Here is a 144,179-nt window from a genome sequence, read left to right on the forward strand (position 1 = left end):
TGTGTGTGTTCAGAAGCAGTGATTTCTCTGTGTTATTAAGGCATTGCTTTCAGTCAACATTGATTTTCTGAAGCAAAGACATTTTTACAGAAGATATGTCTCCCCAGAATACGTAGGTATACACGGCCAAGAAATATCAACAGATAGCTCTGACCACTTTGAATATGCCTGAAAATGATCTTTCATTTACAGTGCAACCAGAAGAAAACATGAATGTGTAAGCATGTGTAGGCTATCAATCATGCCCAAGGAGATAGAGTTCAATACTGTCCATTAATAATTCAATAATAATGGAATGAATGGCAGGCCAACAAATACAGATAATAATTCAAATCCCAATGCTACACCTTTCCAACGTCATCACCAGATGAGACCAACGGGCGTTACAATCTGGGGGACACTGTTACAGAGGATGGAGAGTATACATACTTTAATGAAATACAAGTGAAATTTGATGTTTTTGCTCGTTGTGATCTGGAAATTACGCGATGATGTATTTAATCGAAATAGACGGGAACATGCCTGCGTGCGCGCAACAAATGGAGTAACCCATGCATTCGTCAAATTATTGACAAGCTTGTCAACTTGCGCGCACTGATTTTTTCCCTTCACATTCCAAATGGTATAACCTATAGAAAGTGAGTTCCTGAATCGATGTGCACCACATCTCAACTCCCATTCGTTCGAGGAGGAAACGCAAGAACTGGTGAGAAATATCGGCGTGGCATCTAAACCCAGATTTTATTTTCGTGTCACGTTGAACCCTATTTAGCAACACCCCATAGAAGTCATGGAAGGAGTCAGCAGCAACAGGAACATGTCATACAGTCGATGGAGTTATGACAGGTAAGCGCTTATCATTTGTCAACATTTACCTTGTTATGCGAGCTGATATCACCAACTTGCCAGCAGAACCTCTCCTTTGCCTTTGTTTAGCAGGCTACCATTGTCATATCTAATCAGAAGTTGGTTGTGATTGATAAACCAATATATATATATATATATATATATATATATATATATATCCTGATATTGATAGAATATGTATTAGGCTGTCATGCAGTCTACACTGTAAATCAGTTGTTATCATGAAGCATTTTGAGACTGGCATGACAAATTTGATATGACCTAGATAAGTGTGTGTGTGTGTGTGTGTGTGTGTGTGTGTGTGTGTGTGTGTGTGTGTGTGTGTGTGTGTGTGTGTGTGTGTGTGTGTGTCGAAGCAGTGATTTGTCTGTGATACTACAACCATATTGCTTCTGGTCAATGTTGATTTCCTGAAACAAATACAATGTGACGGATCCTAGGAGGCTTACATTTTCTGTTTTTTCTTCTCTTATTTTAACTCGCGGTCAGTTGAAACAGCTTTCAGTATATTTGAGTTGTAGTAAGCTTTGTCAGCACTGGTACAGTAAGTGGGGAAATAACTTATTTGTCTATTTCTGCATCAAACCGCTACAGTACAGAGCGTTGCTTGCTAGTCTTTATGTTCTGACTATAAGGCCTTTCCTTATTGGTCAGCAGACATAAGCACACACAGTCAGTCAGTAAGCAACATCCCACTGAGCACACACTGGTTGAATCAACATTGTTTCCACCTCTTTTCAATAAAATGACGTTGAACCAACATGGAATAGACGTTGAATTGACGTTTGTGCCCAGTGGGATGCTTGTGGCCCGGCTCTCTTAAGCTCTTACATTGTGATTGGTATTCTAGACACCGTAACTGTGCTGATTGGGCATCCCAAGAGAATGCAGCGAGAGATTCTGGGTCTCCTACAGCTTCATACAATTTCTTTCAGCTCTGTGCAACAATGGGGGTGGGGAGAAGAGAGGGAGATTAAGCTGAAGCCTCTCAGCACGTCTCCTAGGCAGTAACACATTCTTAATGTTTGATGTTTTTGTGTTCATGATATACAGTACCAGACAAATGTTTAGACACACCTACTCATTCCAGGTTTTTTCTTTATTTGTACTATTTTCTACATTGTAGAATAATAGTGAAGACATCCAAACTATGAAATGACACGTGAAATCAAATCAAATTTTATTAGTCACATTCGCCGAAGACTTACAGTGAAATGCTTACATACGAGCCCCTAACCAACAGTGATGTTTAAAAAAATACGGATAAGAATAAGAAATAAAAGTAGCAAGTAATTGACGAGCAACAGTAAAAAATAACAATATATACAGGGGGTGCCGGTACAGAGTCAATGTGCGGGGGCACCGGTTAGTTGAGGTAGTATGTACATGTAGTAACCTAAAAAGTGTTAAACAAATACAAATATATTTTATATTTGAGATTCTTCAAATAGCCACCCTTTGCCTTGATCACAGCTTTGCACACACTTGGCATTCTCTAAACCAGCTTTATGAGGTTGTCACCTGGAAACCATTTCAGTTAACAGGTGTGCCTTATAATATTAAAAGATCATTTATGGAATTTACTTCCTTCTTAATGAATTTGAGCCAATCAGTTGTGTTGTGACAAGGTAGGGGGGTTTACAGAAGATGGCCCTATTTGGTAAAATACCAAGTCCATATTATGGCAAGAACAGCTCAAATAAGCAAAGAGAAACAACAGTCCATCTTTCTTTAAGACATGACGGTCAGTCAATACGGAAAAGATCAAGAACTTTAAAAGTTTCTTCACGTGCAGTCGCAAAAGCGATCAAGCGCTATGATGAAACTGGCTCCCATGAGGACCGCCACAGGAAAGGAAGATCCAGAGTTTCCTCTGCTGCAGAGGATAAGTTCATTAGAGTTACCAGCCTCAGATATTGCAGCACAACAGACACATCTCAACTTCAACTGTTCAGAGGAGACTGCGTGAATCAGGCCTTCATGGTCAAACCACTACTAAAGGACACCAATAAAGGTCAAGACACACGAGCAATGGACATTAGACCGGTGGAAATCTGTCCTTTGACCTGATGAGTCCAAATGTGAGATTTTTGGTTCCAAATGCGGTGTCTTTGTGAGACGCAGAGTGAAGCATGGAGGAGGTGTGATGGTGTGGGGGTGCTTTGCTGGTGACACTGTCTGTGATTTATTTAGAATGCAAGGCACACTTAACCAGCATGACTAACACAGCATTCTGCAGCGATATGCCATCCCATCTGGTTTGCACTTAGTGGGACTATCATTTGTTTTTCAACAGGACAATGACCCAAAACACACCTCCAGGCTTTGTAAGGGCACCAAGGAGAGAGATGGAGTGCTGCATCAGATGACCTAGCCTCCACAATTACCCAACCTCAACCTTATTTGAGATGGTTGTGGATGATTTGAACCGCAGAGTGAAGGAAAAGCAGCCAACAAGTGCTCAGCATATGTGGGAACTCCTTCAAGTCTGTTGGAAAAGCATTCCAGGTGAAGCTGGTTGAGCGAATGCCAAGAGTGTGCATAGCTGTCATTAAGACAAATGGTGGCTACTTTGAAGAATCTAAAATACATTTTGATTTGTTTACCCTTTTTTGGTTGATACATGATTCCATGTGTTATTTCATAGTTTTGATGTCTTCACTATTATTTGACAATGTGAAAATAGTCCAAATAAATAAAAACATTTGAATGAGTAGGTGCTGTATATAACATGCAAATGAATAGAGGCAGGCTGCTCTGCTCCTAAAATGTGACTGAGAGAGATGTAATGGTTTGTTGTGTGGAGAGATGTCAGAAGCTGTTCATTACTGTGGTGCTTGATCCATGTTTGACACACTAGTGATGTCTGTATGCAGTACACATGAAATGGCACTCCATCATACACGTGTCACGCAGGTTTGACACTTGAAATACAGTCATAAAAAGGCAGCTGACACAAACAACAAACATCAACATCCACAGTTAATAACCCACTTACAAACTAAACAGCAGCTCTTGTATGTATTTATTCTGGCTACGATACTATGGGTATGGTATGTTAAATGTAAGTAATGATTGCTCCAGCTTCTATGCTGTGCATCTCTCACTGTTAGAGGGGAATTTGATCCTGCTTACATTTTTCATTCCAATTTATGAGTTCCCTCCGGCTGGCCTCAGGTTCATTAGAAAATGTTTCTGGGCCGCATGTAGACTCGACGGTGCTGCTATGGTTTGAATATGCTCTGCTCATGGACCAGGTGTGTGTTTGTTCAGGCATCGTAATTCATGGCTGTGCCTGCGAAGGTAGGAGCAGTGCACTCACAATGTGTTAGTTCAACAGGCCTTGCAGCCAGTACGCACAGCAACCACAGAGCGATGGAGAGCCAAGGTGGTGAGGGGAGATACTATTCAACGAGAGGAGGGGATCACATTCTCACAGATTGTGTTTTCATAATTATTGTGTGTCTGCTGAAAACATCTACATAAATGCCAGTAGATCTCATTAGTCTCTGATTTGGTATCGCCTCACATGCTACATTGCAGTTTTACAGCACTTCTTTATGGACCTCTAACAATTCCTTCTTTTACAGAAGGAACCTATTACATATCAATTATTTAATGCAATAATGAAGCCAGGACTACAATAAAGTGCATTACTGCAGGGGCAAACTTTTTACGTAATCATTTGATGTTTTTTGTGTTGGTGAGTAGTGTTGGTGAGAGTGAGCCATTTTCTGTGTGTGCTGCCATTGTATTTCTGAGAACATCTCTGGGGGTTAATGCACTGTTGGAGTATTGATGGTCCACGCTGCACACCTGCTTCTACGTCACAGATGAATGGGTGATGACACGGGGTACCGACGTGTGAGCGCTCACATCTATAATCTGTGTAGTGGAGGGGAATGACACACACACACACACACAGAGAGACACTGTAGGCGCTAGGCAGGCATACAACATAGCTCATGGCTGTTAATATTGTAACGCCAATAATGACATACGGTGCATAGTACATTAAATGCACACACACACACACGCACATACATATTACTGTGTGTACTAACATATAAACTTTGGTACGAGTTCATATGCTATGTAGACACTGATCTACAGACAGGAAGCACTATTTACTTTAATCGTATGACTAAATAGAGTAGAAAAAGTATATGATTCCCACATCCTAACCGGTCTGTCTTACTGTTATTGATAATAGTGTTCTGTCTCAGTAACACAGGGTTAGTTCCATTTTTAAAAGGACCCATGAGCACCAACATAGGAGCATGTCAAATGAAAGCTAAGAGTCTCTTTTTAACATTTTTTTATTAAGGCATATCCATTTTTCAACCCTTTTCCATCCTAAAAATTTGGAATGGGCAAAGGCTTAGATTTCTGGTCAAACAGATGAAAAAGGGGTCTTGCAAAACATCTACCAGAAAAAGTCCTTAAAGGTACTACAAATACATCAAAGACCCTTGCCAACTACTATCAACACATATATTTAGTTTTGGATACATTTTTCTGCCTTCTGCAAGTTTAAGAAACATTGCCTTGTGGCTTGAAATTCCGTTACCAAAAAACCACATGCTGTATCTTTTAAGATATTTTCTATTTTCTCTCCCTCATGAGGAGGGATGATAATTAAAATTCACAGAAGTAACAAGTATAGGTACACCTATCAATTAGATAGTGTTTTTACTGATATCAATTTTGTTTATGAATTATTAAGTGATTAAAACTTAATTTCGTTACCAAATCGGTAACGGAATTTAAATAAAAATGGGTAATGGAATTTAAATAAAATGGGTAATGGAATTTAAATAAAATGGGTAATGGAATTTAAATAAAATGGGTAATGGAATTTAAATAAAATGGGTAATGGAATTTAAATAAAATGGGTAATGGAATTTAAATAAAATGGGTAATGGAATTTAAATAAAATGGGTAATGGAATTTCTGTGATTGAATTGACTACAATGGGAAATCATAGTAGTCATTAACCACAGTTGGGTTCACACGTTTGGATGGCACAGTACAGCAAACAAAAGCATAGTACTGTGTAGAGTACAGTAGAGTTCAGGACACTATTGCACTGAACTCTACTGTACTGAACTATAATCTACTTTGTCTTCTACTTTTACTGAACTCTACTCTACTGTACTCTTCTGAGCTCTACTGTGCTATACTTGATGTCAAACTAGTGAAACATAGATATCTAGTATTGGTTCAGATTTAGTCCAGACCAATAAATGTGGTCTTGTTTGGGGGCAGAGCTCATTAAAATAATAGCCAGTGTGTAGAATAATACCCAAATATGCAAAGGAGGATATTGTATATTTATACATTTTGTGTAGCTATTTAAGATAGATCATCATGAAGTGAATGACATTAATATCCATAATTATGCATTTCTGTGTTGTACAAATCGGGGCTCCATGATGAAATTCTGTTACCGCAATTCCAATACCAGATTTAAATCCACTTCACTTATGTCAGGCTGCTGGTAAGAAGTCTGGTGCAGGAGAGCGGAGAGTTGTGATCAGGCGCACACTGTAATTGGCAGAAGTGACAACAGACAGAAGCAACTGCGTCAATCTCCAGCCAATTGGCAAAAGTGCAAAGAGCGACAGTCACAATCATGCATAAGTTAAACAATTAAACAAACTCGGGTTCAACACGGTACCCGTGGAAAAACCAGCCTGGCTCGTAACATGAAACACGTAACAAAACAGTTCCACACAAAGACATGGGGGAAACTGAGGGAATATATATGTAGTGTGATTAGGGAATGTAAACCAGGTGTGCGGGGAAACAAGACAAAACAAATGAAACAACGACAAGTGGAGCGGCGATCGCTAGAAGACCGGTGACTGTAACGAGTTTCCTCCTCTTCTTCCGAAGAGGAGAGGCGAAACGGATCAGAGGACCAATACGCGGCGTGGTAATTTTCCATGGTACTTTTTAATGCTTTAAGGTACACATGAACAAACTAACAAAACAAAAAAATGTGAAAACTCAAATTACAGTCCTATCTGGTGCACACACAGAGACAGGAAACAATCACCCACAAACACACAGTGAAACCCAGGCCACCTAAGTATGATTCTCAATCAGAGACAACTAATGACACCTGCCTCTGATTGAGAACCATACTAGGCCGAAACATAGAAATTCCCAAAACCTAGACAAACAAACATAGACTGCCCACCCAACTCACGCCCTGACCATACTAACTAAACACAAAACACAGAAAATAAAGGTCAGAACGTGACAGACGTCTACCGCCCGAACGCTGCCCGAACAAGGAGAGGAGCCGACTTCGGCGGAAATCGTGACAACTTACTGTAGTTCAATAACCAAAATAGATTTTTTTCAAAGTCAATGTGTGATGTCATAGCTGACACCATTCGATCTGCATACATGTTGAATTTTTATTTGGAGCAGATATTTAACTAATGTGGACAAACTTTTAGAGATTTTACTAAATCTTGGTATCTGCACAGTTCTTCCACTAAATGTGTTTTTTGTCAAATGTTCAGTGTAAATTGGTCAACGTAGTCATTGTGTATAGAGGTGTATGCATCTAAGTAAATAACAGTGTCTGTCTGCCTCTTATTGACTCAGAATGGAACAGAGGGGGCCTGGGTTGGAGAGAGCGGGGGCCTGGGTTGGAGATAGCCGGGGCCTGGGTTGGAGTGAGCGGGGGCCTGGGTTGAGAGAGAGGGGGGCCTGGGTTGGAGAGCGAGGGGGGGCCTGGGTTGGCGAGCGAGGGGGGCCTGGGTTGGCCAGCGAGGGGGGGGGGGCTGGGTTGGCGAACGAGAGGGGGCCTGGGTTGGAGAGCGAGGGAGAACGAAGGGGCTGGGTTTGGACACAAGTGGGCAGATTTATAGGGGTTACACATTTTAGAGACTGTTTTCAAAACACTGCTGTTGCAAGGCCCAGACTGAATTCTGCTCTGTCAGTGCCATACACAGGTTGGTGTGTGTGTCTGTGAGTGAGGTCAGGGCTCTGCTGGGGCCATTAGCCAGGATTTTGATTGCAAACACATCACTGATGGATAATATCTGATGGTTGTAATATCAATGTAACAATGTAGGTCCTATGTTGAGAACTGTTCCAATAACTGGCCCTAGCAGTATATAGAGCACTCAATAGGTCTTAATCCAGTTCCCTGAGGCTTCACATCAAGGGCCATGGCATTGATGGTCAATCATTTCCAGTTGCAATCTTCAAGGCTTCAAAAACACAGCCCCCCAGGAATGTATAGTTTTAGGCTCCTGTAACCATATGCTTTCTGAGTTTAGTTGGGTAAACACAAAATTCATGAGCTTGGTATATGATTTCCTCAGAGCATAAAGCTGTATCATGTTTGGGCCATTGTCTATCAGTAGTTAATTGAAGCCTATCCTCCTACCCTCTATTACCTCTAATTGGATCCCATCTGAGGAATCTGTTGGAAGGGGAGAGTGCTTGTCGTCAGGCAAAGTTATTGTTCCAGAAGTAATGAATTATGAGACCAAGAGACCACTATGAGGGGAGCAGCTGTCTGCTTTTACCTGGGTTTCTACTAAATAGCTAGTGTGAATAAGAAGCATTACCACTGAGACTGTTCTGGGAACTGCTGCTTTGCTCTGAGGAGTGCGCTACACTTCAGTAATTATAGCCCCCAATCAGATAGTGGTGCTGGAAGTGGAAATGCTTTTTACCAATATGTTGTTTAGGGAGGCACACTGTAGATTAGATGAGATGAATATTTCAATAATAGGCAGCTGGAGACAACCATGTTCACAGATGTTGCCTTTGGCTTTTATAAAACGGTTTATACTTTCAGTTTATACTAAGGTCTCAAATATCCTATTTATATTTTACATGTAAAACTACAGTAATGTTTCTATCCTCAAAACCTAATTTTACTGCCTAAGATATAGATTCACCCAGCTGGCTGTAGAGCACAGCTCCAGACTGGTCTGGTTGGCAGTACATTCATATGAATATTTATTTAAATGCAGCATCTTGCCAGCAGCTATCAAAATATATTATAATTCTTGGGTAGCTGTATGCGTTTTTCTGTGTCAACCTCTAAGAGGAGTGGGATTTAAGTTATGCTTAACTCAGTTTCTTTAGCAGTCTGACAGACCTTAATATCTTACCTGTGTGACAGGACTACGACCACGACTGTAGGGCTGAGGTGCTTTTGTCTCTGTTTTCAAGGATTTTTCCAAAGGGTTTGAATGTTTCCCCACCATCCTCAATCTGACTTTATTGTCATTTGTCATACTCTCATACACTACCTCACTTTCCCAACCTCAAAACATAGAGTGATATCAATCTGGTGGCATGGTAGAAAGGAAGTCGTTGTTCTGTTTGGTCCTTTGCTTGAGATGTCCTGGTTGTGTTCTTAATGGGACCCCATTCCCTTTATAGTGCCCCAGACCGTGTTCAATAGGTGCTATTACCTAGAATCTGGCTACTGTATATCACATGATTATAGTTTATTACTTTTCAGCTGAATCCCAGTGTTTGAATGATGTTTATTGACTGCAATATATGGCACAGTGTTCACTGATAGCTTGAATGGTAGGATGTTGAACATAGTGATGAAAGAGTGTATGTACACTACCGTTCAAATGTTTGGGGCCACTAAGACATTTTAAGAAACACATTTTTGTCGATTTAAAATAACATCAAATTGATCAGAAATACAGTGTAGACATTGTTAGTAATAAACTATAATCATGTGATATACAGTAGCCAGATTCTAGGTAATAGCACCTAGAGCTGGAAACAGCAGATTTTGTATGGACTTTGTATGGACTATCTACATACGCGTACAGAGGCCCATTATCAGCAACCATCACACCTGTGTTCCAATAGCACGTTGTGTTAGCTGATCCAAGTTTATAATTTTCAAAGGCTAATTGATTATTAGTAAACCCTTTTGCAATTATGTTAGCACAGCTAAAAACTGTTGTTATGATTAAAGAAGCAATGGGGCGGCAGGGTGGCCTAGTAGTTAGAGCATTGGACTAGTAACCGGAAGGTTGCAAGTTCAAACCCCGAGCTGACAAGGTACAAATCTGTCGTTCTGCCCCTGAACAGGCTGAGTTAACCCACTGTTCCTTGGCCGTCATTGAAAATAAGAATTTGTTCTTAACTGACTTGCCTGGTTAAATAAAGGTAAAATAATAATAATAATAATCAAATAAAACTGGCCTTTAGACTAGTTGAGTGTCTGGAGCATCAGCATTTGGGTACCTGCACCTTTTTGAGCACTTGAGTGTCTTGTTAGGATTATGGAGGATGTACCATATACGTACTATATCTTACCCCTTGGCTGTGACTGGGCTGGTGTACAGTATATGGAGATGTTATTACAGTGTTCACATCCACGTGTTCACATCCACTTCCAGACAGGCTGCTATTTAATGATCAGAAGCTGCACTGCAGTTTTGTCACAATGGAGAGAGAATTTAATTGGTAAACAATCTTCTTTTCAAAGCATAGTTGCGCAGTATGTTAAGAAAATGTCATTAGATTTTCCAATTAAAATACAATTGGTTACTTATGTCATTTGAAATGGAATGTTTCTGTAACTGAAGGGGAGTTTCACTATCAACAAAAAAGATGAGTCAATCTCTATTCTGGCCTGTATTTAGACAGAAATGTACACTCAGGTTTGCTTCCCAAATGCACCGTAAATGACACCCTATTGTTCCTGGTCAAAAGTAGTGTACTACATATTCTTGCCTGCATCCAGATTTAAGAGACAGACTGGTCTCAGTCTACTGTATGCTAAACCTCTCTTTTGATTAATTGATCTTAGCGCAGGGAAGGTTGACCTCTGGTATGCTGTGTGGAATGCTCACCATGTTTTAAAGTAATAGTCAGCGCTTGACTTGGGTGAGCTCCTGTTCCTCTTATTGAACATTAGTTCAGAAGTCTTGTGGAGCTCTTGCACCCAAATGTAAACAGCACCGGCCCCTATTTCAGTCCAAGTCGAGCATTGGTAATAGTGGGTACTGTGGAGACAGTCAGACTCTTTTTTTTTAGTAATAGGGGTTTCTTACTGTAGAAATAAATTGGACTATTATTATAAGCCTCGGCACGCTGACTGTCTGTTGGATACTACTATCTCTATAATTCATGGCCAGAATAATGCATGAGATCTCTCTACTGGCTCTACAGCAGGTTTCATTGTCAATTTCATTTGGTTCATTATTGGGTGAGATTCTGGTCCAAGTTAAAAAGTTATAATTATACCCTGTCTTATTCATTGAGACATGTTGGTATTACTTTATGGGAGTATTGCAGACCACTGCCTGTGAATGGTAGTGACTGAGTCTAACTCTCCTACACTACTATAGTCAGTGTTTATATGTTGCAATGTCATGATAGTGTCACGGTACACTGTCGACCTCCTCGTCCCTTACTTTCCCAAGGACACAAAGTGTTTTGAGAAGAGAACAAACCTCGAAGTGAGTTAATAGTGGAGGACTGCAGCACGTGCACTGCCTGAGCTGTAGAGATCATTAAGGCGAGTGTGGAGCACCTCTTGTTAAAGCCAAAGTGTGCTGGGCCAACTGCAAAGACAGCAATTAGAGCTGGTAGCTGCCTGCCTGCAACTGACGATCACAGTGAATGCTACGTATATAATTATATAGCTAGGCTCTAAAGGATACCAGAGCTGGAAAAGTAAATAGCCAATTTCACTGCTTGTGTTTTGTAGGTATGGAAGGGGCTTGTGTTTGTGTAAAGAAGCCTTATAGTGTGATGACTAGATGGTTCCGTTGTGAAGGGAAAATGGGAAATTACGAGTAGTTATGGTTAGGTCTTTATACACTGTGTACAAAACATAAGGAACACCTGCTCTTTCCATGACATAGACTGACCATGTGAATCCAGGTGAAAGATATGATCCCTTATTGATGTCACTTGTTAAATCCACTTCAATCAGTGGAGATGAGAGGATGAGACCGGTTAAAGAAGATTTATAATCCTTGAGACAGTTGAGACATGGATTGTGTATTTGCGCTATTGAGCGTGTGGATGGGCAAGACAAAATATTTAAGTGCCTTTTGAAGGGGTTATGGTAGTAGGTGCCAGGCACACCGGTTTGAATGTATCAAGAACTGCAACGCTGCTGGGTTTTTCACTTTCAACAGTTTCCTGTGTGTATCAAGTTTTGGGATTCGTTCCTTGTTCCTTTATAAGAAGCAGAGACTAGAAAAGACTGGAACAATATTAAACATTATAATGAAAATATATATATATTGTTAATATGTAGTCTATGACCCTATTAATGTAAGGAAGACCCCTCCCCTTCTATTAATACAACATGAGCATAATCAATTATTATAATACATCAAACATTTGTTATACAGCCCCTATCATGACCCCAAAGTGAACCTGACACAAGAATGGTTCACCACCCAAAGGACATCCAGCCAACTTGACACTGTGGAATGCATTGGAGTCAACATGGGCCAGCATCCCTGTGGAACACTTTGGACACCTTGTAAAATTGAGGCTGTTCTGAGGGCAAAGGGGGGCAACTCAATATTAGGAAGCTGTTCCTAATGTCTTGTACACTTAGTGTATGATTCTACATAGTAACAGTATTATAAATCATGTTGGAGTTGTAGGTACCCCTCCATAGATGCTGACCTTCTAACCATGAAATGGAGTGCTTAGTGTATGTAGGGGTAGACAGGTACTGTAGACTGGCCATGCAGTGAACACCCTGAAATAACTTCACTGGACTCTCTTTAAACTGGAAACCATATATCCTGCGTCTGCATTTATTGTAGCTGGGGATTTTAACAAAACTAATCTGAAAACAAGTCTCCTTAAATTTTTATCAGCATATCGAATGTGCGACTCGAGCTGGCAGCAATCAAACAGACAAAGTAGAGTTACAATTCAACACACAAACACGAGATGTATGTGGCAGGGTCTACAGTCAATCACGGATTACAAAAAGAAAACCAGCCCCGTCGCAGACACTGACATCTTGCTCCCAGACAAATTAAACTACTTCTTTGCTCATTTTGAGGACAATACAGTGCCACTGACAAGGTCCGCTACCAAAACCTGTGGGCTCTCCTTCACTGTGGCCAACGTGAGTAAAACATTTAAATGTGTTAACCCTCGCAAGGCTGCTGGCTCAGATGGCATCCAGAGCCGTAACCTCAGAGCATGCGCGCATGAGCAGACCAGCTAACTGGTGTGTTTACGGACATATTCAATCAATCCCTATCCCAGTCTGCTGTGCCCACATGCTTCAAGAGGGCCACCATTGTTCCTGTTCCCAAGAAAGCTAAGGTAACTGAGCTAAACAACTATCGCCCTGTAGCACTCACTTCTGTCATCATCAAGTGCTTTGAGAGACTATCCAAGGATCATATCACCTCCACCCTACCTGATACCCTAGACCCACTCCAATTTGCTTACCGCCCCAATAGATCCACAGACGATACAATCACACTGCACACTGCCCTAACCCATCTGGACAAGAGGAATACCTATGAAAGAATGCTGTTCATCGACTACAGCTCAGCATTTAACACCATAGTACCCTCCAAACTCGTCATTAAGCTCGAGACCCTGGGTCTTGACCCCGCCCTGTGCAACTGGGTCCTGGACAACTGACTGGCCGCCCCCAGGTGGTGAGGGTAGAAAACAACATCTCCACCCCGCTGATCCTCAACACTGGGGCCCAACAAGGGTGCGTTCTCAGCCCTCTCCTGTGCTCCCTGTTCACCCATGACTACTTGGCCATGCATGCCTCCAACTCAATCAACAAGTTTACAGATGACACTACAGTGGTAGGCTTGATTACCAACAACGACGAGACGGCCTACAGGGAGGAGGTGAGGGCCCTCGGAGTGTGGTGTCAGGAAAATAACCTCGCATTCAACGTCAAGAAAACAAAGGAGATGATCGTGGACTTCAGGAAACAGCAGAGGGATCCACATTGACGGGACAGTAGTGGAGAAGGTGAAAAGTTTTAAGTTCCTCGGCGTACACATCACGGCCAAACTGAAATGGTCCACCCACACAGACAGCATGGTGAAGAAGGCGGAACAGCACCTCTTCAACCTCAGGAGGCTTAAGAAATTTGGCTTGTCACCGAAAACTCACAAACTTTTACAGATGCACAAACGAGAGCATCCTGTTGGGCTGTATCACAGCCTGGTACGGAAGCTGCTCCGCCCACAACCGTAAGGCTCTCCAGAGGGTAGTGAGGTCTGCACAAATCATCACCGGGGGCAAACTACCTGCCCTCCAGGACACTTACAGCACCCAATGTCACAGGAAGGCCAAAAAGATCATCAAGGACATCAACTACCCGAGCCACTGCCTGTTCACCCCACTATCATCCAGAAGGCGTGGTCAGTACAGGTGCATCAAAGCTGGGTCTGATAGAAGCTGTTTTTCAGTCTATCTCAAGGCCATCAGACTGTTAAACAGTCATCACTAACATTGAGTGGCTGCTGCCAACATACAGACTCAAATCTCAAGCCACTTTAATAATTAATAATTGGATGTAATAAATGTATCACTAGCCACTTTAAACAATGCCACTTTATATAATGTTTACATACCCTACATTACTCATCTCATATGTATATACTGTACTCTATACCATCTACTGCATCTTGTCTATGCCGCACGGCCATCGCTCATCCATGTATTTACATGTACATTCTTATTCATCCCATTACACGTGTGTGTGTGTGTGTGTGTGTATATAAGGTAGTTGTTGTGAAATTGTTAGATATTACTGCACTGTCGGAACTAGAAGCACAAGCATTTCGCTACACTCGCATTAACATCTGCTAACCATGTGTATGTGACCAATGAAATTTGATTTGACTCCCAGACTATTCATTTGTCTTGTAATTTTCTATTAGTCCTCATGCTCCGCTCTGCTTGTGAATGAGCATAACAACAGAACACAAGCAGTAAAATCTCTGATAATTACTGTGTGGTCTCTGGAGGTGTTTTGAACATATCTGATATGTAAGGAAAGACCCCAACCATCCCAGTCTTTTCACTGAGCAGGGCCTCTTTGTTCCAGTACACTGTCCAATTGCCAGAGTAAGCGGTCAGTGGCAAACTCACACATCATAGACAGGAACTGTCCAAGGTCCTTGCAAATGATGTATATAAACCTTGCATAGCTGATGCTATGTTTTGGCCATGGAGAGACTTTGAAGCCACCGGTCGGCCATATTGTCACTCCTCAGAAAAGCAGTCCTCCATAGGAATGAATGGAATTCTACAATATTTAATTCAAATGTTTTAAGGACAAATTAACATGTATTATTTTGTTTTAGTGGGGAAAGTAACATGAGTACTTTCAAAGTATACTTTAAGGAAAATGTTTTTCTGTTTAGCTCACATAATATAATTTAAAAGAATGCATTAAGGTGACTGTAATAGAATAAACATAGCAAAAACAAATGGTCACAATAGTAAACTAATTTCTATCGCTTCCAAAATATTGTTTACAATGGTGGGGGAGTGCCAAGATGGTGGCTTGTGGCTACAAAACAGCGCCCCCTGTCAGTCATCTAGTGTATATATATAAATCATTGGTCTTTACATTGATCACACACTGATTAACTGTCGTAATACTTCAGCCTTTGACATGTTTCCTTCATGTGGACATTCTTGGAAATGCTCACGGCAATTTAAAAAACATGTTGCTTGCTCTGCACACCTGAAAGCAGTGTTGAGTCAATGAGGAACTCTGACTCCTCTACCCTGGAGGTGGGAGAGGTTGGAGAGAACAAATCCCTATGGACTGGATTAGTCATAAAGCTATAGACAAGCTCTCCATCCACAGACAGGGGAGGCCATGGGAAACCAATCGTTAAACTGGTTGGCTGATTGCAGGCTCCTAGTTGACAACGAGTAGGCCACTGTGTGGGATGGATACCACATTATCTCATCACATTATTGACCACAGATCATCGAGCTGGATGTTCTTTTTCTCGCTCGCTTGCTCGCTGTCTCTGAGCCATTGTTCCCGGATGTAATGATTCACTCACTGTTTCAGCAGAAAAAGTAATAAGAAGGTAAATTGATCATCAGTCCAGCAGCAGGCAGCCTGGGGTTTTTCAGAAATGTATCAGCAGCCTTGGCTGATGCCTCAAGGTGAGCATGGCCATTGTAACACTGGCTCAGGGATAATGATAAATGACTCTTCAATGAAGCAAACATATTATTAAGGCTGTCCTCCTACACACTTGTAGTTGAATGTTATCTTACATTTAAATGTTGTCTTTTTCCTTTCAATATATCATCAAATTATAACTATGCACCTGCAACAAGCAACCTCAGATGTACAAGTGCTTTTCCTAGGTGTTACGAAATTAAAAGCAGATTTTATTTCTTACATTTGTTCTGTCCCTACACCTGTTATGGTTGCATCACCTCCCTCCCCCTGTTTGGTTACATTATATCTAGGTACAATGTGCTTATTCCTACTAAACTGATTTATATTTTTCTTTTCATCTTTGGCAATTACAGTTAAACGAAGGCTTTAGAGAAAAATCATAATCTCAGTGACACACCAGTATTGAGTAACAATGCTTGAATCAGCAGTGAATCACTCAGGACAACAGCAGATTGCAATCAATGTGCCATCGCATCGTGGTGTAAGTATTGAATGCGTGGCTATTATCACAACAGTTGAGAGAAGTGGACAGAAATGGGACTGAAGGAGGAGTACTGGAGTATTGTGGAGGGAAAGGGGGGATACCTAGTCAGTTGTACAACTGAATGCCTTCAACTGAAATGTGTCTTCTGCATTTAACCCAACCCCTCTGAATTAGAGAGGTGCGGGGGGCTGCCTTAATCGACATCCACGTCTTCCGGCGCCCGGGGAACAGTGGGTTAACGGCCTTGCTCAGGGGTAAAACGACAGATTTTTACTTGTCAGCTCGGTGATTCGCTCCATCAACCTTTCGGTTACTGGCCCAATGCTCTAACCACAACGCTACCTGCTGCCCCAATGAGGATGTCCCAGGAGCCCTATTTGAAAGCCTGAGCTGCACACGCCTGTCTTTAACCAGGTGAGGCAGTAGGTTAGCCACCACGTAACAACACATTATTGTCAGATAGCACACTCAGCAGTGTACTGCATTACCTCCAAGTGTAAGAAGACTTTGATGCAGAGTGCACACATGACAACCCAGTTGTGCCCTGATGCACCTGTGTGCTATCCCCTGGTCCAACAGAACATTCAGGTCAGTAGTAATGGTTGGTAGTGGAAGAATATTAAAAATGACAACATTCTATTTTATATCCATTTTATTTTCATAAAATTAAATACATGCTTTGTACAGTATCGTAGATGCATCAATTGCAGCTGGTTGCATCCATTTCCTTGTGTTATATCATGTTCGCTTTAAATCTGTTGCTTTCATTCATAAAAGTAATAAAAACCTCAGAAAGACAGAGTTATTCACCTCTCTCATGGGGTGGGTTATTATTTAGCGTGATAACAGTAAATCTGTCCTGCCTACATTATTGCCTCCCTGGGTCTGCTGAGATTTAGTCCTACAGCAGCCTATGGGTGACTGATACATGATGAGATGAGGCCTTTTCAGAAGGACAGATTTACATCACACTCTGTTTCAGAGGGACTCTGACTGACACCAGAGAGAGAGAAAGAGAGCGCCTGTTCTCCCTGGGGGCGTGTGGTTTCCTGTGTTCACCTTTTGTCTTGTTTTCTTCCCTTCCTAAAATAGGAACTTTAATGTCCCCGAGGGAGGAAATGGTCTGAGACACACAGCAGACATGGAGGTATTTAAATGAAGATGAAGCTAACTGTGTTGGTGCAACTTTATCAAATAATATCTCCTTATTTAATAGAAGGTTTCCTCATCCTCTATAACAACGTTAGTGGTAGACTTCACAGTCTGGCATGAGTAATGTTAGGAAATAGAGTGAAGCAGATTTCTCAGTGGACCTAGGATCTTTTCTTCTGCATTGTCTGTCATTTATGTGAGTGTGAGTGAGAAAGCGTGTTTGTATAGAAGGTTCTTTCCCCACTGTGACAACACTACAGTCACTGGTTCCACAGTGCAACAGTAGAGAACTCCAGATATGTGCAGCCAGTGTAGATGAACAGAGAACAACAGAACTCTCACCTCAGTAGAGCTGAGACCCAATCTTATCTTCTTCTGCCTCTGAAGCATCACAAAGCAGCCATCTGTTGCTCTCCTTTATTCTCCCAATAACACAGCATGTGATGTGCTCTATTTACCCTATCTGACTGGAGATGAGTGAGAGGGTGAGTTAGTGGTACTGCCTGCTGTACCTGACAGACGCTGCCTGACTCACACACACACACACACACAAATGCATGCATGCACACACACGCGCACACACACACACAAATGCATGCATGCACACACACGCACACACACACACACACAAATGCATGCACACACACACACACACACACACAGCTACGTGCTACCAGCCTACCACACATAATCAGTTATCAGGTATTTCTCATGAGAGATTTCAGGGGCGCAGGAGCAGACATACACCAATTCAGACCCTGTTGCTGAACTGTAGGCCTCTTTAATCCTAACCCTGGATGGTAGACCTCTCTAACCCTAAACCTGGATAGTAGACCTCTCGTACCCTAACCCTGGATGGTAGACCTCTCTAACCCTAAACCTGGATAGTAGACCTCTCGTACCCTAACCCTGGATGGTAGACCTCTCTAACCCTAACCCTGCATGGAAGACCTCGAACCCTAACCCTGGATGGTAGACCTCTCTAACCCTAACCCTAGATGGTAGACCTCTCTAACCCTGGATAGTAGACCTCTCGTACCCTAACCCTGGATGGTAGACCTCTCTAACCCTAACCCTGGATAGTAGACCTCTCGTACCCTAACTCTGGATGGTAGACCTCTCTAACCCTAGATGGTAGACCTCTCTAACCCTAACCCTGGATAGTAGACCTCTCTAACCCTAACCCTGGATAGTAGTCCTCTCGTACCCTAACCCTGGATGGTAGACCTCTTTAATCCTAACCCTGGATAGTAGACCTCTCGTACCCTAACCCTGGATGGTAGACCTCTCGAACCCTAACCCTGGATAGTAGATCTCTCTAACCCTAACCCTGGATAGTAGACCTCTCGTACCCTAACCCTGGATGGTAGACCTCTCGTACCCTAACCCTGGATGGTAGACCTCTCTAACCCTAACCCTGGATGGTAGACCTCTCTAACCCTAACCCTGGATGGTAGACCTCTCTAACCCTAACCCTGGATAGTAGACCTCTCGTACCCTAACCCTGGATGGTAGACCTCTCGTACCCTAACCCTGGATGGAAGACCTCTCAAACCCTAACCCTGGATGGAAGACCTCTCAAACCCTAACCCTGGATGGTAGACCTCTCGTACCCTAACCCTGGATGGTAGACCTCTCGTACCCTAACCCTGGATGGTAGACCTCTCGTACCCTAACCCTGGATGGTAGACCTCTCTAACCCTAACCCTGGATGGTAGACCTCTCTAACCCTAACCCTGGATGGTAGACCTCTCAAACCCTAACCCTGGATGGTAGACCTCTCAAACACTAACCCTGGATGGTAGACCTCTCTAACCCTAACCCTGGATGGAAGACCTCTCAAACCCTAACCCTGGATGGTAGACCTCTCAAACCCTAACCCTGGATGGTAGACCTCTCAAACCCTAACCCTGGATAGTAGACCTCTCGTACCCTAACTCTGGATGGTAGACCTCTCTAACCCTAACCCTGGATGGAAGACCTCTCAAACCCTAACCCTGGATGGTAGACCTCTCAAACCCTAACCCTGGATGGTAGACCTCTCGTACCCTAACTCTGGATGGTAGACCTCTCTAACCCTAACCCTGGATGGAAGACCTCTCAAACCCTAACCCTGGATGGTAGACCTCTCAGACCCTAACCCTGGATAGTAGACCTCTCGTACCCTAACTCTGGATGGTAGACTCTCTAACCCTAACCCTGGATGGAAGACCTCTCAAACCCTAACCCTGGATGGTAGACCTCTCAAACCCTAACCCTGGATGGAAGACCTCTCAAACCCTAACCCTGGATGGTAGACCTCTCAAACCCTAACCCTGGATGGTAGACCTCTCGTACCCTAACCCTGGATGGTAGACCTCTCAAACCCTAACCCTGGATGGTAGACCTCTCAAACCCTAACCCTGGATGGTAGACCTCTCGTACCCTAACCCTGGATGGTAGACCTCTCTAACCCTAACCCTAGATGGTAGACCTCTCTAACCCTGGATAGTAGACCTCTCGTACCCTAACCCTGGATGGTAGACCTCTCAAACCCTAACCCTAGATGGTAGACCTCTCTAACCCTGGATAGTAGACCTCTCTAACCCTGGATAGTAGACCTCTCTAACCCTAACCCTGGATAGTAGTCCTCTCGTACCCTAACCCTGGATGGTAGACCTCTTTAATCCTAACCCTGGATAGTAGACCTCTCGTACCCTAACCCTGGATGGTAGACCTCTCGAACCCTAACCCTGGATAGTAGATCTCTCTAACCCTAACCCTGGATAGTAGACCTCTCGTACCCTAACCCTGGATGGTAGACCTCTTGTACCCTAACCCTGGATGGTAGACCTCTCTAACCCTAACCCTGGATGGTAGACCTCTCATACCCTAACTCTGGATGGTAGACCTCTCTAACCCTAACCCTGGATGGTAGACCTCTCTAACCCTAACCCTGGATGGAAGACCTCTCTAACCCTAACCCTGGATGGAAGACCTCTCAAACCCTAACCCTGGATGGTAGACCTCTCAAACCCTAACCCTGGATGGTAGACCTCTCGTACCCTAACTCTGGATGGTAGACCTCTCTAACCCTAACCCTGGATGGAAGACCTCTCAAACCCTAACCCTGGATGGTAGACCTCTCAGACCCTAACCCTGGATAGTAGACCTCTCGTACCCTAACTCTGGATGGTAGACCTCTCTAACCCTAACCCTGGATGGAAGACCTCTCAAACCCTAACCCTGGATGGTAGACCTCTCAAACCCTAACCCTGGATGGAAGACCTCTCAAACCCTAACCCTGGATGGTAGACCTCTCAAACCCTAACCCTGGATGGTAGACCTCTCGTACCCTAACCCTGGATGGTAGACCTCTCAAACCCTAACCCTGGATGGTAGACCTCTCAAACCCTAACCCTGGATGGTAGACCTCTCGTACCCTAACCCTGGATGGTAGACCTCTCTAACCCTAACCCTAGATGGTAGACCTCTCTAACCCTGGATAGTAGACCTCTCGTACCCTAACCCTGGATGGTAGACCTCTCTAACCCTAACCCTGGATAGTAGACCTCTCGTACCCTAACTCTGGATGGTAGACCTCTCAAACCCTAACCCTAGATGGTAGACCTCTCTAACCCTGGATAGTAGACCTCTCTAACCCTAACCCTGGATAGTAGACCTCTCTAACCCTAACCCTGGATAGTAGTCCTCTCGTACCCTAACCCTGGATGGTAGACCTCTTTAATCCTAACCCTGGATAGTAGACCTCTCGTACCCTAACCCTGGATGGTAGACCTCTCGAACCCTAACCCTGGATAGTAGATCTCTCTAACCCTAACCCTGGATAGTAGACCTCTCGTACCCTAACCCTGGATGGTAGACCTCTTGTACCCTAACCCTGGATGGTAGACCTCTCTAACCCTAACCCTGGATGGTAGACCTCTCGTACCCTAACTCTGGATGGTAGACCTCTCTAACCCTAACCCTGGATAGTAGACCTCTCGTACCCTAACCCTGGATGGTAGACCTCTCGTACCCTAACCCTGGATGGAAGACCTCTCAAACCCTAACCCTGGATGGAAGACCTCTCAAACCCTAACCCTGGATGGTAGACCTCTCAAACCCTAACCCTGGATGGTAGACCTCTCGTACCCTAACTCTGGATGGTAGACCTCTCTAACCCTAACCCTGGATGGTAGACCTCTCAGACCCTAACCCTGGATAGTAGACCTCTCAGACCCTAACCCTGGATAGTAGACCTCTCTAACCCTAACCCTGGATGGTAGACCTCTCAGACCCTAACCCTGGATAGTAGACCTCTCAGACCCTAACCCTGGATGGTAGACCTCTCAAACCCTAACCCTGGATGGTAGACCTCTCAAACCCTAACCCTGGATGGTAGACCTCTCAAACCCTAACCCTGGATGGTAGACCTCTCAAACCCTAACCCTGGATGGTAGACCTCTCGTACCCTAACCCTGGATGGTAGACCTCTCTAACCCTAACCCTAGATGGTAGACCTCTCTAACCCTGGATAGTAGACCTCTCGTACCCTAACCCTGGATGGTAGACCTCTCTAACCCTAACCCTGGATAGTAGACCTCTCGTACCCTAACTCTGGATGGTAGACCTCTAACCCTGGATAGTAGACCCTAACCCTAGATGGTAGACCTCTAACCCTGGATAGTAGTTCTCTCTAACCCTAACCCTGGATAGTAGACCTCTCTAACCCTAACCCTGGATGGTAGACCTCTCGTACCCTAACCCTGGATGGAAGACCTCTCAAACCCTAACCCTGGATGGAAGACCTCTCAAACCCTAACCCTGGATGGTAGACCTCTCAAACCCTAACCCTGGATGGTAGACCTCTCGTACCCTAACTCTGGATGGTAGACCTCTCTAACCCTAACCCTGGATGGTAGACCTCTCAGACCCTAACCCTGGATAGTAGACCTCTCAGACCCTAACCCTGGATAGTAGACCTCTCTAACCCTAACCCTGGATGGTAGACCTCTCAGACCCTAACCCTGGATAGTAGACCTCTCGTACCCTAACCCTGGATGGTAGACCCCTAACCCAAACCCTAACCCTGGATGGTAGACCTCTCAAACCCTAACCCTGGATGGTAGACCCTAACCCTGGATGGTAGACCTCTCAAACCCTAACCCTGGATGGTAGACCTCTCAAACCCTAACCCTGGATGGTAGACCTCTCGTACCCTAACCCTGGATGGTAGACCTCTCTAACCCTAACCCTAGATGGTAGACCTCTCTAACCCTGGATAGTAGTTCTCTCTAACCCTAACCCTGGATAGTAGACCTCTCTAACCCTAACCCTGGATAGTAGTCCTCTCGTACCCTAACCCTGGATGGTAGACCTCTTTAATCCTAACCCTGGATAGTAGACCTCTCGTAACCCTAACCCTGGATGGTAGACCTCTCGAACCCTAACCCTGGATAGTAGATCTCTCTAACCCTAACCCTGGATAGTAGACCTCTCGTACCCTAACCCTGGATGGTAGACCTCTTGTACCCTAACCCTGGATGGTAGACCTCTAACCCTAACCCTAACCCTGGATGGTAGACCTCTCTAACCCTGGATACCCTAACTCTGGATGGTAGACCTCTCTAACCCTAACCCTGGATAGTAGACCTCTCGTAACCCTAACCCTGGATGGTAGACCTCTCGTACCCTAACCCTGGATGGAAGACCTCTCAAACCCTAACCCTGGATGGTAGACCTCTCGTACCCTAACCCTGGATGGTAGACCTCTCAAACCCTAACCCTGGATGGTAGACCTCTCAAACCCTAACCCTGGATGGTAGACCTCTCGTACCCTAACCCTGGATGGTAGACCTCTCTAACCCTAACCCTGGATGGTAGACCTCTCAAACCCTAACCCTGGATGGTAGACCTCTCGAACCCTAACCCTGGATGGTAGACCTCTCAAACCCTAACCCTGGATGGTAGACCTCTCGAACCCTAACCCTGGATGGTAGACCTCTCAAACCCTAACCCTGCATGGTAGACCTCTCAAACCCTAACCCTGGATGGTAGACCTCTCAAACCCTAACCCTGGATGGTAGACCTCTCTAACCCTAACCCTGGATGGTAGACCTCTTTAACCCTAACCCTGGATGGTAGACCTCTCATACCCTAACCCTGCATGGTAGACCTCTCGTACCCTAACCCTGGATGGAAGACCTCTCAAACCCTAACCCTGGATGGAAGACCTCTCAAACCCTAACCCTGGATGGAAGACCTCTCAAACCCTAACCCTGGATGGTAGACCTCTCGTACCCTAACTCTGGATGGTAGACCTCTCTAACCCTAACCCTGGATGGAAGACCTCTCAAACCCTAACCCTGGATGGTAGACCTCTCAGACCCTAACCCTGGATAGTAGACCTCTCGTACCCTAACTCTGGATGGTAGACCTCTCTAACCCTAACCCTGGATGGAAGACCTCTCAAACCCTAACCCTGGATGGTAGACCTCTCAAACCCTAACCCTGGATGGAAGACCTCTCAAACCCTAACCCTGGATGGTAGACCTCTCAAACCCTAACCCTGGATGGTAGACCTCTCAAACCCTAACCCTGGATAGTAGACCTCTCGTACCCTAACTCTGGATGGTAGACCTCTCTAACCCTAACCCTGGATGGAAGACCTCTCAAACCCTAACCCTGGATGGTAGACCTCTCAAACCCTAACCCTGGATGGAAGACCTCTCAAACCCTAACCCTGGATGGTAGACCTCTCAAACCCTAACCCTGGATGGTAGACCTCTCGTACCCTAACCCTGGATGGTAGACCTCTCAAACCCTAACCCTGGATGGTAGACCTCTCAAACCCTAACCCTGGATGGTAGACCTCTCGTACCCTAACCCTGGATGGTAGACCTCTCTAACCCTAACCCTAGATGGTAGACCTCTCTAACCCTGGATAGTAGACCACTCGTACCCTAACCCTGGATGGTAGACCTCTCTAACCCTAACCCTGGATAGTAGACCTCTCGTACCCTAACTCTGGATGGTAGACCTCTTAAACCCTAACCCTAGATGGTAGACCTCTCTAACCCTGGATAGTAGACCTCTCTAACCCTAACCCTGGATAGTAGACCTCTCTAACCCTAACCCTGGATAGTAGTCCTCTCGTACCCTAACCCTGGATGGTAGACCTCTTTAATCCTAACCCTGGATAGTAGACCTCTCGTACCCTAACACTGGATGGTAGACCTCTCGAACCCTAACCCTGGATAGTAGATCTCTCTAACCCTAACCCTGGATAGTAGACCTCTCGTACCCTAACCCTGGATGGTAGACCTCTTGTACCCTAACCCTGGATGGTAGACCTCTCTAACCCTAACCCTGGATGGTAGACCTCTCGTACCCTAACTCTGGATGGTAGACCTCTCTAACCCTAACCCTGGATAGTAGACCTCTCGTACCCTAACCCTGGATGGTAGACCTCTCGTACCCTAACCCTGGATGGAAGACCTCTCAAACCCTAACCCTGGATGGTAGACCTCTCGTACCCTAACCCTGGATGGTAGACCTCTCAAACCCTAACCCTGGATGGTAGACCTCTCAAACCCTAACCCTGGATGGTAGACCTCTCGTACCCTAACCCTGGATGGTAGACCTCTCTAACCCTAACCCTGGATGGTAGACCTCTCAAACCCTAACCCTGGATGGTAGACCTCTCGAACCCTAACCCTGGATGGTAGACCTCTCAAACCCTAACCCTGGATGGTAGACCTCTCGAACCCTAACCCTGGATGGTAGACCTCTCAAACCCTAACCCTGCATGGTAGACCTCTCAAACCCTAACCCTGGATGGTAGACCTCTCAAACCCTAACCCTGGATGGTAGACCTCTCAAACCCTAACCCTGGATGGTAGACCTCTCTAACCCTAACCCTGGATGGTAGACCTCTCTAACCCTAACCCTGGATGGTAGACCTCTCAAACCCTAACCCTGGGTGGTAGACCTCTCTAACCCTAACCCTGGATGGTAGACCTCTCAAACCCTAACCCTGGGTGGTAGACCTCTCAAACCCTAACCCTGGATGGTAGACCTCTCAAACCCTAACCCTGGGTGGTAGACCTGTTTAACCCTAACCCTGCATGGTAGACCTCTTTAACCCTAACCCTGCATGGTAGACCTCTCGAACCCTGGATGGTAGACCTCTTTAACCCTAACCCTGGATGGTAGACCTGTTTAACCCTAACCCTGGATGGTAGATCTGTCGAACCCTGGATGGTAGACCTCTTTAACCCTAACCCTGCATGGTAGACCTCTCTAACCCTGGATGGTAGACCTCTTTAACCCTAACCCTGCATGGTAGACCTCTCTAACCCTGGATGGTAGACCTCTCTAACCCTAACCCTGGATGGAAGACCTCTCAAACCCTAACCCTGGATGGTAGACCTCTCAAACCCTAACCCTGGATGGTAGACCTCTCAAACCCTAACCCTGGATGGTAGACCTCTCAAACCCTAACCCTGGATGGTAGACCTCTCGAACCCTAACCCTGGATGGTAGACCTCTCGAACCCTAACCCTGGATGGTAGACCTCTCAAACCCTAACCCTGGATGGTAGACCTCTCTAACCCTAACCCTGGATGGTAGACCTCTCGAACCCTAACCCTGGATGGTAGACCTCTCAAACCCTAACCCTGGGTGGTAGACCTCTTTAACCCTAACCGTGGATGGTAGACCTCTCAAACCCTAACCCTGGGTGGTAGACCTCTCTAACCCTAACCCTGGATGGTAGACCTCTCAAACCCTAACCCTGGGTGGTAGACCTCTCTAACCCTAACCCTGGATGGTAGACCTCTCAAACCCTAACCCTGGGTGGTAGACCTGTTTAACCCTAACCCTGCATGGTAGACCTCTTTAACCCTAACCCTGCATGGTAGACCTCTCGAACCCTGGATGGTAGACCTCTTTAACCCTAACCCTGCATGGTAGACCTCTCTAACCCTAACCCTGGATGGTAGACCTCTTTAACCCTAACCCTGCATGGTAGACCTCTCTAACCCTGGATGGTAGACCTCTCAAACCCTAACCCTGGATGGTAGACCTCTCAAACCCTAACCCTGGATGGTAGATCTCTCAAACCCTAACCCTGAATGGTAGACCTCTCAAACCCTAACCCTGGATGGTAGACCTCTCAAACCCTAACCCTGGATGGTAGATCTCTCGAAACCTAACCCTGGGTGGTAGGCCTCTCAAACCCTAACCCTGGGTGGTAGGCCTCTCAAACCCTAACCCTGGGTGGTAGACCTATCGAACCCTAACCCTGGATGGTAGACATCTCTAACCCTAACCCTGGGTGGTAGGCCTCTCGAACCCTAACCCTGGGTGGTCAGTATCATCTCTCCTACTCCATATTACTCCTTCATCTCCTCCACCACCTCCTCCTTCTACCCATGGAGCCTGTTGCTATGGTGAACAGTGATAGTGGAATAGGGAAATTGACAGGAGGATCCACTGACATTAAATTGTATGTGCTGCATAATTACTTTCCCCGTCTTTTTCAAGAGGAGAGCAGACTGAATGTGGAAACTTGCTAAGCCCTCTCCTCGTTCTCTTCCTCTCTCTCTTGGTCTCTCTCTTACTGTTTCTGATACTCTATACCTCTGTCTGCATGCTGTGTATGGAATCTATTGGCAGCAGGATTTCATGCTGCATTTACTATTAATAATTAATATGGCAGTGCGAGAGAGCCGAAGATCTGAAGTGACAACAAGTAATATTTAAAATCCCCTATTTTGATAATGGCCATGATTACTTATCACAGAGGACTTTCCTGTTCCAAAGGTGGTTGGTTTATAGATGCATTACTTCACACCATTGAAAGCAAAATACATCACTTATTCTTCATCTGAAATGGCTGTGTGGAAGATGTGATAGCTGCTGTTTTTGAGGATGGTTTTACTTGAAATGGTTGTGATATGTGTTTGTCATACCTACTACCTCAGTTGAATGCAATGACTGTAAGTTGCTCTGGATAAGAACATCTGCTAAAATGTAATCAGTCCAAGCATGTCCATGCATACTGTCTTGTGGCATTATATAATCACATGTAAACAGGCATTTGTGTAATCATTGAGACAGATGATGTGTTATGTACCAGAAGAAAATGATTACATTGAAAGGAACTGATTAACTTAGAGGTTAGAGGGAGGGAATTCTAAAGATTACAGTGATAGACTCATGATGTTGCATAGAGTCATCACCCTTCACCAGACAGTATATGTTATGTCATCCTGGTCAGAGCATGCGAATGGACTTTTGGACAGAACACTTCTAAAAGACAGAGACCGTGTGTATCAAGTGTCTCTGAGTGACGAGTGCTGATTTATATCAGTTTTGCTTTTTACATCACAATAAAAAAGGTTATGTGGTCAACCCAGATCAGCACTCCTATTCTGAGATCGTTGATCCAAACATCCCTTGAAATGGTGGTGAAAGTCTCCCAGATTCTGGTGAAGGATACCACATGTTGTTGTTCAAAAGCTCAATGACTTTAAAAGCATCATATTTTCAAGATGTTGTAGTGACTAAATCAGAATAGTCCATACCAAGTGATTGAGGGAGTACGACAATACATCTCTGGTCATATACAGTATGATGCTGAACAGCACCACCATGTGATGATGGAACAATGTCTGGAGTGGATCACATGATTCTCTAACTTCCTGGTGTTTGTGTTCCCTCCTGTGGCGGAAGGGAATAAGCACATGTGCAAGTTGAATTTGGTAGTATAGCGGCCATAAACTACCACTGTGTCAGGGTAGAATGCTGAGTAAATTTGTTATCTACAGTATCATGGGTAGGAGGATATTCTTAACAGAAATGTCAATTATGATAGACCTCTTATACTCTTGTATGAACCTGAGTGAGTTCAGTTTATGATCACCTGCTAGTAGTCAAGAAAATAATCTTACCCTTATCTTTCCCTCAGTTCATCATCATGAATTGTAGCAAAGTAGCCTACGAGATATTTGCTTGTATGTCAGTCTCTATCACAGGCGGCTGGTGGCACCTTAATAGGGGAGGACGGAACGGAATGAATGGAATGGTGTCAACAAACATCAACATCATCACCCCCAAAACCAATTCTTTCTTTGGCCGCCTCTCCTTCCAGTTCTCTGCTGCCAATGACTGGAACGAACTACAAAAATCTCTGAAACTGGAAACACTTAACTCCCTCACTAGCTTTAAGCACCAACTGTCAGAGCATCTTACAGATTACTGCACCTGTACATAGCCCACCTATAATTTAGCCCAAACAACTACCTCTTTCCCAACTGTATTTAATTAATTTATTTACTTTGCTCCTTTGCACCCCATTATTTTTATTTCTACTTTGCACATTCTTCCATTGCAAAACTACCATTCCAGTGTTTTACTTGCTATATTGTATTTACTTTGCCACCATGGCCTTTTTTGCCTTTACCTCCCTTCTCACCTAATTTGCTCACATTGTATATAGACTTGTTTATACTGTATTATTGACTGTATGTTTGTTTTACTCCATGTGTAACTCTGTGTTGTTGTATGTGTCGGACTGCTTTGCTTTATCTTGGCCAGGTCGCAATTGTAAATGAGAACTTGTTCTCAACTTGCCTACCTGGTTAAATAAAGGTGAAATAAAAAATAAAAATAAATCAAATAAAACACATGATTTCCTTCTGTTTGATACCATTACATTAACTTAATTCCAGTCACATCATAACATGAATAAGATGTAATGAATCACTTAGGTTATGGTATTATGTGATGTGTGCAGTATTGCGGTTGACGTATTGCTTGGTGCAGTATCTGTTTTGGGCGGACTACCACTAGGTGTCAGGGTAGTCTGTGGTTGCCATGGTCACGAGCAACCGAGCGCAGCTAAGCTGTCTAAAGACATGGAGAAAAGACGACGTCAGTTCATTTACTGCCTTTTAATTAAATGATGTATGGGATGATTGCATGATCATGGAGCGGACAGACACACAGCCAGGGGGAGATTCACATTTGGATAAAATACCGTCCACTCCTCGCCTCCTCCGTCCTCTCCCCTCCTTGACTCGGAAATCAATAAGTGGTCGAGGAGAGTGTTAATTCGTTGGTAGGCGACTGAAGGAGGCTGCTCCCCTCCTCCATTATCTACTTCGTCAGAGGATGCACAAGAGTATCCTCATGGCAGGTAGCGCGGAAGTCTTTTATAATTAGCCACACACCCTTTAAATCAGCTGTTGTTTTCTCAAATGAGAAAGTATACAAACATTTAACATGATAAGTAGCATAACGATTTTATCTCTAAAATATCTTGCACAACTAGCTAAACATATTCTTTTATTACTTTACACATTTATTGTTGGATTCCACCCCTTCATTTGCATGATTACGCGCGAGTGGAGGAGTCTCATTTCCTGCAGGCGCATTTGTTTCCACGTTTCCTCCTCTCCTCGATTACCTTTGACCTTTTTCAAAAAGAGCAGAGGAGAGGACAGAAGACGAATGAGTTAGGAAACCAAATTGAGAATCTCCTAGGGTCTGTCCTTTTCTGTTGGAGTTGCCGCTGTAGTTTTTCACTAGATGGTGCTAGAGGTGTGGAGAGGTTTTGCTGCAGGCAGGTTTTCTGAACTGATGTTTTACCTTAATGGAAGTATGCCTCACATTTGTAGAATTTCTACATTTCTAACATCACTGGAATTCATAATGACGAAAAGAAGAACATTATGACTAACAACATACACACTATTCCTTCAGTCTTACTAAATAGAGAGCGTCATTTGGCCTAATGTAAGACGGTCACGATTTGATAGTCTGTGAGAGTAGAATTAAGTATTTATCTTCATATTATCTATGGGTGTCTCATATTTAATGACATTGCCTTAACAACCATGCAACATTGTTTGCTACCATGGAAACTGCTGCTACATAACTAGGAAAAAGCATCTTGTGCGTAATCCTCTCCAACGGGAAGTTAGGACTTTATAAAATAATGAAATATGAGTTTTGTTTACATAAATATCTGAATAAATGTTCAGCAAGGGTGTGTTGACATGAGATAAAACAAATTAACAGTTACAACAGAAATAAATGTATCAAACATTTTATCCACCAAGTTGAAGATGTACCGTTCACTCTTTTGTAGACTTTTGCCTGTTTCTCTCCCATCTGAGAAAGAAGATGGTGGTCAGTCGACATCCATGTAATTTGTGGTGTTTCTTCCCTGTTGGTTCCCCAGACGTTAGTAGATTTCCCATTTAGAATGTGATGTAGACTGGTTCAGTTCTGGAGAAAGATTATAGGGAAATTGGAAACCCACGACGATGAAACAATGGGAATGGAAATGTCTGCATCAGCTGAGAAAGTGTGAGATGTTCACGTAATGCCCTCTAAAGATAGACATAGGGCAGAGATACTGGATTCCACTTGTCAAGATGGCACTCTCGTTTTTACACCCCCATCTGTCTGTCTGCAGGGCGTGGGGTGTGAGTGTGATCTGGAGCAGCAATCTGTCTGTCTGCGTGTGAGATGCACCCCGTGATTGGCTGAGGTGGTGGCTGGTGATAAGAGAACTAGCTGTACCTTGTCTCTGAAACAACAGACTGCTTGATCTACTCAAACTAGTGTCAAAAACAACCCAGAAATGAACCCTGAGAATCCAACCTTTGTACCTGCTTCAGCGAAGCTGCAGAATCTAACAAATTGAGGAATCAAACATTTGCACCTGCCATCCTTAGCAACAATACCTGTTGTTTGCTCCACATCCTTGGTTTTCTCTGTATATCCCTGTTATTATGTATCCTGTTGCAGTAAGTATCCCTGGAATTATCCAAGGAACTGTTGGGAGTAGAGGCAGTCCATCTCCAGCCTCACTGGGACACTGTTTCATCCAGCCTGACATTTCCTAATCCAAATCATGTTTTATGCATGTTTCTGTTTGGCACTGAGAGATGAGGTAGGGGGGGGGGCTGTGTTGATATAGGGTGTCTGGTGTGGGTGTGCACGTTTTATGTGTTTGCGTGTGTGTGTAGTCTGCGGGCCCAAGTTCTGACTGGTAATCATGACTGCAAAACTAGATTAACGTCCTCTAATAAAAGTGAGCCTCTCTTCGCTTCATGTCTCCACTCTGCCCACGCAGGCCTGCTAAACACACTGTCGTTCAGGCCTAGCCTGCTGGTTGTGCTTCCTGCTCCCATGCTGCTTAGTGGCTGAGAGAGCACAGGGGCCTTCCTGGCCGACACACTCACACCACGCGCTGCAACATGCTGATCAGTGTTAGTACAGGGAGATGTGGTTGGCTACAGTAACTGATAGATTTTCTACATGTATTCTGCAGGTGATGGGGTCGTATTGGCATTACTCTGATGATGGAGGAATATTCTTAGCTGTAGGACTCTGTTCATCTGTACAGTATCACCCACCCATTGTGCCAGTACTGTTATGGTCTCATGCAAAGCCCCAGTAAAAGCCTGCTCTGTGGGGGGGATTTATCAACAAAGAAGAGTGAAGTGTGGGTGCTCGCTTTATCTCTTTCTCTGTATCTCTCTTTCTCTCTCTCTCCTGCTGTGTGTTCCTGGGGAGGACCTGGAGGCAAAGGTCTATGGAACACATTGCTATAGATAATAATAATAATAATAATAATAATAATAATAGATCACATTATCCTGAAGCATTTTTTGCATATGAATAGAAGGGGGGTTGTGCAGGTGAGCACAACCCCAGCCTAGTTCTATCTAGGGAAGAGGGAGATAGGAAGTATGTTATTAGTGTTACCATTGCTTTGATCTGTGTTGCAGAGTAAAAATAAGTCTATAAAAAGCAATAGCCATCCATCACCATTGGGTGGGATTGACTGACCAAGCTGATCCTTCATCGTTGAAACGGTTGCTTAGGTTCTACATGACCCCTCCTTTCAAAAATAGACAAACCGATTTGAGCTTTTCCTAGTGTGCTCATTTATCCCATGTGGTTGAAAACACCATTGATTCTGATGGATTAATGGCTCCACGAAACATACTACAGACCACAGTATAGTTTGTGGCCATTGTGTAGTGGTGGGAAGCAATAATGCCAGACTTGACATTTGGTGCAGTGACATCAAATCACATTTTATTTGTCACATACTCCGAATACAACAGGTGTAGACTTTACTGTAAAATGCTTACTTACGAGCCTTTTCCCAACAATGCAGAGTTAAAAAGTAAGACAAATTTGCAAAAAAATAAATAGGAAATTGTATCACAATAAAATAACAAGACTATATATAAGTACTGGTACTGAGTCAATGTGCAGGGGTACGAGGTAGTTGAGGTAATATCTAGGTAGAGGTAAAGGTGACTAGGCAATAAACAGTGTAGCAGCAGCGTATGTGAAGAGTGTGTCAAATCAATCAAACTTTGTCTCATGCGCCGAATACAACAAATGTAGACTTTACCGTAGAAATGCTTACGTACTACAAGCCCTTAACCAACAGTGCAGTTCAAGAAGAGTTAAGAAAATATTTACCAAGTAGACTAAAAAAAATGTAACACAATAAGAATAACAATAAGGCTATATACCGAGTCGAGTCAGTATGCGGGGGTACAGGTTAGTTGAGGTAATTTGTACATGTAGGTGGGAGTGAAGTGACTATGCATAGATGATAAACAGTGAGTAGCTGCAGTGTACAAAAGGGAGGGAAGGGGTGTCAATGTAAATTGTGTGTGAGTGTATGTAGTGTGTGTGTTTGGGTGTCTGTGTAGGGTGTGTGTGTGTGTGGGGGGGGTAGAGTCCATTAAGTGTGCATAGAGCCAGTGTAAGAGAGTCAAATAAAAAGGGTAAATGCAAATAGTCAGGGTAGCCATTTGATTAGATGTTCAGTAGTCTTATGGCTTGGGGGTAGAAGCTGTTTCGAAGCCTCTTAGACCTAGACTTGGCGCTCCGGTACCGCTTGCCGTGCGGTAGCAGAAAGAACAGTCTATGACTAGGGTGGCTGGAATCTTTGGCAATTTTTAGGGCCTTCCTCTGACACTGCCTGGTATAGAGGTCCTGGATGGCAGGAAGCTTGGCCCCAGTGATGTACTTGGCCATACACACTACCCTTTGTAGTAGAGGTCGACCGATTAATCGGAATGGCCGATTAATTAGGGCCGAATTCAAGTTTTCAATCTGGAACTTTTTAAAATGTAGATGTTCCAAATGCGCGCATCAGCGGCTTGTGTAAGTGAAGGCCTGGAGATGCTAAACATGTTTATGTTAACGGTAAATTACTGTGACACCTGCAGTCTTTTGCATGGGTCCAGAATTGGGGTGGGTCCAGAATTCTGGGATGATGGTGTCGATGTGAGCCATGACCAGCCTTTCAAAGCCTTTTATGGCTAAAGATATGATTGCTACAGGGCGATAGGCATTTAGACTGGTTACCTACCTACTCACAGCCTGATGCTACCTGAGCCTGATGGGCCATACATTGAAGAACTTTAATGAGGCCAAGCCCAAATGATTGTGCCATAATCCAATACATACTGTAGCGACCCGCACAGACAGCTGTGTGTTATGTGTTAGGCTAGGAGGTGGTTGTGTTGTACTGACCAGTACCCGGTGTTCGCGGGGTCAGACCTGTCAATCAACCTGCTATCTGCCAATCACGGGAATGCCTGGAATGTTCTGATGCCGGGCATCCTGGTGGTTGGCGGAGTGGCGTGGAGGGGGGTTGGGCAGGGGGGTGGAGCATTGGAAGTTAAGACCAGGTTCAGCCTTTGTTCTCTCTCTCTTACGTCTGGGTTTCACAAGAGAAGGTCACGATTGGCTTGTGGGTTATCTGTCATCTATTTGGCGTGTGCTACGGCCCAACAGTAGCCTGTGTAAAGTTGGTGTAATAAACCGTCAATTCGTAAACTCAAGCCTCTGTCTGGACAATTGTTCATTTATGATCTAGTCAGGTCATTACATTGGTGTCAGAAGTAAAAACGTTGATACAAGTTAGCCAGCTAGCTAGCTGACTAATGTGGCTAGCTACCGTAGGTGAGAACGGGAATTGAAAATGCTTCGAGGGAATCCGAAAGTGAAGGTGGAGGTAGGGGACGATTATGGCCAAGGAGGTGCGTGTGAATGGACGTCGGGGGCTCTGTCTGAGGAGATCGCCAGGGCGTCGGAGCGCAGAGGCCGCTTGAGGGAGGACGTTAGAGCGATGGCGGCTGAAGCGGGCATGAGTGCTTCGTCGAATGTATTTCGCGCGGATTCTGGTGGGCGGACCGAAGTGGTGACGTCGACGCGGCGTGACGAGGAATCTGGGGCTCAGGATGTAAACAAACATGGCGGCGCCCAGTTCCCGGCTGCGTCCGTATCTGTTAAGACCCCGAAGTATTCCGGTAAGGCGGATTGGGAAGCTTTTCATGCTCAGTTTGAACTGTTAGCTCATTTTAGGGGGTGGTCGGATGAAGAAAGGGCACTGCAGTTGGCTTTATGCCTCACGGATGAAGCTCTGGCCTGTTTGATATTGATTAGCCCCGAGGACAGGCATGATTATGGGGCTTTAGTGGGAGCACTGAGGAGGCGCTATGGACAGTGTGTACAGCCCGGGCTACTGCGCTCCGAACTGAGTAATAGACGCAGGCAGCCTGGAGAGCCTCTACGGGTGCTAGCTAATGACATTGAGAGCCTCTCTCAGAGGGCATATGCTCACATGCCCCCTCCGTGCAGAGCGAGCTAGCACGGGACCAGTTCATACAGGCGCTCTCTCCTACGGAGCTGCGCATACAGACCCAGCTGGCTCATCCTGAGTCATTGCAGACAGCCTTGGAGATGGCTTTGGAGAGGGAGCTGGTGTGGGCTGGGGCTTCAGCTGGGGCTTTGGTGGGGGTGCAGGGAGACACACCCTCTGTGCGAGCTGGGGGGCAGAGCAGCCCGGAGCCGGAAAAGCCTGCTTGGGTGGCCGGAATGACAAAACTCATTCGTGCTGTGTCGCTACAGGCGGAACGAAACACACGCCCTGGTCCCAGGGTCTGCTGGGGTTGTGGCCAGCCAGGCCATCTGCGCCGAGATTGCCCCATGTCCCCCAGAGCTCAGGGAAACGGCTCGGGGTCCGCATAGACCGGGTAGTGCGGACCCCTGGCTTTCTATCCCAACCACCATCATCTTCAGGAGGAGCCCACCGGCACAGACGGGGAAGCAAGGCTCCACTTCCCCCAGAAGCAGACGAGGGCAAGCGGATGGAGCCTGTTGTTGTGGTGGGCCGGACCTGTGTTGGGGACTTTTGTCATGTCCCTGTCACTGTGGAGGGGGTGCCCTGCTCCGCCCTGGTGGACACTGGGTCCACAGTAACCCTGGTGAGGCCAGATATTGTGCCAGGTTGGACTCAGTGTGAGCCTACAACTGTGCAGCTCCGCACAGTCACAGGTGAGCTGGCACCCGTGAAAGGGAAGGGAATAATGACTCTGACAGTAGGGGGCAGGACTGTGCGTCATCCTGTGTGGGTGGCGGCTGTGCGGGACCCTTGTATCCTGGGGTTGGACTTTCTTAGGAGCACAGGCTGCCAGTTAGACCAAAATAGGGGCACACTGAGCTTCCAGGGAGGGACGGAAGTCACCATGGCCCCCCCTAATGTCACATTCACTCAACCCAACAAACCCTTTACTCCAACAGTTAAAGCAGCAGAGACTCATGGCTGCGCCCCCTCCCCCACAGCTGTGTGTGACTTTTCCCCAGTCCCCCTGTCACCTACGGCGGTGTGTTACATTCCCCAGCTACCTCCATGACACAGCCCTCTGTGAGCCCGGGCCGCACCCCCAGCCCAGCTACCCCAGATGGGAGAGGAGAGGACACTGTCTGCAGTGAGGGAGATATGGGGGAGGAACTGTGTTGGTCTTGACCCTGAGCAGCAGGAACGGTTGGGGCAGTTGCTGTTTGAATTCAGAGACAGCTTTGCGTTGAGTGAGGAAGAGGTGGGTCAGACTCATCTGGTGCAGCTTGAGATCGACACAGGTGATGCTCGACCCATCAAGATGCGTCCCCGCCGTATCCCGCTGGCACGCCAGGAGGCGGCAGACAATGCTGTGTTGGAGATGCAGCGGGCAGACTTCATTGAGCCCTCAGACAGCCCCTGGGCGGCGCCAGTCGTCATGGTTCCGAAGAAGGGGGGCAAGCTGAGGTTCTGTGCGGACTACAGGCGGCTGAATGAGGTAACCAGGAAGGACTCATACCCCATACCACGTATCGATGAGTCGCTGGACCTGGTTAGGGGTCCTCCTGGTTCTCCTCACTAGACCTCCGCAGTGGCTACTGGCAGGTGCCCCTCTCCCCAGAGGCCAGAGCCAAAACTGCGTTCTCCACTAACAGAGGACACTGGCAGTTCAAGGTCCTGTGCTTTGGCCTGTGCAACGCTCCAGCTACTTTTGAGCGTTTGATGGACAGGGTGCTGGATGGCATCCCCCGACAGCAGTGTCTGGTATACCTCGATGACATCCTGGCCCATGGCAGCTCCTTCCAGTCAGCCCTGGGGGCGCTACGGCGTGTGCTGGAGAGGGTGGCTGCCGCAGGTCTGAAGCTCCACCCCGAGAAGTGCCACTTCATGAGGAGAGAGGTGTCCTTCTTGGGCCACCGAGTGGGGAAGGAGGGGATCAGCACCATGGAGGACAAGGTAGGGGCTGTCAGAGACTGGCCCACCCCCACCGACCAGCGTCAGCTGAAGAGCTTCCTGGGCCTGGCCTCGTACTACAGGAGGTTTGTACGGGGCTTCTCAAGCGTTGCTGCTCCACTGAACCGCCTGCTGCCGAAGGACAAGGCTTTCACTTGGACAGTGGAGTGTGAGGAGGCGTTCAACACCCTCAAACGTGCACTGATCGAGGCCCCCGTGCTCGCCCCCCCTGACCTCACCTTGCCCTTTATCCTGGACACAGACGCGAGCAATGTGGGCATGGGTGGGGTGCTGGCCCAGGTGGGGCCAGAGGGGGAGAGAGTGGTGGCGTACTTCAGCAAAACATTTGACAAACATGAGCGCCGCTACTGTGTCACCCGGCGGGAGCTCTTGGCTGTTGTGGCTTCCGTCAAACACTTCAAGTACTACCTGGGTGGTCTGCCCTTTACTGTAAGGACTGACCACTCTGCTCTCCAGTGGCTCATGTCTTTCAGAGAGCCAGAGGGGCAGGTGGCACGCTGGTTGGAGGAGCTTCAGCCGTATGACTTCACGGTGGTGCAGGGGCACGCCACTCCAACGCCGACGCCATGTCCCGTCGGCCCTGTACTGCAGACGGCTGCCGCCACTGTGAACGGAGAGAGGGACGGGAGAGAGAGCTGCGGGCAGAGGAGGGTGTCTGTGCCACAGTGTGTCGGGCGAGCGGGCCTGTCTGCTGTGAGCTGCAGACTGTCGACGTGGCTGAATGGCGGCAGCAGCAGGGACGGGACACAGACCTACAGCCAGTGCTACAGTGGGTAGAGGCGCAGGTGAGGCCACCATGGGAAGAGGTGACAGCGCTCTCACTCGCGACCAAAGGGTTGTGGTCGAAGTTTGAGAGACTGCGGCTGGCTGATGGCGTGCTACAGCGGGCATGGAAGGAGTCAGCTACGGGAGAGGAGAGGTGGCAGGTGGTGGTCCCAAAAGCATTGCGGGAGGCTGTGCTCCAGAGTACTCATGGGGGGTGGGGACTGGACACTTTGGGGTCACAAAAACACTGCGCCGTCTCCGTCAGGGCTTCTACTGGGGGCAGCACAAGAGGGATGTGGAGGACTTTTGTCGCCGCTGTGACAACTGCACAGCGAGAAAGGGCCCCCAGGCCGCTCTCATGCTCAGCTCCAACAGTTCCCAGTGGGGGCTCCCATGGAGAGGGTGGGAGTGGATGTAGTTGGGCCGTTCCCCACCACAGACAGTGGAAACCGCTGGGTGCTCACGGCCATGGACTATTTCACAAAATGGCCCGAGGCCTATGCTCTGCCTGACCAGGAGGCAGAGACCATCGTCGATGCCCTGACAGTGGGGATGTTCAGCAGGTTTGGAGCTGCAGAGGCCATCCACAGCGACCAAGGCAGAAACTTTGAGTCCCGTGTGTTCGCCACCATGTGTGAGAGGCTGGGTATGCACAAGACCCGCACTACTCCTCTCCATCCTCAAAGTGATGGCCTTGTGGAGCGCTTCAACAAAACGCTTGGACAGCAGCTGGCCATCGTCTCTTCCAAACACCAGCGTGACTGGGACAAGCACCTGCCTATGGTCCTCATGGCATGCCGCTCCGCTGTCCAAGACTCCACTTCCTGCACGCCTGCCCTTCTCATGCTGGGAGAGAGATCCGCACCCCTGCGGAGATGGCGTTGGTCGGCCCCTGGATAGCCCTCATGTTCCTCCGGGGCCGGAGTATGCCCGGAGACTCCAGGACCGCCTGGAGACAGCCCACACCTTCGCCAGAGAGCAGCTGGTGAATGCAGGTGTGAGGCAGAAAAGGAACTATGACGTGCACACCCGGGGAAGGCACTTTGTGGCTGGGGAGCTGGTCTGGGTCTACAGCCCCCTAAGGAAAAAAGGCAGATGCCCCAAGTTGGACAGTCACTGGGTGGGACCCTGCAGTGTCCTGGAGAGGGTAGGGGAGGTTGTGTACCGGGTGCAGCTTCCTCCCAGGGGAGAAAGGTGGCACTGCACCGGGACAGGTTAGCCCCATACAGAGGGGCCTCTTCTCCCCAAACCCCAGGAACCCCCACAATTCCCCTCTCTGGCAATGACATTCTCCAGGCACCCACCCTCAGGTGCCGCAGACAAGGCTCCAGACAGCCCACTCCCCCTGTCTCCCCCCCTGTGTCACCGCGTGGTTCCCCAGAGCCACGGACTGTATTACCCGTTCCCGCTTCCTTGTCACCCATATCCCTGCCTTCATCCCCTGGGTCCCAGAGGGGCACTCTGCGACCATCACGGCCACGCAGGCAAAGGAGACCTCCGGGTCGCTTCAGAGACTTTGTTTGTTCCCTCGGGGACGAGGGACTTTGTGGTGGGGGGGCTGTGTAGCGACCCGCACAGACAGCTGTGTGTTATGTGTTAGGCTAGGAAGTGGTTGTGTTGTACTGACCAGTACCCGGTTTTCGCGGGGTCCGACCTGTCAATCAACCTGCTATCTGCCAATCACGGGAATGCCTGGAATGTTCTGATGCCGGGCATCCTGGTGGTTGGCGGAGTGGCGTGGAGGGGGGTTGGGCAGGGGGGTGGAGCATTGGAAGTTAAGACCAGGTTCAGCCTTTGTTCTCTCTCTCTTACGTCTGGGTTTCACAAGAGAAGGTCACGATTGGCTTGTGGTTTATCTGTCATCTATTTGGCGTGTGCTACGGCCCAAACAGTAGCCTGTGTAAAGATGGTGTAATAAACCGTCAATTCGTAAACTCAAGCCTCTGTCTGGACAATTGTTCATTTATGATCTAGTCAGGTCATTACAATACATTTAATTTGGAAAGAATTCGGACTCCTTAACTTTTTCCACATTTTGTTACGTTACAGCCTTGTTCTAAAATGGAGTAAATCGTTTTCCCTCATCAATCTTCACACAATATACTATAATGACTAAGCAAAAACAGGTTTTTAGAAATTTTTGCAAATGTATTACAAATAATAAATCACATTTACATTACTATTCAGACCCTTTACTCAGTATTTTGTTGAAGCACCTTTGGCAGCGATTACAGACTTGAGTCTTCTTGGGTATAACGCTACAAGCTTGGCAATCTGTATTTGGGAAGTTTCTGCCATTCTTCTCAGCAGATCCTCTCAAGCTGTGTCAGGTTGGATGGGGAGCGTCACTGTACAGCTATTTTCAGGTCTCTCCAGAGAAGTTCGGGTTCAAGTCCGGACTCTGGCTGGGACACTCAAGGACAGTTGAAGCCACTCCTGTCTTGGCTGTGTGCTTAGGGTCGTTGTCTTGTTGGAAGGTGAACCTTCACCCCAATCTGAGGTTCTGAGTGCTTTGAAGCAGGTTTTCATCAAGGATCTCTCTGTACTTTGCTCTGTTCATCTATCCCTCAATCTTGATTGGTTTTCCAGGCCCTGCTGCTGAAAAACATTCCCACAGTATAATGCTGCCATCACCATGCTTCACCATAGGGATGGTGCCAGGTTTCCTCTAGATGTGACGCTTGACATTCAGGCCAAATAGTTCAATCTTGGTTTCATCAGGCCATAGAATCTTGTTTTTTCGGTGCCTTTTGGCAAACTCCAAGCGGGCTGCCATGTGCCTTTTACTGAGGAGTGGCGTCTGTCCAGCCACTCTAACATAAAGGCCTGATTGGTGGAGTGCTGCAGAGATGGTTGTCCTTCTGGAGGGTTCTCCCATCTTCACTGAGGAACTCTGGAGCTCTGTCAGAGCTTGTTCACCTCCCTGACCAAGGCCCTTCTCCCCCAGTTGTTCAGTTTGTCTGGGCGGCCAGCACTAGAAAGAGTCTTGGTGGTTCCAATCTTCCATTTAAGAATGATGGAGACCACTGTGTTCTTGGGGACCTTCAATGCTTCAGACATTTTTTGGTACCCTTCCCCAGGTCTGTGCCTCGACACAATCCTGTCTCGGCGCTCTATGGGCAATTCCTTCGACCTCATGGCATGGATTTTGCTCTGACATGCACTGTCAACTGTGGGACCTTATATAGACCAGTATGTGCCTTTCCAAATCATGTCCAATCAATTGAATTTACCACAGGTGGACTCCAATTACGTTGTAGAAACATCTCAAGGATGATCAATGGAAACAGGATGCACCTGAGCTCAATTTCGGGTCTCATAGTAACAGACAAATCTCAACATCAACTGTTCAGAGGAGACTGCGTGAATCAGGAAAACTACTACTAAAGTATACCAATGAGCTCAATTTCGAGTCTCAGGAAAGGGTCTGAATACTTATGTAAGTAAATAAGGTATTTCTGTTATTCCTTTTTAATACATTTGCAAACATAAAAAAAAACTGTTTTCATTATGGTGTATTGTGTGTAGCTTGATGAGGGGAAAAAGTGAATTTAATCCACTTTAGAATAAAGTGTAACAAAATGTAACAAAATGTGGGAAAAGGTAAGGCGTCTGAATGCACTGTATATGATATAGGCTACTGCACATTACGCACGACAGAAAAACATAAAAGCCCATAGATCTAGCTAGCTATATGCTTTCTTGGGTAAATAAATCAAACTAGCTCAAGTAGGCTAATCTTGTGTGCACTGTTACAGTATTGTATTATACTTAATTGTTATGGACTGGAATTATGGACATAGTTCAAACCATGATAAAGCAGAGAGAGAACATGCGATTCTGGTGCAGCACATGCGGCCTACAAATTTACAAGTTTAGGCTAGCGAATGTGATTTTAATTTAGAAATATAATACAGCCTATTTGTAAAACTAGTAGTGGGACGCATATATACCTTTCATAATATTTCCCCTAATGTTATTAGCCTTCCTCTTTCTCTGTTGCTTCATTCCATCCTCTCTTTCAACAGTTAAATGAATTATGTTATGTTATTATGCTAAATGACTTAAATGTAAATGTAAATGTTTCGTTGTCCTTATCTTCATCATTCTAATGACATCCTTGAATAATATAGGACTAGAATTTGATGCAGAAGGGTTTTGCTTTCGCTGGTTTGTCACATGTCTTGATCTCTGTCTGAAGCTTCAGACAAACCCAATCAAAATATTACTGTTGGTTGTGATGACCAGCACGTTGTGTTGTTGGACAGACAATACCACAGTCTCCTTGACCTCGTGTTCCATTTGGTAGACAAATGCTCTCTGATTAGAAGTGGAGCACAGGGCAAATAGACTGTATAAGTCGAGACGTAACAGTAATTTTCAGTAAAAGCACACAGACATTTGTGTCACACAGTAGAAGCTTTGTGGACTTTTCATGCGTGTGCCTGCTCTGTGTCCCCTCCCCCCAGTCACATCAGACAATTAACACTGGGTAGCAGCCAACACTCCCATTGTTTTCCTGTTGAAAGTGACACACACACACACACACACACACACACACACACACACACACACACACACACACACACACACACACACACACACACACACACACACACACACACACACACACACACACACACACACAGTTGTAAAGCTGAGCGATGTAGTACTCAGCCTGAAATAAGGAAGCCTCTGTTTGTACAAATCCCTCACAGGCACCCTCTGAAACTGCCTCTTGGGTCTCAGCCACCACCCCATCACTGCTGATTAAGTTTCTGCTGGATAATATTTGCATGTACAATTTATGCACTAATGAAAGTGCATGCAGAATCCAGCTGAATCCTCCTCCGACTGCTGTACTTGGTGGTAATTAGAAGCATATGACATCTAGCTACAGTGCCTAGGGAAAGTTTACACACCCCTTGCACAGTGTTCATGTTTTTCTGCCTTAAAATTCTATCTAAAAAGGATTACATTTAATTCTGTATTGTAGAGTAAAAATAAGTCATATTAAAAGCAATAGCCATCCATCACCATGGGGGGATTGACTGACCAAGCTGATCCATATTTAGCTTTTCCTAGTGTGCTCATTAGCCCATGTGGTTGAAAATATAATTGATTCTGATGGATTAATGCCATTAATTCCACCATGTAAAGATACAGTAGTGTAGACCACAGTACATCACATATGGAATGGCGTCGACAGAGAGGGCTGCCTCGCTTCTCGCTCTTAGGAAACTTGCAGTATTTTTAAAAAATGTATTACATTGTTATAGTCCAGAACATTTTATGTTATTACATACAGCCGGGAAGAACTATTGGATATCAGAGCGGCGGTAACGCACCAGCATTACGACCAGGAATACGACTTTCACGAAGCAGATTCTTTGTTCGCAACCCCAGGGCGATTGAATTGATTCCAGAAACCGACCCAAAACAACACCTGGCGAAGGGGAGGTACTCGGAGCAGTCTTCTCTGCCCGACATTACGCACACCACGCATAGCTTCAGAGTATATTATTCACACATGTCTCTGGATAATAAAGTTGACGAGCTCAGGGCGAGGGCTTCTTTCCAGCAAAACATCAGGGATTGTAACATACTCCGTTTCACGGAAACATGGCTCTCTCGGGATATACTGTCTGAGTCCGTCCAGCCAGTTGGGTTCTCAGTTCATCGCGCAGACAGGAATAAATATCTCTCTGGGAAGGAGGAGGGTGGGGGTGTATGTTTCATGATTAACGACTCATGGTCTAATTGTGATAACATACAGGAACTAAAGTCCTTTTGTTCACCCAACCTAGAATACCTCTCAATCAAATTAGACCAATTAAACTTCACTGGACTTTATGCAAACTGGAAACCACATATACTGAGGCTGCATTTATTGTGGCTGGGGATTTTAACAAAGCAAATTTGAGGAAAAGGCTCCCAAAGTTCTATCAACATATTGACTGTAGTACTCGTGCTGCTAAAACACTCGACCACTGTTAGTCCAACTTCCAGGTTGGTTACAAGGCCCCCTCTGGTCTGACCAATCGGAATCCACACTTCAAGATGGGTTTGATCATGCGGACTGAGATATGTTCCGGGTAGCTTCAGAGAATAATGACGTATATACTGACACGGTGACTGAGTTTATCAGGAAGTGTATGGGAGATGTTGTACCCCCTGTACTATTAAGACCTACCTTAACCAGAAACCGTGGATAGATGGCAGCATTTGCGCAAAACTGAAAGCGCGAACCACTGCATTTAACCATGGCAACGTGACTGGGAATATGGCAGAAGACAAATAGTGTAGTTATTCCCTCCACAAGTCAACCAAACAGGCAAAACGTTAGTATAGAGACGAAGTGGAGTCACAATTCAACGGCTCAGACATGAGATGTATGTGGCAAGGTCTACAGACAATCACGGATTACAAAAGGAAAAACCAGCTACGTTGTGGACACTGATGTCTTGCTTCCAGATAAGCTAAACACCTTCGCCCGCTTTGAGGATAACACAGTGCCACCGATGCGGCTCGCTACCAAGGACTGTGGGCTCTCCTCCGACATGAGTAAGACATTCAAGCGTGTTAACCCTCACAAGGCTGCCGGTCCAGACAGCATCCCTATCTGCGTCCTTAGAGGATGCGCAGACCAGCTAGCTGGTGTGTTTACGGACATATTCAATCTCTCCCTATCCCAGTCCGCTGTCCCCACATGCTTCAAGATTGCCACAATTGTTCATGTACCCAAGAAAGCAAAGGTAACTGAACTAAATGACTATCGCCACGTGGCACTCACTTCTGTCATCATGAAGTGCTTTGAGAGACTAGTCAAGGATCATATCACCTCTACCTTACCTGTCACCCTGGACCCACTCCAATTTGCTTACTGCCCCAATAGGTCCACAGACGATGTAGTCGCATCACACTGCACACTGCCCTATCCCATCTAGATAAGAGGAATACCTATGTAAAAATGCTGTTAATTCACTATAGCTCAGCATTCAACACCATAGTACCCTCCAAGCTCATCATTTAGCTTGAGTCCCTGGGTCTGACCCCCGCCCTGTGCTACTGGGTCCTGGACTTCCTGACGGTCCACCCCCAGGTAGTGAAGGTAGGAAACACTGGCACCCCACAAGGGTGTGTGCTCCGCCCTCTCCTGTACTCCCTGTTCACCCATGACTGAGTGGCCAAGCACGTCTCCAACTCAATCAGTGAAGCAAAGACTTTTGGGGGATGCCTTGGTGTCAAGAATGGCAGCAAAGAAGCCACTTCTCTCCAGGAAAACATCAGGGACAGACTGATATTCTGCAAAAGGTACAGGGATTGCACTGCTGAGGACTGGGGTAAAGTCATTTTCTCTGATGAATCCTCTTTCCGATTTGTTTGGGGCATCTGGAAAAAAGCTTGTCCGGAGAAGACAAGGTGAGCGCTAACATCAGTCCAGTGTCGTGCCATCAGTAAAGCATCCTGAGACCATTCATGTGTGGTGTTGATTCTCAGCCAAGGGAGTGGGCTCACTCACAATTTTGCCTAAGAACACAGCCATGAATAGAGAATGGTACCAACACATCCTCTGAGAGCAACCTCTCCCAACCATCCAGGAACAGTTGATGAACAATGCCTTTTCCAGCATGATGGAGCAACTTGCCATAAGGCAAAAGTGATAACTAATTTGCTCGGAGAACAAACCATCAATATTTTGGGTCCATGGCCAGGAAACTCCCCAGACCTTAATCCCAATGAGAACTTGTGGTCAATCGTCAAGAGGCGGCTGGACAAACAAAAACCCACAAATTCTGACAAACTCCAAGCACTGATTATGCAAGAATGGGCTGCCATCAGTCAGGATGTGGCCCAGAAGTTAATTGACAGCATGCCAGGGCGGATTGCAGAGGTCTTGAAAAAGAAGGGTCAACACTGCAAATATCGACTGCATCAACTTCATGTAATTGTCAATAAAAGCCTTTGACACTTATGAAATGCTAGTAATTAAACTTCAGCATTCCATAGTAACATCTGACAAAAATATCTAACGACATTGAAGCAGCAAACTTTGTGTAAATTAATATTTGTGTCATTCTCAACTTTTGGCCATGACTGTATGTTGTGAAATTGTTAGATGTTACTTGTTACCGATTACTGCACTGTCAGAGTTGGAAACACAAGCATTTTGCTACACTCGCAAAAACATCTGCTAAACACGTGTATTTGACCAATATAATTTGATTTGATTTGGTGCAATGCCTTATGTTGCTGAATAACACTAGTCTGTCACGTGTATTGATCTAGGAAGCCCCACACAAACCCAAACTATATCCTACTCTTTCTTGGCAGTGATGACAAACACCTTGTGTTGTTGGACAGACATTACCACAGTTTCCTTGACCTCGTGTTCCTTTTGGCAGATAGAATCTATCTGATGAGAAGTGGAGGACAGGGCTGGGTGCAAATAGACTGCAGATGTATAATTCAAGACATAGATGTAAAAAGCACACAGATGTTTGTGTCACACAGTAGAAGCTTTGAGGACTTTTTATGTGTGTGCTCCCCCCATTCTCCCCCCTTTTTGAGGAGTGCACCATAAAAGTGTGAATGAGATTTGAATGTCAGTCAGGGTGCTGCTCCTCGAACTGAACACAGTCACATCAGACCCAATCAATACTGGGAAGCAGCCAATGCCCCCATTCACTTCCTTTTGAACACACACACACACACACACACACACACACACACACACACACACACACACACACACACACACACACACACACACACACACACACACACACACACACACACACACACACACACACACACACACACACACACACACACACACACACACACAGTTGTAAAGCTGAGAGATGTAGTACTCAGCCTGAAATAAGGAAGCCTCTGTTTGTACAAATCCCTCACAGGCACCCTCTGAAACTGCCTCTTGGGTCTCAGCCACCACTCCATCACTGCTGATTAGGTTTCTGCTGGATAATATTTGCATGTACAATTTATGCACTAATGAAAGCGCGTGCAGAATCCAGCTGAATCCTCCTCCAGCTGCTGTACTTGGTGGTAATTAGAGGCATATGACCTCTAGCTACAGTGCCTAGTGAAAGTCTATAGACCCCTTGCACAGTTTTCACATTTTGCTGCCTCAAAATATAATCAAAAAAATTAAAACAATAAAAAAATTCTACTGATCTATATATACTACGCCACATTTTAAAATAGAGACAATAGAACATTTTCTAATTTAATAAAACATAGAAACAATGATGTCTTGATTGCATTAGTACTTGGTTGAAGCACCTTTGGCAGTGATTACAAATGTGAATACTTTTGACTGATTCTGCCAACTTTGAACAACTCTTAGTGAAACATATATGCATTGTTTTTATCAAAATTGCTCACGCTCAGTACATTTGGTTGGAGGTTATTGATGGCCAGCAATTGGTGGACAGCAATATTCAAACCTTCTCAAATTTTCAAGTATGACTGAGACTGGACCCCTCAGGAACCCCTAACACTGCTTGGAAAGCCATTCTGGTGTGACTTTGGCATAAAAATGTGTAATTGTCTGGTTGAAATATAGATCTCTATACGGTTAGGTATTCAGAATACTACAACAGGTTTTCCTCTAACTTTTTACCTCGGTTTTGCTACTTTATTTTTTGATCCTGACAAACTGCCAGTGACCAAGGGTTGAAACCGGTTCAGGGAACAGAATCGAAAACCGGAAAATAACCAAATGATTTGAGGTACAGAACCCAAACTGGAAACTAAAATGATCTACACTGTTCCGGAACAGAACCGTCGTTTTAAAAGCATGGGAACCAGTTAATAACATTATTTTATGCTCCGGGCATTTCTTTCCAGCCCCACAGAAATCGCAACAAAGCGCCTATGCAAAGCCCTCACTCTTTAGTCCTACCTGTAGATAACATCTGCATCCCTGACAAGAGTAGCCAAACTGTGTTTAGTATGCCCAGTGGCACAGCAAGCACATCCTCTCCGATGCTGGCCTGCTCTCCAGGCACCATTACATGAGCCTGAAGCCGCAGACTCTGTCCAAACTCGTAATTAGAAATGTATTCAAAGGCACTGTAGACTGAGCTTAATAAGGCATTTTTCCGTTAAATTTGTCTTTATTTCTAACTACTATAAGTCTCAGCCTGTATGCACAATTTATAAACTATAATGATTTAATACAATGAAATGTTGTTTAAATGCTGAGCGCGTAACATCCCTGACTCCCTACCAGCCTTGTGTGTCAAACTCGCAAATGCTTCACAATGTATTACTTTGTAGGCTATAATTCAAATAATATAGCCTGAATAATTCATTTTCTTAGGCTCTCTGTCTGGCTCCTGACCTATTTAGTGTTTATATGCTGTTTAAAGTGACTTCAGCCTATTTGAAATAATAAGCACTTCTTTACATTCACATGTTTTTTAAAAACATATTTTCATTCAAATCACATGGTTTGGTTTCAATATTACAAAACAAAATGGTAGGTTCAGGTTGTCACAACAATGGATGGGTTTTAATGAATGAAGTGAATTTTTCTTCCTGTGAACGAGTGGTTTTTAGTGGAGCGGTTGGAAAGGAGTGCTGAAGCAGAACTCCATGAGCAATGAGCAGAATTTCCGACCACTCAACTCCGCACACATACTCTGCTCTGCGCACACACACACTTTTTCTCTATCTATCTACCCAAAGTTTGCTCTGGTCCAACGTTAAACCAACTCGGAAGTTCAAAGACATTCAAAGTTCCTTCATAGAAGCCTCTCCTCTGTTGGTATAATTCTGTGGGCCAAATTCAGATAATACATGTCATAACTTGATGCCCAGTGCTTCAAGGCAAGCTTCTTCCATTCTCTCTCCTCCCCCTCAAAATTTAAGTTGCATCTCTCACTCTACACTTTGACACTGTGTGTGTGTGTGTGTGTGTGTGTGTGTGTGTTTGTCTTTCATTATGGTTAAACCACGCTGTTACTGAAACATACAATTAGCTCTTAACGACTTTACTACACAGATTAAATTGCTAACCCGCTCCATAGCAAAGCTGCTTTATCCGCACTGATTGGTGAAGTAATTTAATGTTGTATTTTTTTAAAGTATGATTTCAGAGGTTTAAAAAGGAACAGAAATCTGTACTTTATTTGGTTGCTGGTCGGAACAGTGGAGTGGAACGGGGGGAAAAAATGGTTCTGTTCAAAACGAAATGATTGGAAAATGATGTAACAGTAACAAACATACCCATAACATGATCCAGTTGGCAAAAAATACATACCTATAACATGATGCTGCCACCAAAATGCTTGAAAATACAGAGTTGCAATCTGTGATGTATTGGATTTGACCCAATTTAAGACAAAGTACATTTCTTTGCCTTGTTGTCTTGCAGTATTAATTACGTGCCTTGTTGTCTTGCAGTATTAATTAAGGGCCTTGTTGTCTTGCAGTATTAATTACATGCCTTGTTGTCTTGCAGTATTAATTAAGGGCCTTGTTGAAAACATAATGGATGATTCGGAATGGATTTTGTAACACATCCTTTCAGTTTGTCATTAATTTTGTCATTACATTTTTGGTTAATTTACAATTTTCTATCACTTTGAATCCATTTGAACCCCTTCTTAGATGGCAGCATATAGGGCTGTTTTAGTTCTAAAGCAATCGCTGGACCCATTAAAGGGCCTTGTCCTGGCTGGTTGGTGCTGGGCAGAACTGAAAAATCAATTGATACAGTTGAAGTCGGAAGTTTACATACACCTTAGCCAAATACATTTAAACTCAGTTTTCACAATTCCTGACATGTAATCCTAATAAAAAGTTAGGATCACCACTTTATTTTAAGAATGTGAAATGTCAGAATAATAGTTATTTCAGCTTTTATTTCTTTCATCACATTCCCAGTGGGTCAGAAGTTAACATACACTCAATTAGTATTTGGTAGCATTGCCTTTAAATTGTTTAACTTGGGTCAAACGTTTCGGGTAGCCTTCCACAAGCTTCCACAATAAGTTGGGTGAATTTTGGCCCATTCCTCCTGTCAGAGCTGATGTAACTGAGTCAAGTTTGTTGGCCTCCTTGCTCGCACATGCTTTTTCAGTTCTGCCCACAAGTTTTCGATTGAGGTAAGGGCTTTTGTGATGGCCACTCCAATACCTTGACTTTGTTGTCCTTAAGCCATTTTATCACAACTTTGGAAGTATGCTTGGGGTCATTGTCCATTTGGAAGACCCATTTGCGACCAAGCTTTAACTTTATGACTTGTGTCTTGAGATGTTGCTTCAATATAGCCACATAATTTTCCTTCTTCATGATGCCATCTATTTTGTGAAGTGCACCAGTCCCTCCTGCAGCAAAGCACCCCCACAACAACATGATGCTGCCACCACCGTGCGTCGGTTGGGATGGTGTTCTTTGGCTTCCAAGCCTCCCCCTTTTTCCTCCAAACATAACGATGGTCATTATGGCCAAACAGTTCCATTTTTGTTTCATCAGACCAGGGGACATTTCTCCAAAAAGTACGATCTTTGTCCCCATGTGCAGTTGCAAACCATAGTCTGGCTTTTTATGGCGGTTTTGGAGCAGTGGCTTCTTCCTTGCGGAGCGGCCTTTCAGGTTATGTCGATATAGGACTAATTTTACTGTGGATATAGATACTTTTATACCTGTTTCCTCCAGAATCTTCACAAGGTCCTTTGCTGTTGTTCTGGGATTGATTTGCACTTTTTGCACCAAAGAACGTTAATCTGTAGGAGACAGAACACGTCATCTTCCTGAGCGGTATGATGGCTGTGTGGTCCAATGGTGTTTATCCAGCTCGGGAGTTTTATTCCTCTGCTGGTAACGTGACTACAGCTCAAGCTCATTACCATAACGCACAATGCGCAAAAATATTCCTAAAAATATTTAACCTCCACACATTAACAAGTAAAATAGCTCAAATGAAAGATAAACAAGTTGTTTATCTAGCCAGCAAGTCAGATTTCTAAAATGTTTTACGGCGAAAACATAGCACATATTTATGTCAAACCACCACCGCAGACATAGCTCATTAGCATAGCCAAGTAGGAAAAAATATGCAATCAACAAACGCAGGATTAAAAGAAAAATCATTTCACTAACCTTTTGAAATCTTCATCAGATGACAGTAATATAACATGTTACACAGTACATTCATTTTTTTCAATAATATGCTATATATATCCATAAATCTCTGTTTACAATGATGCATCGTTCAAAAATGCTACCCAAATGTCCTGAGAAATGACGATAGCCCCGGCAGATAACGTCAGCTAACAAGGAATACACATCATAAACTTTGACTAAATATGTATGTTTTACATATGTATAGCAAGATACACTTCTTCTAAATGCAATTGCATTGTTACATTTAATTTTAACGTTACATTTTGCGTTCACTAGACTATAATATGGAGTCGGCGCTCCCACAGTAGCATAAACACTCCTCTATCTTGGAGTCGACAGAAACCCAAAATGAATACATTAAATATTCCCTTACCTTTGTTATTCTTCCATCAAACGACCTGTAAGGGATTATACTCACCAAATTAGCGTTCAGTTTTCAAGTCTGCGTCTTTCGGTTCTCAAAATAGCCTGATTTTGGTAAAAATGTAGTCAAAATTGAAGTGGTTGCGCACCAAAACTTCGAAAGAATATATAATATGTCGAGTAAACTTGTCAAACTAACTTCATAATCAAGCTTTAACATGTTATAAAGGTGTACAGCAATTTTGAGAACAAACAGAAACACAAGCACTGTTCAATCGATCTTGGAAAAGAGAGAGGACTTGACCATTGCGCACAGGTTTTTTTGAGTGACTGAGAGCTTACCGTGTGCTCAAACTGGCGATTCTCACAATGAGAAGTCCCATTGAAAGCTGAGATCACGCGGAACACGTGGAGACTCTTCCTGGTGCTGTGACTGTTTGGGAAGGGTGTTTGCGATGAGGTCAAAGGTGACCCAACTTTTCAGATGAGAAGAGATATTTTGGGAAAATGCAGATTTTGAGAGTTCTGCTATACATAGAGACATAATTTAAACGGTTTTAAAAGCTTTAGAGTGTTTTCTATTCGATAATATTTTTTATTTGCATATATTAGCAACTTTTGACAAAAATGTATCATGTTTTATATGGGTACCCAAATCCTCCAGAAGGGGCAGTAAACCGTGGTATCCTGAACAGGTTATACTTGCGTACTGTTTGTACAGATGAACGTGGTACCTTCAGGCATTTGGAAATGTCTCCCAAGGATGAACCAAACTGGTGGAGGTCTACAATTTTTTTTCTGAGGCCTTGGCTGATTTCTTTTGATTTTCCCATGATGTCAAGCGAAGCGGCACAGAGTTTGAAGGTAGGCTTTGAAATACATCCACAGGTGCACCTCCAATTGACTCAAATTATGTCAATTAGCCTATCAGAAGCTTCTAAAGCCATGACATAATTTTCTGGAATTTTCCAAGCTGTTTAAAGGTACAGTCAACTTAGTGTATGTAAACTTCTGACCCACTGGAATTGTGATACAGTGAATAAGTCAAATAATCTGTCCGTAAACAATTGTTGGGAAAAAAAACTTTGTGTCACGCACAAAGTAGATGTCCTAACCGACTTGCCAAAACTATAGTTTGTTGACAAGAAATGTGTGGAGTGGTTGAAATTAAGTGTATGTAAACTTCTGACTTCAATTGTACTTGATTGAGACAGAAATCCAGGGATTTGTTTTAAAGCAAACCAACAGCTCTGGTTGGAATATGTAATCAGTGGGATTTTAAGAGGCTGTGTCTTCAGAAACATAATGCTATTGTGTTTTCCAGGTGTGAAGAGGTATTCTCAACAATCTTTGTGTCTAATTCCTTCAGAGTACTGTAATACTTGTCTCTCTTAGCAAGATTAATTAGTTAGATATTGAAATGTATTTTGTCTTCAATCAGTTGGATAAGCAGGTTGGCCACATGCTGTTTTGCAATTACACAACAAAACAAACACTCGCGTGCGCATACAGGCACATTGACAATGGTAAAAGTGGTTCATCAGAGAGTGTGCATGGCATGTCCTGCATGCCTGATCAGACTAATGTATTATTAACAGTGTGGCTCCTCTCCTCCAGAACTCAGCTCTGCGGCAGTGCATCACACTGGCTGGACCAGATATTTGAAGAGACCATGCACATTTTACCCAGAGCAGCATTTTCAAAGGGAATCACATCAGCAAGGGTCCAGGGCACAGGACCATTATCACAATCACTGATCCTGCCATCCTCCAGTTTCCACAATGCCTCTGGACAAGCCTCTCACAAAGGTCTGTTTTGGGACAATCTAATTGCTCTGGGTAGTTTATAGTGTTAATTCTTTAATGATATAGCCATGACACGAGACAGCGCCTGAAACTTTTCTCATTGAATTGATTCTGTCCAGGGCTTGTTGGACTTTTACTGCAGTATATTACATTTCTGTCCTTGGACATGTGAAAGTGTAGGTGAGTGTAAACAAGGAGGGAGGGAGTCTGGTAGCAGGGGCACAGTGAGAATTATGATGATGATGTGATGGCTAGCAGGGAGGGAGGGCGATCAGGGAGGGATGGAGGGCGATCAGGGAGGGATGGAGGGCGATCAGGGAGGGATGGAGGGTGATCAGGGAGGGAGGGCGATCAGGGAGGGAGGGAGGGTGATCATGGAGGGCGATCAGGGAGGGATGGAGGGCGATCAGGGAGGGAGGGAGGGCGATCAGGGAGGGATGGAGGGATGGATCAGGGAGGGATGGAGGGCGATCAGGGAGGGAGGGAGGGTGATCAGGGAGGGAGGGCGATCAGGGAGGGAGGGCGATCAGGGGGGATGGAGGGGATCAGGGAGGGAGGGTGATCAGGGAGGGATGGAGGGCGATCAGGGAGGGGGAGGGATGGAGGGCGATCAGGGGGAGGGGATGGATGGGGCGATCGGGGAGGGAGGGAGGGCGATCAGGGAGGGATGGAGGGCGATCAGGGAGGGATGGAGGGCGATCAGGGAGGGATGGGGAGGGAGGGATGGAGGGCGATCAGGAGGGGGAGGGGAGGGGGTGATCAGGGAGGGAGGGAGGGGATCAGGTAGGGAGATCAGGGAGGGAGGGAGTCTGGTAGGGAGGAGGCACAGGATGGAGATGATCAGGGAGGGATGGAACTAAGGGAGGGGGCCCCCTGCTGTCTGTCATCAGGGTGGGACCAGATCAGGGAGGGAGGGAGAGACCAGGGAGGAGGCTCCCCCTCTGGCATCAAATATTTACCAGCCTGTTGTGCTTACACCTGCTCTGAGAAGACGAGAGGGGAGTAACTCGTCTGTCTGTGCTCTCAGACATCACACACTAATAAAGTACAGCACTCACTCTGGTGGACTGATGTTAGTAATGTCAAGGCTGACTATGACAGTCCCACTTTACTGTCATGCATTTAGAAATGTGTTCACAGTGTTTTATCACAGGCTAAGCAATCTGCAGCACAATGTTTAGTGTTGAAGTACAGTCCAGTGGTGCAGACAGACTTATTGCTGAGCTTGATGATGGTAATGATGATAACTGTGAGGATGGTGATGGTAGTGGTGATGAAGATTTAGCTTATTTTCAACGAGCCAATATGTCAGATGCACCTTTTTATTAGCGCTGTTGCCTAGCGAGAGTTGTCATATGGAGCAGCCCAGCACTCAGAAGATCAGAGTATGTGGATCTCTCACTATACAGTTTAGGAGGGACAGAACATGTTGTACTTACTTAGTATCCCTGCACATTGTAAATATGGTTCTGGAACTGACCCTGTATACAGTATAGTATGCTTACTTACTTTATCGTGTTCTTATTTTTTATATCTTGTGTGTTTTTGTTCTACCTTGTTATTTTTAGTGTTACACTGTTGTTGATTACTGCGTTGTCGCGGTTAGAGCTGCAAGAAAGGCATTTCACTGTACTTGTGCACGTGACATTAAAACTTGAAACTCCCCCAGGGCCCAGGCTTTCTCTGGATTGGCTTATTTCACAGAATTTGTTTTACCATGACTGTAATTTACCTCCATTTTATATTTCTACAGAAGCCTGGGTGTATTGCCATTCAGTTCTGTGTTTCCCAATACACCAGCGTACCAATGAACAGTAGCCTACGGATCAGTGATGCCTGTCGTAAATAATTGAGAGAGAATGCTGAAGCGCCCTCAATACTGCCTGCACTGCCTCTGACGTGTTAATCTGTCACATGACTCCAGTGACATTTTGACTAGCATTGTGTGCTATCGTGACTAATATGCAGTGAAAAAGAAAGCAGATGACAGTATATCATGCCATAATGTGTGTGCACAGTATCTGTATCAAAAGAACAGTCTCATCTACACTGCTCTGACCTTGTTGGGGAAAAGCAAGCATGTTCCCCCATGCCTCAGCATACAGTAGCACATCCCTAAGATTGTGTGTGTGTGTGTGTGTGTGTGTGTGTGTGTGTGTGTGTGTGTGTGTGTGTGTGTGTGTGTGTGTGTGTGTGTGTGCGCTGGGTGGTGCAGAAAAAGGTCTGTTAGCAGTGCTGAATATTAGAATCAATAGCCAGGTTCACTGAATGCACACTAAATCAAAGTGACTGAATGTGACCATGGTAGAGATGAGCAGGAAAGAGCACAACATCCCGATGATGAAATACAGTTAAAACACTGTGTCTGGGGATGTTGTGGTGAAAATACAGTATATGGACCAGCATTTTTGTTACCATATAAAACTGGATATTCACCAGGTCATGGAAATGGCAGGTGTTCTTAATGTTTTGTACACTAAGTATAGGTTTGACAGAGAGAGCAGGCTGGTGTACCAGATTAATAGTTTATATATTTTATTTTGAAATGTAATGTTTATTAAACACATCTGATTTGCATTTTCAGATTGCTGATTAAGCCAACATGGAATTGCATCAATAAGCAGTTTTAAAGGAAATATATTTGATTGATTTCATGTTTAGTAATAACCATCAGAATACACTAACGGTGGGTGGGGGGCAGCAAGTCTGTGTGTGTGTGTGTGTGTGTGTGTGTGTGTGTGTGTGTGTGTGTGTGTGTGTGTGTGTGTGTGTGTGTGTGTGTGTGTGTGTGTGTGTGTGTGTGTGTGTGTGTGTGTGTGTGTGTGTGTGTGTGTGTGTGAGAGAGCGAGCGGGAGAGAGAGAAACTGAGGCAGTCATTATCACAGACAGACAGTGTGTCTTTGTCCGAAGCATGTTAAATGACTATCACAATTACTCTGCACAGTCATATGCTAATGACATTCACTCTCAGAGAATGAATAAATCATGTCTCAGAAAACACATCTGAGTCCATGCTTTAGCAGCTAGGTGTGTGTGCGCGTGTGTGCGTTGACGCGGGAGGAAAGACCGAACGGGAACACTACGGCTGAAACATTTAAAGCAGCAAGACAAAAGATAATCTCTTGTACCTGTTTCCTCCGCCTTGCAGCTTGGTGCTCGATTCCGCTCTAACCGATGCTCAGAGAGATCGTGTGAGAGATTGAGTGCCAGGGATAGAGAGGTGGAGGAGAGAAGTGAGAGAGCGCTGAGAGCGGGAGTGAGAACAGAGCAGGGTGTGAGCGAGATAGACAGAGCCCGAGAACCAGAAAGAATGAGCACATGAAGGAGAGGAGACTGAGAGAAGGGGGTTGTTTTATGTGTGCTGCTTGTGTGCATGAGTGAGGAGCCTTCCTGTCTGGATAGTTAGTCATCTCCAGCCAAGCGCTGGGCTCTGTGCTCCATAGGCTGTACTGACTGAGGAACACAGGGACATACAGACAGAGGCTAGGGGACTGAGAGGGCTGTGCAGAGGATGTGCTGGCTGCGTGGGCTCTGTCGCCGTGATCGCTGTCTCCAGACCCCTCAGCTGCCTCTGCTTCGCTCGGCTGCTGGCGCAGGTCCCCACTTAGCCCAGCACTTGGAGGACATCAGCAGTCAGTGGTAGAGAGATGAGCTCCAAGCACTCTTCCGACTGGATCCCCTACAGGTACAGTACAGTTCTCTGTGTGCTAGTCAAGACAGATCACAAGAGAAGGGAGTGGGTGGATGTTTGTGTGTACAAGTGTGAATAGCTATATATGTTCTAGCACTATTAAGGATAGAGAGAATAAAGGATAAGACCTGGGAGCATGTTTGGAAGTTTAGATTGTTGACATCAATTGACTATTCGCTAAGCCTCACCTCAGAATTTTGGGCAACAAATCTCAGTGCTTCAATGGATAGAAACCTTCCATGAGTCTGACACCTCAGGCAACCTCACGTGAATAATAGTTTTCTTTAAAATATAAATGGTTTAAATGGTTAAATAATTGAACAGTGCACATGGGGTAGTACTTTCTACTGTGATTCCTGAAATGCAGAGCCTCTTGGAGTATTTTTCGAATCTGAAATTATTTGTTTATTTGCTCAGCTGGTTAGCTATCTCAGTCTCATTGACCACAAAATGTTGCTTACTTGCGAGTCACTTAATATAACTTGTTTTCTCTAAATGCATGTTAGCTAGCAAAGTTAGCCATGTTGTTGATACAACTCCCAACTGCTGTCAACATCAGGATACGATTTGAGAGCACTAGCTAGTTTAGCTCCAAAAGGGATCTGCATCCCAATATGGGGACCAGCGTATGGGCGAGTGGGTGTGTCGAAAGGAAAGTAGTGGGCATGTGGAAAGGAGTGGGTGTGTCGAAAGGAAAGTAGTGGGCATGTGGAAAGGAGTGGGTGTGTCGAAAGGAAAGTAGTGGGCATGTGGAAAGGAGTGGGTGTGTCGAAAGGAAAGTAGTGGGCATGTGGAAAGGAGTGGGTGTGTCGAAAGGAAAGCAGTGGGCATGTGGAAAGGAGTGGGTGTGTCAAGGAAAGTAGTGGGCATGTGGAAAGGAGTGGGTGTGTCGAAAGGAAAGTAGTGGGCATGTGGAAAGGAGTGGGTGTGTCAAGGAAAGTAGTGGGCATTAGGAAAGGAGTGGGTGTGTCGAAAGGAAAGTAGTGGGCATGTGGAAAGGAGTGGGTGTGTCGAAAGGAAAGTAGTGGGCATGTGGAAAGGAGTGGGTGTGTCAAGGAAAGTAGTGGGCATGTGGAAAGGAGTGGGTGTGTCAAGGAAAGTAGTGGGCATGTGGAAAGGAGTGGGTGTGTCGAAAGGAAAGTAGTGGGCATGTGGAAAGAAGTGGGTGTGTCGAAAGGAAAGTAGTGGGCATGTGGAAAGGAGTGGGTGTGTCAAGGAAAGTAGTGGGCATGTGGAAAGGAGTGGGTGTGTCCAAAGGAAAGTAGTGGGCATGTGGAAAGGAGTGGGTGTGTCGAAAGGAAAGTAGTGGGCATGTGGAAAGGAGTGGGTGTGTCAAGGAAAGTGGGTAGTGGGCATGTGGAAAGGATGTGGGTGTGTCGAAAGGAAAGTAGTGGGCATGTGGAAAGGAGTGGGTGTGTCAAGGAAAGTAGTGGGCATTGGAAAGGAGTGGGTGTGTCGAAAGGAAAGTAGTGGGCATGTGGAAAGGAGTGGGTGTGTCAAGGAAAGTAGTGGGCATGTGGAAAGAAGTGGGGTGTCGAAAGGAAAGTAGTGGGCATGTGGAAAGGAAAGTAGTGGGCATGTGGAAAGGAGTGGGTGTGTCGAAAGGAAAGTAGTGGGCATGTGGAAAGAAGTGGGTGTGTCCAAAGGAAAGTAGTGGGCATGTGGAAAGGAGTGGTTGTGTCAAGGAAAGTAGTGGGCATGTGGAAAGGAGTGGGTGTGTCGAAAGGAAAGTAGTGGGCATGTGGAAAGGAGTGGGTGTGTCAAGGAAAGTAGTGGGCATGTGGAAAGGAGTGCGTGTGTCGAAAGGAAAGTAGTGGGCATGTGGAAAGAAGTGGGTGTGTCGAAAGGAAAGTAGTGGGCATGTGGAAAGGAGTGGTTGTGTCAAGGAAAGTAGTGGGCATGTGGAAAGGAGTGGGTGTGTCAAAGAAAGTAGTGGGCATGTGGAAAGGAGTGGTTGTGTCAAGGAAAGTAGTGGGCATTAGGAAAGGAGTGGTTGTGTCAAGGAAAGTAGTGGGCATGTGGAAAGGAGTGGTTGTGTCAAGGAAAGTAGTGGGCATGTGGAAAGGAGTGGTTGTGTCAAGGAAAGTAGTGGGCATGTGGAAAGGAGTGGGTGTGTCGAAAGGAAAGTAGTGGGCATGTGGAAAGGAGTGGTTGTGTCAAGGAAAGTAGTGGGCATTAGGAAAGGAGTGGGTGTGTCGAAAGGAAAGTAGTGGGCATGTGGAAAGGAGTGGGTGTGTCGATAGGAAAGTAGTGGGCATGTGGAAAGGAGTGGGTGTGTCGAAAGGAAAGTAGTGGGCATGTGGAAAGGAGTGGTTGTGTCAAGGAAAGTAGTGGGCATGTGGAAAGGAGTGGGTGTGTCGAAAGGAAAGTAGTGGGCATGTGGAAAGGAGTGGTTGTGTCAAGGAAAGTAGTGGGCATTAGGAAAGGAGTGGGTGTGTCGAAAGGAAAGTAGTGGGCATGTGGAAAGGAGTGGGTGTGTCGAAAGGAAAGTAGTGGGCATGTGGAAAGGAGTGGTTGTGTCAAGGAAAGTAGTGGGCATGTGGAAAGGAGTGGTTGTGTCAAGGAAAGTAGTGGGCATGTGGAAAGGAGTGGGTGTGTCGAAAGGAAAGTAGTGGGCATGTGGAAAGGAGTGGTTGTGTCAAGGAAAGTAGTGGGCATTAGGAAAGGAGTGGGTGTGTCGAAAGGAAAGTAGTGGGCATGTGGAAAGGAGTGGGTGTGTCGAAAGGAAAGTAGTGGGCATGTGGAAAGGAGTGGGTGTGTCAAGGAAAGTAGTGGGCATGTGGAAAGGAGTGGTTGTGTCAAGGAAAGTAGTGGGCATGTGGAAAGGAGTGGGTGTGTCGAAAGGAAAGTAGTGGGCATGTGGAAAGGAGTGGTTGTGTCAAGGAAAGTAGTGGGCATTAGGAAAGGAGTGGGTGTGTCGAAAGGAAAGTAGTGGGCATGTGGAAAGGAGTGGGTGTGTCGATAGGAAAGTAGTGGGCATGTGGAAAGGAGTAGTGGGTGTGTCGAAAGGAAAGTAGTGGGCATGTGGAAAGGAGTGGTGTGTCAAGGAAAGTAGTGGGCATGTGGAAAGGAGTGGGTGTGTCGAAAGGAAAGTAGTGGGCATGTGGAAAGGAGTGGTTGTGTCAAGGAGTAGTGGGCATTAGGAAAGGAGTGGGTGTGTCGAAAGGAAAGTAGTGGGCATGTGGAAAGGAGTGGGTTTGTCGAAAGGAAAGTAGTGGGCATGTGGAAAGGAGTGGTTGTGTCAAGGAAAGTAGTGGGCATTAGGAAAGGAGTGGGTGTGTCGAAAGGAAAGTAGTGGGCATGTGGAAAGGAGTGGGTGTGTCGATAGGAAAGTAGTGGGCATGTGGAAAGGAGTGGGTGTGTCGAAAGGAAAGTAGTGGGCATGTGGAAAGGAGTGGTTGTGTCAAGGAAAGTAGTGGGCATGTGGAAAGGAGTGGGTGTGTCGAAAGGAAAGTAGTGGGCATGTGGAAAGGAGTGGTTGTGTCAAGGAAAGTAGTGGGCATTAGGAAAGGAGTGGGTGTGTCGAAAGGAAAGTAGTGGGCATGTGGAAAGGAGTGGGTGTGTCGAAAGGAAAGTAGTGGGCATGTGGAAAGGAGTGGTTGTGTCAAGGAAAGTAGTGGGCATGTGGAAAGGAGTGGTTGTGTCAAGGAAAGTAGTGGGCATTGGGAAAGGAGTGGGTGTGTCGAAAGGAAAGTAGTGGGCATGTGGAAAGGAGTGGGTTTGTCGAAAGGAAAGTAGTGGGCATGTGGAAAGGAGTGGTTGTGTCAAGGAAAGTAGTGGGCATTAGGAAAGGAGTGGGTGTGTCGAAAGCACTCTGCTATAGGATAGATGGTTTTGATTGGTGGTGGGTGTTTTTATTTTCTTTCATACAATTACCGCACATTGAGCTATCCTACTGTGAGAGTTTGGACTTGTTAATCCTCTGGTTTAAAAACCTGAGTCGTATTTCACTGTAAGTTTTATACAAATAACTGTACATTTTCAGGTATAAAACTGATGATTGTTTATTTTTATGAAAAATATTGATGGTTGTACTGTTGCTTCATGCATTGTATGTGTGTGCTTCCTATGACTGTCACCCTGTTATTGCTTAGTAGTTAGCTACTTCGCACGCTGTTGCCAGACGGTAGTGCTTGTCAAGCGGGAGAAAAGGGCACTGTGTCCTGGTGTTGCCATTCATGCCCTCCCCATTGAGTAGTAGACAGTTATCAATATAGGCTGCTATCCTAATTGATATAAAAAACATGGCCACGTTAGCTTCCGCCGGCGGTTATTGACACGTCGTGCAGTCCAATCAGACACGCAAAATTGTCTTGAGTGGCAATAAATCTGCCCAATTGGCTGATTTGCTTTCCATACACCCACTCCTTTTGACACACCAACTCGCCCATACTCCGGTCGCCATATTGGGCTGCAGCTACCCATACTTGCCAAAAGCTGTTAGCTAGTAGTTTTGACTGCATGCTGACTGCATGCTCTGGAACTTTGGCAACTACTAAGAATTTTTTAAACCTAACGCTTTGTGCTGGATGTGCCGATGTTCATAGCAAACGGAGCAGCTTTATTTAGGCAAGCCTAAATTACACTGAGTATACAAACATTAAGAACACCTGCTCTTTCCATGACATAGACTGACCAGGTGAAAGCTATTATCCCTTATTGATGTCACTTATTAAATCCACTTCAATCAGTGTAGATTAAGGGCCAAATAAAAATGTGATTTACATAATAAAAAAATCAGTATATTTATATTTTCCAATGGGGCTATACATTTGCGAGGGGTTTTTTCTCACCTGAGTAGCCTTGTTTCACTGCCAAAAATTTAACTATCTAGTGTTCAGCGAAATAACAACACAATGTCAAATACAGGTAGCTTAGTCAAATAATTAACATCCAATCACATTAACCGTTACTCTCTAGCGGGAAACCTTCACTCTTGCGCAGACATTTAGAAATGAAATATGACAATTTGAAAAATAAGCCACAGGAGTTTTTTGAGCGAGAATAAAGACTACTTTCGAGTATTAAGGTATGTATAAAAGCAACAGATACCATTAATAAGAAGGGTCTAGAAGCGTCTTATATGGTGAGCTACCCAGTGGCCAGGACAGGCAAGCCCCATACTATTGTGGAGGACTTAATTCTTTTGGCTGCCGTGGATATGGCTGGGACAATGCTGGGGGAAAAGGCCCACAAAACTATACAGACAATGCCTTCATCAAACAACAGTTTCACTACGCATCAGTGCCATGGTAAGGGATGTTTTAAATCAATTACTGCTTCGCATACAAGCCAGTGAATTATACAGCTGGATGAGTCAACAGACGTGGCGTGCCTGCCACAGCTCCTGGATATGTCTGTTACATTTATGGGGGGTCAATTAAGGAAGACACTGGAAACCAGGACAACATGAGAGGATATTTTTAAAGTACTGGACAGCTTTGTGACATCAAATGGACTTTGGTTGTCAAGGTGTGTTGGTATCTGTACTGATGGAGCAAAAGCCATGACAGGGAGACACAGTGGAGTGGTAACGCGCGTGCAAGCAGTTGCTCCCGATGCCACTAAGGTACACTGCAGCATCCACTGAGAGGCTGTTGCTGCCAAGGGAATACCTGACAGCTTGAAAGACGGTTTGGACACTACAGTGAAAATGTTTAACTTTGTTAAAGCAAGGCCCCTGACCTCTCGTGTATTTTCTGCATTATGCAATGATATGGGCAGTGACCATGTAACGCTTTTACAACATACAGGAGTGTGCTGATTATCAAGGGGCAAAGTATTGACACACTTTTTTTAATTGAGAGACAAGCTTAAAGTTTTCTTTACTGACCATAATTTTCACTGGTCTGACCGTTTACATGATGACGAGTTTCTCACACAACTGACCTATCTGGGTGATATTTTTCTTACCTGAATGAACTCAATCTAGGATTACAGGGACTATCCCCAACCATATTCAATGTGCGGGACAAAATTGAGGCTAAATGACTTAAATGTAATGTAAATGTAAGTTTGAGCTCTTTTCTGCCTGCATTAACAAGGACAACACACAGGTCTTTTCATCATTGTATGACTTTTTTTTTTTTTTGCAAATGACCTCAAGCTTACGGACAATGTCAAATGTGATATAGTGAAGCACCTGAGTGAGATGGGTGCTCAATTATGCAGGTACTTTCCCAAACGGATGACACAAACAACTGGATTCGTTATCCGTTTTGTGACCTGCCTCCAGTCCACATACTGATACCTGAACAAGAGAGCTTCATCATAATTGCAAAAAGATGTTCTGTGTCAATTTTATTTAATCAGAAGTCACTGCCAGATTTCTGTTTCTTGCCTTGGCAAATCTCGCTGTTGAGACACTGATTCCCTTTGTAACCATGTACCTATGTGAGAGTCAATTCTCGGCCCTCACTAGCATGAACTAAATACAGGCACAGACTGTGTGTGGAAAATTATTTAAGACTGAGACTCTCTCCAATACAACCCAACATTTCATTGAGTTATGTGCATCCTTTCAAGCACAGCCTTCTCATTCATTAACCTGTGGTGAGTTGTTCACAATTTTTGATGAACAAATAAGGTTTTATATGTAAGATGGCTAAATAAAGAGCAAAATTATTGATTATTATATTATTATTTGTGCCCTGGTCCTATAAAAGCTTTTTGTCACTTCCCACGAGCCGGGTTGTGACAAACTCACACTCATTCTTTATGTTTTAATAAATGTATCGTATAGTGTGTGTGTGGATATAGAAGTCCTCGAAGGCAGGGAGCTCGGCCCAAGTGATGTACTGGGCTGTCAGCACCACCTTCTTTGACGCCTTGCGGTTGAGGGGGATGCATTTGCCATACCAAGCGGTGATGCAGCCAGTCAATATGCTTTCGATGATGCAGCTGTATAACTTTTTGAGGATCCGAGGGCCCATGACAAATCTTTTCAGCCGCCGTGCCCTCTTCACGACTGTTTGGGTGTGTGTGGACTAGAGTTCGACGGATGATGATTTTTCAACACCGATAATGATTATTGGAGGACCAAAAAAGCCGATACCGATTAATCGGACGATTTTTAAAATGTATTTTTTATTTTATTTATTTGTAATAATGACAATTACAATAATATTGAATGAACACTTATTTTAACTTAATATAATACGTCAATAAAATCAATTTAGCCTCAAGTAAATAATGAAACATGTTCAATTTGGTTTAAATAATGCAAAAAGTTTTGGAGTAAAGTAAATGTGCTAAGTAAGAAAGCTAACGTTTCAGTTCCTTGCTCAGAACATGAGAACATATGAAAGCTGGTGGTTCCTTTTAAGATGAGTCTTCAAAATTCCCAGGTAAGAAGTTTTAGGTTGTAGTTATTATATTACTATTTCCCTCTATACCATTTGTATTTCATTAACCTTTGACTATTGGATGTTTTTATAGGCACTTTAGTATTGTCAGTGTAACAGTATAGCTTCCGTCCCTCTCCTCGCTCCTCCCTGGGCTTGAACCAGCAACACAACGACAACAGCCACCCTCGAAGCAGCGTTACCCATGCAGAGCAAGGGGAACAACTACTAGAAGGCTCAGAGCAAGTGACATTTGAAACGCTATTAGCGCGCGCTAACTAGCCAGCCATTTCACTTCGGTTACACCAGGCTCATCTTGGGAGTTGATAGGCTGGAAGTCATAAACAGCGCAATGCTTGATGCACAACAAAGAGCTGCTGGCAAAACGCACGAAAGTGCTGTTTGAATGAATGTTTACACGCCTGCTTCTGCCTACCACCGCTCAGTCAGATACTTAGATGCTTGTATGCTCAGTCAGATTATATGCAATGTAGGACACGCTAGATAATATCTAGTACTATCATCAACCATGTGTAGTTAACTAGTGATTATGATTGATTGTTTTTTATAAGATCAGTTTAATGCTAGCGAGCAAAGTACTTTGGCTTACTGCATTTGTGTAACAGGCAGTCTCCTTGTGGAGTGCAATGAGAGCGAGGCAGGTCTTTGTTGCGTTGGACTAGTTAACTGTAAGGTTGCAAGATTGAATCCCCCGAACTGACAAGGTGCAAATCTGTTGTTCTGCCCCTGAACGAGGCAGTTAACCCACCGTTCCTAGGCCGTCATTGAAAATAAGAATGTGTTCTTAACTGACTTGCCTAGTTAAATAAAGGTGTAAAAAAAAAAAAAAAAAAAATCGGCATATCGGCGCCCACAAATACCGATTTCCGATTGTTATGAAAACTTGAACCCGGCCCTAGTTAATCGGCCATTCCGATTAATCGGTCGACCTCTAGTGTGGACCATGTTAAGTCCTTATGTGGATGCCAAGGAACTGGAAGCTCTCGACCCGCTCCACAACAGCCCTGTCATTGTGGATAGGGGCGTGCTCTCCTTTCTTTCTCCTATAGTCCACAATCAAGTCCTTGGCCTTACTGACATTGTGGGGGAGGTTGTTGTCCCTGGCACCACAATGCTAAGTCTCTGACATCTTCCCTGTAGGATGACTCGTCGTTTCATCAGCAAACTTGGTGATTGTGTTGGAGTTGTGCGTGACCGCACGGTCGTGAATAAACAGGGAGTACTAAGCACAATTTATGCAGAAATCCAGGTAATTCCAAAGGGTTCACATACTTTTTCTTGCCATTGTATGTGTATTGAACACTATTCCAGAGGAAAAACAATACTGCGTGTTTGTTCTGGAGTCTAATAACTCTGAGGAGGACGTTGGGAAAAAATGTATTGGGTATTGAGTAGACTGATACCCCATTTCATTGATCCCCAATCCTTAGGTAAAGCTGTACAGTCCAGTGCAATATGAATGTCAATACACACAAAAGGCTGACTGGGGAGGGGATTTCACACAGTCACAGTCCCGCGATAAGAGCTACAACGCTAATATTTGCGTAAACTCTTCACAGTTGTATTCTGTTGGTTTCACCAAATACACTGATACCCCATTTCATTGCTTCACAGTCCAACCTTGTTTAACATGATCTATTCTAAATATGGCACGATTCCACCATTTGTAACCTTCTGCATCACTTTCAAAAACATACTTTTATTTTGAAGGCAAACCGCAAATTCCACTATTGTGCCTAATCCTTATTGTGGCTAGCACATAACCCGGTCCGGTCGAGCCTCACTAGCCATATGAAGCTAGCTGTCTGCTTATAATGTTAGCTTTGGGCAACAGGGTAAAGTAGCTGGCTAGCTATTTATTTTCATGAACCGAAGTTCAATTTTATTAGGCAAACAACAAGTGGCTACCTAGCTAATACTTACTCACAAGGATTCATAAATCATTGCTAAGAATAATGAAAATGACTTCAGTTTCTACTGGTCATTTGTTTTCAGGCTGGTTGTATTGGTGCTAGCTAGGTACCAAGCTAAAGCTACCCCAGAAGTTGCGGTCGAATAAATAATGCTTTATTACTAACGCGGTATTGTAAACACATTGTTTGTGGCCGGTGTTTGCTTGTTTGCAGATATTTCTGTACAGCTTTGACAGTGCTACTGATAGTAGTGGTGGCACTTGGCTTGCACGTGCAAATTCAGAACACACAACATTCTATAATAGAACTGTATTATTTGACATGTCAAATTAAGAGCTTATTTAACGCAACAAATAGTATTATTTTACGTTTATTTTTTTTGACACGCAAGACCCAAACGGCATTCCATAGTATGTCGTGAAGCTAATAGCAGTGACGCTATTACTGTGTAGCTCCGGTAGGGCAACATCTAAAAATAGCACACTTGGTAATGTGTACTGGTGCTCGACCAGTTGGCGAAAGCCAACATCACCCTCGACAGAGAATGATTGATTGTCAAGGGCAATGAATTCCATCATCTTGGCGTTAATGGATTTCGCCTTTGAGTTGTCTCGCTGAAATGTTCTTACTCTTTCAAATGACTGCTCGACTTGTTGACTGCTCGATCCACACAGCAGACTTCGTGGGTTTGGTTAGGAATGCTACAGTATGTGTAGCGCAAAATTTTACGCGGCATCATTACGCCATGTACCTACATTATATAGGTATGCAAGTCAGCTTTGACATCGGTTTTGCACATCGGTGTTAAGCTCGACGTCGGGCCGATACCGATGTTGGCATTTTTAGCTAATATTGTCCGATTCCGATATGTTCACCGATATATTGTGCATCCCTAGTTGAAAGCTGAGCTGTAGTCTGAACAGCATTCTCACATAGTTATTTTCCCTCCCGTTGTCCAGGTGGGAGAGGGCAGTGTGAAGTGCAATTGAGATTGCGTCATCTGTGGATCTGTTGGGGCGGTGTCGCGACTCTCCTGTGAAGATCTGAAGGATCAGGTTACAGTGGGTCCGCTCTACAGCGCCCTCTCTCTCCCGTAAATACCTTGTAGAAATTCTGCCTTTGGGCTTTGCAGGAGGAGGGGAAAGAAAACGGTAACATCAAAAGGTTGAATAATTAAACAATATTTCTGTAATGGGTCCGTGGGTACTGAAAGAACAATTATCATATCAGTTGTTGTTTTGGGATCTCATGAAGGACAGTATAACAACATAACTATCTCTGAATGTGTATATTTCCCATTTATCAGATTTACATCTAAATGTTGTGGAATTTGTATGATTAAATATTAAACTATTTGTGCGAAGATGAAATGTGATGTTGGCCTTCTAAATGAGAATTGTTTTTAATTTAAAAGTTTTAACCAGTCAGTGACCACACCCACGTAAGCACAGACATTATGTTGGCATCATGGAACGCCCCTTTTGACAGAGTTTATCAAATAACTTGCTAACAAAATTTACATTAGACCAGAGAACGTGAGAACGCAGTCCATACGCTGAAATGGTTAGGAAATTTAAATCTCTAGAGACCAGTACATTACCGGGTTGCTATGGGTCTGTAAAATGGTTCTAGCTCTACATTAGATCAGCGTGACCGACAGCATGAGCTGAAAGGTACGAAATTGTTATAAACTCTGAAACTCGAAGAAGACTATAGAGGAACATTCAGTCTGCAGCTGTTTAAGTACTTTAGTCTAGTAAACTTGACCGAGAACCACCGGGTGGTACGTTGAAAGATCCATTCTAATGAACATTTCCTCTGGAAGATCCGTTCTCACAGACACCTGAAACCAAGAAGCTACAACTACAAAAGACATGGTGTTCTCTGGTGGACAACCAGAGACTTACACAACCTAAGACTTTCTGTCCAATTACTCGCCGTAGATGGATCGAGTGTTTTCAACAGAGAGAAAGCAAAGACATACACACGTAAATATGTTCATTGCAATTCTTTCGAATGAGCGGCCGTTCATGTGCAAAGTATTCACATTTCCTTGAGCATAGTTATCAGCTGTGTGTACGTTAGTGGAATTCCTTTCTCTCCCTTTCCCTCTCTTTTGAATCCGCAATTTTGTGTAACAAGCTGCCATATCAGTTTAGTCCACTAGGGACTTTATTGCATTGTGTATTAATTCATGTGTATGCTATCCTGTTTGTGTTTATGTAATTCTGTGTGATTATTTAGTTACACAAATTGGCTTAATTATTTATTTACTAAGTATCGCTGATTCATCATTTATGCTAGGGTTCGTGCGGATATCCAAGAGTTTTGTGACATTCAGAATGAAACTGAAGGTAAATAAGAATTCATGATTTGACTGTGACTAATGTAAGAGATATATCTTTAGAGTTTAGTCGGGAGATAGTAACTTGTTAAATAACTTTTCCCGTGATGCCCCAGATTACTACTTAATTAATTGTTACATGAATAATTTAATCGCGTAAAAATGTAATGTGGTATGTAATCATTTTATAAAATAGCAGACACATTAATGATAGTCAATACACGACAGCGGTATGCAAAATTGGAGTGGGCCTAGGGTGTCTGGGATGATGGTGTTGATGTGCGTCATGACCAGCCTTTCAAAGCACTTCATAATTACAGATATGAGTGCTACAGGGCGATAGTCATTTAGGTAGGTCACCTTTGAGCTCTTGGGGCTTTGCTTGGCTCATCGCGCTCTAGCGCCTCCTTGTGGTGGACCGGGCGCCTCCAGGCTCACTTCGGTCATTAGTTGAATGGTGTTTCGTCTGACACATTGGTGCAGCTGGCTTCCGGGTTAAGCGGGCGGGTGTTAAGAAGCACAGTTTGGCAGGTTGCTTGACTCGACCTTTGCCTTTCCCGAGCCCATTGGGGAGTTGCAGCGATGAGACAAGATTGCAATTGGATATCACGAAATTGGGGAGAAAAAAGGGGGTACATTTTTTAAATAATAATGTCTGTGAAGACAGTTGCCCAGCTGGTCTGCGCATGCTTTGAGAATGCCCCCTGGGATTCTGTGATTGTAAACCTGTTTAAACATTTTGCTCAGCTTTGGTCACAGAGAGCGAGATCACAGTCATCTGGAAAAACAGGGGGTTTCATGCAAGGTACAGTGTTATATTCCTCAAAGCAAGAATAAAAGGCATTTAGATCATATGGGAGTTCAGCATCTCTGGGAAACTCATGGCTGGGTTTCCCTTTGTAATTCGTTATCGTCTGCAAGCATGTTTGATGTCTCGTCGGAGGTCGTAGTGGGCTTTCTTGAATGTGTCCATGTCCATTCCCCGTTCCTTGTAAGCGGTAGGTCTGGCCTTTAGCCCAGCACGGATATTGCCTGTAATCTATGTTTTTTGATTTGGGTACATACTTATAGTCACTGTGGGGACGACATGCTCTATGCACTTATTGATGAAGCATGTGACTATTGTGGTAAACTTCTCAATGCTATCGGATTGATTGCATTCATGCTTGCACCATGCAATCTTTTATCAGTTATTTTCCTTCTCTGTTCTACCTGCAGCATAATACATTTTTCCGTGGCCACCTGATAGACTGTTGGTGGTCAGAGCTCAAATGGAGAAGTGGGTATTAATCTTGCTTTAGAATTTATTGAGGCCAGGCGGGCCAGCAGGTCAAACTAACAACTAAAATTAACGAGTCACTCTGAGAAATGAATCATGACTTTCAAGTCAAAAGAGTAGTTCAAAAAGAACAAATCACTACACAGCACTAGCCTCAAGATGATTTGGTTTTGACCACTAGAAAAAACCTGTGTAGACTTACAGAAAACGTTTGACCTCTGTCATTGCCAACAAAGGGTATATAACAGTATTGAGAAACTTTTGTTCATTTGCAAATAATTTGCAAATAAATTCATTAAAAATCCTACAATGTGATTTTCTGGATTTTCTTTCTCATTTTGTCTGTCATAGTTGAAGTGTACCTATGATGAAAATTACAGGCCTCTCATCTTTTTTATTGGGAGAACTTGCACAATTGGTGGGTGACTTTTTTGGGGTGCATGGCCGCCACTGCTCATGAGCGCTACATTCAGAACTACTGGCTAAAAATATACAAGTGTACTGGAGAATCTCTTTAGTTCAGAGCCATTCAGTGGCTAGCCATGTTATAAACATAATTTTTTTACCAGGTTCCCATGAAGCAATTGTAATGAAAATCCACCACAACATACCAGAGAGTTTCCTGATTAGCAAAGGGTAGTAGTCTGTGTTTAATTTCATTGTGTATTAAAAACACAGTTTGAGATCATTGTGAGGGGATTTCACCAGTGGTTAGAAGGGGGAATTGGGCTTCCCGGGGAAAATGTCTGTTGCAACAGTAACCAAGGGGGAGGGGCTTAGCGAAGGGTCTGTTGTGGTCATTGGTGTGTGGTAGTATCTAATTGATGTTTCTTTGGTTTTGTCTTTCAACAATGATGAAAAACTCACAGTATCTCTTATAATAATTGTAGTAGTTATGACTGGTTATTCATGTGAAAATATTTTGGACCTGTCTTTATAGTGTATTTATTGACCCACTTTTTTAATAACATAAAACTGTAGTACACATTAACTTCCAATGTTGCGTAGGTTACTGTATTATTGGTGAGTTGTAAAGTCTGCTGATATGAAAGTCTATTTAGGGAATATATGGCACCGTTTTACTGTAATCCAATTACATGGGGATTTTCTCATGCAGAATCTGGTGTAATAGAATCCATAAAAAGCTCTGCCCATTTCCCCCAAAGTGTATTTTCTCCACTACTATCACCTTGGGAAGCAGCAGCCATTGTTTTGCTCTGTGTGACCCCTGCATGCCTCTCCCCATACATTGATAATGCATTCTGCTGATTATAGGCATTCTCGAGTCACAATCTAATCACAATCTTGTTCACCTAATACATTTTTTGCACTATTGGTTAGAGCCTGTACGTAAGCATTTCACTGTAAGGTCTACCTACACCTGTTGTACTCTGCGCACGTGACAAATAAACTTCGATTTGATCTGCCTGAATGGTTAATAATGTCAGTGTTATTTATCAGTTAGCTTCTTTTTGGGTGAAATAAAGACTTATGCCTGTTCTCAAAGACATTACTACTGCTGCTGTTGCTACTGCTGCTGCTGTTGCCTCCAAGAGAAGCCCCATTGCCATGGTTGCACGGCTTCCTCTGCTCCTATTGGCTCCCCGTTGCTATAAGTTACGGAGCTGTCTTGCCATGAATCTCATTGAGAGATTGCGTCAGGAGAACTGGCCTCCTATGATGAAGCAATAAAGGTAGTGATAGATCTGTGTGTACGTACGTACACGTACTCATGTTGCTGCTTCTAAGAGAGCACACACAGATACACACACCAACATTAATGAAAGCAACTTATTAGTTCCCTAGATTAACTGAAAGGATAAGAGATATTTTGAACTACTGTTCCTGGTAGGGTCATATTGAACCAATCCTTATGGTTGCTCTTCCTCTCAGATGAATACATCCTCTAATAAGTGGGTTTAGAAACCCTGGAACCTGTCACATACAAATCCAGGACACTCAAGCGTATGTGTTTAACCTAACAGGTTAAATCAAATTTCCTCATAGAAAATAATAATTTAACATGTAATTGCTTTTGTATCCTTAAGCATGCTCTTTTTGCTGTATAGTTTCTTGTTAAGCATGTTCATCGTTAAGTGTTTAATGACAAATTACTTTGTGAAGAGAACTTTTTTTTTTTTATGTGTGCTATACGAAGATGTGATTACGATGATGAGTGATATAGCAGTAGTCAATGACATTAGTAATGTAGATAATAAAGGTGATATTGACGTTGTAGGCCTAGGTGTTAAAAGTAATAGACAGGAAGACGTATTCGGTGACGCAGTGTCCTATTTAATAACAGACCTCAGGGACAAGAGCCCTTAAACAACACACTACACTGACATGCTGAGGCACTGCTACAGAGTCACATTGCTTACCTGTGGGAGGTTGATATAGGAGGGGAGCTGAGGGGGGAACAAGTGGGTGTTCCTCTCGACTTGGATGCCTGGCCAGCCTGTCATGGATGGTTTCTCAGAGCAATAAGCAGTTCCTCTCATCAGATGGAGCCTGCCTGGTGCTTTCCATGACAAACGTATGTATGGGGCCTGGTGGCGAAGCCGGGCGAGACGAGGGGAGGTGACCCGGGGACTCAGCTGCACCTCTGTGGCCTCTCATGAATCCCATGTGAGCCAGCTCAGTATACCAGATTCACCCTGGCTCCGGCAGGTCACAGCCAAACACACACAGCACTGCCAGGGAGGGACGTCAGGCTATACTGTTCCTACTGTACACAGCAAACAATTATTTATATAGGATGTATATATAGATATATATAAGTTTACATACACCTTAGCCAAATACATTTAAACTCAGTTTTTTTTTAAAGATTCCCTGTCGAGGTCAGTTAGGATCACCACTTTATTTTAAGAATGTGAAATGTCAGAATAATAGTTGAGAGAATGATTTATTTATTTCATCACATTCTCAGTGCTTCAGAAGTTTACATACACTCAATTAGTATTTAGTAGCATTGCATTTAAATTGTTTAACTTGGGTCAAACGTTTCAGGTAGTCTTCCACAAGCTTCCCACAATAAGTTGGGTGAATTTTGGCCCATTCCTCCTGACAGAGATGGTGCAACTGAGTCGGGTTTGTAGACCTCCTTGCTCGCACATGCTTTTTCAGTTCTGCCCACAAATGTTCTATAGGATTGAGGTCAGGGCTTTGTGTTGGCCACTCCAATACCTTGACTTGTTGTCCTTAAGCAATTTTGTCACAACTTTGGAAGTATGCTTCAGGTCATTGTCCATTTGGAAGACCCATTTGCGACCAAGCTTTAACTTCCTGACTGATATCTTGATGTTGCTTCAATATATCAACATAATTTTCCTTCCTCATGATGCCATCTATTTTGTGAAGTGCACCAGTCCCTCCTGCAGCAAAGCACCCCCACAACATGATGCTGCCACCCCTGTGCTTCACGGTTGTGATGGTGTTCTTCAGCTTGCAATCCCCCCCCTTTTCCTCCAAACATAACAATGGCATTATGGCCAAACAGTTCTATTTTTGTTTCATCAGACCAGAGGACATTTTTCCAAAAAGTCAGATCTTTGTCCCCATGTGCAGTTGCAAAACGTTGTCTGCCTTTTTTTGGAGGTTTGGAGCAGTGACTTCTTCCCTGCTGAGCGGCCTTTCAGGTTATGTCTATATAGGACTCGTTTTACTGTGGATATAGATACCTTTGTACCTGTTTCCTCCAGCATCTTCACAAGGTCCTTTGCTGTTGTTCTGGGATTGATTTGCACTTTTCGCACCAAAGTACGTTCATCTCTAGGAGACCGAACGAGTCTCCTTCCTGAGCGGTATGACGGCTGCGTGGTCCCAAGGTGTTTATACTTGCGTACTATTGTTTGTACAGATGAACATGGTACCTTCAGGCATTTGTAAATTGCTCCCAAGGATGAACCAGACTTGTGGAGGTCTGCAATTCTTTTTGAGGTCTTGGCTGATTTCTTTTGATTTTCCCATGATGTCAAGCGAAGCGGCACTGAGTTTGGAGGTAGGCCTTGAAATACATCCACAGGGACACCTCCAATTGACTGAAATTATGTCAATTAGCCTATCAGAAGCTTCTAAAGCCATTACATAATTGTCTGGAATTTTCCAAGCTGTTTAAAGGCACAGTCAACTTAGTGTATGTAAACTTCTGACCCTGTCTGTAAACAATTGTTGGAAAAATGACTTGTTGTAACAGTTTTCTTCTGGTGAAAGAGAGGCGGACCAAAATGCAGCGTGGTTAGTTTTGTACATCTTTAATAAAGATGAAAATACAACAATCTACAAAACAAGAAACGTGAAAAAACCAAAACAGTCCTATCTGGTGTCACAAAGACAAAGACAGGAACAATCACCCACAAAACCCAACACAAAACAGGCTACCTAAATATGGTTCCCAATCAGAGACAATGACTAACACCTGCCTCTGATTGAGAACCATATCTGGCAAAACATAGAAATAGACAAACCAGACACACAACATAGAATGCCCACCCAGCTCACGTCCTGACCAACACTAAAACAAGGAAAACACACAAGAACGATGGTCAGAACGTGAAACTTGTGTCATGCACAAAGTAGTTGTCCTAACCTACTTGCCAAAACTATAGTTTGTTAACAAGAAAATTGTGGAGTGGTTGAAAAACAAATTTTATTGACTCCAAACTAAGTATATGTAAACTTTTGACTTCAACTGTACCTACTGTAAAAAAGTGCCAAACACTTTAAAGTACACAAACGTTTTAAATTTCGGCCACGTACTGTATTGTGCATACTTAGAAACACATGTATACGCATACTGTACGTACACAGGCTTCTTGTATATAGTGCAATTGCTTGCACAACAATCATACATGACCAATTTCTATGAAAATGTTTGATATTTAAACCGAGGTAAAAACAGCATCAAGGACTTTGTGGAATTGGCATGATTTCAGAGAAATGCCATTGAAAACCTGTACGATATTGAGTTTATTAGACAAGAGTGTATCAGGGAAAAATATGTCCCTGTTATATTATATAAAATGTAATGTAAGGCATTTGATCTAATTGTTTTATAATAATCAACCCTCATTGATTATTCATGTGATGCTGGTAGACGGCACAACATTCAAACTCTATTCTGTGGAGGGAACATCAAAATAGAATATCTGCTAAGACATCCCTCTGCACTGCAGGTAAAACACATAAAACACTCACTAGGCACTTCACCAGCACTGTGTTCCCAATAGGGAGAGCATTAATGCACCACTGTTGAGGGGTCAGTGGGTACTGTTCAGACTACGTTGTTATTGACATCAACTGGGGTAGGTGGGGCGAGAAGAGTAGAGGTGTCTAATGCACATTCTAGCTTACCACTGATGCATATCAATTAACATGTCTTCTCTATCGTAATGCGGTAGTTGACCCTCATTGTCACAGCTGTGTTTATGTCATTATCTACCTGTCTGAAACACATTCACACACTTGATTGCTGACTGTTGCTAGTGAGTGTTTTTTCTGTGTGTGTTTCAGAAAGGGAGATGTACTGTGTATGTAGCACACACACTAACCACAAACACACACATTTTTGAACCCCCCCTGGCTCTGCTCCATCTACCCCCACAGCTGAAGGAAGCACTCTTCTCCTTCACCTGACCTTCAGCCTCTTATTATCTTTAATTAAGAACCCTTTCGTTTAAATGGTCTGGGCAATGCCAAGCAACACAGAGTGATTGGGCAATCGGAGTGTGTCATTGCTGATTTAGAGGTTGTGTGTGTTTGGGTGTGGGAGGGATGGGAAAGATGGCGACTGGCTGAGCGTTACCATTACCTTTATAGTCCTATCACACAGGATAAAGATGTTAGATCATCATCCAATTGTGACTATGAATTCCCTAGCACTTCATATCCATGCTGGTTTGACTGATCTCTGTATGATGTCATTCTACACGTTTTGTAATTTAATCGTAAGAGTTATGTGTTGCTTCCTAGAGAACATATCGGAGGCTACATGACATGTCACTCCCAATAACTACTGTGTCTCCTCCAGTGACATACACTGCATTTTAAAGACATCAGCTGGTGTTTTCTGCTTCACAGGAAAGCTCCATGACAGATATTAATGTATCACTATTTCCCATAATTTCCAAGTGGTTCTCAGTGTATCAAACAGGAGAGGAAACTAATGTTTTTCCTGGAGTGTGTGTGTGTGTTTGTTCTGTACAATGTCAAATAAATGGAAAGAGCTTTTGTTTTAACCATCTCTCTCTCGCTCTTTGTTTCTCTCTCTTGCTCTCTGCAGTACCTTGGACGATGAGGGCAGCAACCTCCGCCAACAGAAGCTAGACAGACAGGTAGGTCTCCCATGTCCCTGTACTGTCGCAGAGCAGCTCAGCCACTTACTGATATGAACCTCCTCTGTGGTTCCTTGGCTGGTAGAGGAGACTGTAGTGTGAGGAAATTAGAGGAATAATATACTCTACAGAAGGGTTGCGCTATATTTGATAAATTACTGTGAACTATAAAGTTCACACACCTGGTTTTCATGGTAGAAAATAATTTAATCTCTGATTATTAGGCAGGGATGAAAACCAGCTAAAGCTAATCTGGCTAATTGTTTTTAGGAGATGTCATCAGTGTTATACTTAAGCATTAATACCAGAGGAGGTGTGGTATACAGCCATTAGCCATGGTACATTGGCCATATACCACAAAACCCTGAGGTGCCTTATTGCTATTATTTGATCACTCGGCTACACAGCTGATGCCTGCTGGACTGTTCATTAACACGGTACTTCATTTTGTTTATCTGTCGGCCCCAGCCTCAACTCAGGCCTGACCCTCTCTGCCCATTTATCGCCGTTTACCCGTTGTTGTCTTACCTGTTGTCTTAGCTCTCCCAATCAACACCTGTGATTGCTTTATGCCTCTCTCTAATGCCAATATGCCTTGTATACTGTTGTTTAGGGATGCTCTCATTATTTTATTTTACTGCGGAGCCCCTAGTCCCACTCAACATGCCTCAGATAGCTCCGTTGTCCCACCCCCCACACATGCGGAGACCGCACCTAGATTAACTGGCGCCTCCAGAGATGCAACCTCTCTCATCGTCACTCAATGCCTAAGTTTACCTCTACTGTACTCACACCCTACCATACCCTTGTCTGTACATTATACCCTGGATCTATCCTATCACGCCCAGAAATCTGCTCCTTTTATTCTCTGTTCCCAACGCACTAGACGACCAGTTCTTATAGCCTTTAGCCGTACCCTCATCCTACTCCTCCTCTGTTCCTCTGGTGATGTAGAGGTTAACCCAGGCCCTGTTTGTCCCCAGGCCCTCTCATTTGTTGACTTTTGTCACTGTAAAAGCCTTGGGTTCATGCATGTTAACATCAGAAGCCTCCTCCCTAAGTTTGCTTTATTCACTACTTTAGCACACTCCGCCAACCCCAATGTCCTAACCGTGTCTGAATACTGGCTTAGGAAGGCCACCAAAAATTCTGGAATTTCCATCCCCAATTACAACATTTTCCGTCAAGATAGAACTGCTAAAGGGGGCGGAGTTGCAATCTACTGTAGATTAGCCCGTGTATCCTGGAAGGATATTGACCTCATCCCATCAGTAGCGGGTGCCTGGTTGTTCTTTTAAAAGTGATTTGCTCATCTTAAATAAGCATGCCCCTTTCAAAAAAGGTAGAACTAAGAACCTATATAGCCCTTGGTTCTCTCCAGACTTGACTGTCCTTGACCAGCACAAAAACATCCTGTGGCGTACTGCACTAGCATCGAATAGTCCCTGTGATATGCAACTTTTCAGGGAAGTCAGGAACCAATATACACAGTCAGTTAGGAAAGCAAGGCTAGCTTTCAAACATAAATTTTCATCCTGCAGCAGTAACTCCAAAAAGTTTTGGGACACTGTAAAGTCCATGGAGAACAAGAGCACCTTGTTCTCCCAGCTGCCCACTGCACTGAGACTAGAAAACACTGTCACCACCGATAAATCCACGATAATTGAGATTCTCAATAAGCATTTCTCCACGGCTGGCCATGGTTTCCACCTGGCTACCACAACCCCGGTCAACAGCTCTGTACCCCTCGCAGCAACGGGGCCAAGCCCCCCCCCCCCCCCCGCTTCTCCTTCACTCAAATCCAGTCAGCTGTATATAGCCTGTCTTTTTCGTTACTTACCTTGTTCACCTGACACCTTTTTTGCACTATTGGTTAGAGCCTGTAAGTAAGCATTTCACTGTAAGGTCTACACCTGTTGTATTCGGCACATGTGACAAATAAACTTTGATTTCATTGATGTTCTGATAGAGCTGCAAAATCTGGATCCTACAAATCAGCTGAGCTAGACAATCTGGACCCTTTCTTCCTAAAATTATCTGCTGCCATTGTTGCAACCCTTATTACTTGTCTGTTCAACCTCTCTTTCATATTTACATTTACATTTAAGTCATTTAGCAGTCGTATCGTCTGAGTTTCCTAAAGATTGTAAAGCGGCCGCGGTCATCCCCCTCTTCAAAAGGGGAGACACTCTAGACCCAAACTGTTATAGACGTATATCCATCCTGCCCTGCCTTTCTAAAGTCTTCGAAAGCCAAGTTAACAAACAGATCACTGACCATTTCGAAACCCACCGTACCTTCTCCGCTATGCAATCCGGTTTCAGAGCTGGTCACAGGTGCACGTCAGTCACGCTCAAGGTCCTAAATGATATCATAACCGCCATCGATAAAAGACAAATCAAATCAAATCAAATCAAATTTATTTATATAGCCCTTCGTACATCAGCTGATATCTCAAAGTGCTGTACAGAAACCCAGCCTAAAACCCCAAACAGCAAACAATGCAGGTGTAAAAGCACGGTGGCTAGGAAAAACTCCCTAGAAAGGCCAAAACCTAGGAAGAAACCTAGAGAGGAACCGGGCTATGTGGGGTGGCCAGTCCTCTTCTGGCTGTGCCGGGTAGAGATTATAACAGAACATGACCAAGATGTTCAAATGTTCATAAATTACCAGCATGGTCGAATAATAATAAGGCAGAACAGTTGAAACTGGAGCAGCAGCACAGTCAGGTGGACTGGGGACAGCAAGGAGCCTTCATGTCAGGTAGTCCTGGGGCACGGTCCTAGGGCTCAGGTCAGTTGAAACTGGAGCAGGAGCATGGCCAGGTGGACTGGGGACAGCAAGGAGTCCTCATGTCAGGTAGTCCTGGGACATGGTCCTAGGGCTCAGGTCCTCCGAGAGAGAGAAAGAAAGAGAGAAGGAGAGAATTAGAGAACGCACACTTAGATTCACACAGGACACCGAATAGGACAGGAGAAGTACTCCAGATATAACAAACTGACCCTAGCCCCCGACACATAAACTACTGCAGCATAAATACTGGAGGCTGAGACAGGAGGGGTCAGGAGACACTGTGGCCCCATCCGAGGACACCCCGGACAGGGCCAAACAGGAAGGATATAACCCCACCCACTTTGCCAAAGCACATCCCCCCCACACCACTAGAGGGATATCTTCAACCACCAACTTACCATCCTGAGACAAGGCCGAGTATAGCCCCACAAAGATCTCCGCCACGGTACAACCCAAGGGGGGCAACCCAGACAGGCCGACCACAACAGTGAATCAACCCACCCAGGTGACGCACCCCCCAGGGACGGCACGAGAGAGCCCCAGCAAGCCAGTGACTCAGCCCCGTAACAGGGTTAGAGGCAGAGAATCCCAGTGGAAAGAGGGGAACCGGCCAGGCAGAGACAGCAAGGGCGGTTCGTTGCTCCAGAGCCTTTCCGTTCACCTTCCCACTCCTGGGCCAGACTACACTCAATCATATGACCCACTGAAGAGATGAGTCTTCAGTAAAGACTTAAAGGTTGAGACCGAGTTTGCGTCTCTGACATGGGTAGGCAGACCGTTCCATAAAAATGGAGCTCTATAGGAGAAAGCCCTGCCTCCAGCTGTTTGCTTAGAAATTCTAGGGACAATTAGGAGGCCTGCGTCTTGTGACCGTAGCGTACGTGTAGGTATGTACGGCAGGACCAAATCAGAGAGGTAGGTAGGAGCAAGCCCATGTAATGCTTTGTAGGTTAGCAGTAAAACCTTGAAATCAGCCCTTGCTTTGACAGGAAGCCAGTGTAGAGAGGCTAGCACTGGAGTAATATGATCAAATTTTTTGGTTCTAGTCAGGATTCTAGCAGCCGTATTTAGCACTAACTGAAGTTTATTTAGTGCTTTATCCGGGTAGCCGGAAAATAGAGCATTGCAGTAGTCTAACCTAGAAGTGACAAAAGCATGGATTAATTTTTCTGCATCATTTTTGGACAGAAAGTTTCTGATTTTTTGCAATGTTACATAGATGGAAAAAAGCTGTCCTCGAAATGGTCTTGATATGTTCTTCAAAAAGAGAGATCAGGGTCCAGAGTAACGCCGAGGTCCTTCACAGTTTTATTTGAGACGACTGTACAACCATTAAGATTAATTGTCAGATTCAACAGAAGATCTCTTTGTTTCTTGGGACCTAGAACAAGCATCTCTGTTTTGTCTGAGTTTAATAGTAGAAAGTTTGCAGCCATCCACTTCCTTATGTCTGAAACACATGCTTCTAGCGAGGGCAATTTTGGGGCTTCACCATGTTTCATTGAAATGTACAGCTGTGTGTCATCCGCATAGCAGTGAAAGTTTACATTATGTTTTCGAATAACATCCCCAAGAGGTAAAATATATAGTGAAAACAATAGTGGTCCTAAAACAGAACCTTGAGGAACACCGAAATGTACAGTTGATTTGTCAGAGGACAAACCATTCACAGAGACAAACTGATATCTTTCCGACAGATAAGACCTAAACCAGGCCAGAACATGTCCGTGTAGACCAATTTGGGTTTCCAATCCCCTCCAAAAGAATGTGGTGATCGATGGTATCAAAAGCAGCACTAAGGTCTAGGAGCACGAGGACAGATGCAGAGCCTCGGTCCGATGCCATTAAAATGTCATTTACCACCTTCACAAGTGCCGTCTCAGTGCTATGATGGGGTCTAAAACCAGACTGAAGCATTTCGTATACATTGTTTGTCTTCAGGAAGGCAGTTAGTTGCTGCGCAACAGCCTTCTCTAAAATCTTTGAGAGGAATGGAAGATTCGATATAGGCCGATAGTTTTTATATTTTCTGGGTCAAGGTTTGGCTTTTTCAAGAGAGGCTTTATTACTGCCACTTTTAGTGAGTTTGGTACACATCCAGTGGATAGAGAGCCGTTTATTATGTTCAACATAGGAGGGGCCAAGCACAGGAAGCAGCTCTTTCAGTAGTTTAGTTGGAATAGGGTCCAGTATACAGCTTGAAGGTTTAGAGGCCATGATTATTTTCATCATTGTGTCAAGAGATATAGTACTAAAACACTTGAGCGTCTCTCTTGATCCTAGGTCCTGGCAGAGTTGTGCAGACTCAGGACAACTGAGGTTTGGAGGAATACGCAGGTTTAAAGAGGAGTCCATAATTTGCTTTCTAATAATCATAATCTTTTCCTCAAAGAAGTTCATGAATTTATCACTGCTAAAGTGAAAGTCATCCTCTCTTGGGGAATGCTGCTTTTTAGTTAGCTTTGCCACAGTATCAAAAAGGAATTTCGGATTGTTCTTATTTTCCTCAATTAAGTTAGAAAAATAGGACGATCGAGCAGCAGTAAGGGCTCTTCGGTACTGCACGGTACCGTCCTTCCAAGCTAGTCGGAAGACTTCCAGTTTGGTGTGGCGCCATTTCCGTTCCAATTTTCTGAAGCTTGCTTCAGAGCTCGGGTATTTTCTGTGTACCAGGGAGCTAGTTTCTTATGAGACATTTTTTTTAGTTTTTAGGGTGCAACTGCATCTAGGGTATTGCGCAAGGTTAAATTGAGATCCTCAGTTAGGTGGTTAACGGATTTTTGTCCTCTGGCGTCCTTGGGTAGGCAGAGGGAGTCTGGAAGGGCATCAAGGAATCTTTGTGTTGTCTGTGAATTTATAGCACGACTTTTGATGTTCCTTGGTTGGGGTCTGAGCAGATTATTTGTTGCAATTGCAAACGTAATAAAATGGTGGTCCGATAGTCCAGGATTATGAGGAAAAACATTAAGATCCACAACATTTATTCCATGGGACAAAACTAGGTCCAGCGTATGACTGTGACAGTGAGTGGGTCCAGAGACATGTTGGACAAAACCCACTGAGTCGATGATGGCTCCAAAAGCCTTTTGGAGTGGGTCTGTGGACTTTTCCATGTGAATATTAAAGTCACCAAAGATTAGAATATTATCTGCAATGACTACAAGACAGTACTGTGCAGCCGTCTTCATCGACCTGGACAAGGCTTTCAACTCTGTCAATCACCGTAACAACTTTAAACAGGTCAACATTCAGAAAGCCGCTGGGCCAGACGGATTACCAGGACGTGTACTCAAAGTAGGCGTGGACCAACTGGCAAGTGTCTTCACTGACATTTTCAACCTCTCCCTGACCAAGTCTGTAATACCTACATGTTACAAGCAGACCACCATAGTCCCTGTGCCAAAGGAAGCGAAGGTAACCTACCTAAATGATTACTGCCCTGTGGCACTCACGTCGGTAGCAATGAAGTGCTTTGAAAAGCTGATCATGGCTCACATCAACAGTATCCTCCCGGACACCCTAGACCCACTCCAATTTGCATACCGCCCCAACAGATCCAAAGATGGCGCAATCTCTATTGCATTCCACACTGCCCTTTCTCACCTGGACAAAAGGAACACCTATGTGAGAATGTTGTTCATTGACTACAGCTCAGAGTTCAACACCATAGTGCCCACAAAGCTCATCAGTAAGCTAAGGACTCTGGGACTAAACACCTCCCTCTGCAACTGGATCCTGGACTTCCTGACGGGCCGCCCCCCAGGTGGTAAGAGTAGGCAACAACATGGCTGCCACGCTGATCCTTAACACTGGGGCCCCTCAGGGGTGTGTACTTAGGCCCTCCTGTACCCCCTGTTCACCCATGACTGCGTGGCCACGACTCCAACACAATCATTAAGTTTGCTGATGACACAACAATGGTAGGCCTGATCACTGTCAATGATGAGACGGCCTATAGGGAGGTCAGAGACCTGGCAGTGTGGTGCCAGGACAACAACCTCTCCCTCAATGTGAGCAAGACTAAGGAGCTGATCGTGGACTACAGGAAAAGGCGGGCCGAACAGGCCCCCATTAACATAGATGGTACTGTAGTGGAGCGGGTCAAGAGTTTCAAGTTCCTTCGTGTCCACATCACCAACGAACTATCATGGTCCATGCATACCAAGACAGTCGTGAAGAGGGCACAACAAAACCTTTTCCCCCTCAGGAGACTGAAAAGATTTGGCATGGCTCCCCAGACCCTCAAAAGGTTCTACAGCTGCACCATTGAGAGCATCCTGACTGGTTGCATCACCGCCTGGTATGGCAACTGCTCGGCATCTGCCCGTAAGGCACTACAGAGGGTAGTGTGAACGGCCCAGTACATCACTGGGGCCAAGCTTCCTGCCATCCAGGACCTATATAATAGGCGGTGTCAGAGCAATGCCCATAAAATTGTCAGACTCCAGTCACCCAGACTATAGACTATTTTCTCTGCTACCGCACGGCAAGCGGTGCCGGAACGCCAAGTCTAGGACCAAGAGGCTCCTCAACAACTTCTACCCCAAAGCCATAAGACTGCTGAACAATTAGTAAAATTGCCACTGGACAATTTACATTGTCCCCCGCTACTCGCTGCTTATTATCTTTGCATAGTCACTTCAAACCCCACCGACATGTACAAATGACCTCAACTAACCTGTAGCCCTGCACACTGACTTGGTACCAGTGTCCCCGGTATATAGCCTTGTTATTCTTATTGTGTTACTTTTTATTATTACTTTTTATTTGAGTCTATTTGGTAAATATTTTCTTAACTGTTCTTGTATTGCACTGTTGATTAAGGGCTTGTAAGTAAGCATTTCACTGTAAAGTCTACACTTGTTGTATTCGGCGCATGTGACAAAGTTTGATTTGTATTGTGCTTAGGGCTGGCATAACTACTGTAAAACCGTGCAGTTATGGATGAAGACCATCATGAAAATAAAATAACCTTTTAAAACCGTAAAAGAAAAGTGTTATATTTTTTGGGGTGAAATGAAGAGCTGACTGAAGACCGGCCAGGTATTTGTAGCTTCGTAAGAACCATCCTGATCACTGTAGTGCTGCAGTGGCCTGCTGGTATTCACTCAGGGAGTTCCTGTTGGGTTCACACAGTGTGATTTTAGTGACCGAGGAGAGGAGACAGTATTATAGTCTGGACCAGAGGTCTGGTGTGCTGCAGACTGTTCTGTTTGTCTGTCTATCTCTGTAGATTTTCTGCAGAATTGACCAGGTTCCTCGTGCAAAACCATTTGTCATGTTACAGTAATGGGACATACTGGTCAAATAGATTTTGGATGCATTGGTTTGAGCCTTGAGTTTGAGGTTTTGGTTATGTGGTTGTCATTACTGTGAGTCTATCATGAAACTCCCATGGCTTGGTCACTCAATAGCTGAGGACAGAATTACCATTATTGCTCAGCTGCTTTGCATATGAAGACAGAATGATCTGAGGCTAAGAGGGGATTTCCACAGAACACAATAATTTGTTTATCCACTCTAGCTTCTCCCTGTTTTGGGTGCTAGCAAGCAGGCTAGGTAGTGCTAGTTATCAACAGCCAATCCAGTAAGGGCTGGAAGCTATAGTGAGCTTTGATATGTCCATAACGTTGCGATATTGCCAAGTATTATCATAAAGTTCAGCTTGCCCCAACTTTGGTCCCGCCCTGTTCATGCTCCCTCGCCCATGCTCGTATTGCCCAACGTTCCCCTCGTTCACTTCCCTCCATTGAAAATGAATGGGGCTCTGTTATTCCATCGCCCCCAATGAGTTATGTGGAAATGCATTGTAAGGTTGTTCAGCATGACATGTAAAGTATGACCTCCATTGTGTGTTCTTGCTATAGTACTTAAGGAGCCTGTGATTGCATCAATTTGGCAAACACTGAAGACTGAAGGAAAGCTCAAACCAACCTTCCATCTACTGTAACCGTAACACTGAAGACTGAAGGAAAGCTCAAACCAACCTTCCATCTACTGTAACCGTAACACTGAAGACTGAAGGAAAGCTCAAACCAACCTTCCATCTACTGTAACCGTAACACTGAAGACTGAAGGAAAGCTCAAACCAACCTTCCATCTACTGTAACCGTAACACTGAAGACTGAAGGAAAGCTCAAACCAACCTTCCATCTACTGTAACCGTAACACTGAAGACTGAAGGAAAGCTCAAACCAACCTTCCATCTACTGTAACCGTAACACTGAAGACTGAAGGAAAGCTCAAACCAACCTTCCATCTACTGTAACCGTAACACTGATGACTGAAGGAAAGCTCAAACCAACCTTCCATCTACTGTAACCGTAACACTGAAGACTGAAGGAAAGCTCAAACCAACCTTCCATCTACTGTAACCGTAACACTGATGACTGAAGGAAAGCTCAAACCAACCTTCCATCTACTGTAACAGTAACACTGAAGACTGAAGGAAAGCTCAAACCAACCTTCCATCTACTGTAACCGTAACACTGAAGACTGAAGGAAAGCTCAAACCAACCTTCCATCTACTGTAACCGTAACATTGAAGACTGAAGGAAAGCTCAAACCAACCTTCCATCTACTGTAACCGTAACACTGAAGACTGAAGGAAAGCTCAAACCAACCTTCCATCTACTGTAACCGTAACACTGAAGACTGAAGGAAAGCTCAAACCAACCTTCCATCTACTGTAACCGTAACACTGAAGACTGAAGGAAAGCTCAAACCAACCTTCCATCTACTGTAACCGTAACACTGATGACTGAAGGAAAGCTCAAACCAACCTTCCATCTACTGTAACCGTAACACTGATGACTGAAGGAAAGCTCAAACCAACCTTCCATCTACTGTAACCGTAACACTTAAGACTGAAGGAAAGCTCAAACCAACCTTCCATCTACTTCTGAAGACTGAAGGAAATCAAACCAACCTTCCATCTACTGTAACCGTAACACTGAAGACTGAAAGGAAAGTAACACTGAAGACTGAAGGAAAGCTCAAACCAACCTTCCATCTACTGTAACCGTAACACTGAAGACTGAAGGAAAGCTCAAACCAACCTTCCATCTACTGTAACCGTAACACTTTTGCATTTTATTCTCAGAGCAGATCTGTTTTAAAGGAATTGTTTGTTAAAGAACATAATATTAAATGTACTGCTTTTCCACAAAAGAAAAAGAACATACAAAATAAATTGTCAAGATATTCTGTGCAAACGAAAGATAGACCCTTTCTCTGTTTTTCTTCACATATTGTGGTGTCCCTGCTGAACAAACCATTGTTTGAATATTGTTTGAACATCAAATTGGGTATGGATATTCATACTGCATTACCGAGACAGGTACCCAAGCAACAGTATTCCTTAAGCAGCATCACCATCCAGCTTCAATCCTGTAAAGTCTGTTCATCGAAATGTCAGGAGTTACTGTAGCAAGTTTCATAACCATTCCTGATGCTGTAACGATTTGGTTTTAGGTCCAAAAGGTGGCACATGTTGGTTATTCACCTCACATGCTTTTCAAATTGTGAATTTCTTGGTAACCTCCTGGCTGTACATGCACTGTCAGGCATTGACAACATCTTGTTAGTGGAGAGAGAGGAGGCAGAGTAGGAAGAGGAGATAACTTATTAGTTGGTTATTTCACTGTACAGTGACTGGTGGTGTTTTGGACAGCCATAGAGCTCCTCCATGGTTCCTCCTGGTTAACTTAGTTCAGGCTTCCTCCTCCTCCACACTCACTGCTAGAGTGTGCTGAGACGTTGTGTTCTGGTCATGGCTGAAGTGGTGGGCTAAATGACACAATCCCAATTCTCCACCCTTTTCCCAAAGTGTGCACTTGCACACTTCCTATCTTGGAAACTCCCTCTAGCCAACGATACACCAATCAAATACTTTTCGATTCATTACAGAAAGTGTGCAAGTGCCCACTTAGGCAAAGGGGTGGGGAACTGGGACACAGACATGGGTTTAGATTAAGGGCACTCTGTACTGGTACAGCAGACAACAGTACAGCAGAGTACAGTCTCGTGGTGTTCCTGCTTCATCTGGGATTCTCTCAATATTTGATGAGCTTCCAACCTTGGGATCTCCCTTTGTTTGTAAACTTACATAATCTCAGATGACTGCTGACTGCAGCAGGATGGAAGGGATACCCAAGCTGTAGTAATACTTAATGTAGATTTCCACATTGCCAGAGAGGGGGGATAGAGATGAGGAGAAACAGATTGGGGCAGTGGTCCTGAAACATGAATTACAGAAGCAGAAGACATTCTATTTTGGTGCTTCTGAGGTGCTTCTGAGACTGTGCTATGCAGAGGTTTGAAGCAACTCTTCTTGCTTTCTCTGTTTTTGAACTCTGAGGGTGTGGAGCTCTAACACTCTGTGAACTCAAGAGAGCTGGCTTTTACAGGATGTTAAAAAGTTTGTGACTGCTCAAAATTAGGATTATGACATAAATTAAATTGGCTCATGTGGGAAAAGGAAAGTAATTATTTAGTGTGAAAGTAGGATAATGAATCTGTGCAAAGACACAGATTCTACTGAGCTACCGGATAAGGATAAAGGATTTGTGTGAGAAAAGAAGAGGTTATATTAACTTTTGGTTTGTGTGTGCCAGTGTGTGAATCATGTTAGAGAGTTCATATACTGGTCACTTCTGCAGCTGATGGTTCAGGCTTATCTTTGGTCAGTCGTGTGATTTAAAGGCCTTCCCACACTGGACATAGGAGTCAGTATTTTATGATTATTACATGTCACACTGTGCGATTTGACCAAATTAAAATCTTGATATCCACCAGTGGTGTAAAGTACTTAAGTAAAAATACTTTAAAGTACTACTTAAGTTTTTTTTGTTTGTATTTGTACTTTTCTGTTTATATTTTTGACAACTTTTACTCCACTACATTCCTAAAGAAAATAATGTACTTTTTACTTCATACATTTTCCCTGACACCCAAAAGTACTCGTTACATTTTGAATGCTTACCAGGACAGGAAAATGGTCCAATTCACGCACTTCAAGAGAACATCCCTGGTCATCCCTACTGTCTCTGATCTGGCGTACTCACTAAACACAAATATTTCGTTTGTAAGTTACATCTGAGTTTTGGAGTGTAAATGTTGGAGTGTAAATTCAAAATACAAGAAAATCATGCCATCTGGTTTGCTTAATATAAGGAATTTTAAATGATTTATACTTTTACTTTTGGTACTTAAGTCTATTTTAGCAATTACATTTGTTTGATACTTAAGTATATTTAAAACCAAATATTTTTAGACTTTTACTACGGCAGCGTAGCCTAGTGGTTAGAGTGTTGGACTAGTAACTGGAAGGTTGTGAGTTCAAACCCCCGAGCTGACAAGGTACAAATCTGTCATTCTGCCCCTGAACAGGCAGTTAACCCACTGTTCCCAGGCCGTCATTGAAAATAAGAATATGTTCTTAACTGACTTGCCTGGTTAAATAAAGGTAAAAAAAAAATGTATTTTACTGGGTGACTTTCACTTTTACTTGAGTAATTGTCTGTTAAGTTATCTGTACTTTTACTCAAGTATGACAATCGGCCACTTTTTTCACCACTGACATTGGGGTTAATGTTAGGTTTAGGAGTAGGTTTAGGTTTTGGGGTTAATGTTAGGGTTAGGAGTAGGTTTAGGTTTTGGGGTTAATGTTAGGTTTAGGAGTAGGTTTAGGTTTTGGGGTTAATGTTAGGGTTAGGAGTAGGTTTAGGTTTTGGGGTTAATGTTAGGGTTAGGAGTAGGTTTAGGTTTTGGGGTTAATGTTAGGGTTAGGAGTAGGTTTAGGTTTTGGGGTTAATGTTAGGGTTAGGAGTAGGTTTAGGTTTGGGGGTTAATGTTAGGGATAGGGAAAAATGTATTTTGAATGGGACAGAATTTGGTGTCCCCACAAGGTTAGTTGTAAAAGAGTGTGTGTGAGAAGGTAAACCATTAGTGTTAGAACATGTCTATCCATGTTAATGTATTATATATGATACATTATTAGAAGATATTTGAGTGAGTGTGTGCATGTGTCAATAATACCAGAGGAATTGAACACCATTGAGGTGTGTGTGTGTGTTTCAGCGAGCTCTCCTAGAGCAGAAGCAGAAGAAGAAGAGACAGGAGCCTCTGATGGTGCAGTCCAACGTGGACGGGCGGTCTCGTGCCCGCAGGACCAAGCAGTGTGAGGAGCAGGCTCCCCTGGTAGAGTCTTACCTCAGCAGCAACAGGAGCACCATCTACCACGGTAAGAGAGCCAGCCAGGATCCTTTCACCACCAGGACCCTATTACCAGGGCTGTGTCTCGAATGGCACCCTATTCCCTATATATAGTGCACTACTTTTGTCTATGTTTTGTATATTACTACTATATATGCTTTTCCAAAAATGTGTGCACTATATAGGGAATAGAGTGCCATTTTGGTAACAGCCCAGGACCCTATCAACATCTGTTTACCATAGGAACCCTCTTCCTCTCATCTCTGATGAAGCTGATCCAGTGGTGCCGAGCAATTACAGAGATGTCCAGTAACGCTCCGGCATGGGGCCCTTTCAAGGGCTTTTCACAGCCATGACCGGGTGGTATTGATCCAGGTTACTCACATAGAGTGCTTGTGAAAGATGGCTGATTGAATTACTGTATCCATGTTCTTGTCCTGATGCGCTGCTCACTGTTTGATCAAGTTCGTCTATTGATTCTTAGCTCCTGGGCCAAAGGAAAACTTTTCTACTGTAGTGACTTTTTAGTGTTACTTTCTGCTCTGCATATGTAAATACTTGATAGATATCTATCAATACCATGTCAAGGTTGGCAAAAGAAACATGTTATACTTTATTCATTAAATAACTTTGTCTTTGTGTGAGAGAGACTGCAGGATTTACCAGTACATGCCTTTCAACTATAAAACTCTAGTGGTCAGAGCTCTGCAGTAGTCCTTCCAGATAGAGCAAAGATGGTGTTAGTGCTGTGGAGATTGGGCCACTGATCTCCACAGACGGACTTTAGCTGTAGTCTTAATCCCCAACTCAGTGACTGAGTCTGGGCTCCAGACCATGCATCTAAACAGCACGCCCTGAATGGCTGGCTGCTGGAGAGGAACACAATGCCCAACACAACATAAATCAGGCAATGGAGTCAAAAAAAATGACTGAAAAAGCTAATATACCACTAATCACTATTAGGGCAACAATGAAGAACTTTAAAACCATTGAACCCATGGTAAACTTGCCTGGTAGAGGAAATTTGTAGCTTGTCCCCACGCACAGTGAGGAAGATGGTTCAGGAGGCAGAAAAGTCCAAGGGCCAGAGTTGGACAAATACAGAACTTGGTTGCATATTGGGGTCTCCAAATCTACAATTAGATGCCACCTCCATGCCAATAGGCCATTTGGAAAGGTTGCCATAAAAAATGGCTTTATTGAGAGCAACCAACAAATGCAAATGCCTGGAGTTTGCTAAAGGCATTGACACTTGGATTGGAATCAGGTGCTATGGTCAGATGAGACGAAGACAGAGCTCTTCAGCCACACACACTAGCTAGTGGTATGCAAAAAATAACCTCGTACTTATTGTAAAATATGGTAGTGGATCTTTGATTTTATGGGGCTGTGACTTGAACCCCATTGAAAACCTGTGGTTTATATTGAAGAGGGCAGTCCATAAGCGCAGACAAAGGATGATCTGAAAACATTCTGTATGGAGGAATGGTCTAAGATCCGTCCCAATGTGTTGGGTCCAGTCTCATAAAACATTAAAGAAGAAAGCTAAGTGCCATTATCCTCACAAAGTATTGAAAACAGGTGGTGCCAATGATTCCGACATCTATCTTTTTGAGATTTTCTTTAATCACTTGTTAAACAAAAAATATTTTTCTCTGAGCAATTGTATTATTATAAAATAATATAAATGATTATTAAAGCTCAGTATTTATTTTATAGTCTTTTTTCATCACCTTCATAATGCGTGCCAAAACATTTTGAGATGACTGAATATGAAAGCTCCAGAAACAGCTCAGTGCATAGGAGCGGACTGACGTCAATACAAAGTATATGATTCATCTTCCGTCAGTGAGTGTACATCCTGATGAAAATATTCCCCTCCGACACTAGTCAAACAGCCCCTGCTATACACAGAAGACACGGAAGCTTTGAACTTCTCCGAATGTTTCCCATTGCAATCTCAGCCACATCCTTCCAAAGATGTCAAAAAAGATGCCTTTGAGCTCATTCAGTACAGCAGCAAACATATGGAGAGAGTCCCTTGATTCATACCTTATGCTTAACAACACACAGATGGCTCTACACTGTTAGTGAAGGAAGCATAAGCACTGTTTGGTCTTGATAAAAATAGAATCCCTCTCTCTCCTGTCCTTATTTTTCACTATCTTTAGATTAACCCATGTCTTTTCTCTCTTTAGAACTCACATTTTCTTGGCTCTATTTTAAGAATCAATTCAGCACTCACTAAGAGGGATTACGTGTTCTCTGTACCTTTCGTATTTCCATCTGATTAACCTTAAACTGTATGCATTTCCACATCTACAGTATATCCTTCAGATAATATCCATGAAAGGTTAGTTCAGTATTAAGTGGAAATGCTGTTTCATATTCCAGCTTTTATTTACGTACCCTATCTGGATTCATTGAAAAATCATATGGTTTAAGTACAACTCTGACTTGTGTGATAAGTTTGTCTCTCCTCATTTGATAGTAAAGAAATGAACCACCACAAGCCACTGCTGTCCAAAAAAACATTACTGCACGTCTGAGTTTCGCAAAAGAGCAACTGGATGTTCCACAGCGCTACTGGCAACATATTCTGTGGACAGATGAAACTACAGTTGAGTTGTTTGGAAGGAACACAACACTATTTGTGGAGAAAAAAAAGGCACAGCACACCAACATCAAAACTTCATATCTCAACTGTAAAGTATGGTGGCGGGAGCATCATGGTTTGTGCTTTGTTGCGTCAGGCCCTGGACAGCTTGCTATCATTTACGGAAAAATGAGTTTATCAAGACATTTTGCAGGAGAATGTAAGGCTATCTGTCCGCCAACTGAAGCTCAACAGAAGTTGGATGATGCAACAGGACAACGACCAAAAGCACAGAAGTAAATCAACAACAGAATGGCTTCAACAGAAGAAAATACTCCTTCTGGAGTGGCCCAGTCAGAGTCCTGACCTCAACCCGATTGAGATGCTGTGGCATGACGTTGAGCGGTTCACACCAGACATCCCAAGAATATTACGGAATTGGAACAGTTTTGTAAAGAGGAATGATCCAAAATTCCTCCTGACTGCTGTGCAGGTCTGATCCACAACTACAGAAAACGTTTGGTTGAGGTTATAGCTGAAAAAAGGAGGGTCAACCAGTTATTCAATCCAAGGGTTCACATACTTTTCCCACCCTGCACTGTGAATGTTTTCACGGTGTGTTCAATAAAGACATTAAAACGTAAAATTGTTTGTGTGTTATTAGTTTAAGCAGACTGTGTTTGTCTATTGTTGTGGCTTAGATGAAGATCAGATCAAATTTTAGGACAAATTTATGCAGAAATCTAGGCAATTCCGAAGGGTTCACATACTTTTTCTTGCCACTGTAAATAGCATTTTTTTTCTGCTATAAATCAGATTAGCATCAGGTAGATAAATCATAAAGCAGAAAAACCTGGAAAATATTTGTAAATTATTGACCACCCCAAATATAGGGTGACATTGTTAACAGAATATTTTAGGTGGACTAAACAGATTTAATTGAACCTAGTTCAGAAACTGACTCCAGGCTCATGCTTATCTGAAACAGAGTATGTAGGCCTACCAGTTGTTAGTTTCCATATATGCTAACAGTAACTTCAGGTCATGAATACAGGTCTCTCCATCCCTCTCTGCTCTGAGGAGCTTTTGAAGCATTTGCTATATTATTCCCCTTGAAGCTGTTTGGAATAATTAGAAGAGAAATGGGTTCCCACAATGAGACTGTGAATGTCTCCGCGGTGACGGATCTGGGCTCCAAATTTTTACGAGAATAGACACATACCACTGGATATTCAGAGGAGGCTGTAGGGGAAATACCAAGGCAACCAAGCAGTTGATAAGATTAAGATAAACATGTTAGAATCAAAGTGCCAATTTCAAGGGACTGTAGCTACAGTATGCATTTGTTATTATCTAATCCTGGAACATGTTGTTGCTGTGCATTTGCAATTTTCACAGAGCTAGAACATTCATGACCTGTTTGACATGAGGCGATAAACAGTGTTCTCACCCAGGCAAGAGAAACGCCTCTGTTGTGTGTCTGCTTCCTATAACCTTGCAAAGTGTCCTCTGCTAACTCTGTCTTTACCTGCTCTTTCTCTTTCCCTATAGGCTAACCTTAACTGACAGTACCCTTCTGTTTAGTCTCTTACTTCATTTTTATCTTCATAATTTCCCCCCACCTGCCTGCTAACTCCTTCTGTCCGCTGGCTCCTGCCGTGCCGTACGTAGTGCAAGAAGCTGAACATGAGGAGGTGAAGGTGGTAGCGGACAACCAGGCTCCTCGCTCAGCCAAAAAGGGCAAGGCATCGACCAGCTCTACCCCGCAGACAGGCAGCGGCAAGAAGGAGAGGAAGGGGAAGCACAAAGGTCAGGCTTGCTGTTGCTGCCTCCAGACAGACCGAGAGACAGACCGAGAGACAGACAGGCTACAGCAGCATGCATGGTCCTCTCTCTCTGTCTGTTGGCCAACTGTACAGCACGTCTCCATCTGGCTCAGCTCTGTCTCCTACCGTGATGGAAATGAAACAATCCAATTGATATCCTCAGGTTTTCAATGAGGAGGAAGTTTCATTTCTTGTGCCAGAATGAAATGCACCATGTGAGAGTGTTGTGCAGAGCAAGAGATACCACTTTGGTATCATGTAGAGTAAAACAGATTGCATGTGAAATTAGTTGCATGGCCACCAGACCACATATTTGTCTCCCAATTGATCTCATTTGATAGCTGTATTGTATTTCTGTATTGTCTTCGTGAGTTAAGCTCTAAAAAGTCAATGTTAAGATGCCCCATGCTCCATAAGGTACATGTCTGTATGCGTCTCTCTTATTCACACACCCATCTTTCAAACCTCCTCAAGCTGGATTGGACTCAGTTCTGTTCATGTTTCCATCTCTGGTGGCACATAGTGGCACTCTAAAGCTAATCAAGCTGCCCTTACAGAGAAGTGAAGCATGCACTCAGTTGCTAAGTCTGTCCAAAATCTAATCTGAGTAATGATGTTAGAGAAGTCGGTCCTCTCTGCCTGCCAAGTAAACACCTTAGTGGCTGCTGAAATGCTCCTTGGCCTTGATACAGACTTCATACATAAGCAGCATGAATTGAAATGGAAGTGTGAAATTGTGCTCCCTCACTTTGATGTCTCTCTCAACTTCTGAGTTTCAATAATCAAATCAGTATACTGTATTGTATACTGTATGTATTTCTGGGCTCCCGAATGGTGCAGCGGTCTAAGGCACTGCTTCTCAGTGCTTGGGGTGTCACTATAGACACCCTGGTTTGATTCCAGGCTGTATTGGAACCGGCCGTCATTGGGAGTCCCGTAGGGCGGCGCCCAGCATTGTCCGGGTTTGACCGGTGTAGGCCGTCATTGTAAATAACAATTTGTTCTTAACTGACTTGCCTAGTTAAATAAAGGTTAAATAAAAAATACAAATAAATTGCCAGTGGCTGTTTGAAATGCTTGTTTATGAGCCCTTGCCAATGATGCAGATTTAAAAAATATATAATAATAAAATAAATAGTAGCACGAGGAATAAATATACACAAGAATGGAGCTACAGTTGATGTCAGAAGTTTACATTGGAGTAGGTTGGAGTCATTAACTTGATTTTCAACCACTCCACAAATTTCTTGTTAAAATACTATAGTTTTGGCAAGTCGGGTAGGACTTCTATTTTGTGCATGACAAGTCATTTTTCCAACAATTGTTTACAGACAGATTATTTCACGTATAATTCACTGTATCACAATTCCAGTCAGACGTTTACATACACTAAGTTGACTGTGCCTTTAAACAGCTTGGAAATTCCAGAAAATTATGTCATGGCTTTAGAAAAAAATTGTAGACCTCTACATGTCTGGTTCATCCTTGGGAGTAATTTCCAAACACCTGAAGGTACCATGTTCATCTGTACAAACAATCAGCTTGGAGGGGAATGTGATGTTGAACACTGAGCTGTAGTCTATGAACAGCATTTCCCTCTTGTCCAGGTAGGAGAGGGCAGTGTGAAGTGAAATTGAGCTTGAAACCCTTTTTGCATTCTCTTTTGACTCATCACAGTGCTGCTGCTACTGTTTATTATCCATCCTGTTGCCTAGTCCCTTTATCCCTACCTATATGTACATCTACCTCAATTACTCCATACTCTTGCGCATTGACTCGGTACTGGGATTTTCACGCAAGACATAGTGTTTTATTCCTCGAAGTGTGCATAAATGGCATTTAGCTCATTTGGGCGTTCTGCATCTCACTGGGTTTCCTTTGTAATACGTTATCGTCTGTTAGCCCTGCCAGATACGACAAGCATCGAAGTCGGTGTAATAGGATTCCACCTTTCTCCTATATTGTCCTTTTTGCATTTTCGATGTCTCATCCGAGGTTGTACCGGGCTTTCTTGTATGCGTCCATGTGTCCCGTTCCTTGTAAGCGGTAGCTCTAACCTTTAACCCTGCGTGGATATTGCCTATAATCCATGGTTTTTGGTTTTGATACGTTCATATAGTCACTGTGGGGACGACATCATCTATACACTTATTGAAGAAGCCTGTGACCGGTGTGGTAAACTCCTCAATGCTATCAGATGAAACCCGGAACATATTCCAGCCTGTAGTAGCAAAACAGTCTGCTTCATCAAACCACTTTGGTATTGAGCATGTCGCTGGTACTTCCTGTTTGAGCTTTTGTTTATAATAAGTAATCAGAAGAATAGAGTTGTGGTCAGATTCGCTGAAGTGAGGACAAGGGAGTGGCTTGTATGTGTTTCTGTGGGTAGAATAAAAGTGGTTTAGGGTTTTAGCGCGCCTTGTTGTGTCGCAGAAGACGCGTTGATAAAAGTGAGGTGGAACTAGGGTTGCAAAATTCGGTGAACTTTCATTAAATTCCCTGGTTTTCTTAAAATCCCAGTTGGAGGTTTCCCTGAATTAGGAGGGAATAAGCAGGAAATCCAGAATCAGGAGGGAATAAGCAGGAAATCCAGAATCAGGAGGGAATAAGCAGGAAATCCAGAATCAGGAGGGAATAAGCAGGAAATCCAGAATCAGGAGGGAATAAGCAGGAAATCCAGAATCAGGAGGGAATAAGCAGGAACTCCAGAATCAGGAGGGAATAAGCAGGAACTCCAGAATCAGGAGGGAATAAGCAGGAACTCCAGAATCAGGAGGGAATAAGCAGGAACTCCAGAATCAGGAGGGAATAAGCAGGAACTCCAGAATCAGGAGGGAATAAGCAGGAACTCCAGAATCAGGAGGGAATAAGCAGGAACTCCAGAATCAGGAGGGAATAAGCAGGAAATCCAGAATCAGGAGGGAATAAGCAGGAACTCCAGAATCAGGAGGGAATAAGCAGGAACTCCAGAATCAGGAGGGAATAAGCAGGAACTCCAGAATCAGGAGGGAATAAGCAGGAACTCCAGAATCAGGAGGGAATAAGCAGGAACTCCAGAATCAGGAGGGAATAAGCAGGAAATCCAGAATCAGGAGGGAATAAGCAGGAACTCCAGAATCAGGAGGGAATAAGCAGGAACTCCAGAATCAGGAGGGAATAAGCAGGAAATCCAGAATCAGGAGGGAATAAGCAGGAAATCCAGAATCAGGAGGGAATAAGCAGGAACTCCAGAATCAGGAGGGAATAAGCAGGAAATCCAGAATCAGGAGGGAATAAGCAGGAAATCCAGAATCAGGAGGGAATAAGCAGGAAATCCAGAATCAGGAGGGAATAAGCAGGAAATCCAGAATCAGGAGGGAATAAGCAGGAACTCCAGAATCAGGAGGGAATAAGCAGGAAATCCAGAATTAGGAGGGAATAAGCAGGAAATCCAGAATCAGGAGGGAATAAGCAGGAAATCCAGAATCAGGAGGGAATAAGCAGGAAATCCAGAATTAGGAGGGAATAAGCAGGAAATCCAGAATTAGGAGGGAATAAGCAGGAAATCCAGAATCAGGAGGGAATAAGCAGGAACTCCAGAATTAGGAGGGAATAAGCAGGAAATCCAGAATCAGGAGGGAATAAGCAGGAAATCCAGAATCAGGAGGGAATAAGCAGGAAATCCGCAAAACTAGAGTTTTGTGAAAACAGTGAATTTACTGAAAGTTTTCAGAATTTTGCAACCCTAAGTAGAACTGTTGTCTCCCTGCATTAAAGTCTCCGCCCACCAGAAACGCTGCCTCTGGGTGAGCAGTTTCATGTTTGTTTATGGCACCATACAGTTCGTTGAGTGCCAAAGTGGTGTTGGTTTGTGGAGGGATGTAGACAACTGTGATAATTACAGATGAGAATTATCTTGGTAGATAAGAGTCTGCAGTTTACCATGAGCTTTTTATATCTGGTGAGCAAAAGCTATAGATTTCCTTCTCACTGGAAGCAGCACACCAGTTGATGTTTATGAAGAGACACACCCCTCCCCCCCTGGATTTGCCTGAGGCCACATTCGTCCGATCGCGCCGCTGCCTGGAGAAACCACTGAGTTCTACATACATGGTCATCCAGCCACGTCTCTGCAAGGCATATAATATCGCAGCTTTTCAAATCTCTCTGATAGAAGACTCTCAAATGAAGCTCATCCATATTATTCTCGAGTGACTGGACATTTGCCAATATAACGGAGAGGAGTGATGGTCGATAGTCTATTCGTCTCAGTCTCACAAGGATAACGGCTCGTCTGCCACGTCTATGCCTGCAGTGTTTTGTTGCCCATGCAGCCAAGGAATGGGGTCGGAGTTGAAGTCGGATATGATAGTCGAAATTGAGATTAGCAACTGTTTATCTGTCCGGAATTGCATGGCAGTCATATGTGATAATAGTATGAACTTTCTCTACGAAACAAAGTAAAGATAAATACGAAAAGGTCACTAAGTCAGGTTGGAACTCTTATCCGTTGGCGCTATCTTTGTTGCCGCACAATAATGCAGGAAACTGCTCTTGAAGTAATGTAAAGGCAAATTATTGATATAATAAATAATAATACATGTTTTTATTGTCACATACACCAGATAGGTACAGTGAAATGTGTTCATTTTCAGTGATGGGTATGTTTTATTCCACTCTGATCGAGTGATACCTATCCCTGACATACAGAGTGAGCCCTCCAGGCTGGTGTATGGGAAGCCCACTACCTTGTAAAGATGGTATAGGTAACAGGGATGTTTGTCATCTCAGGATGCTTTTGTAATCCTTACTCATCTGTTCAATGCTACTGTTTTTCCTCCAATGTGATTCACTCAGGGCTAGTGATTAATCAGACTAGAGTCACGACGTCATTCAACACCGATATGGCCCCTTTCTTCTTACGGAATGATGGCTTACCTCGTCACACGTGCACACACACATATACACACACATATACACACACACACACAGCTGCTCTCTGAAACGAGGGTTGGCTGCTTCGCTAACGCCACACTAACAAAGGGCTGCAATCTCCCTCTGAAAGCAGCAGTAATTCTTGTGTAATCACAGTGTTAAAAAGACAGTCACTAATTCAGTTGGGAGCAATAAAACACTCTTTCAGAATGTGCATTTTACCGGCCGTGATTTCATCTGGCTCATCTCATTTAATCGCTTGTTGCACTGCTATGGTGATGAGACAGAAGAGGATGAGGAAAAACAGTATGCCAGTGGCTTTGAAGCAGTAATGACCAGGAGGCCTCATTTATAACCATTGTGTAAATTTGACACTAAATATCTGTGCATCATTTCTGAAAAGGCTACCCTAGTCAAAAAAAATCCCCCAAATCCAATACAAACTATTAGAATCCAATAGAAAATCATTTTGGAACCTACCCTATAGGATTTCGTCCTATCGTAGAGGATTTTATCCGATATGACTGGTTCTAAAATATGATCGTTTATTGGGGAGATTCTTCAATTTGAATCCTGTATAAGATAAAAAAAACCTATAGGATAGAATCCCATAGGAGTCCAATAGGAATGGTTCCAAAATCTGATAGGATTGAACCACTCCCTTATTGTGGTGGTGTGTTTAAGAGGTTGAGAACCTCCGGGAATTATCACTGGTGTGGGTAGGCAAAGAGATGGACATTGTGCTCCGGAGAGACATGGGAGAGAATGTTCCTCAGTTTACTTGTCTTTAATCTTGATTGCAGTTTAACATAAATGTTCAGGTTTCTGTGCCATATTAGATTTGAGATGATTTGTGCTAATTTCTGGAACTAAGACCTTTATGTGTTACTACATTACACAACCTCACGTTTCAACTACATTGAATTTGGGGTCATTACACATCCTTTTTACCTCACAATTAGACCGGGGGTTTTGGGACTTCAAATTCTACTATCGATTTGAAAACGCGAATGGCAGGCAACATTTGAAATGCTCTGTATAAAAGTCACTGGCCTCACACCAATACATGGATTCATCACTCAAATAAGAGCTAACCCTTGTCACTGGGGCGGCAGGGTCGCCCAGTGGTTAGAGCGTTGGACTAGTAACCGAAAGGTTGCAAGTTCATATCCCCGAGCTGACAAGGTGAGAAATCTGTTGTTCTGCCCTAGGCCGTCATTGAAAATAAGAATTTGTTCTTAACGGACTTGCCCAGTTAAATAAAGGTAAAAATAAAAATGTAAAAAACGAAAAGCTGTTGATATCCTATGGCGATTTGTTGAAGTTAATAACAAAGCAACTGATTTATTTCCTTCCCCGTTTCGGCATCCTCACAACTTCCATCCGACATTCTAGAATTTAGATGACTGTCTACAGCAAATTCTCTTCTAACCAGTGATATACAAATGATTCTCAGATTCAGTATGGCCTTTGAATAGTGTTAGTTTAAACAGTGCATACACTCCAAACGTTTGCCCCTGCTCTATTGATTTCAAATTCATATCGATATGACTGATGAACAAAATAGTGTTGTTTCTTTCCTCAGTGGCGACCCACTTGCAACAATCGTAAATGTAGCTGGCTGTCTTCTACAAGTTGTCCTCTAACCAGTGATATACATATTATTCCCAGATTCCGTGTGTTTGTTTTTAGTAAGGTTAGTTTGAACAGGACGTGTAACCCGACTCCCCCCTCTCATTCTACTGATTTCAACGTGATATCAATATGAGGGATTGACAAATAAGTGTTGCGTTTCTCTTTCCGTTTTGGCCACACCCCCAAAGCAAAATGCATCACTACAAAATGTAGCTGGTTGTCATCAGCAGGTTGACCTCTAACGAGTGACGTAAAAATGATTTCCAGTTTCCATGTGGTTTTTGAGTTGTGTTAGTTTCAACAGTGCACACAAACCTGATTTCTCCCCTAATCAATATGAATGATTATTTGTCACTTGTCAAAACAACATGCTTTTTGGTGCATATGCAGTTCATAAGGTGCTCGTTAAAAGGAATAGAAGAAATATGACAAACATGTCCATCTGGGGCGGCAGATAGCCTAGTGGTTAGAGCGTTGGACTAGTAACCGGAAGGTTGCAAGATTGAATCCCTGACCTGACATGGTCAAAATATGCCGTTCTGCCCCTGAACAAGCAGTTAACCCACTGTTCCTAGACCGTCATTGAAAATAAGAATTTGTTCTTAACTGATTTGCCTAGTGAAATAAAATAAATTTAAAAATCCACAGTTGCACAAAATACTAGGCCACTTGCCTGTTTGCAATAGCAATACTTAAACCACTCGAAACTGTGCGTACACATGGTCTAAAGTTTACAGGAAGGTGACCACATTCTCATGTCAAGTGAACTTTTGCATGAATACTGGCACACGCATGTTTTGGGGTATATTTTGAACAGGTTTATAAATGAGGCCCCCACCACTCCATTCGTGTGAAAGGGACTAGTAATCTGGTGCGTGATTGGCTGAATCAGTAGCTGACTAGCAGCAGGGACATTATGTTCTGCCCTGTTACGCAGGCTAATTGAATGGCAAAGAAGCAGCGGAAGTCTTAAGAGTCATGCTGAAAATATACCACATCAACCCACAAAGGCTTTCAAATCTGAATTTCACTGCATGACTCTTATTACCCAGGCAAATGTCATCTACTCGACTCCATTTACTTATACTGTATGAGTTTTTTCCCAACCGATTTCCATTCATTCTCCATGTCATGTTTGCATGCTTGTAGGCATGTTATGTGTGTGTTGACACATAACAGTATGTTATTGCATGTTATCTAATGCATGTGTGTTACTACTGTTACTGTACGACTACGGAGGTCTGACCCTGATGGGGCTGGTTGGGTGTGGTGGTGTGACAGGACTCGATGGGCCGGCGTCCTTCCAGGAAGAGGGCCAGATCCAGATCATGACGGTGGGTCACTGGGCCGTGGAGGAGGGGAGTGAGGGAGATGCTGTGATCAGTGCTCAGTCACAGGGCAAGCAGGACCTGAGGGTCACCATGCTTAAGAAAGGTATCAATACATATAGGCCTATCCCTGGCCTCCAGCCTGATCTGTGTACATGTACAGTCCCTCTGTGGCTTCGATTGGTCTGAAACACAGGTCAGAGAGTGATTGGCACCTGTCCTCTCCAATCATGCAGTGATTGGTCTGAGATTATGAGATTGAGAGGACCTTGGATTTATTATACAGTAAGACCTGTTAAATACAGCTCTCCTTTCCCATGAGATATTTGCCAACTCAACGATAACATCTAAGCCAACTAAACAGTAACATCATGCTTATTACATCATGAATAACACCTTACTGAAAATATCAACAGTACTCCACTTGTTTTGTTCCTCTTGGTAAATAGGTTTACAGTTTCCACCACCTTTTGATAGCTGAAAACATACTGTACACAGTGACAGTTAGATACATTTATCTTAAAAATTCTCAACCAATTCAAGAGGTAGGTATGCTATGACCTGTTGTGATGCTTTTAGTGAGCACGCTACAGGTGTCTATTGGCAGCGTTTCATGGTTCTTTCCCTGTTGGAGAGAGAACCTCATACAGTTCAGACTCTACCCAGAACACTACCTTTAGACAGTTGTGTATCCAAACCTCTCCATGAACTGATGTTTCAGAACAGGCTTATGTGTCTATGTTCCTGTGTGTTGTATCTTTGTGTACAGTGCTTGGTGTATGGTGCAGCATGCATTTACAGTTCTGTTGTTATTCAAACAGCATTACTAGGAGCACGACAATGCCATTACATTATGTATTTTCTGTTTGAAGGTATTTCTAGTAGTATGAACTTTGACGAAGAGGAGGATGACGAGGATGAAGTCAGTTCCAGTTCCTCTCAGCTCAACAGTAACACACGGCCAGGCTCTGCCACCAGCAAGAAGTCCTGCAAGGTACACTATCTGATGCTCTGTGGTCATCTATTGATTCCTGACTCTTGGATGGGGCTTTTACTTTACACACAGTGTGCACTAATGCACCCTCTATTTGCTTTGTTCCTCTGCTCAGCGGGGCTCAGCCATTAGTCCATTTGGGGAATGACGACAGAGCAGTTTTGTGTTTTGGGCTACATTATGCTCAACCTATTCCTCTTGTGTATCTTTATTATTGTCATTTGAACTGTAGTTTGTTGATGCATGGAAGCAGCCCAGACATCTTCTGATGTGAATAGTTTTACCTAATGGAAATGGGAGTTTTTTCCCCTGATCTCAGAACCTAAGCAGTCTCATGAATCCATCTGAGAGGGGAAAGGGGAATTTTTGTATATCAAACTGCCTCTCTAAATCATGTCCTTGCTGAACTCTTTGGTAGCTGAATATAATATTCCTGTTGGAATGGCATTCTATCATGCAGTTGACATACCCTGGCCCTTTGTCCCCCTGGCAGTTTTGAAATGCTATTTAAAATACCCCCCTGAAAAGACAAATGACAGTCCACAAAATGGCAGGCTACTAAGTCTTAGGTTAGCTCTGGTATTTCTGACTTGTCATCATCTGTCATATGCTGAAATAACTGCTGATTTATTATTTGTATGACTATTTTAAACCTGCAGGAAATGTGGTGTGAGAACAGGCTGTTTTTCTCTGCTGTTTCCTCTCCTGCCGTCTGACTCAGAGGTAGAGCTAGTCAGAGGAGGCGGTGGGCTGTGTAGTCTCCTGTGGTTCGAGGAGGTTGAGGGGAAGTGACTCTTTAGTGTACTGTGGGCTTTAGAGAGGCACCTGACATCAGGAGTGACATTAGAAGCTACCCTGAGCACCTGACCATGTCACCTACCTGCTGAGACAGGCGGTCTCATACTATAAGTTTGGCTGTTAATCATGTCTCCTCGCTGCCTGGTCCTTCCATGTGGATCTAACCCCCTGTTGAAACCCAGATGGTGTCTACACAGCCTCATGGTTTTAAACACAACGTGCTAATGTAGTTTCAGTCCCCAATGGATGTTTTATAATAATCATTATAATTTTATAATGGAAGGGATGCAGAACAGCCGAAGGTCCAGTAATCTGATGTTTTGAACGTGACATGGACTGATGTGTCTCTCTCTCCCTCAGGAGGCAGCCTCAGCGTCCACCCCTCCCGTCAGTGAGCCGGCCATCGACGTGGACGACCTGGAAGAGTTCACCCTGAGACCAGCCCCTCAGGGGATCACGGTGAAGTGCAGGATCACCAGAGACAAGAAGGGCATGGACCGAGGCATGTACCCTACCTACTACCTCCACCTGGAGAGGGAGGATGGGAAGAAGGTGAGTGTAGAGCAGAAGGATAAATACTTACCACACTGACAGAACGCTTTAGGGCAGGGCTGTTCAATGTCGGTCCTGGATGGCCAAAAAACGACTGCTTTTCATCCTCTCCTTCTAATAAGGGACTGATTTAGACCTAGGACACCAGGTTAGTGCAATTAACTACCAGGTTGAAACAAAAATCAGAAGTGTTTCTGCCCTCCAGGACAAGAATTGAACAGCACTGCTTTAGGGCCACCATCCATCCTGACACCACTTGACCCTCTGCCTATGAACAAAAACTGGTGTCAAATACCATCATGACACTATGAATTAGCATGACCAATCAACCGTGAAAGGCTGTGAAAGGAGTACATGCTTTGATTGTTTAGTGGAGCTGGTTAGATGAGGCTAATTTAGATGTTGTAGCCTCAAATCCCAGGGCTTATTGATGATGGTGTTGTTTCTGATGAAGTTGCTTTGCTAATTGGATTTGTTCTTGCCATAGGTGTTCCTGTTAGCTGGAAGGAAGAGAAAGAAGAGCAAAACATCTAATTACCTCATCTCCATCGATCCCACTGATCTGTCTCGAGGGGGGGAGAGTTTCATCGGGAAACTGAGGTGAGTGAGTCTGCTGCTGTTTCTTTTGAGCACGGGGCTGCAGCTGCAATTTTCACAATAATGAGCTCATCATTATGGGAAATCCAGGTTACCTTCCAAGAAACTGTGGAAGATGGTTGTTTCTCTTTCCGAGGTATTACAACAATGTAGAGTAGAGTAGGCTACTGAGTGCATGCTCATACTTATCTGTCAACTCCATGGCATTCTCTAACCTTAAATATATGTTATGCAAGAAGGACATTTGCCTTTTTGGAGTAGCTGAATGAATGTTCTGTTTGATATATGCTGTAATGAATTGGGGGCTATGCAGGCTCACACCTGGCTGCTCTCTTGGAGAAGACAAAGTAATTGGATTCATTACTTCCGTTTGAGCGCTCATTGTTGGGATGAGGAAGCAACACCTGTGTGTTGGCAGCCAGGGGGCCAGGGTTGATTAAAACAAGGACAGAGAGACCCTGTGGGCACACTGGAGAGGGGCACTGCAGCCTACACACCCTGGCAGACACTTCCTATAAGGACGTGTGGGTGGGTCTGCACTGACGACAGTATGTCTACATTGTTTTGATTCATCAGCTTTGTGTCTGTGTGTGTGTGTGCGCATACATACAGAAATTAGATATCTCTGTATTTCATTTTCAAAACATTTTCAAAAAAATCTAAACTTTTTTACTTTGTCATTATGGGGTATTGTGGGTGAGACAGATGGGTGAGAAAGAAGAAAATACAACTAAATATGGAATAAGTAAAGGGGTATGAATACTTTCTGAATACTTTCTGTGACCAGATTTCACTGTGGGGGTTTATGTCAAATTTAACAGATTTATTTTCTTCTAAAGAGCCTTAGCCCCACCCATCTCTTTAAGAATTCACATGTAAACGCATGTCCAGCAACCGTCAGAATGGGCGACCCTCCATTATCTCAACCAATCGTGGCTAGCAAGGAAGGATCCTGTCTTTCTCCCTATATAGCTCAGGGCTTTCTCCTTGGCTAAACTAGGCTCACAGTTAAACATTTTTATTCATATTTACAGATCCCATACAAGTTTGTGATTAAGGCACATGAAAGTTCACATGTTCAAGAAGGCATTTGTGCAAAACAATCTACAAATATATTAAAATGTCCCTGATGTGAAGTAGAAACTAGCCTCAAACGCCACCGATCCTGTAACCAGTCACATATTGTCTGGGCCTGCTCACTGTCTGCGTTAGTATAGAATAGTGTCGGGGCTCCAGGCTTTGATTTCCAGGAAGGCAGTGACATCAGGGCTCCTTAGAGATAGGATTAACTCTGGCCACACTCTTCATTAATCTGGTGTACTGGCTGCTTCTGCTGGTCGATAGGCTACGCTCCCCTCCCCTCCGCGCCTCTCGCTCCTCATGCCTCTATCATCACAGTAACACTTGTCTGATGGAGAGCTGGATTGAGAAGAGCAGCTGACCTTTCACCTGCCACTTGTGAGAGTCATGGACAAGCCGCATAAATGAGCTCCTGACTTTTTAATTGACCTTTAAGAGCCGTCCAATCCGCCATTAGGGGCTCCAGTTGTGATTGAGGTAAAGGGATTAACAGAGATATGAGCCATTATTCAACCTAGCTGTGCAGACATCTCATCTAACCCTCTCCAACTGTTTATAGCCATACAATTATTTATTTTGACAGCTAATAACGAAATAATGCAGTTTTAATTCATAAATTCAATTTACTATGGCAATAGTATAAACACCATGATTGCATGTACTGTAAGATATGATAAACACTAATTGTAAATTGAAATAATCTGATGGTGACTTTTGAACGACTAATGACTCAACCGTTTACCAAAGACAATGATGTTGTTGATGATGATGTAAACCATTTACATTGATTGCGCATCATGGGCTGGATACAAATGTATTGTTTTCTTAAGGTTGATTAGCAGAGCCTTTTTCCTGCCCATTGAGTCTGATTGAAGGATGGGCTCCAGGAGGTGGCTGATTAGGGATAATGGCCACTGCCTTCATCTGTCTCAATGGCTCCTTGTCCCTTTAGTATGGCATGGCATACTCTCCCAGTCCCTCTGTATCCTCAGTGTGTTTTCTCTTCTCTACAGGTCCAACCTCATGGGAACCAAGTTTACAGTGTATGACAGTGGACAGAACCCTGCGAAGACAACCTCCAGCCTAGAGGCTACTAACCTGCGGCAGGAGCTGGCAGCTGTCTGCTATGTGAGTCCTCCTGTTGTCTATTACCCAGATACAAACAGGCAAACATTGAGCTACTCTCAGGCCCATAGCCAATTAGCGTTGCCTTACTCTGGGGGAGACATGGACGTGTCAGACACAAATAAGAGAGGAGAGGCAAGCAAGGTCAAATACATACACTGAATCCAGAGACCGCACACAGAGCACTACTCTCAGGCATTAGGACCAGCCCCTGTAGCCCCTTAATAACAGTGCCTTCATCTGGGGAGACATCGGTGTGTCAGACACATAATAGCAAATATAATAAAAGAGGCAAACCTGGATGAATCCATACAATGTCATGGGGTTAGCAGGCAAAGCCACAGAGCATTGGTGTTGGAACAGGGGGACACCTAGTGCTCACATTTAAATGGCAACGGTTTTGACCTGATACTTTATCAACGAGGAGTCTGTGGGTGACAGAGACTGGACCATAATATAGGTCCCCACTGTACTTCTTTTTCAGGAAACCAATGTTTTAGGGTTCAAAGGACCTCGTAAAATGAGTGTCATCATTCCTGGAATGAACATGGACCATGTGAGAGTCGCCATCTGCCCACGGAATGTAAGTTAAAAAAAAAATATTCCTCAATGTAGGTAGAGTATGTTAGGGACTAGTGGTGTGGTTTCAGTTGGTTGCCCTGAGTAATGGTTTACCTGTCTGTGACTTATTCTCGCCACTCAGGACCATGAGTCTTTACTGGCGCGGTGGCAGAACAAGAGCACAGAGAGCGTGATCGAGCTTCACAACAAGACCCCCGTGTGGAACGACGACACTCAGTCCTACGTTCTCAACTTCCACGGCAGAGTCACTCAGGCCTCAGTCAAGAATTTCCAGATCATCCACGACAATGACCGTGAGCTCTCCAGATTCTTACTGCCTGCATGTCAAATACTTTGTGCATCCTATTCCCTGATCTGTTGAAAAATTGGTGCACTATATAGGGCAAGGATGGGCAATCAGCTGCGCCGGCCCCCCTTTTGAAGGACCTCTGATCAGTCGGGGTCTCAACCTACTGTTGCGGGTTAGAATAGTAGAATACACAATGTGTCATTTTGAAATGTGGTTGTGCATCAGCAGTTTTTCTCTTTTTATGTCAGTCACTGATAGTCAGTCAATTAGCCCATATCAACATTTTTGGGGGGATTGCTAAATTAGTTTTGCGTCGAGCTATTGAATTACCAGCTATAGGGCCCCCATTGATTTTGTTAGTCAGTCAGATATCATATTAAAAACTGTAAACATTTCTCTCCACCCTATGGCAAACTGTGTAGAATTGTAGGAAATTAGCTGTAAAAAAAGCTAATTCTCCTCTCTACCCCATGGCAAAATATGTAGAATTGCAGCAAACTTGCTTTAACACTGCAACACTTTCTCTACAGCCAATGGCAACGTGTAGAATTGCATGAAATGAACTATAAAATGTAAGGCCATAGTAGCAAAGTAGTTACAATTTAGCAGATTGACACTGGAGTGATAGATGAGCAGATGATGGTGTGTAAATAGTGATACTGGTGTGCAAAAGAGCAGCAAAGTAAATAAAAACAATATGGGGATGAGGTAGGTAGATTGGGTGGGCTATTTACAGATGGACTATGTACAGCTGCAGCGATCGGTTAGCTGCTCAGATAGCTGATGTTTAAAGTTAGTGAGGGAAATGTAAGTCTCCAGCTTCAGCGATTTTTGCAATTCGTTCCAGTCACTGGCAGCAGAGAACTGGAAGGAAAGGCGGCCAAAGGGGGTGTTGGCTTTGGGGATGACTAGTGAGATATACCTGCTGGAGCGCGTGCTACGGGCGGGTGTTGTTATCGTGACCAGTGAGCTGATATAAGGCGGAGCTTTACCTAGCATAGACTTGTAGATGACCTGGAGCCAGTGGGTCTGGCGACGAATATGTAGCGAGGGCCAGCCGACTAGAGCATACAGGTCGCAGTGGTGGGTGGTATAAGGCGCTTTGGTAACAAAACAGATGGCACTGTGATAGACTGCATACAATTTGCTGAGTAGAGTATTGAAAGCTATTTTGTAGATGACATCGCCGAAGTCGAGGATCGGTAGGATAGTCAGTTTTACTAGGGTAAGTTTGGCGGCGTGAGTGAAGGAGGCTTTGTTGCGAAATAGAAAGCCGATTCTAGATTTTATTTTGGATTGGAGATGTTTGATATGAGTCTGGAAGGAGAGTTCACAGTCTAGCCAGACACCTAGGTATTTGTAGGTGTCCACGTATTCTAGGTTAGAACCGTCCAGGGTGGTGATGCTAGTCGGGCAGGCGGGTGCGAGCAGCAAACGGTTGAAAACCATGCATTTGGTTTTGCTAGCATTTAAGAGAAGTTGGAGGCCACAGAAGGAGTGTTGTATGGCATTGAAGCTCGTTTGGAGGTTAGTTAACACAGTGTCCAAAGGGCCAGATGTATACAGAATGGTGTCGTCTGCGTAGAGGTGGATCAGGGAATCACCCGCAGCAAGAGCGACATCGTTGATATATACAGAGAAAAGAGTCGGCCCGAGAATTGAACCCTGTGGTACCAGCCATAGAGACTGCCAGAGGTCCGGACAACAGGCCCTCCGATTTAACACACTGATCTCTATCTGCAAAGTAGTTGGTGAACCAGGAGAGGCAGTCATTTGAGAAACCAAGGCTATTGAGTCTGCCAATAAGAATATGGTGATCGAAAGAGTTGAAAGCCTTGGCCAGGTCGATGTAGACGGCTGCACAGTACTGTCTTTTATCGATGGCGGTTATAATATTGTTTCGTACCTTGAGTGTGGCTGAGGTGCACCCGTGACCAGTTTGGAAACCGGATTGAACAGCGGAGAAGGTACGGTTAGATTTGAGATGGTCAGTGACCTGTTTGTTAACTTGGCTTTCAAAGACTTTAGAAAGGCAGGGCAGGATGGATATAGGTCTGTAACAGTTTGGGTCTAGAGTGTCACCCCCTTTGAAGAGGGGGATGACCGCGGCAGCTTTCCAATCTTTAGGAATCTCAGACGAAATGAGAGGTTGAACAGACTGGTAATAAGGGTTGCAACAATGGCGGCGGGACATTTTAGAAAGAGAGGGTCCAGATTGTCTAGCCCAGCTGATTTGTACGGGTCCAGGTTTTGCAGCTCTTTCAGAACATCTGCGATCTGGATTTGGGTGAAGGAGAAGCTGGGGAGGCTCGGGCAAGTAGCTGCGAGGGGTGCAGAGCTGTAGGCCGGAGTTGGGGTAGCCAGGAGGAAAGCATGGCCAGCCGTAGAGAAATGCTTTTTGAAATTTCCGATTGTCATGGATTTATCGGTGGTGACCGTGTCGCCTAGACTCAGTGCAGTGGGCAGCTGGGAAGAGGTGCTCTTGTTCTCCATGGACTTTAGTGTCCCAAAACATTTTGGAGTTGGAGATACAGGATGCAAATTTCTGTTTGAAAAAGCTAGCCTTTGCTTTCCTGACTGACTGTGTGTAGTGGTTCCCACTTCCCTGAACAGTTGCATATCACGGGGACTATTCGATGCTATTGCAGTCCGCCACAGGATGTTTTTGTGCTGGCCAAGGGCAGTCAAGTCTGGAGTGAACCAAGGGCTATATAGGTTTTTCGTTCTACCTTTTTTGAAAGGGGCATGCTTATTGAAAATAGTGAGGAAATTACTTTTAAAGATCGACCAGGCATCCTCGACTGACGGGATGAGGTCAATATCCTTCCAGGAAACCTGGGCCAGGTCGATTAGAAAGGCCTGCTCGCAGAAGTGTTTTAGGGAGCGTTTGACAGTGATGAGAGGTGGTCGTTTAACCGCGGACCCATAGCGAATGCAGGCAATGAGGCAGTGATCGCTGAGATCCTGATTGAAAACAACAGAGGTGTATTTGGAGGGCAAGTTAGTCAGGATAATATCTATGAGGTTGCCCGTGTTTACTGATTTAGGGTTGTACCTGGTGGTTTCCTTGATAATTTGTGTGAGATTGAGGGCATCTAGTTTAGATTGTAGGACTGCTGGGGTGTTAAGCATATTCCAGTTTAGGTCACCTAACAGAACAAACTCTGACCTGAGCCCTAGGACCGTGCCCCAGGACTACCTGACATGATGACTCCTTGCTGTCCCCAGTCCACCTGGCCGTGCTGCTGCTCCAGTTTCAACTGTTCTGCCTTATTATTATTCGACCATGCTGGTCATTTATGAACATTTTAACATCTTGGCCATGTTCTGTTATAATCTCCACCCGGCACAGCCAGAAGAGGACTGGCCACCCCACATAGCCTGGTTCCTCTCTAGGTTTCTTCCTAGGTTTTGGCCTTTCTAGGGAGTTTTTCCTAGCCACCGTGCTTCTAAACCTGCATTGCTTGCTGTTTGGGGTTTTAGGCTGGGTTTCTGTACAGCACTTTGAGATATCAGCTGATGTATGAAGGGCTATATAAATCAATTTGATTTGATTTTGATTTGAAGATAGATGGGGGGCAATCAATTCACATATGGTGTCCAGGGCACAGCTGGGAGCTGAGGGGGTCTAGAAAAGGCGGCAACAGTGAGAGACTTATTTCTGGAGAGATTAATTTTTAAAATTAGAAGCTCGAACTATCTCTGCAGTAGATTGCAACTCCCCCTCCCTTTGGCAGTTCTATCTTGACGGAAAATGTTGTAGTTGGGTATGGAAATCTCAACATTTTTGGTGGCCTTCCTAAGCCAGGATTCAGACATGGCAAGGACATCGGGGTTGGCGGAGTGTGCTAAAGCAGTGAGTAAAACAAACTTAGGGAGGAGGCTTCTGATGTTAACATGCATGAAACCAAGGCTTTTTCGATTACAGAAGTCAACAAATGAGAGTGCCTGGGGACACGCACAGGCTGGGTTAGCCTCCACATCACCCGAGGAACAGAGGAGGAATAGGATGAGGGTACGGCTAAAGGCTAGCAAAACTGGTCGTCTGGTGCGTTTGGGACAGAGAATAAAAGGAGCAGATTTCTGGGCGTGGTAGAATAGATTCAGGGCATAATGTGCAGACAGGGGTATGGTGGGGTGTGGGTACAGTGGAGGTAAGCCCAGGCCCTGAGCGATGATATAGGGAATAGGGTGCCATTTGGTATGCAGACAAAGGACAGAGCACAGTGCAAGGATAACAGCAGGCCTGTGTGTATTAACACACATACTAATCTCTCATGTTATCCTATATTTATTTCATTCTCTGAATCTGGCACAGCGGAGGGGTTTTATTCTCCATATTTTTACTTATTCAAGAAATATATTTTCACTCACTTCTTTTAAAGTGAAATGTTTAAGGTCTGAGTACGTCAAATAAATGAAATAAACTTTTATTTGAGTAATGATAGTTTATATTGTTTTTTGTAACTAAAACCCTACATTTCTCAAGTTATCACTTCTTTGTTTTCTGTTTCTTCCTCACCCCTTTAGCGGACTACATTGTGATGCAGTTTGGGCGGGTTGCGGAGGATGTATTCACCATGGACTATAACTACCCTATGTGTGCCCTCCAAGCCTTCGCCATTGCTCTCTCCAGCTTTGACAGCAAGCTGGCCTGTGAGTAGCAGCCACCCTCAGTCCTTTCCCTCCTGAGAAGCTACCTGCTCCAAACTGAAGGCCTACTCATGGGCCTCCATTAGTACATCAGTCCCCTCACCAAGTGCTGCAGTTAATCCCGGGTCACCATTGGGGCCAAACACTGTCCAAGAATCCCCCCTGGAATTTGCTTAAGCCGAGGATGGTGTGGAGGCACAAACTGTCTGCAAGAGTGTCTGTGAGTGTGTGTATGTGTTCTGGTGCTCCTTAGGAACCCTTCCAGTCTCTATTCTGGATAAGGATATGTCAATCAGTGAACAGGACAAGCACAAAGACTAATCCACTCTTGATTTTAATAGATCATGTTTTACATTAAATATGTAACAATGAATTCTGTTACTTTATGTAGCCGTTGTGGAATTCTAACATTTCTTTAACCATTAATTACTTTTCAATGAATTTAACATTTATTGCAACAACAAAAAAACTAACAACTGTTCATCTTCATGTTGAATTGGTTGAAGGAGTTTCATCGTAGTAATTAACCCCCACATGCCACCTTTAACTTATTCAATATTGGACTGGAAACCATTAGGTTACAAATTAGGACTGATTCAAGATTGAAAACATAATTCAAGATAAAGCTCCTAACAAATAACACTTTAACCTCATAACTGTCACTAATATGACTCATTTGAACATCACATAACATTCACATCCATGTATGTGTTTATATTGTTATTTATGTATTTATACATATCATGACACAGGTGACTGACAAAATAAAGGAAACACCAACATAAAGTGGCTTAATAAGTGGTTGGGTCACCATGAGCCAGAACAGCATCAAATCACATTGGTATAGATTCCTGTCTGGAACGCTATTGGAGGGATGCAATACCATTCTTCCACAATAAATTCCATCATTGGGTGTTTTGTTGATGGTGGTGGAAAACGCTGTCTCAGGTGCCGCTCCAGAATCTCCTATAAGTTTACAATTTGATTGAGATCTGGTGACTGAGACACACCCCTTTAAACCCCCTATACTTCTTTGAGACCCCTCTGAGTTCTATTCTTCTAGCCATGGTAGCCAAAATAATAGGTAACTGGGCATTTTTATACATGACCGGATGATGGGATTAAATAACTGAGGAACCACACCTGTGTGGAAGCACCTGCTTTCATAATACTTTGTATCCCTAATTTACTCAAGTGGTTTCTTTTATTCTGGCAGTTACCTGTATCTTGTTCTTAAGTGTGTCCATATCCTTAGTTTACACTCATTGAATCTTTGTTTTTGAGCCTGAAGCATACATGATTGAAGGGAATATCTGTCATAGTTAGTCAATTGGACATGAACAGACCAGGTCAGCGAAGGTCATGACACACAGTCTGTGCATCTTGTAAAACATCATATCACACTATCAAGTATGAGAATGTATAGGATGGTGCACTTTAATGACGTTTACAGTGTATGTGAAATAGCTGTACATATTGTGCCTTTGGAGACAAAATCCAATTTTATGCTTTAACTTGATCAGATGTTCTCTCTCTGAGACGGGACTTTGTAATGCACCTGTCTGAGCATGGGTGTCTTTGTTCTGTCTGCTCCCTCTCCACCCTCTACTAGAAAAACACTTCTTGAGGTGACGGGATTTGTTCCCTTTTCTGTTTGGTTATATTATTTTCAGATGATGAAGTCACTAAAGTCAGGTTTTTTTATATGCCCCTACTGTAAATTCTCAACTCCCTGAATAAAATATGATTTACTAATTTGTCCCCAGGAATCTTAACAAATTAGATTCAGTAATATAACGTACAGAATCGGTTATTGGCACCAGGCACAAGACCATGAGCATTGTGGTTTGCAGATGCACTCATATCTTCATCCGACATTATCAGATGAACTGATAACATCCATCTGATAATGTGAATCATTTCACACGTTATCAGAGACCAAACCACTCAGATAGGGCAAGGATAGTAGCAGGCCTGTGTGTATTAACACACATACTAATATGTCGTGTTATCCTATATTGATATCATTCTCTATGAATCTGGCATACCAGAGGATTTTATTCTCTATATTTTAGTGAATCAATAAATATCTTTACCCTACTTTTAAATATATATATATTTTTCTGACTTAATTGAACAGATAGAGAGGATGACAGTGGGGAAAGATAGAGAGGTTGTGTCAAAGGGCAGTAGACTGGATTCAAACCTATGCTGATAATGTAGAAATATGCTGGAGGCTGCGACATTACCATTAGACCACCTGGCCACTCTCCACACTTGTTGAGAGGCAAAAGCCTTTCACAAAATATATTAAACTATTTTATATTTTATGGATATTAAGTGGAAAATGAAGACCAAATGAAAGCAAACAGCAAAGAACAATCTCTTACGAGGCAGCTCATTGCTATTGTAAGTTATGAAAAAGGGTCTACTTTAATCAACCATGATATTCCTGTTTCTTAGTAATGTGTTCCAACTCTTCGGAATTTTTAGGCAAACTGTTGAGATCCTTGCAGAAAAAAAATACTGTGCTTTTCATAACAAGTTTCTTTGTGTCCAAGAAACAAGGCCCTTTCATTCTGTGTGTTTAGTACTGTTTCACTGTAATGTCAAATGTGTACATTGTTCAATATACAGTGTTTGTAAACACACAGTTCTGTGATTATGAAAAAAATAAAACTCCAATGAGTCAAACAACAGTCACATGCACCCACAACACTATGTACTCTGACTGAACCCCTGAGATGTCTGTGAAGTGATGATATGGTCGTAAAAGACAATAGGCAGCTAGTGTAACCGATGTGAAATGGCTAGCGAGTTAGTGGTGGTGCGCGCTAATAGCATTTCAATCGGTCACTCGTTCTGAGACCTGAAGTAGTTGTTCCCCTTGCTCTGCAAGGGCCGCGGCTTTTGTGGAGCGATGGTTCGTGGGTGACTGTTGTTGATGTGTGCAGAGGGTCCCTAGTTCGAGCCCAGGTAGGGGCGAGGAGAGGGACGGAAGCAAAACTGTTACACTAGGATATGACCTTTATGACCTTTTAATAGAATGTGTCCACTTTAATAGTCTTGAAATACAAAAGTTGGACTTGAACGATCTACCTCTGTTTACTCATTTATGTGGGTCCCTGCTCTCTCTCTGTTTACAATCTATCCCAGAGGACACCAGGGTCTCTACAATGCTTGACTGCCATATTGGAATAAAGTTAGTCAGATAGTTTGATGTCTACCATCAAAGGACATGATGAATTGTGGGTAAATGGTTGTCTTTAAAGCAGCATGAATATTAGGGTATTAGGTAGTGTAGTTAGGATCACAAAATTCACCCACTGAACAGCATATTCTATCTTGGGACGCAAGGAGACAAGATAGAAAATGGGGATTTGAATAAGGAGAGGTACATTCTTGGGAATATTCTGAACATTCAGTAAGGTCAAAGGGCTAGAGAGGCAAGTTTAGGATGAGCTAGTTTCATCATTGACTCTGCCCTCTGTCTCTCTCCTGTTCCTCAACCTGAGAGAACTCCCAATCCCCAGCTCCCCAGACCTATCTGGTGGGGTGAAGCTGTCTGTCTCTTCAGACTGAGACAGTAGAATGTACTCTTCTTCCATCTCTTCTTCTGCTTCTGGATTACTACAGACATCACAACTAAAACTGAGAGCCTCGGCCTCCATCAGTGGGTCTTCATCACCTACTACTCCCTCTTCCTCTGTCTCATCCACTTCCTCCTCTTCCTCTGTCTCATCCACTTGCTCCTCTTCCTCCTCCTCTCTTCCTTCTTATATTCATAGACCGTATCCTGCTTAGGGTAGTGAAACACATCTTTGTGGTCGCTGAATCTGATGAGCTTTTTTACTCTGGTGGGACTACTACCCGTTTCTTCCATTCCTCCTTCAGGAGGTGGGGGCGGGTAGAGCTACTGCTCCTCCTCCTCCCCTGAGTCCTCTTCTACCTCCTCATCCACCACCTCCTCAGCCAGGGCCTCGGCAGTGGGTATCTGAGTCAGCAGCAGGCTCCTCCAGGATGGGGTCATAAATGCCGCTGCGCCTGCCTCCGGGCTCCTTATACTGGGGGTAGGTCTCCTCATGATAGATAGATAGATAGATAGATAGATAGATAGATAGATAGATAGATAGATAGATAGATAGATAGATAGATAGATAGATAGATAGATAGATAGAGATAGATAGATAGATAGATAGATAGATAGATAGATAGATAGATAGAGAGAGACCGACCAGAGGGGACAATCAGAATATCAACTGTCTCATAGTCCAACGTTTTGCTAACTTGTCTTTTCCACTTCACCTCTCATAATTCTATAGAAGTACAGTAAGTAATACTCAAAGCCTCATGTGAATATTATTTTATGTGTGGTGAGTGACAGAGGAGCCTACTGTGTTGTGTTAACCTACCCTCTCAGTCAGCAGCGTAGGGCACCATCTCAGGTGTGGCTCCCTCCATCAGTCGTACCTCCTGCATCACCCGGCTGATCTCTTCCGCAGTAACTTGTCCTGCTTGGATGCTCTTCTAACCTTGCTGCTAGTCGTGCTGCATGCCACCAGAGAGCAGCAGAGAGGGGGGGAAAAGTGGGCCTCAATACCAATGCGGTCCTTCTCCCATTCCTACCACAGTGCTTTCATTCTGATCAATCTTTATCTATAGCCTGGAGATTATTCATGCTCATGATAACCTTTTATGCCTTCCTGCAACACTTTCACAGATTACAAATGTTAAGTCAAACACATTTTAATGAAATGGCTAAACACTGCCTCTGGGATGAGCAATATTAAGAAGTTATTGTGAAGAGGTGAAAAATGGTATGCAGAAATGAGTAAAGAGAGAAGTTAATAGCTGAGATTTGTCCTGAAAGGAGATATTTGTCTCTGAAATTGATTGGAAATCCGGGATTGGAAATCTACTCCAGTATTGAGTGAAAATGAAGAGAGCCACTAATGGCATGTTATTGATCTAATATACACATTATTAAGAAAGATCATAGTGAATATCGTTATCTGTTATTTGAGATCGAATATTCACCGTCCATGGATGGTGGCCCCAATCTCTGTGTAAAACAGGAGGCTTTTAAATGTACATGCTTTCCTTCAAGTTGCATCAAATCTACAATGAAGTACAATCTTCATGAAGCACAAAATATACACTTGCATGGTGGGTAAGAGTTGGAACCTATAAAGATTGTCATGTCATATTTTAACAGTTGGATCCAGACAAAAAAACAAATGGCACATGAGCAAAGGAATGCCTGAATATGGGAGAGTTAATCAAATAATTTTTATGTGGCGTCCACCCTGATTTATCCCTGCAATGGAGTCATTTATTTGGCTCTTCTTAGATCTGGGCTGGGAGAAGTGGTGTGTAAATGGAAATATGGGCTGTGCTGCCATCCTGTTAGAAGGTAACAGATTATTTTATTACAATGGTTAAATTGGATTTTCATTGTGTTCAATGGTGTTATTTGCCCCCTAGTGGCGCTTTCTGGTACTTAGAAAGACCACGCAAACAGGAAGTACAGAATTTGTTTTGCACGCATAGAAACAGCTACAAACAACGCTACGGTGCAGGTCTTTCAATGTAGTTATTTCTTGTCACGCTTCAGCCTTGGAAAAATATTTGTTTGTAAGTTCGATTCAAGCATTTAGCTAATGATGATAATCATGTTATTGATAGAGTTGCTTACATATCAATGTTGGTTGCATTTACTCACAAATTGCAATGCCTTTAATGTATGTCGTTAGCTGTATTACTTTGCTCATGCGTCATGCAAACGAATTGTAAAATATACAATACTGTAGTTTTGTTACTGTTTCTAGTGTAATATGCTTTGTTATTCTACATAGATGGTTATACATTATTAGAGTAATGAAAGGAGCCAATTACCATATGGTTAACAATTAGCTATATGGTTTGGCATCATGCGCGTGCTTTGTATTGTAATGACCTGACTAGATCATAAATTAACAATTGTCCAGACAGAGGCTTGAGTTTACGAATTGACGGTTTATTACACCAACTTTACACAGGCTACTGTTTGGGCCGTAGCACACGCCAAATAGATGACAGATAACCCACAAGCCAATCGTGACCTTCTCTTGTGAAACCCAGACGTAAGAGAGAGAGAACAAAGGCTGAACCTGGTCTTAACTTCCAATGCTCCACCCCCCTGCCCAACCCCCCTCCACGCCACTCCGCCAACCACCAGGATGCCCGGCATCAGAACATTCCAGGCATTCGCATTCCCGTGATTGGCAGATAGCAGGTTGATTGACAGGTCGGACCCCGCGAATACCGGTCGCTACACAGCCCCCCCACCACAAAGTCCCTCGTCCCCGAGGGAACAAACAAAGTCTCTGAAGCGACCCGGAGGTCTCTTTTGCCTGCGTGGCCGTGATGGTCGCAGAGTGCCCCTCTGGGACCCAGGGGATGAAGGCAGGGATATGGGTGACAAGGAAGCGGGAACGGGTAATACAGTCCGTGGCTCTGGGGAACCACGCGGTGACACAGGGGCGGAGACAGGGGGAGTGGGCTGTCTGGAGCCTTGTCTGCGGCACCTGAGGGTGGGTGCCTGGAGAATGTCATTGCCAGAGAGGGGAATTGTGGGGGTTCCTGGGTTTTGGGGGAGAAGAGGCCCCTCTGTATGGGGCTAACCTGTCCCGGTGCAGTGCCACCTTTCTCCCCCTGGGAGGAAGCTGCACCCGGTACACAACCTCCCCTACCCTCTCCAGGACACTGCAGGGTCCCACCCAGTGACTGTCCAACTTGGGGCATCTGCCTTTTTTCCTTAGGGGGCTGTAGACCCAGACCAGCTCCCCAGCCACAAAGTGCCTTCCCCGGGTGTGCACGTCATAGTTCCTTTTCTGCCTCACACCTGCATTCACCAGCTGCTCTCTGGCGAAGGTGTGGGCTGTCTCCAGGCGGTCCTGGAGTCTCCGGGCATACTCCGGCCCCGGAGGAACATGAGGGCTAACCAGGGGCCGACCAAAAGCCATCTCCGCAGGGGTGCGGATCTCTCTCCCCAGCATGAGGAGGGCAGGCGTGCAGGAAGTGGAGTCTTGGACAGTGGAGCGGCATGCCATGAGGACCATAGGCAGGTGCTTGTCCCAGTCACGCTGGTGTTTGGAAGAGACGATGGCCAGCTGCTGTCCAAGCGTTTTGTTGAAGCGCTCCACAAGGCCATCACTTTGAGGATGGAGAGGAGTAGTGCGGGTCTTGTGCATACCCAGCCTCTCACACATGGTGGCGAACACACGGGACTCAAAGTTTCTGCCTTGGTCGCTGTGGATGGACTCTGCAGCTCCAAACCTGCTGAACATCCCCGCTGTCAGGGCGTCGACGATGGTCTCTGCCTCCTGGTCAGGCAGAGCATAGGCCTCGGGCCATTTTGTGAAATAGTCCATGGCCGTGAGCACCCAGCGGTTTCCACTGTCTGTGGTGGGGAACGGCCCAACTACATCCACTCCCACCCTCTCCATGGGAGCCCCCACTGGGAACTGTTGGAGCTGAGCATGAGAGCGGCCTGGGGGGCCCTTTCTCGCTGTGCAGTTGTCACAGCGGCGACAAAAGTCCTCCACATCCCTCTTGTGCTGCCCCCAGTAGAAGCCCTGACGGAGACGGCGCAGTGTTTTTGTGACCCCAAAGTGTCCAGTCCCCACCCCCCATGAGTACTCTGGAGCACAGCCTCCCGCAATGCTTTTGGGACCACTACCTGCCACCTCTCCTCTCCCGTAGCTGACTCCTTCCATGCCCGCTGTAGCACGCCATCAGCCAGCCGCAGTCTCTCAAACTTCGACCACAACCCTTTGGTCGCGAGTGAGAGCGCTGTCACCTCTTCCCATGGTGGCCTCACCTGCGCCTCTACCCACTGTAGCACTGGCTGTAGGTCTGTGTCCCGTCCCTGCTGCTGCCGCCATTCAGCCACGTCGACAGTCTGCAGCTCACAGCAGACAGGCCCGCTCGCCCGACACACTGTGGCACAGACACCCTCCTCTGCCCGCAGCTCTCTCTCCCGTCCCTCTCTCCGTTCACAGTGGCGGCAGCCGTCTGCAGTACAGGGCCGACGGGACATGGCGTCGGCGTTGGAGTGGCGTGCCCCTGCCCTGTGCACCACCGTGAAGTCATACGGCTGAAGCTCCTCCAACCAGCGTGCCACCTGCCCCTCTGGCTCTCTGAAAGACATGAGCCACTGGAGAGCAGAGTGGTCAGTCCTTACAGTAAAGGGCAGACCACCCAGGTAATACTTGAAGTGTTTGACGGAAGCCACAACAGCCAAGAGCTCCCGCCGGGTGACACAGTAGCGGCGCTCATGTTTGTCAAATGTTTTGCTGAAGTACGCCACCACTCTCTCCCCCTCTGGCCCCACCTGGGCCAGCACCCCACCCATGCCCACATTGCTCGCGTCTGTGTCCAGGATAAAGGGCAAGGTGAGGTCAGGGGCGAGCACGGGGCCTCGATCAGTGCACGTTTGAGGGTGTTGAACGCCTCCTCACACTCCACTGTCCAAGTGAAAGCCTTGTCCTTCGGCAGCAGGCGGTTCAGTGGAGCAGCAACGCTTGAGAAGCCCCGTACAAACCTCCTGTAGTACGAGGCCAGGCCCAGGAAGCTCTTCAGCTGACGCTGGTCGGTGGGGGTGGGCCAGTCTCTGACAGCCCCTACCTTGTCCTCCATGGTGCTGATCCCCTCCTTCCCCACTCGGTGGCCCAAGAAGGACACCTCTCTCCTCATGAAGTGGCACTTCTCGGGGTGGAGCTTCAGACCTGCGGCAGCCACCCTCTCCAGCACACGCCGTAGCGCCCCCAGGGCTGACTGGAAGGAGCTGCCATGGGCCAGGATGTCATCGAGGTATACCAGACACTGCTGCCGGGGGATGCCATCCAGCACCCTGTCCATCAAACGCTCAAAAGTAGCTGGAGCGTTGCACAGGCCAAAGCACAGGCAGGACCTTGAACTGCCAGTGTCCTCTGTTAGTGGAGAACACAGTTTTGGCTCTGGCCTCTGGGGAGAGGGGCACCTGCCAGTAGCCACTGCGGAGGTCTAGTGAGGAGAACCAGGAGGACCCCCTAACCAGGTCCAGCGACTCATCGATACGTGGTATGGGGTATGAGTCCTTCCTGGTTACCTCATTCAGCCGCCTGTAGTCCGCAAAGAACCTCAGCTTGCCCCCCTTCTTCGGAACCATGACGACTGGCGCCGCCCAGGGGCTGTCTGAGGGCTCAATGAAGTCTGCCCGCTGCATCTCCAACACAGCCTTGTCTGCCGCCTCCTGGCGTGCCAGCGGGATACGGCGGGGACGCATCTTGATGGGTCGAGCATCACCTGTGTCGATCTCATGCTGCACCAGATGAGTCTGACTCACCTCTTCCTCACTCAACGCAAAGCTGTCTCTGAATTCAAACAGCAACTGCCACAACCGTTCCTGCTGCTCAGGGTCAAGACCAACACAGTTCCTCCCCCATATCTCCCTCACTGCAGACAGTGTCCTCTCCTCTCCCATCTGGGGTAGCTGGGCTGGGGGGGTGCGGCCCGGGCTCACAGAGGGCTGTGTCATGGAGGTAGCTGGGGGAATGTAACACACCGCCGTAGGTGACAGGGGGACTGGGGAAAGGTCACACACAGCTGTGGGGGAGGGGGCGCAGCCATGAGTCTCTGCTGCTTTAACTGTTGGAGTAAAGGGTTTGTTGGGTTGAGTGAATGTGACATTAGGGGGGGCCATGGTGACTTCCGTCCCTCCCTGGAAGCTCAGTGTGCCCCTATTTAGGTCTAACTGGCAGCCTGTGCTCCTAAGAAAGTCCAACCCCAGGATACAAGGGTCCTGCACAGCCGCCACCCACACAGGATGACGCACAGTCCTGCCCCTACTGTCAGAGTCATTATTCCCTTCCCTTTCATGGGTGCCAGCTCACCTGTGACTGTGCGGAGCTGCACAGTTGTAGGCTCACACTGAGTCCAACCTGGCACAATATCTGGCCTCACCAGGGTTACTGTGGACCCAGTGTCCACCAGGGCGGAGCAGGGCACCCCCTCCACAGTGACAGGGACATGACAAAAGTCCCCAACACAGGTCCGGCCCACCACAACAACAGGCTCCATCCGCTTGCCCTCGTCTGCTTCTGGGGGAAGTGGAGCCTTGCTTCCCCGTCTGTGCCGGTGGGCTCCTCCTGAAGATGATGGTGGTTGGGATAGAAAGCCAGGGGTCCGCACTACCCGGTCTATGCGGACCCCGAGCCATTCCTGAGCTCTGGGGGACATGGGGCAATCTCGGCGCAGATGGCCTGGCTGGCCACAACCCCAGCAGACCCTGGGACCAGGGCGTGTGTTTCGTTCCGCCTGTAGCGACACAGCACGAATGAGTTTTGTCATTTCGGCCACCCAAGCAGGCTTTTCCGGCTCCGGGCTGCTCTGCCCCCCAGCTCGCACAGTGGGTGTGTCTCCCTGCACCCCCACCAAAGCCCCAGCTGAAGCCCCAGCCCACACCAGCTCCCTCTCCAAAGCCATCTCCAAGGCTGTCTGCAATGACTCAGGATGAGCCAGCTGGGTCTGTATGCGCAGCTCCGTAGGAGAGAGCGCCTGTATGAACTGGTCCCGTGCTAGCTCGCTCTGCACGGAGGGGGGCATGTGAGCATATGCCCGCTGAGAGAGGCTCTCAATGTCATTAGCTAGCACCCGTAGAGGCTCTCCAGGCTGCCTGCGTCTATTACTCAGTTCGGAGCGCAGTAGCCCGGGCTGTACACACTGTCCATAGCGCCTCCTCAGTGCTCCCACTAAAGCCCCATAATCATGCCTGTCCTCGGGGCTAATCAATATCAAACAGGCCAGAGCTTCATCCGTGAGGCATAAAGCCAACTGCAGTGCCCTTTCTTCATCCGACCACCCCCTAAAATGAGCTAACAGTTCAAACTGAGCATGAAAAGCTTCCCAATCCGCCTTACCGGAATACTTGGGGTCTTAACAGATACGGACGCAGCCGGGAACTGGGCGCCGCCATGTTTGTTTACATCCTGAGCCCCAGATTCCTCGTCACGCCCCGCGTCGACGTCACCACTTCGGTCCGCCCACCAGAATCCGCGCGAAATACATTCGACGAAGCACTCATGCCCGCTTCAGCCGCCATCGCTCTAACGTCCTCCCTCAAGCGGCCTCTGCGCTCCGACGCCCTGGCGATCTCCTCAGACAGAGCCCCGACGTCCATTCACACGCACCTCCTTGGCCATAATCGTCCCCTACCTCCACCTTCACTTTCGGATTCCCTCGAAGCATTTTCAATCCCGTTCTCACCTACGGTAGCTAGCCACATAAGTCAGCTAGCTAGCTGGCTAACTTGTATCAACGTTTTTACTTCTGACACCAATGTAATGACCTGACTAGATCATAAATGAACAATTGTCCAGACAGAGGCTTGAGTTTACGAATTGACGGTTTATTACACCAACTTTACACAGGCTACTGTTTGGGCCGTAGCACACGCCAAATAGATGACAGATAACCCACAAGCCAATCGTGACCTTCTCTTGTGAAACCCAGACGTAAGAGAGAGAGAACAAAGGCTGAACCTGGTCTTAACTTCCAATGCTCCACCCCCCTGCCCAACCCCCCTCCACGCCACTCCGCCAACCACCAGGATGCCCGGCATCAGAACATTCCAGGCATTCCCGTGATTGGCAGATAGCAGGTTGATTGACAGGTCGGACCCCGCGAACACCGGGTACTGGTCAGTACAACACAACCACCTCCTAGCCTAACACATAACACACAGCTGTCTGTGCGGGTCGCTACAGTATTTATGCAACTTCAAATGTTTAATGTACAGCTACATACAGTATGTCGGTGTGAATTGAATACTAAAGTATATTATTTTCTGTATTTTGCAGTTTCACAACATAAACGTTTTCAATATATTCATTCAAGAAAAGTCACGCCTTGGGAGTTTTATTGAAGACTTAGTTGTTAGCTATCTTGTCTAGTTTTGCATGGGAACGCAACTCAAGGGCAGAATAGTGAAAAAAACATCATCACAGCGGGCTCAAGCACAAGAATAACTGCACAAGGTGGTTATGTTTCTACGTTCATCAGCCAACAAAGCATCTTATCCTAGGGAAGACCAGCAGTCTACGATGCAACAACCAGAGCCAGGTGTTCAACAGAAAGATATGGAAGAGCCTCTTCAGCACATTGGGACCAAGTCTCAATCTACAAGATCAAGGTCATCAAAACAGTCAAGATCCTCAACGGTAAGTTCTGCAGCCATCAAAGCACGCGCCAAGGCGGACGCAGCACGCGCACAAGTCTCTTATGCTGAGAAGGAAGCTTCTGTGATGAAACAAAAGGCAGAAATAGAGGCCAGCTTGTTGAAGCAAAAAGCTGACCTCGAGGCAAGTTTATATGTTCTCCAAGTTGAGAGAGCAGCTGCTGCTGCGTTGGCTGAAGCTGCAGCCTTTGAAGAAGTTGTAGGATCAGAACGCAGAGAGCTTCGCAAAGAACTAGACAATGGGACACAGCCCTTAAATCCAGTCCAACGTACATGTGAGTATGTGCAACAACATGCTCGGCCCTACTTTGCTGAACTTCCATTTGAAGTGGAGAAACAAGAGCTTAGTGTTGACCCAGCTTCATGCCATAATCCAGAAAGTAGCAAACAGAACATGAGCAGAGACTCTCCGTTCAAAAGAAATGAACAGCAGCATGGTGGAAATGGAAAGCAAGCCCACTTCCAGTCACACACACACAACTTCCCTGAGCAAGCAAACAGAATTAGATCTGTCCATATTTTCAACGCAACAGCAGGGCTTAACATGGTCTGGCAACGACTAGAAGAGTGCTATGGTACACCCGAAGTGATCGAGAATGCACTGTTGAAGAAAATGGATGATTTTCCAAAACTGGCTAACAATCACAAACTAAGAGAACTAGGTGACATTCTTCTCGAACTGGAGTGTGCTAAAGTAGAAGGGTACCTTCCAGGCCTCGCTTATCTGGACACATCTCGGGGGGTAAACCCTATTGTAGAGAAACTTCCATTCAGTTTACAAGAAAAATGGATAGCACAGGGATCCAAATATAAGGAGGACTATCGGGTAGCATTCCCACCATTCTCGTTCTTCTCGAGATTCATCAGGAACCAGGCGAAAATTAGAAATGACCCCAGCTTCACCCTCTACACCTCAACTAACCAGGTGTCCATGAAAAGTGAGAAACCTGCCAGGTACAGCAGCAAGACACCGATGACTGTATACAAGACAGATGTGTCATCTGAGGCCTCAGACCACCAAACCAAACCCAGTAAGACAAAGGTTGAAAACACTGACCGTCACTGCCCAATACATAACAAGCCTCATCCTCTTAAAAGGATGAGGCTGTTGTGGGTTTAGATACAAAACTCTAGATGAGCGCAAATCATATCTCAAAGACAATGGCATTTGTTTCCGATGTTGTGGGTCAACTCAGCACAGAGCTAAAGACTTGTAAGGTTTCAATCAAGTGCTCTGAGTGCGACAGCGACAGGCATCTTGCTGCTCTGCATCCAGGCCCAGCCCCTACAAATACAGACACCGCTACAGCAGAGACAGAGCATGGCGGGGAGCAAGGTGACGATGCTCTTCTATCTGTCACCTCAAAGTGTACAGAGATCTGTGGTGAGGCAGTCAATCCAAGATCATGTTCAAAAATATGCCTAGTCAAAGCTTATCCGGCTGGGAAAAGAGAGACAGCTGTCAAAATGTATGTAGTGCTTGATGAACAGAGTAACAAATCTCTGGCCAAGACAGAGTTTTTCAGTCTCTTCAACATCAATGACAACTCTGCTCCATACACCATGAAGACGTGTTCTGGGATAACAGAGACTTCAGGCAGGAGAGCCGTCAACTTTATGGTGGAGTCTATAGATGGACACATGCAGCTCACTCTCCCTACTCTGATAGAGTGTGATATGATGCCAGACGATAGGATGGAGATTCCCTCCCCCGACATTGCGTATCATCATCCCCATCTGCAACCAGTTATGGACAGAATTCCAGTTGTGGACCCAGACGCTCCCATCCTCCTGCTCTTAGGACGAGACATCTTAAGGGTACACAAGGTACGAGAGCAAATCAATGGGCCCCACGACACTCCTTATGCACAGCGACTCGACCTCGGGTGGGTCATTGTGGGTGAGGTCTGTCTGGGAATGGCTCACCGACCAGCCAATGTTAACGTGTTCAGGACAAACATACTTCAAAATGGTCGCACATCCTATCTGAGCCCTTGCCCTGACATCATCCAGGTAAAAGAGAACTACAACAGTGTAGCTCAGAAACACATCTCTCCCTCTACAGTGCACTCGAGAGATCCAAGCACAACTGTGAACACAGACAGCCTGGGATGTTCCGTGTTCGACAAAACACAAGACGATGATAAACCAGCACCATCAGTGGAGGACAAAGCCTTCTTGGACATTATGGACAAACAGGTTTTCCAGGATGATGGAAACAACTGGGTGGCTCCATTACTCTTTCGCCCCACTAGACGTCGCCTTCCTAATAACAGGGAGCTTCCGATCAGAGTGAGTGGGATGCCCCTCCTCCCACAGAAAAAGAAGAGGAATGGAAAATGTGGAAGGAATCTTTGATGGAGTTGGAACATATGAATATTCAGCGGACCTACATCCCAGTCTCCTTGTCTACCACTCAAAGAAGAGAGCTACACATCTTCTCGGATGCCTCTACAGTAGCCATAGGAGCGGTAGCCTACCTGAGAGTTATTGACTCGGAAGGTCAATGCCAACTTGGATTTGTCATGGGGAAATCAAAATTGGCCCCTCGTCCAGCCCACACTATCCCACGCCTAGAACTGTGTGCGGCTTTGCTAGCTGTTGAGATGTATGAACTGATCAATGACGAAATTGACATTGATATATATGCAGCCAAGTTCTACACAGACAGTAAGATAGTTCTCGGGTTACATCCACAATGTCACCAAAAGATTCTATGTTTATGTTGCCAATAGGATAACTCTCATCAGGAAGTCTACCCATCCAGATCAGTGGTGCAATCCAGCAGACCATGCAACCAGGCCCATATTTGCTGCGCTCTTAAAACACACTAGTTGGTTCTCAGGTCCACCATTCCTGACCCAAACAAAGTAAGTCAGCCTGAGAATATCAGTTTTGACCTTGTAGAGCCTCACACAGATGCAGAGATTCGACCAGACGTCACTGTCTTTGCCTCTAAAGTTTCTGGAGCTCAACTCGGCTCTCATCGCTTTGAGAGGTTCTCAAGCTGGAAAACTCTCAATCGAGCCACAGCACGACTCATTCATGTTGCAAGATCCTCCCATGAAGGTGCAGACAACACCAGCTGCAGAGGCTGGCATGAAAACAGCAATCATTCACTGTGCAACATGAAGCTTTCAGAGAGGAATTCAAATGCATTGAAAAAGGAAAAGAGTTCCCAAAGCAAAGTACACTCAAAAAGCTGAACCCAGTGATTGATGAGGATGGGTTGCTGAGGGTGGGAGGCCGCTTATCCTCCGCCGACATGTTACAAGACGAAAAACATCCTCATCATCCCACGGACACATCATGTTGCCACTCTGCTGGTAAGTCATTATCACGAGCAAGTGGCTCACCAAGGCCGTCATTTTTCAGATGGAGCTATTCGAGCAGAAGGCTTCTGGATTATTGGGAGCAAACGTCTGGTCTCTGGTATCATTCACAAGTGTGTCACCTGCCGCAAGTTTAGAGGGAGGTTAGTTGACCAAAAAATGGCTGACTTGCCTGCAGACAGACTCACATCTGAACCACCATTCACCAGCGTTGGACTTGATGTGTTTGGACCATGGAATGTCATACCTCGTCGCACTAGAGGTGGTAGTGCAGACTCCAAGCGCTGGGCGGTGCTCTTTACATGTATGTCTACTAGAGCAGTCCATATCGAGCTTATCGAATCCATGTCCACATCCAGCTTCATCAACGCGCTGAGGCGTTTTTTTCGCTATCCGTGGTCCAGCAAAAGTGCTACGGTCAGATCGAGGTACAAACTTTATAGGTGCCTGCAGGGAACTGGGTATCGACACAAATGACTCAGAACTGACTAAATACCTCTCAGATAAGGGATGTACTTGGATATTTAATCCTCCACACTCGTCTCATATGGGTGGTTCTTGGGAGAGACTCATTGGGGTTGCCAGACGTATTCTTGATGCTATGCTGTTTCAGACGGGTTCCACTCGTCTCACACATGAGGTCTTGAGCCCTCTTATGTCTGAAGTTATGGCAATAATCAATGCGAGACCCTTAGTGTCAGTATCAACCGACCCTGACATGCCTACCATTCTCACACCCTCAATGTTACTTACACAAAAGACCAGCGCTACATCAGCCCCTTCCGGATACTTCAGCATGAACGACCTTCATGGAAAACAGTGGAAGCAAGTCCAGTGTCTCGCTGACACCTTTTGGAAAAGGTGGAGATAGGAGTACCTGACAACGCTGCAGAGACGCAGAAAATGGACAGCAGAAAAGCCAAATGTAAAACTGGGAGATGTTGTCTTATTGAAAGACAGTCAGGCACACAGAAATGACTGGCCAGTCGGGCTTGTGGTAAAAACCTTTCCCAGTACTGACAAAAAGGTTAGGAAAGTAGAACTAAAAATTGTCAAGCAAGGAGCTGCTAAGGTGTTTCTGAGACCAATCTCAGAGATTGTTGTTCTTCTTTCTGAAGAATCCTAGAGACAAAAGATAAAAATAGAAAGGACATTATTTGTTTCTTGATATGTTTTATTTCATAGTGGCACAATTTCATTATACCAGGCGGGGAGTGTGCTGCCATCCTGTTAGAAGGTAACAGATTATTTTATTACAATGGTTAAATTGGATTTTCATTGTGTTCAATGGTGTTATTTGCCCCCCAGTGGCGCTTTCTGGTACTTAGAAAGACCACGCAAACAGGAAGTACAGAATTTGTTTTGCACGCATAGAAACAGCTACAAACAACGCTACGGTGCAGGTCTTTCAATGTAGTTATTTCTTGTCACGCTTCAGCCTTGGAAAAATATTTGTTTGTAAGTTCGATTCAAGCATTTAGCTTAATCTTGTTATTGATAGAGTTGCTTACATATCAATGTTGGTTGCATTTACTCACACATTGCAATGCCTTTAATGTATGTCTTTAGCTGTATTACTTTGCTCATGCGTCATGCAAACGAATTGTAAAATATACAATACTGTAGTTTTGTTACTGTTTCTAGTGTAATATGCTTTGTTATTCTACATAGATGGTTATACATTATTAGAGTAATGAAAGGAGCCAATTACCATATGGTTAACAATTAGCTATATGGTTTGGCATCATGCCAGATGCATGGTACCTTAGCGCAGTGCTTTGTATTTATGCAACTTCAAATGTTTAATGTACAGCTACAGTATGTCGGTGTGAATTGAATACTAAAGTATATTCTTTTCTGTATTTTGCAGTTTCACAACATAAACGTTTTCAATATATTAATTCAAGAAAAGTCACGCCTTGGGAGTTTTATTGAAGACTTAGTTGTTAGCTATCTGTCTAGTTTTGCATGGGAACGCAACTCCTTCTGGAGACGATCCTCTACTTCACCCTCTGTCTCCAGCAGCTTCTCCTGAAGCTGGGCCAGCTCATCATCTGCTGGGAGGGAAACATGGCAGTCAGGGATGTAAAGAGCAAACTCATGCATGGACGAACACACACTGTATCTAGAGTTGCTTTACAATGTTGCAGAAAGCCTTGAGATTCAACATTCACTCTGCACGTTCAGAACTACACGTTCAATACTCAGGAATGGAAACGAATCAACATTGTGACTCAATGTTTCTTAATTACGGAAGGTGAGAGTGGCATTGATACATAGGACATGAATAGATTTATATGCTTGTCCCTGTCACATTGTCTCCCACCCCTACCCCCTTAGCATTCATTTGATGAATGGAGCTAAACCTCTTAGTGCTGATCCAAAATACATGCAGTAATTGGTATTAGACACTGCTGGGCTGAAACAACATTACTTCTGATTGCTAATCCAGGTCTAACAAAGGCAGGGAACAAAGCTCCCTGCGAGTTGGACAGGATCCTAATCTACCTTATCATGGAGTTGCTTAAATTGGAGCTACTGATACATTCTGCAGGGGCCCTGACAAATGGAACGATCAAAACAATGAGGAAGTGATTGAAAATAAGCCCTCAAAGTCATGAAAGAGGTGACTGTTAGAGAGGAGCTCATTTGCCAGATGGTATTTCTCCTCGCAGGGTGTGCTATATCCTGCATTAGTCTTTCATCAGGGTGAATCATCACGGAATGTAGGACCTAAATGGTGTGTGTTAGGGAGGTCAGGTGCATGGGACTCTTTATCAACTGCGCTATGAGATAAAAGGCACATCATATATATCATTGTGTCATTCACAATGGCCTAGCTATTAATGATGTGATGCTGTCTACTTACTCCTCCTCTTCTGCCAAATTTGAAATGTCATTGTAGGAAATCAGCATACCAGTTTAGTACTTTTTCCTTTAGGCCTAGTTGTCATCTGTGAATACAACAATGCATTTATGGTATGCACACCTTGTAATGTAATGGATGCACTGGACTCCTAGCCAGTATAGGTATTACATGGATGCTGTTAAAAACTGTAATAGTCTACATCTTCTACATTCCTGCCTCTAAATAGTTTGTCTATCCATTTGACTGAGCCAGTCTAGGGTGGACATTGTGCAGCTTATCTAGAATATGATGAAGAGGATGTAGAGTAGGATTCCAAATCCGTAGATGGGAATGGCCTGGCTGATCCGATTGGATTTAGTGGCTCCTCGGATCTGAAGTGTGCCCATGCCTTTGACTTTAGCCAGGGCTGTGGGGCCCAGAGTCATATGAGTCCCCTCCATCCACTGTCCGAGGCCCTCCTCTGGCATCTGTAGGCGTTGCATCATGGGAGGATAATACCCAGGACCAACTAAGAATGAGAGCAGAGAGCACTGATCAACACACTAGGAAGAAGCCTGCAGTGTTCAATGATTAATCAATGTACAGTTTACTGAAGTATAATATATTATGGAGAGAGATGGTCACAATGAAGAACAGGAAAAACAAGACAAATTACAATTACTTTATTTGAATGGTGTGGGAGTTCATAAAACTGGCAAGGGCGACGAGGAGCAGAACACAGCACAGAGGATAACCTCCTAGACTGAATAGATGCATACAACCTGATGATGAAGACAAAAGTGTAGGCTATAATAACTTACAGTTCTAGGCTATTGGCAAAATGCATAGACTTATATGAAATGCTGAATTCAATAGTTACATGCCGTTACTGTATGTATAATACATTATTTAGCTTTGCTGACAGGTTTGTAGATGGCTAGAACGATACGCAAAATATGGAATTATCTTCCAAGCATCAAAGCCGAACTGCACATCAACATCAGGACGGATCAGTGATAAGCTGCCTTACCCTCGGGCTGCCCTACATCATTCTTCCCTCTCGGGAAAATTATTTAGGGAAGGAAAAACGAAACACAGAGGACAGAGCAGAAAATCAGAGTAACCTTCTACATAGTTGTCATCGACATTTTGTCACAGATAAACTGTACCAGAGATAGTAGAGAATGGAGTATATTTGAATGTACATTAAACCTCTGGTCGTAACTAGTTACCACAACCACAAAGTCTTAATTATAGCTACACCCCGCCCATTTCTACCATTGTTATTCGTACAATCTGATTTTAAACCTAACTCTAACCACACTGCTAACTTTATGCCTCACCTTAAATTTAGCCCCCGAAAAACGTTTTTTTTTACGTTATAGTCCATTTTGACTCTGTGGCTGTGGTAACTAGTGGAAACCCAACCCTCCAGCATCCTTCCTGATTTTACAGCTCAACGGAAGTGACCTGTTTTGTTTTGGCTTTGTGATTGGTGTATTTTCATGTAGTTTGCAGGAGTCATGGCTGGAAGGCATCCAAGCTTTTATCAAATTAACGTCAGATTTTACTTTTCGTAGCAGGTTATGATAATTAGGTTAAGATTAGGAACATGGTGAGGGTTAGCAAAAATGTTAATAATATATACTTTTGACGTTAATTTGACAAATACTGGATTATATATAGCAAGGCCTGCTTGCAGTCTCATCCATGTGAGGCGTCATCCGCGGTCCAACAAAGTAGGCCCTACCGTGTAATTCTGAAGATATCCATCAGATGGCAATGTAGCTTTAGCTATTGGAAAGGAACGCTGCCACTACCTCGCTCTCCAACCAAGGTGCGTCATGAATTGAGGATGTATAAAAACATCCTTCATTTTCCGAGTCTGTACTCCGATGTGGGAGGAGCTATAGGAGGGCAGGCTCATTGTAATGGCAGGCTCATGTAATGGCAGGCTCATTGTAATGACAGGCTCATTATAATGGCAGGCTCATTATAACGGCTGTTTTTAGACTCAATCAGGCAACGCAATTTTATTCCCCTGTTTTTTAGTGTAATACTTTTTGAATCACTTCAGTATGATAAAACAACCTGTAGGTTGAAACTTTTGCAGTTAAGTGTAACACCTATCAGGCCCCCGAGGACTGGAATTACCCGGGCCTGCTGGGTTTAGGGTAGGGACGTCACACGGATCCCAGATAGCACTGACCGTCTCAGCTATTGGCAACTGTTATCAAGGGCGAGGTCAGTTACCATGAGTACAACGATGGCGGTTTCTGTTCTGTAAATTCCATTTACCATGGCATAGGCTTGGCGATACAGGGAGGATGGTCGAGCGGCCTATTATATTTTGAATTCAGAGCAGTAGATTGTAAATATTTATGACGAGTCACCGAACAAAATAATTACCCTACTCTAAACTTTACAGATATAGTTCCATATGGTTGATATTTCACATAGGCCTACAGTGTCAGTCCTTCAAGAATATTGACAAAGGTCTCCCTGAGACAATGTTAGTCTAATCTCATTACCAATGTTGGCCTACAGTGTGTTCATTGTGCAATTATAATTGCCCAGAATTATTTATTTATGTGATAGTTTTGTAGCCTGCGTAGGTGAAGCTAGCAGAGTGTAGTCCACTCAAGCTAGTGTCCAATAGACCTTGGTTAGGGCCCACTCACTTTGTTTTATGAGTGTGGATGTATAGTTTAGCCACATGAGGTCTGTACATAGATTTATTAAAGCAATTACATTTTCCCTGAAAGGTGACATTTTGAGCAGGCTTGCAAAGAAAGAAAACAATGTGTCTGTTGCAGTAATATCACTCTGAAGGTTGCCACCCTGTCTCTCACAGCAGTCTGTCATTGATCTCAGGCAGGCTGCATCAAAATACCTCCTCCGATGTGGTTTGGGAACACAAGTAATCCTTTAGCTTCACACTTAGATTATAAACATAAAACACTCAGATCAAGTCCCAGTTAGTGTGAACTACATGGCCAGCATGGAATCAATGTACAGGAGCTCTCACAATAATATTTTGCTTACCTTTATTCAAGATATTATAATTTTCCAATGTGCCGTTAAAGTCAAACCTTTATAGGTCTTGTAGGTCTTGCCAATTTTTGTGTTGAAATTAAATTCAGTGAAAACTGCCACCAGTGTACATTTGCCATCCACCCACCATAATCTTTTAATCCTGGGAAACAAATGTGCGTTTGTGTACCCTCTCTTGGAGGAATGTATTATGTGTAGATTATCAGTGCCAACCAGCATATGATTTGAACAGAGATTACAGATGGTTAATACAGCAGATAGCGAGCGATATGCTGAGTTTTTGGCACCACACACTTACTTCAAAGTACTGTGGATGTGCCATAGTATTTAACAATATCTGGTTATTAGAGATTTCATTCATTGTGATTCTTGGCCTTAAATTGTGGGTATTTTAAAGAAAAGAGAGTTTAATTTTACCACTGTCAACCTCCCCCATTTCACTTTTATTTTCCTATTATTCGAGTCAACTCAACTGTGAATTGGCTCAAAATGTATTTCCATATTCCCCATAATTGCAGTGTTGTTAAAATAAGACTTTGATGGTTCTCATGGAAACCCATAAGTACACATCACGCTTTTCTATTACTCAAAAAAATAAAACCTGCTAATGTCAGAGTGGTGAAAATATCACAGTATACTCCCATTTCCAAAATCCAACTGGGAAGTATTACATTTTGAATTCGACCACATGCATTCTCACAGACACATGGAAAAGCCGTTATGAGGAATGAAATACTAAGGTCTGTGGGTACATTTTGGACAGTGGTTTTGGTAATTTGCCTCTAGTTTGGACGATGCCATGCAGGAGGTATGTGTGCATGTATGGCCAATTCACACTGCAGTGCGGCACATTGGTAATACTAGGCACTCTGCCTTTATCTGTTTACGGCACCTCTCTCTTATCCAGTCTTTAATTACTTAATTATTCTTCATTAGGCTCAATTAAAATACAATAGACTCGCTGCAGCAAAAGTCAGGCAATTTCTGCTCCCTCTCAGCAGTGTACAAAGCACAACAGAGGGAGGCTGCTGTGCTTGCCCTTCTATATGTACGTGGAAAAACAAGTTTTTCTTATTCCTTAGATGAAAGTCCTGGGTTCTCTTATTGTTATATTAACAGCAAAATGTAACACAGACTCTTATGAAATGTTCATGCTCCTCTATGTCTTGTGAGCAATAGATTCACATACATGGCAATCAACATACCTTCACCAAACAAAATTGCTTTCAGAAATGGAAATTGTTTTCTTTCTCTATATTCATGCAAGTGATTTGCTGTGCAATGTCACCTTACTCAGTGGTAGCGCGTAGCGGGCCCAGGTTTACATCAAGTTGTTTTCCCTCCCCCTCTCTCTGCCTCTGTCTAAATCAGTCAATTTATTTCCAAATTGCAAGTTGAGTGTAGGAGCAGGGGTTTTTCAGTGGTGGTGAAATATTAAATCAATGCACTCCTATATAAGGAGAAGGTTTAATTTTTTATTTGATATTGATGGGGATGAACCTGGCTTTGAGTGTCATGAAGGACACACTGTTACAAATCCCAGGCCTTTATATTCATAGAGCAAAGGCAGTTGTGAAAAGTGAATGAGGTGGATTAATGGAGTCGAAGGCGGATGCTGTGCCATACAGCTCGGACAGTCCTTGAGTGGCTCTTGTGCTGCTGTTGTCAGGCTTTATTTATTAGCATCACAAGAAGGACAGTTGTGACAACTCTTTGAATAATACACTGGTAACAAATGACCATGGGATCAAATTTAAATGTGTGCTAACTTCATGATTATATAATTATCCTCACCCTAAACATATGGAGAAGTCATTTATTTTATTTAACCTTTATTTTAACAGGAAGTTCTCTTTCACCGATGAGCCCTGTATACAGATCAATGAAATATTGGTGGACACATAGAGAGAGCAACTGTTCTGTTATCTACGGATGGCCATTAGTGGCCATTACCACTGATGATGACGAAGATGATGAAGTAGACCTATCGTGCTGTTTCAGAGCTTGCATATGCGTCTGCTGGTTAGTTTTCAAGAGTTGTTTACACTGTAATCAGACCTGCAGCAGAGTTGTACAAGTGGTGGGACCCAACTCACTGGATGAGAGTCTACTATACATCATCTCCACCCAGACTTTAACAACAAAGACAAAGGGAAGGCTAGCTTCTTATTCATCAACACATTCAGATAGACGTTCATTATTGGGAAAGAAACCAGATCAGAAACAAAAAACACATCAACATATCACGTTCTAAAAACTATTTTTGTTAGGCTACATCTGGATGCTGCTGTAACAAAAATAGTAATTTAGTCTTTTTGCATTTCCATGACTGAAATCCTGGGGAACTAAAACAAGCTGTGTTTTATTCTGTTCTGTTTGTTTCACAGAGAGGGAGAGAGAGAGGGGATAGTTACACCTGCTTGGCCTATCATTTTAAAGGTAAGCCGTGGCTGATCGTCTTTTCACAGAGGGAATGAACAATTGATTAGCTTTGTTTGACATATAGAGTTACTCAGCTGTGAACTGTATCTGTGTCTTCCCCTTTGATTGTGTTAGCCCTGTGCTGGGCTCCAGAGGGGCGCGCCACCGGGTGGAGCCGCTGCTGAAGTTCACCTGATACAACTTTGATCTTCACCAGCGGGGGTGGAGATGATATTATTTAAGGTGTCTCAGCATCTCCGTGGCATTGCGCTGTGTGAGGTACACAGTGAAATTGCAGGTTTATTTGCGCTATGCTGGATGTGTGCCCTTTCTCGCAAGTGCACACACACACTAAACACACACACACTAAACACAAACACACAGATCATTGAACCCTTCTTGGTTCTGCTCCATCAGGGTTTTGCCCACAGCTGCAGTGTTGTAAAGCTGCAGCTCAGTGTGCCCACCCTTTGGCTGGAGAAACGTGCCTGCAGGTACCAGTACTGATACTGATACCATATCAGTACTGGAGGGCCTCAGGGCTAGTGCAGCACAGGTAATATACAGTCTTTGTCTATATGTCCACTCATCCTCTCTGCCTGTCTGATTCTGCCATGTTGGTGACATGGTGAGTGCTGAAGGTGTGCAGCTGCTGGGCTCGGGGCCTGCTGGACATAGTGAGGAGAGGAGAGTCTTTGTTATGGATGACCACAGACTGTTCTCATTTATCACCTATATACTGTTATACTATATGTGGCCCTGAAAGCATCTCAACCAGCTGAAATAGGCTGACTCAAAGGAATACAGTATCTCAAAGCTTAGACTTTCTGTTATACAGTAGGCTCATGTAATATACTTTATACATTTTCTGTTGTGAGTGTTTTTGATGCCACTTGGTAAATGATATGCATTCTGTGCTGTCGCATTAATGAAGAAGACGATGTTGATGCCATCTACATTAAAAGACATTCTGTCTGGCATCAGCATAGAAACTAAAACAAAGCATAAGAGACAACATACATTCTCTCTGGTAATTACATGAATCACATACTGTATGTATTCTGATTCACTGTATATTCAGCTATGTTTATGATTGGGATTACTAAAGCATCTTTCTGTTGGAGCTTAAAGAAGTCATGTTTCATTTCCAGTCAACAATATGCTAGTGTTGTCTTATCAGTACTGGAATAGGGCAAATCAGCTGAATAGTATGTCGGGTACATTGATATACTGTATTGTATGTGTAATCAAACACTCTGAGTGTTTGTGTTAGTCTCAGATAAGATACCACTGTTGAAATATGACAAACAGGTCCAAACATTACAGAGCATGTTTTGTCGTTTCCTAATAGATGTTTTTATCTCTTATCAGATAATATCAATCAAATGTTTTTATAAAGCCCTTCTTACATCAGCCGATGTCACAAAGTGCTGTACAGAAACTCAGCCTAAAACCCAAAACAGCAAGCAATGCAGGTGTAGAAGCACGGTGGCTAGGAAAAACTCCCTAGAAAGGCCAGAACCTAGGAAGAAACCTAGAGAGGAACCAGGCTATGAGGGGTGGCCAGTCCTTTTCTGGCTGTGCCGGGTGGAGACATAATAGAGAGCATTTACACCATGCACTACAAGAACCTGCAGAATGGAAGCTGGCATTTTGGGGAGTGTTCCAGTTCCTACTATTTTTGAACAACTCTCTCTCTCCCTGACCGTGGGGTTCAAAAGTTGACAAGGTCTGTAGTGTCTGCATGGTAAGCATTTTATCACAGAAAATTAGGAAACAGTTTGTCGCACTTCTGCTCCATCTGAGCACTCCATTTAAAGTAGTCGCTAGGCGGATAAACAGCAGAATGTCTCCCCTGTGTGTGCATGGCACCTTGAATGCCCTTAACCACTACTAATAGGAGATAATGATTAGTGCTCTGCGAAAAAGAGAGATTATTTTTGAATTATTAACAAGTTAACTTTGTAGTGGAGGCACTTTATCCCTGAGGACAAACACCCCAAATGTTTGCAAAATATAATTAAGCCGAGGCATCTTTAAATGTCATTGCAGCCTGTGCCATGTTTCAAATTGTTCTGCATCAACAGAATTTAACGAGATGGCTAAGGAATCCATTTCCTGCAAGCATGTGATAAGCTACACATACAGTGGAACACTTTCATTGATTGCCAAAATAAAGCATTTTGTATGCAAATGGGGAATGGAGTGGCTAAGCTGATTCAGCCTCATGGACACCAAATAATGGCCTTTACAATTAATACTTTCACATGCTATCCATTGAAAATTTCATCTCCTATTTAATGGCTCTAAAACATCATTTACACATGCCCAAAAAAGAGGAGAAAATGTGTGGTGTTCCAATGGATTAATATGAAAGCCAACAAACAAATAAAAAGCCGAAGCTCCCTCCATCCCCCATCGTATATTGGTCCCTTTCCCATCGTCTCATGCTCCTGCACATTTTGGATTAACTGATAATCTTTGAAGGAAGGTCTTCTCACCCCCAGGGGGTGGGGTGTTGAGGGGGAGAACGCTGCAGGACTGGAGCCTAGTGCTGCATTGTGTCTATGTAATATTCTTGTCTTGGACTTGTAAACACGGTTCTTTTGTTGTGGTGATACGGCCTACATCCACCTTCCCTGCTTCAGGTTTTTGTTTAATGAGACTCACAGGTCTGTACAGATAAAGGCCATGCAGGAGTTCTCACAGGGCTGTCAAAGGAACGGTAATACTTGTCAAGATGACTCAATGAAGCAGTCCAATGGAAGCCCTTTAGCAGATGGTTGATGGCTGTGTAGTTGTACCCAACACACCACTTGTCTTCCATTAGTAAATATCTGTGGGGCTCGCTGTTGAACTGCCTGGCCCCATCACTATGCCTGTTGCGTCATGAACGGAGGCTTTTCTAAATGACCACTAAGACCTGTCTCTTGAACAACCTGAACTCTGTGTGAGAGTACATTTGAATGGATGTACCAGGCTTTTATCTCTGGGCTTGGCCTGTGTCTGATGCACTCCCCCAGTCCAAAGCCTCTGCTCTGTTGTTCAGCCCTCTCTCTGTAAAAACATGGTTCTGACGTTTAGAGGTTATATATCCACCGAGCAGGGCTTTGACCAGTCTAATGTCAGGTATTTAGATGAGCTGGCAGCATTTGATTCATATCTGCGATTAAAACTGGGACATATATTGAACCTATGATGTGAAAGGAAAGCACTTAACCTCTCATGAACAACAGAGGAGGTGCTGGGTTGTAGCTAGGTCGATGGCGCAGTAGTGTAGCTTTATATTAGGCTGTGCAGAGTAAGTGCAGTTCATTTTAGCACTGAATATGGTGTGAGGCAAAAGCTAAGCTGAAGGTAAAGTAAGGTTTCTGACAAGCCACATAATGGTTGCATTTAGCTTGTGTTGTCCCCCTTTAAGCCCGGAGACCTGTGTGTAGTTCAGTCAGCTTCCTGGTCATGTGTCTGTGGATCCATACTACATTCTTCTGGAGACTGAATATGACATCTATGGTATGTTGGGTGTGATGTGAAAGGGGTTTGACAGGCTGTCCTAACTGTTTGGATTTGCTTATAATCATGTTTGGTAGGTTTAGTAGTGAGGATGGCAATAAGCTGTCCACTGGGGAGGATGTACAGGAGTGACAACCGTAACAGCTAGCAGTAGATGATCCATGAAACCACTATCATTTGACGGTCATTTCATGCAAGTCTTTTCACCATTCTCCATCCCACTCCTTAGAACCTTGGCTGGGACTGACTGTGAAAGTATGGACAGTTAAGCTATTCATGTCAACGTATGAATAAAGGGCTTTCCTATCTTTTCACACTCAGTTCCAGGTGACCTTCAACAGAGCATCCTTTAACCTCCATATTCAATATGTGTATTGATATGTTTTCACAGAGCAGATGTCAATTTACGCTTTCAAAAGCCATGTTTTCAGCTCCGTATGCTCCATTTCTATGGATTCTGTAACGTACGGATGGACAAGACCAGGAGATGAAGCTATGACTATCATGACTAACTTTGTTCTGTCAAGGTAATGTTTCATGGTCATTGGTATCAATGGAATGTTTTCTACTTTGTATTCATCAGTTTCTTTGAGGTCACCGCAGGAATGGGAGAATACAAGATCTCAAGGTAGGCTCCCTCCCCCTCTAGTGCAGCCAATAGTGTGTTCTCTGCAACACCTTGTCCAAAATCCCCCTTCTTCCATTTTGCACTTTCATCCTTCTCCACCTCAACCTGGCATTTTTGAGTCAAGGGCAGCAGCAAAAGTGTTGACAGGAGCGTTTGAAGTAAATGAGAGAGCTGAGCCGCTCCACATCGGTGAGGATGCTGGGGAAGGGAGGCTGGTGAGAGGGACTGTGACGATAGAACTGACCTCCTGATCGGGAGCATCCACAGGGCCTGGAGAGAGAATCCCCTCTCTGCTGCCCAGGCTGGAATTTTGTGCTTGAGACGTGTTTCACTTTCTCAAATCCCAATTGCATTCAGTAGGGGGGTCTTCTTTCTCTTTGCCCACAGGTTTAGTGGCTGCCCTTGTGCCCGCTGTCTGGGCCTGAGGTGGGGGTGTGGGAGGATCGATAGCATGGCAGCTCCACTGTCAGACAGAGGTGAAGTTAAGCCAGGACAGAGAGAAGGGGAGAGATAGAAGAGGCTCCTAAAGATACCTGAGTAGGTATTATCCATGACACCTAGGCTTTGAAGCTTTCAACCTTTAAACACATGATCTGGGATAACCTCTGGTTGTCAAGATCCATAGGTTTGCTGTTGCAGATTCAGCAAATTCAGTACTGTGGTCTGTTGACTTCCACAGCTTCAAAGGCAATTGCTTTGTATTCCACTGTTAGATATCTGTTGAGAGGCTCTATCAATGGTCTCCAACGCTGATGTTGTTGTTTTTGTGCTGTTCATATCATTCTGTTTTAAATTGCTTGGGCAAGACTGTGAAGGGAAATCTCCTCGAAGTCCCCCATGGTCAGCCCTACAGTCAGACATCTTTCATGTCCTGGTGAACCTAAAGAAACATTTTTAACACCAACTCAAAAGATAATGCGATTTGAAATAATCTTCCTGTACTCTCAGAATGGTGTCAGTAAACAGGCTTTTATCTCAGCAAAAATCCATAAAGTCTTTACCTCAACCAGAGAAAGAAACACATTCTATTTGTTTTTTATGTTGCGCCTTATTTTTCAGTAAGGCAAGACCCTGCATGGGATTGGAGAGGATGACTTTCAAAGGTTGACATTTAACAGTTGTAGACGTAATGATGAATACAGGAGATGGAATAAGCTAATGGAAAATGACACCGTCATGGTTCATATTTTGAAGTAAGCTATGTTAATCCACAGTGTTGTGGAAAATATTGATTTAAAATAAATACTGAGCAATACTGAGCAAGCAACACCATTTCCCCTTTGACTGTCAGTAAAATAAGATTTCTTGAGCTGATTTTATTCCTCTAAAAATTTGAGATCCTGAAAATCCTCAGTGGCCTGCTTTCCTCTCTGTGAGAGAGATATCCTACCAAAAGCTATGTACTGTATATATAATGGCTTTAACAACGTCCCCACAGTGACAACCTGGCTTTTAATCTATATTGTCTGCATTAATTATACTTGGCTTTACCATAGTCTTTGACCTTACCATTTCCTAGCCAAGTGTGTATGTATGAGTGATTTGGTCTCAATCTGCTCTCTGGTGAGATGCTGGCTGAAGTCGTATGCCAGTGAAAATGGCTTGAGGTAATCTGAATCTTTGAGGAGCTTAATAAGTGAGAGCAAAGCCAGGGTCCCGGCGAGTTCACAGAACCTCTGTGACACTAAGAGAAGCTTAATCAAAGATTGGTTACCCGCCTCCAGTTTTTGGTGGCGTGACTGAAGATTCCAGGATTGAACCCCTGTTTTTGAAGTTGGAGATCGGATCATAAAGATGACTTTTCCTGCTCCGGCATGGAGGATCTCTCCTCTTTTTGCTCAATATGCAAGTACCAAAAAAGAAATGGTTATATAAGATACACTGATGAAATATACACCGGCTGTACTGCAGGGACTTTTGGGGGAGCTGACTTTCATGTACTCATCAATTGGCTCATAAGAACCATCATGTGTAGTAGGCCACTGTATGGATATATATAGGAACAGGATGCCATACCTGGGAAAGAGCCCATGTGGTAAAGCACATGTTTGTTAGGCTACAGAACGTTATACCCTATGAAAGTAACCCCCTCTTCCACTTTACTTCCGTATCATGTCCCTTAATCTTTTGAATGGGCTTGGCGATTCAAAATGACTGAAAACACAGTTATATTTCAAATTAGATTTTGGTTTGTGGGTTAATTTACTTCTGCCTGATGCCTTTTATTACGTTTTCTTTTTGCGCTGAATACCATTCAAAAAGCCGACAAAACTACAAGGTTACTTCCTGGATAATGACATCAATTTCATACCTATTGACTTCACAAGAAAAACAATGGTAGATCATTAAGAGTATTTTGTACAGTAGGTGTAGTGCAGCACAGTATGTGTATGAACTGCTGCCCAAACTGAGTCCAATTCTATCAATTGAGTTTAATTGGCTTGTGTACTGTACCTATGAGTTCTAAGCAGCTGTAGCCATTGCCTGGTTTGACTCAGTTTGAATATTGGATTTCAAGTTTTATCCCTACATAAAACATATAAAAAGGCTGAAAAGTGTCCTGTTCATTTGGCTGTGAATGGTTTGAAAAGGAACATAACAAAGCCAAGAAGCTAAAGACTGTTCTGTTCTCTATGACTGGACAGCTCCCTTCCTGCCGAGAGTTTAGCCTTGATGTATTTTACACCGGACCTAGCCCTTCGTTGACAACTTATCTGTGACCTGTGGAGAGAGCAGGAACGACTGCAGTGAAAATCAATCTTCGCCTCTCCTTTCGCCTTGAATACCAGCAGAGCAAACAAACATGCCTAAACAATACGATATATACCACATATCAATTACACTAAACGCCTCAGTATCTATACTTCACTGTCCCAGGCACACACCGGTTACAAGGCACACACGCTGCTGTAAGACGATAATGGCGCTGCATTGTTCCTCGCCATCTGGAGGACTGATAAGGCCTGGCTGTGCATAGTTGATAATAAGAACCGGCAGAGGGAAAACTGAGTGTTAAACATTTCTTTGGCCCATGAAAAAGGTTCCATTAAGTCCACTGACCCCAATTGAATATTAATGAGCTAATTAACAGATTTATTGTTCTACGCAATTTCTGGAGGGGCAATTTTTTCAAGTGCTATTATTTTTTCTAATTATTTTCTGCACTTTGTATAATTGAATCTTTGTAGCTGCCAGCATCCTGTGCGTGCCTTGGCAACGAGGAAAAGCATTTGGCATGTTTTTTTCTCCTTTCATTTCAACTTTGTAAACAGAGAAAAACTAAACAATGTTTTTCCATGGCAATTTGCTTGTAAATGGTATTCCCCCTCCTTCATCAACAGAGCTGAATCCAAATGTTTGTTTCATTTTAAAGCGTTCCTACACCTTATGTATTTTTAGATTTCAGGTTTTATAATATGCATTTTTCTTTTTTTGAGAAAGGGTGAGGCATGTTGGAGGTGTTGGTTACAAAACAGCAATCAACTGGGTTCCAGGTGGTTGCATTACATGGAGGACTTGACAAAGGTTTAAATGGCCAGCGACAGCTGGGGCTGATAGATAGTATAATCAGCTGATGAAGAGGATACACACTGAATGGACAGACCACTGAATAGTGCAGCTAGGCTACTGTGAGAGATGAGGATGTTGTTAAGGTAACCTTGAAAGGACTGAATGCAATTTCTAATGGGTTTGATAAATCTATAGGATAAACAGGGAATGCAGCTTTCAGTTCAGCTTTAGGCTAAGTGTTGTTGTATTACATGAACACTTGGATATATAGAAAGGCACAGTGTAACTACAGTGCACCTTGTTATATACTAC

General features: G+C 44.4%; 1 protein-coding gene and 2 long non-coding RNA genes across 9 annotated transcripts; 1 reads left to right on the forward strand and 2 right to left on the reverse strand.

Annotated features, from left to right (window-relative positions):
* Positions 1 to 589: 589 nt before the first annotated feature.
* Positions 590 to 115,008, forward strand: LOC118360402 (tubby protein-like). Of its 4 annotated transcripts, none has more exons than XM_052484055.1 (12): positions 590 to 846; positions 76,277 to 76,328; positions 89,202 to 89,364; positions 93,604 to 93,741; positions 101,589 to 101,741; positions 102,508 to 102,629; positions 103,788 to 103,979; positions 104,467 to 104,579; positions 106,670 to 106,784; positions 107,266 to 107,364; positions 107,485 to 107,656; positions 112,183 to 115,008. In XM_052484055.1, the coding sequence occupies exons 1-12, from the start codon at positions 791 to 793 to the stop codon at positions 112,314 to 112,316; spliced, it is 1,509 nt and encodes a 502-aa protein (XP_052340015.1). In that variant the 5' UTR covers positions 590 to 790; the 3' UTR covers positions 112,317 to 115,008. The 4 variants fall into 4 exon arrangements, with proteins under 4 accessions (XP_052340015.1, XP_052340037.1, XP_052340029.1 ...); XM_052484059.1 differs by lacking the exon at positions 590 to 846 and adding an exon at positions 56,049 to 57,087; XM_052484069.1 differs by lacking the exon at positions 93,604 to 93,741 and having other exon boundaries at positions 593 to 846.
* Positions 85,050 to 86,228, reverse strand: LOC127912944 (uncharacterized). 2 transcript variants are annotated; one of them, XR_008084201.1, is made up of 3 exons: positions 86,127 to 86,228; positions 85,692 to 85,850; positions 85,050 to 85,373 (listed from the first exon to the last, which is right to left on the reverse strand). It is a non-coding gene; the product is annotated as an uncharacterized LOC127912944 (long non-coding RNA). The 2 variants fall into 2 exon arrangements; XR_008084200.1 differs by lacking the exon at positions 85,050 to 85,373 and adding an exon at positions 85,399 to 85,638.
* Positions 115,009 to 129,763: 14,755 nt separating the features above from the next.
* Positions 129,764 to 132,203, reverse strand: LOC118360412 (uncharacterized). Of its 3 annotated transcripts, none has more exons than XR_004820858.2 (3): positions 132,085 to 132,203; positions 131,424 to 131,523; positions 129,764 to 131,270 (listed from the first exon to the last, which is right to left on the reverse strand). It is a non-coding gene; the product is annotated as an uncharacterized LOC118360412 (long non-coding RNA). The 3 variants fall into 3 exon arrangements; XR_004820862.2 differs by having other exon boundaries at positions 131,772 to 132,189; XR_008084202.1 differs by having other exon boundaries at positions 131,424 to 132,189.
* Between the last annotated feature and the right edge of the window lie 11,976 nt (positions 132,204 to 144,179).

Source organism: Oncorhynchus keta, chromosome 2 (genome assembly GCF_023373465.1).
Source record: "Oncorhynchus keta strain PuntledgeMale-10-30-2019 chromosome 2, Oket_V2, whole genome shotgun sequence".
Classification (NCBI taxonomy): Eukaryota; Metazoa; Chordata; class Actinopteri; order Salmoniformes; family Salmonidae; genus Oncorhynchus; species Oncorhynchus keta.

Bases quoted from the DNA above. Each gene is read 5' to 3' on its own strand.
- LOC118360402 (XM_052484055.1), top strand. From the start codon at position 791: ATGGAAGGAGTCAGCAGCAACAGGAACATGTCATACAGTCGATGGAGT. The intron at 89,365-93,603 runs GTAAGAGAGCCA...TGCCGTACGTAG, and splicing joins CAGGAGCACCATCTACCACG to TGCAAGAAGCTGAACATGAG. The intron at 102,630-103,787 runs GTACACTATCTG...TCTCTCCCTCAG, and splicing joins CCAGCAAGAAGTCCTGCAAG to GAGGCAGCCTCAGCGTCCAC.